General features: G+C 42.5%; 1 protein-coding gene across 6 annotated transcripts; it reads right to left on the reverse strand.

Annotated features, from left to right (window-relative positions):
- Positions 1–12,410: 12,410 nt before the first annotated feature.
- TRABD2A (TraB domain containing 2A) lies at positions 12,411–108,105 on the reverse strand. Of its 6 annotated transcripts, none has more exons than XM_038125692.1 (7): positions 107,551–108,105; positions 99,124–99,684; positions 50,555–50,701; positions 48,215–48,389; positions 34,913–35,003; positions 27,806–28,057; positions 12,411–13,755 (listed from the first exon to the last, which is right to left on the reverse strand). In XM_038125692.1, the coding sequence occupies exons 1-7, from the start codon at positions 107,671–107,673 to the stop codon at positions 13,569–13,571; spliced, it is 1,536 nt and encodes a 511-aa protein (XP_037981620.1). In that variant the 5' UTR covers positions 107,674–108,105; the 3' UTR covers positions 12,411–13,568. The 6 variants fall into 6 exon arrangements, with proteins under 6 accessions (XP_037981620.1, XP_037981622.1, XP_037981625.1 ...); XM_038125696.1 differs by lacking the exon at positions 12,411–13,755 and adding an exon at positions 16,953–17,139; XM_038125693.1 differs by lacking the exon at positions 12,411–13,755 and adding an exon at positions 23,601–24,309.
- Between the last annotated feature and the right edge of the window lie 36,074 nt (positions 108,106–144,179).

Below are 144,179 nucleotides of genomic sequence, written 5' to 3' on the forward strand. Positions count from 1 at the left end.
GTCACTACACTTATTGCTTCTTCCAAAGCTTTTCTTTCTTTGGCTTTCATAGATCTGGTTTCTGTAGTTTCTCTTCCTCTGCCTCTTTGTCCTTCTCAGAAGGTATCAAGAATCTTTGTCACCTTCTTCTGTCACTGTAGCCTTGTCTGTGGGAGTTGCCATCAGTAATTAAAATCAAACGGTACTACTATGTTGTCTTAAAATTATTGTCCTTCCACCAAGACAGTTTCCAGAATCATAGTCTTAAGCTCTGTCATTTTCTCATTATTTCCCCATCATATGTATTAGTTTTTACAATAAATACTTTGTATTTTTCTGAGCATTTTATCTTCAGAAAACAAAGAAATATATTTTAGATTAACAGATTGACCCTTTAGGGTTATTAGGCAGAGATAATTATTTTGAGTACCTTGTTTCACATTACCTCACAAACTGAGAACTGTTCTCTATGAAAAGCAGTCTTTGGGGGGGTTTTCCTCCAACTTTTTTAGACAGCATCTCTGGTCTTGTTTGTTACACAATGAGTGATTACTGTAATTTGCTCCCAAAGGGCCATTAAGAATAGCTCAAAGTCCCTGAACTTTTCATTTGGTTAAACTATTGACAGTAGCCAATATTTTTGAAGAATTTGGACCGTTTTAGGTATGAGGCCTGCTCGGTACTCTTGAAATATTAGGCTCTGAAAAAGAATCATTGGAAAAATAAAACATTGACTAAAGTACAACATTAAGGACAAAGATCATGACATTATTGCTCACTTAAAGGGTAGCTTGTTTTTTCTGCACCTTCTTACAAAGTATTTGCCTACATTTATGTACATAAGCACTCAGAGATATATAAAAATGTATTTGGATTTAAGAACACTCATTTGTCTTTTTTTTCCTTTTTAATTTTTCTCTTTTTGTATTGCCATATGAAAAGATGCATATTTGGACCTCCCTATTCCTTTTTTCTTCTTCAACTAAGAACACTATTTCTACAAGGTAAAGTAAGTTAAATTGGCTGCAACAATAAGCTTCAGCCTTTCCAACTGATTAGTAATCATTCCTCTAATGATGCCATAAAATAATTCAGTTTTGACTATGAACTTAGGTCACCTTTCTGAAATACTTATTTACCTGCTGACTCTCACTAAAAGCAGGCTATCAATATTCTATCCAGACCTGACATATCACTGTATTAATCAGAAATCCTACACAGTGGTCTTTTCAGTGATAGAGAAAATGTAATATACTTTTCTGTTCAAATGAGATAAATAAAAGATTAATAAAAGATACTGACTAAAATTTCTCTTTTCCTTCTTTCAAAATAGGTATCTTGATTTCCATGCAAAATGCTGTCTGCTATAATCCAATCTGGTATTTCTACTTCTCCTACTTTAGGTTTGATAGTTGCCTATCTAATCCTTCCTTTTCAAATATATTAGAGGATTCCACAAAATGAAGAATATGTATGTCTTTCAAGAACATCTGCATTACAATCTTTAGGTAAGACTGTGCATACATTCAATGACCTCTAGTAACACTGAAAACTGACCAAGTGACCACAAAAATTGGTATTAATGGTATAAATACTCACATTATAAAACCTATGGAAGATAGATTAAAAAAAATTGAAAAGCATTGCAAACTATTAAAAAGGACCAAAAAAATCCATGACCACTCCTTCAAATCCACAAATATCCTAAACACATTCTTCGCAGTTTCCATTTTATTTCCCTAAGTCATGGAGTCAGAAAGACCCATAGCATCTTTCATATTATGTGGGTATGGTTCATGGATTACCTTCAGCATGAAAAGGTCCTGACAGAAGACAAAGAGACAAAGACATGAGAGCTTTCAAATGTCCACTGCAAATAAGAAGAGATTCAGAAATACTTGAATAGAAGGATGGTCATTGAAACCCTTCTGATTGTACAGAAGATCTGAGAAGCTGAAAAAATCAGCTGCTTTTGATACAAATGATCACCATAGATAATCACTTCTCATAAAAATAGTAATATGGACAGATAGCCTCCTACCTGTTGATTTTTATTGATTTTTGTTTCAGACAAAGCAGAGGTCCTGAGAAGGATGTGTGCTCTGTATTGTGTATCCAAGCCATGGATACAAAGCTATGCAGCATCCCTGGTTAGACTGCAGTCCCAAGTCAAGCAAACCCCTGACTGTCTGTACAGCTGCTTGAGCTCCTGGACCCAGCACTCAGCATGGGAGAAATTCCAAGTAAATTACAACTGTCTCCTTCAGTTTAGGTTACCACAGATTATCTTCAGTGTCAGGACTAACACAATTTGTTTCTTGCCACGTCAGCCAGATGTTCATGCAGCCTATCAGCTTTTTCTGTTCCAAACTGAGTGTAAATTATCTGAAGAAGATAAAACTGTGGAAAAACTGGAAAACTATATAAAATAATATGTAGAACTGGAATAAAACTGGAATAAAACTGGAAAAGCTATATAAAGTAGCACAGTTCTAAAACATCCTAAAGTCTACTGGTTCACATTTTCAAAATTAGAACTACAACAACACACTTATGAATATATTTATTTTTATGCACTAAAATATGATTCTTAAAATCCATGCTTGATTTTTCCAGTGTGCTCACACCCTTATCTCAATTTTCAGTTTAGCTTTTCAGCTCATTAAAAGCTCCACCCTCTCATCTTTCAATACTGGTTACAATAGGCAATCAACTTATTCTAATTACAATTAAATTATGTTTCATGCCTCATTTTCTGTCAAATCACTCTCACAATGCAGGTGAAATATTTCAGTAATTGTCACCTCTTATCTCATAAACATATCCTTGCTTACTGGCATGCCAAATTAAGTCTTCCTACCTCTACAATGAGATAACTTCTGGGACTAGGTAGAAAGGAATTCCTAAAAAGTCCTAAGTTTCCACTTACAGAAGTCAAACAAAACACAATAAAACATTTTCTCATCAGAGAAGAGTAGAAGTATCTTTGCGAAAGGTGGTTGCCTCTGAAACCTCTTCTGATAAAGATTAAGTGATCTGATATTTTTAATGAAAATGATGTAGCTTAAATTCCTTTTAATTCCTTAAACTCCTTTTAAGCATAATAGTTTTGATGAAATTCATTCTTTTAAAAAAATTTGTTCAGCGGTGGAGTTTAGTGTAAAACAAATGGTGTCAGTGACAGCTTCCTTTCCCCTTTATTCCTTAGAGCTGAATGATCAAAATGTTGTGTGTAATCTACCCGCCCCTGGGACCTGCAAAGAGGCAGGGACAGTAATTAGTGCTCCCTGTTATTGGTATCGTACATGTATCTCTGCTAACTCTTGAACTACCATGGGACCTCACTTATCTATCCAAGAAATCTCACTGAAGGGGGAATAAATTAATTCCAGACATTATAATTAAGATGTAAACTGTGTCTTTTCTTAAAAAAAAAAAAAAAAAAAAAGTATATTTTAATGGGGTTTGTTTTTGGGTTTTTTTTTTATTTCGTTTGATAGAAAGGCCTGAATGACCTTACTGTGCAGCTCCCCAAACAGCTACTAAGGAAGAAATGGCATTTATTAAAATAAGAAAGAGCTGACAGGAAGTTGGAATGTTTTCAGACAACATTACTGCTGGAGAAGTTGCATTGTCAAATCCTTGCCATTGCAGCTACAAACACATTACTATTAACAGCTCCCAAGCATTAGCAGCTTGCTCTGCTGAAAAACAGATCAGCTACTTCTGTGATAAACAGATCAAACTTCCACTTATCATTTTATTTTCAGAATTTTAGGAGGTCCTCTTAACTCTTAAGTATTTAGACCTCATGAGCTGCAGTCATTACAGTGTTATATGTAGTTCAGGCTATTCACAAGGGGAAACTTGCTTTTTGACAGTCTGAGACCACAGCTGGACAGAACACTTTTATTAATACAATCATTTACAGTCATTTCATAGTAAGTGCTGAAAATTAATTTTCCTGCTAAATGTAAAGGCACATGGAGGGCTGCGTTGTGATTTGTGACAGCCAGCGTGGCTTCACCGAGGGCAAGTCCTTCTTGATCAGCCTACAGTGGCCTTTTCTGATGAAGTGACTCCACCAGTGGACCAGCTGCCATTTATCTGAACTTCTGCAAAGCCTTTGACACTGTCCCCTACAACATTCCTCTCTCTAAATTGCAGAGAGATGGATTTGATGAGCGGACTGAGAAAATGGTTGGATAATTGCATCCAGAGGGTAGTTGGTTAATGGCTTGGAGCCTCAATGGACATTAGTAATAAGTGGTGCCCCCCACGGGCCCATATTGGGAGCAGTGTTACTTAATGTCTTTATTAGTGACACAGATGAAGGGATTGAGTACAGTCTCAATGAATTTGCAGATGACACCGAGCTGAGTGGTGCAGTTGACACTCCTGGAGGACAGGATGCTGCAACTAGGTCACCCTGATGCATTCTCTTCTCAAGGCTGAACAATCCCAATTTTCTTAGCCTTTCCTCACAGAAGAGACGCTCCATCCTTCATCAGAGCAGAGGGGCAGAATCCCCTCCCTCCCCTGCTGCCCACGCTGCTTTGGATGCAGCCCAGGACACGTTTGGCTTTCTGGGCTGGGAGTGCCCATGGCTGGGTCATGTCCAGCTCTCACCCACCAGCAGCCCCAAGTCCTTCTCCCCAGAGCTGCTCTCCATCTGTTCATCACCAGCCTGTGCTGATGCCCCACCACTGATGTAGCACCCTGAATTTGGTCTTATTAAACCCTCATTAGATTTTCACTGGCTCACTTCTCTTTACCATGAAAATTCTCACATTTTTTGTCTCAAAACTGTTCACATAAAACAAGAAACACAAGTTTCATTGTTATTTTGTTGTTTAATTTCGTGTAAAGTCTGAGGTTTTCATTTTGCAATAGGATATTGCATAATGTTAGATCAAAGGAACACCATCCTACAGATCAAGTCATGCTGCAAACATCTAGATAATAGTTTTATTTGCATCCTTATGCTGTGAAACTTAAGAGAAAAACCTGTTGAGTCAGTAAAAAACCAACAATCAACCCCCCTCAAAAAAAAACTTCAAACAAACAATCTTCCAAAACAAAACTAAAACCAATAAAACAAAAAGCCCCCAACCAACCAACTGAAAAAAACCCTCCAAAAACCCCACCCCACAAAATCCACTAAGCATGAAAACAGGGGCAGGGTATTAAAGAAAGAGTAAATTAAGGACAGATTGGAAGGAAAAAAAAAAATCATGGCATTTTGTATTGAATCTCAAAGAGCAGGTAAGTACTTAAATCAGGCAAGTAATTTTTAACCATCACTCTAAATCATAGATAGTCTCAAGATGACCAAACTTATTCAGTATTTTTATATTGTCTTATTCAAAGTCTAAATGAATCAAAGCAAGAGATTTTACTATCCCAGACATCTTAAATGTCTTCTATAATCTACCAATGACAAACAAATCACACTCCAAAAAGACATTTGACTTTCAGGAAGGTCCAGAGTGGTAAAATTTCAAAAGGAAAACCAAAAACCATACAAATAAACATGTAGTGTTTCTTCACTGCTACTATTTAATATTTTGCCATCAGGGTTGGCAAAAGAGAAAAACTATGTGGGGCAAGAGGAATTTTTGAGAAATTTTGAGAAGCTTCCCAATGAATAATTTTTATTAGTTCCATAAAGGCAGTTGCATACTGCCATTTCTTTTTAGCTGTGTTCTTTGGCTTCCTCAAAATGTCATCTTATGTTTATTTTATATAAACATGTTTTCATGGGTAGGTAACTGCTGTTTGGATTATGGAATTAATATATTTTGTGAGGAAAGGATGGTTGCATTGCAGACAAAAATATTGATAATAAAAGCCAGTTTACAACTCTGGAGTTGTTCAGTTGAACTGTCAAGGCTAAGCCTAGATGTGAATTAAATGTGGATAGGTTTTCTTTCTATTGCTGCTAGTAAATTGCCTGAGTGGTAATACACTACAAATACAATCTAAAATAAATTGTAGTGCCAGACTATACGGGTGTGATTGAGCATCACATTAGAAAAGATACTGGCAATACTTTTTAAAATTTTGCCGTGTAACAGGCTACAAGGTAAAAAAAAAAAAAAAAGAATTATGAGATAGCTCAATTTTGTGCTCAGCTGTGAAAATTTAAGGACCACATTTGTTAAAAGCAAAGTCACCATGGCCATTAATATATAATTAGAATCACGAACAATAGAATCATGAAATATTTTAGGCCAAAAGACACCTCCAGGATCTTGTATATGAATCTCTGCTCAAAGTGGGACTAATCAAGTTAGGTCTCTTGTCCAGTAGAGCACTTGTCTCTACTTGTCCAGAAGAGTGTTGAGTATCTCCAAGGATGGAGATTTAAAAATCTCTGTGAGCAAACTATTCCAGTATTTTCTTGCCCACATGGTAAAAAAAAAGGGACAAAACAAAAAAACCCAACCCCAAAAAACTTGCAAGACTCCTTAGAGTCTTCTCTAGGCAAATCAACAAACCCTGTTCTCTCAGACATTGCTCATGTTCTCTAAGACATTGTTAGTATGTCAGGTGTTAACAACCCCCTCAATACCTTGGTGGATTTCCAGTGGAACTAACTCTAGAATATCAAGATCTGCAGCAGAAAGTATTTCAAAATGTTGATATTCAAATAGAGATATAATTAGGAAAAGAATTACCTCAAATACAATTTTTTGTCTTTTCCAATTAGGATTCAACAATCTCTTGTGTACTTGATGCTGTCTGAGCAGAGCAGTTTAGATAAATTGGCACATCGCCGGTTTATCTTGTATTACTTGTAGATACAGACACCAGAAAGAAAAAGAAACTTTTAGTAACAACTATAGCACATTTCCAGCTACAGGCACAGTATATCCATGAGTATGGTTGGATGCCTCCATTTTATGCTTAATTATGGAATATTGCACACAGTGACATGATACAATTCAAAGTAACGGAAGATGTGAAACAGATACAAGTCCTTCATTCACTTTTCCAATTCACCTTGCAACAGGCTGCTACACTACTCCCCTCCACTTCCAGGGACACACAGCAGCACAAACAAATGTACCCAGGATATTGCACATCAGACCTGCAATGTCCGCTGCTTCGGAGCAATGAATTACCATATTATCCCAGAAACTTTTTTTCTACCAAAATTAGGTATTGCAGAGGAAATCTGCAATCTCTGAGGTAAACTGAGCTGGCAGTCAAGCTCTGGAGCAGAGGATTGCATCAAGCACCATAGGGAGTTTTCCTAAACTGGCAAAAATTCAATCTCACTGCAGAGAGAAGTCCTTACTTAAGTAAGGACTGCTGGGACTCTTACAAGAGGTGGCTTCAACCCCATGCAGGCACAACTGGGAGTGGCTGCAGCCAGATCCCTTCATGGATCCCTCTGCATGTACCAGAAAGGATGTGGGGAACATAGATGTTCCACAGACCCATGCATCCATCTGTCAGGCTGTGGGGAGGGCCAGAGCCTGTCACTGGTATTAGATGGCACTAGGGACAACACTTGTGTGAGGCGCTCTTAGCACTGCCTGTAGACAAGCTGCTCAGCCTCATGTCAGAGCTAAGAGAGGAGGCAGAATGGCTAAGAGGCATCAGGGACTCAGATGCTCTTCTGAAGAGGAGATTGACTGGTGGAGCCATGCTCAGCTACCCATGAGATAAGTGCCCCAGCTGGCTGCATCACAGGAAAGAAAAGATCCTTCACCCTCTCAACCCTCTGCAGAAGGAGAGGACCTAATAGATGGGGGGAGAATGTAATCAGATTGCTTCTTGGGGTGGCAGGTGAATCCACTCCTGACCTACCTCCTGGCCAGCATGACCAGGGCAGCAATCCTCCCCCTGTACTCAGCACTGTTGAGGCCACCCCTCAAGCTCCATGGGCAGTTTTGGCCCCTGACAAGAAGGACATTGAGGTGCTGGAGTGTGTCCAGAGAAGGGCAGCAGAGCTGGGGAAGAATCTGGACCACAAGTTTCATGAGGAGCAGCTGAAGGAGCTGGGATTGTTTAGCCTGTTTTAGAAAACGAGGCCTTATTGTTCTCTACAACTACTCAAAAGGAGACTGTAACCAGGGAAGGTTTGGCCTCTTTTTCAAGGTACCAAGCAATAGAACAAGAGGACATGGCCTCAAGCTGTGCCAGGTGAGGTTTGGATTTCATTTAAGGAAAAATTTCTTCACTGAAAGGTTTTAAGGTATATGAACAGAAGTGGTGAAATCATTATCCCTGGAGGTATTTTAGACATGGTGCCTAAGGACATGGATAAGTAATGAACAGGGCAATGCTGGGTTAATAGATGGATTTGATGATCTTAGAGGTCTTTTCAAATTGTATTGATTCTATATTTCTATAAATTAAGCTGAGAAAGGTGTATAGAATCACTTGGTCCAGGTATATTTTGTTCTTAAAATTAAATTGAGTTTGGTGACTATTTCTACTTTAACATTTTTTCATTTTTGATGTATCTTAAAAACATCTTTGGGCACATGATGCCAAGCCTTTATCTTAAACTCTCAGACAAATGTAAGTAAGTAATACGTGTAAAAACAGTCATAGTAAAGTAAAATTTGCAAACAGAGATAATCATTGGCTATGAGAGCATTGCTTTGCATATGCCAACACGGAATTTCTTATGCTATGAAGTTATATTTTTCTAAGAGTTGTTAACAGAGTCAAACTCCTGATTACAATGCTGTCACAGTTTTCTTATTCTGTTCTTCCTGTTTTTTACTATCCAGAAACACAGACAATTATCTTCTCTTCAGCTTGTAAAATCGCTAATTAATGTTTTCAGAATCAATGTCTGATAGTTTTGAAAGACTCCACAGTATATATAAATATGTACTCTTTGCTATACCTCTTTGTCCAGCTGCAGGTTTTCACCAAACACAGATATATACATTTATCACTTAACAGATTAACCACTGTAGTTAACGCTAAGAAGAAACCTTCCAATTCTGTGTGCTGGACCACAGGGAGTGAAGAAGGCTCACCACTAGAGAATCACAGAATCATTTGACTGAATCAAGTGATTGTGCAGCAGGTGAATATTCCCAAAAAGAAAAATCCCATGATGAGCACAGCGGTACCGTGATATGCTACTGCTCTACATTTTAATTATTCACGCAATTTGTGAATCACGAAGTTACAAAAGTTGACACTATGCCTTTATAAACTGACAGCTGTATAAATAAAAATGAATATACAACATACAGCAAATAAAGTGTAAGATTGTGAGGCTTAAAAAAATAACAGAAAACATCCAAAGACTATAGGTATCTGAGACATGGTATTTCAGTAAAAAAAGCAGTACTTTCCTTTTTATTTCTGCATTTAAAATTATTACTTTGTCCTCCCAGAATTTCACTTCACAGAGTGAAGTGTTTCTTCATTTTGGCATCAGGGCTTCCTTCTAACAGTTGTCTTATAAATACAACAAAATCATATCAGTAGTAATCAGTTTAATTACCACTCACTTACCATGAATAGCAGAAAGCAAAAGCAGGCAGATAATGGTATGTATTTTTGAGTGAGGAATAAATACTGGTTAAAAAAGTGTTTTGTACAGTATTTTTCTGCAGAATACCATTTGAGAAAGGGCTTGAAGTTATACTAAGTCTGCTGATGCTACTAAATTGGGAGGACCTATTGACTCCCTCAAAAGCACAGAGATCGCAAAGGGAGGCCTGGACAAATTTACAGTGATGTGCAAACACCAACAATATGAAGTCTAACCAGAGAAAGAGCCAAATTCTGTACCGAAAATGAAGCAGCCCTGGATGTGCAGCCAGCCTGGAGAATGAGATACTGGAGAGCAGTACTGCAGAAAGAAATCTGAGGGAGGGTTGAGTGCAAGCGGGACATGAGTCCCTGGCACTCAGGACTGGCAGCCAGGAGGGCCAGCTGTGTCTGGGGGGCATCAGGCACAGCATCACCAGCCAGGCAAGGGAGGGAATTGTCCCGCTCTGCTCTGCGCTGGGGCGGCCTCACCTTGACTGCTGGGGGCAGTTCGGGTACCACAGTTTAAGAAAGACATTGAACCATTCGAGGGTGTCCAAAGAGAGGCTACAGAAATGCTGAAGGGCCTTGAGGGGAAGCTGTACAAGGAGTGGCTGAGGTCTCTTGGTCTGCTCAGCCTGGAGGAGACTCAGACTGGAGGGGAAACCTCATTGCAGTTACAACTTCCTTGTGAGGGGAAGGGGAGGGGCAGGCACTGATTCTTCTCTCTGCTGACCAGTGATGGAATCCGAGGCAATGGCCTGAAATTGTATCAGGGAAGGTTTATCATGCAGATTAAGAAGAGGTTCTTCACCCAGAGGGTGCTTGGGCACTGGAATAGGCTCCCCAAGGAAGTAGTCACAGCACCTACCCTGTCTAGTTCAAGAAGCATTTGGACAATGCTCTGGGTGTGACTCTTGGGGTGTCCTGCATAGGGCTTGAGTTGAACTCAATAATCCTTGTGCTTCCCTTCCACCTCAGGATATTCTATGACAATATGATTCTAAATATGACATAAATTTATCACGTGCATAAGTACAAAATAATCTGTAACTTAATCACCTACTGCAAAACCAGAGAAATAATTTCAATATCAATATGAATAAATTCATCAAAGCAGCACTATGTCCCAGGATGAGCCAAACCATTGAACAAACTTCACTTCATATGAGAAGAGGCACATTCATGGCTTTTTTAGGAACTTTCGTGTTAGGCATTTTAATTGTTTTACAGTAGGAGCTCCTTCAGTTTCAAAAAAAGCAGAAGTAACCAGGATGGCCAAAACAAAAAATTGGTTTTTACAGATTTTCAAGAATCTAGCAGCCATTCACAGCTAGGATGCACATCCTGTGGTAAAAGATAACATATTGCCATGCAATTAAAGGCTGATAGTAAAAAACTTGAGGTCTAGCCATAGAGATTGCTCCTGAGAATAACTCCCATACATGGAGTAGCGGGGAGGAAAGTTTTATTGATGGATACTTTATTGTCACAGGTAATATATCAGATGGATTATATGCAGAACAAAGGTATTGCACTGAGTGAATGCCATTATTTCCATAGTTACAAAGTTTTTTTTAAATAATAGACTAACTTTATGATAGAGTGGCAAACTTGGTAAATCTATGGACCGGTATGTGTATTTGCAGTCTAGACAGTACTGCCATTTTCTAGGAAAATATGAAACAAACAAAAAAATGCTTTACACTTAAGTAGACCCGTATCTGTCAATTAAGTGATGCCTGAAAAGTTGAGTACAATTTGTATTTCTATCCTTTTGTGTGGTTGAAGAGGTTAAGAATTGCATTGATCTGATCATCAATGAGAATTACTTCAGCAGAAAGGGAACTAAAATGTTGAGCATGGCAAGCTGTGGGAACGGGATGCACAGTATTTACAGTCACAGACGAAAGATAGATCCAAGAAGAGTTCTATACCCAAAAACATCCCAAGCCTGAGTGTAAATGCTCATATGTACAACTGTGATGTTTCTTACTAATCTGTGAGACTATTTTTTACAGTTACAGTTTGGCAAGTTCAGTCTGAATGAAGTCATAAGCTGAAAGTATTTCAAACTGTTCATCTAAGTGATGACAATGATGCAGGTATCAAAGTCTGGATAGAGACACACCTCTATGCAAGATTAGAATATTTTAAATTATCTGTTTACAGGTATTTAAAAAAGTTAGCAGTTGCAAGCTCACAATCATTGATTACCCTGCACCAATCCCATTTTGTGCATGCTGCAAGTCAATGTCATACTCCCAGGTACGAACTATCAACCCAAATGGATACAAGTAGTTAAAAACTATAAATACAAGCTTTCCACAGCTGTATCCAATAAAAATCCAATGGTGCATTAATTGAATAACAAAAATTGTAATTAAATCCATAAAATTCTGGGGGTTATAACCAAACTTGGACATGCACCCAGGTAATCATAAACAAATATACACTGGGATAAACTAATTCCCATGTCCCACTAGTAATGTCCTTGTTTCTACCTTTCAAAATTGTTGGCAGAGTTGGTACCTACAGAAATGAAACACACTGTTGTCTTGGGCAGGTTTGTACATGAAGAAACTCTGTACCTCTTTGATCTACACCCCAGTAATAATCTCTATGACATGCCTGTCAATATTTATCAGTGCTGTTCAATTTAGGAATATCTCTGTGTAATTTAGGAAGATTACTGGGAATTAATGCATCCAGTACACCTGTTGAAATTAAGAAATACGTTATAAGGCCATTTTCTGATGGAGTGTATAATACAGCTTTCTTAGGATTATCCAAGTTTCAACAGATGCAGGGAGCAAGAAGCATTTGTTCAGTTCATGACTAAAAAATAAAACTTAAGCATTTCAAATAATATTAGTGAAATTTCCAAAGAATAGTAAAACAAAGCTGCTTTTAATTTTCATTTATTTGATTGCTTCAAAGTATAGAAAAGTAAAACCTACACATTTAAATACAGTGCTAGGAAGTCCATAACCACTATAAGAAATAGGAGAAAACCAAACAGGCTATTACTTCTCAGAAGATAGTTGTGTAATACCTTCCTTATTAGGAATTAACAATTATGCAGAGCTATACAAGAATAAATCACCTTGAACATCTGTGCACTTTTTAATTTTTTTTCACATACATAATTTTACCAGCCCTTCCCTAGAACAGCTTGTATATGATTACATCTCCATATGTGTGGCCTACTTGAAACTTGCAATGATGTTTTTGAGCAATGTTGGGCATTAGTGGCGTTAACCACAATCTCAGGTTTATTATTATCTAGCTTTTCTTGGAAGACCAACTAAGGGAGGAAAAATCTGTGAGTTTGAGTAGAGTAAATGCAACTAGAAAAAAAGTTTCTTTTTAAAGTGTTTATGTCATAGTCTACAATGCAACACAGAACATTAGGTAGTTCTGATTTTCCTGAAAAAGAAGGTCAAATATTTGAAGAGTTGCTGTAGACCTACCTTTCTAAAACCTGTGCCAGCTTGTGGTGGGTTGAGTCTAGCGAGATGCCAGATGCCCACCAAAGCTGCTCTATCACTTCCACTCCTCTATGGGATAAGGGAAAAAAAATATAACCAAAAGCTCATGGGTTGAGATAAGAACAGGGAGAGATCTCTCAGCAATTATCATCATGGAAGGACAGACTTGACTTGGGAAAATAAGCTTAATATATTAACAATTTAGTCAGAGTAGGGTAATGAGAAATAAAACCTAAATCTTGAAACACATTCACTTTACCTTCCCCTTTTTCCCAGGCTCAGCTTTACTCGCAAATTCTCCAGCTCCTCCATACCTCCCCAGTGTTGCAGGGGAAGAGGGAGTGGGAGTTGTGGTCTGTTCATCACATGTTGCTCCTGGTGTTCCTTCCTCCTCAGGGGAAGAACTCCTCACACTCTGCACCTGCTTCAGCATGGAGTGTCTCCCATGGCAGACAGTCTTCCATGAACTTCTCCAGTGAGGGTCCTTCCCAAAGGCTGAAGCTCTTTACAAACTATTCCAACACTGGTCTGTTCCCTGTGGTGTAGTCCTTCAGGAAAAGGCTGCTCCAGGGCGAGTCCCTCATGGGGTCACAAGTCCACCAAAAAAACTCCTCCAGCATGGGTTCTTCTCTCCATAGGGCCACAGGTCCTGCCAGAAGCCTGCTTCAGCATGGGCTTCCCAAGGGGCCACAGACTCCTCAGGGCATCCACTGCCCTGTGGGGGCTCTTCAGAAGGTGTAGGCATATCTCTTCCAACAACTCTTTTCCAAGGTCCCTGGATTCCAACAGACAGATTATGATGTGAAAGCAGTAGTACAACAAAGGAGCTATGATACCAAAACTGTAACATAACTAACAGAAAACGCCAGAGCTTTGAGCCAGTGACATCCAATTACCTTTTCCAGCGGTCTGAGCTGGGAACCTCCAGGTTCCTCCAGGCTGCCATGTAACCTTTTCCAATATGACAAAGACACGTGTCACTGAGTTTGTGTTACATATTTTGAATGTCAAGCAGACCTGGCTACCAGGGCTGCCAGACAATAAATACAATTTACCAAGATAAATCTACATTTTAAAAAATATTATTTTTCTAGAATAGGATGAAGGAGCTTGTATTCAAATGTTTCCAAAGCTAATACAGTATATCCCAGTCAGAGCATATCCTATATTATGTCTTTGCCCAAGGTGCTTGTGGACATTTTCATTTTAAAACAGTTTGGCTGTTTTCAAAGACATAAAATGTTACTGAGAGTCTGGTTAAAAATGAATATGGATGTAATTCCTCATATAGGAACAAGCACATCCATAGAAACATTTGACAAAACATACTGCAAATGTTATTACAAGGGTCTAAAGGGAGATGGAATGAGTTTATGGAAGAGAAATCTATAAGATGTTACTAAATACATGAAAACACATCTAGCTTAGGAAAGTGCCAAAGCCAAGAACTGTTGACAGCTGAGAAAGTTTACAAACTCAGGCCTGTGCTATGCCTCTGTATTCATTGTCCTCACGATAAAAGCAATTTTGGGACTAGTTGCCAAAATTCAGGTTCCTGCACCACACACAGCTGCCAAGAGCAGAACAGTCTGTTCTCTGTTCTTTCTACTTTTTACACAGAGCTTTGATGATGCTTTCACTTCAGTATTGTATACACAGGCAGGTGCTACACATTTCTGAATAGGCTTCTCTACCCACTCCTATACCCACTGAATACAGACCAAAGAGCTAAACTTGTCAGTAGAAAGAGAGAGACCCTGAAGAGGTCTATAATATTACAGATTTGAGATACATTCAATCAGTCATAGAAACTTTCAGAAGAAAAATAACATGCTCAGTTATTGAACAGGCCTGTACTCCAGAGAGTACTGTTTCAGGAACTGAGATTTCCAGTTCTGAGCATTGTAACTATAAACAGAATCACAGAATGGTTCAGGTCAGAAGGGATCACTGTGGATCACCTGGTCTGATCTCCTTGCTCAAGCATGGTCATCCCAGAGCCCTTGGCAAAGGATTGTGATCAAGCAGGTCTTGAATATCTGCAGTGAGGGACACTCTGCACCTTCTCTGGGCAATCTGTTCCAGGCACAGTCACCTGCATGGTAACAAAGTTCTTCTTCAGTTCAGATGGAACTTCCTGTGCATCAGTTTCTGCCTGTTGCCTCTTGTCCTATTGCTGGGCACCACTGAGAAGATGGTCTCATCCATGCTCCTGACACCCTCCCCTAGATATTTATAGATGTTGTTGAGGTCCCCTCTCAGTCATTTCTTCTCGAGGCTGAACAAGCCCAGCTCTCACAGCCTTTCCTCATTAGAGAGATGCTCCAGCCTCTTTAATCATCAAACCTATGTCAGCAAGTAGAGATAAGTTCCCAGTCGGTGTCACCAGGTCATCCTCACTCAGACCATGATAGAAAATATTCCTCAAGTGAGTCAGTATCACAGTTTTGAAAGAACCATTGAGACAACATTTGCCCTAAATTTTTAAGTCTACAAATGAAGCAGATTTAAATGCAGATCTTTAAAACATTATTATATCTTTCAACATTCCAGGTTCCACACTTACAATGTGCTGTACCTTCCTTGCTCTGTCTTGTAGTTCTGTGTTATGCACAAATCTCAAGGCACTTGGGTTTGTGTGTTTGGGAAAGACACAAACCAGACTCTTCTGGACTGCTGGTACTATTGACAGCACTAAATAGACCCTCATTTGAATATCTGTCAAATGTGCTGTTTGCTCCAACAGAAAGATTAGACATTAGTGAGAGAGAGATCTTCTTTGACATTACTACTTACAAATGAAACATATATTATCTGTTAAAGAAAAAGAACAAAGTTTTGGCAACTTCAAATATAAGGCTTCAAATGCATGTATAATATCTTCCTGCATAACTGCACTGGGTTTTGCTCAATAACGTTAATTTTCTACATAGTGGCTTGTACGGTTCAGTGTTTTGAATTGGTGCTGAAAATAGAGTGATGACATCCCTGTGTTTTAGATACTGCTGAACAGTGCTTGAACAATGTAAGTCCTCTTCTGTTTCTTATGGTGCTTGGCCGGTGAGCAGGAGGGATGTGCACAAAAGGTTGTGAAGGGACACAGCTGGACAGCTGACCCCAACTGACCAAAACAATATTCCATATTGTATGGCATCATGCTCAGTATATAAAGCTGAGGGACAAAAATGGAGAAGGGGTATGGGCATTGGGAGTAACGGTATTTGTCTTCCCAAGCAATCATTACATGCGATGAAACCCTGCTTTCCCAGTGACAATTGAACATCTGCCTGCTGAAGCTTTGTTTGCACACACAGTTTTTGTCTTACCTATCAAACTATCTTTGTCTCAACCCACAAGTTTTGTCACTTTTACCCTTCCAACTCTCTCCCCATGTCCCTGTGGGGGACTGAACAAGTGGCTGTCTGGTTCAGCTGCCTGCCAGGACAAACCCACAACCCAATAGTTCAAACAATCCTGCTGTCTAACTTTGCAGCAATTAAATGTGAAATATTCTATTGTCTCTCTTCAAACAGATGAAGTCTGTGCTGTAGATTTTTCTAATTCAGTCTAACTACAGAGAAGCCACTCACAGATCAGTTCAGAGAAAGAAAATGACCCGGTGAGATTTCTCAATAAAGTCAGGGATCCTTGACAAATGGATCATTGAGTTTGTCTTGCTAAGGACCTCCTTCTGTGTGCAAGATGAATCGAAATAGTAAACAGGAGGACATGCACTAGGTAGATATGTTTTGCTTGTTAATTGCCAGACATTCAGGCCTTGAGCATGTCTGACAGAGTGCATGGATTTATCAACCAGACAGTCTGTGTTTGAAATGCTGTATAGCATTAAGAATTAAGATGCAGCACCTTGGTTCCATTGGGAGCATAACTGATATAAAAAGCAAGAGTGATATAAATCCCAAGAAGAAGAACAGTAAAACCAAAGAAACACAGACGATACCTTTTGTCAGCACACCAGGAAGGAGGGGATTTTCTTCAAGAAAGGTAGTAGGACTGGGAGTGGAAGAGGCTTTCTCTCGTAGGTAAAGAGGCAGATATAGCACAGAGTCTCTCCAGCAGCAGGGTGATAGATATACAGCCAGCTTGATGTTTACTTATGGACATTGGATGGAATTCAGGGATCTTGTGGTTTTATTTTCTGTGAAAGAGTCATGAGAAAAGCGCTTTGAAGGATTTGCATATGGCAAAGACTTCAAGGTATGCCTCAAAAGAACAAGAGCAGTGGTCTGTCCAGAGTTCAGAGGAATTGGCTGCCAGGACTTGTATGTACACTGGCCATTAATTCCTCTAATTGCTCCAAATACATGACACTCTAGAGACCTGAATATTGTGGGAGAGACTTCTCATCTTTAATATAGGTGATGGCTCTAATAGTTTTATCTCTAAGTGTACTTTTCTCCCACATAATTTTATCAGTCCTATTTAAGCACTCAGATATATATTTAAGAATGTAACACCCCTGTGAGGGGAGGAAGCACCTCTAGGGCCCTTCTTAAGAAAAGAGACAGCAAGGCCCAAGTAGAGCAAAACTACTAATCTAAAACAGGTAAATGATACCTGGATGAGCAGGAATCTGATCAAAGTACTCCAATTTCCCACTTCAGTGTTTTAACCATTTAAGTTTTTTGTTCAAGAGAGTACAAGATGATGAACAGAACAAGACACAGAGTACAAAGATGGAAAATATGAGGATGTACTGAAGGCTTAATAACAACTTTGCCACATCCACTTCGAGTGTGCATTTTTCCACCCTGGGTAGCACTGCTTCACACAGAGGTAACAAAAAAAAAAAAAAAAAAAAAAAGAAAAACAAAGGAAATTTTAAGAAGGCAGGTAAGAGTTTCCTTTCAAATCACCATTCAGACAGGACTGGCCAGATATGAACAATGGTGAGAGGAAAAGAAGACATAAATACCACTTAAAGTGAGGAAGACATATATTTGTACTGCTGACTGAAATAATTCTGAACTAGGAAGCCCATAGCTATGTACCTAGGGTAGTTTTCCGAGAGCCTCAAGCCTGTTTCCTCTTGCGTGATGAGTTCAGCTTCTGCAGTATATGAGCAACATCTAGTGTTAGCTGAGGCATACTGCACATTTGGGCACCTGCGTGAATGGTTGAACATCTGGATTGTGGACAATCCATGACTGTGCAAGAGCTTCCTTGACAACTCTTGGTCAGGTCAAGAGGATGCATCCCAGAGATCAGATAGGTATTACCACAAAAGGCACACATCATGTATTTGCTTCCCTTATCTCAAGGCCTGACTGCTGTAAGTGGTCTGTTCAGTTGGTGTCCATTTTAAACTTACTAATAAACAGTTTGGACCTTGAGAAAGCAGGTTAAAGGTACAGTATCAATTCAAAAGTGATGTGTTTTAGACAAACAAGTTTCTAATCCACAGGGTATGCCTGTATCTGCTCTGGCAGTCATCCAGCAGCCATGGTTCCTGTGAGCTATAGGTCATTTACAAGCCACAAGTAAGCTAAAAAAAAAAGATGCTGTCATTTGATTCCACTGGGCTCAGTGCAAGGTGCTGGTGGCTACTGCTTCATCATGAGGTCAGACAATCTATTAGATCCAGGTGTCATGCTAGCCCTTTCAACTGCATCACCTACAGTTTTTCTTTCCATGATGGACTTTCAAAGGCAGGAATATAGTTATGTTTCTTGAGTTTAGCAACGTAGAGCTGGTTTCAGCAAAGGAAGTTTTAATGTGAGTTTGATACTTTTTTTGCCCTGGCCTGTGGTATTCCTGACTCAAATCCAAGTTGCCAACAATAAAAATCACTAGTCTTTTTGTCATTCTACTGGGAAAATATCTTGTGCTGTAGGTATGTGAAGGTAAGAGCATCTGTCCAATTAAGCTTAATCAAGGACCTGTTCAGTATAAAAGGGAAAATAAATGAGATGGGAAGTGATAAGGAAGAACACAAAAGACAAACCTGATTGACAACAGATAAGAGAGATGATGCAAAGGATTAAAAGTTTCTAGTTATTAATTGAGGGATGACTGAAAGAAACTCCGAGGCCCAGCTTTGGAGATGGCCACCTTCATAACTGATAAGAAAAGGGGAAAAAAGAGGATTGTGAGGATTTGAGACGTTCAAGGGGAGAGGTGTCGTGGCTAAGAAAAATTTACACAAGAATGTTTAGTGAAAGGGGATTGGGGAGAAACGAGGAAAGGGAGTAGACAGGAAGTGGTACAAAACAGCCTGGTTTGTTGGTCACTACACTTGTCTGGACACACCCCGTGCCTAATCGATAAAGTTGCTCCTATCCTCTTTGTTAAATCTTTCCTTAAATACAGTGGGTGGTGGTGTTGGCCACCAGCCACCATTACAAGAACAGTGGGCATCCTGAATAACAGTAACTGTGAGGGAGAATAAAGCAGGTCAGGGTCTCAGCTCCAGCAGCTGGACTGAGACCTCAAGTCACAGGCACACGTCCATAGCACCATTTGCCATGGGGCAGAAGAGGGTCTGTATCTTCTGCCAACCCATTGTGTGCAGGTGTGGGGTGCACTTCCCTGGCAAACCTCAGGTTGCACCTGTCAGCAAGCAGAAGATGCTGGGTCCGAGCAGAGGTACCAAGTAGGCAGAGGAGCAGTGCTGGTACCTGAGGGGACCTGTGATTGTATGGGACCTGTGAGTTCTGGATCTGTTAACTGTACAAAATGGGGAGTAGGAGACTGATGAAGCATGCAAAAGGATTTGGGATCCAGGTGGGAATGGTGGATAGACAGAGGGCTGGGCCATGCCAGTCCAAGCTGATTGTGCGCAGCAAGGTAGAGGTGCTACAGAGACCTCTAATGTGTTATGTTTTACCACATACAGAACAGACATAAACACCTCCAGTTGTACAGCACACTTACTCTGCATAAAAAAAAAATCAGAACTGATGCATTAAGAAATGCAGTTGCCAAATTGCAAACATGAAGAACTTTTAAAACAAATTTGAGTTTTAATGAAATTAAGGTGCAAGAAATTCCGTGTAAAGCTTGAACACATTAGTAGAGAAAGCAGACTAGACAAAGCAGATAAATTCAGTAAAGCACTGGGCATTTGAAGAATATTCAGCTTTTTTTTTTTAGCAGCTGCCTGAAATTTTGGAAAGGGTTTTTTGGTCATTTTTCAGGCTGTAAACCAATCTCTGTACTGTACTTCGTCACTGACATCATAATTCCTGGGCAATTTATTGTGTATTCATTCACAGTGGCACACCAAAACACTTCATGGATTATCAGTTTCCATTCCTTTTGACTAGGTGATGAACTCTGGAGACGTTATTTGCCAGCTCTTCTGCAAACTGCTCTACTTGCCTTATTTCCTTAACAGCCGATCAGTTCTTGGGCTCAAGAAAAAAAAAAAAAAAGAAAGAAAAGACTTTTTCAGAATTTTGAAGCCTAACTAATTTTCCTCAAATACGAGTCTTATTGTGGGAAACAACTCCAACATTACAGCTTTACCTCCCAAGCAGACATTGGACAAGTATACCCACAATAATAAGTAAATAAACAAAGTATACCCACAATAATAAATAAATAAACAATGCAGTTAATTCTGCTGAGTGTAGTACTTTTAGTGTGTGTAAGCTTCCACACATCCAGACAATGTAGGCATCAAGTTTGGAAAAGCTTGAACAAATTAGGAGGCTCTTCTGGCAGCCGATGATTCTTTGGCAAAATATGAATGCATCCTAGGCAATGTTTAGTGATTCCTATTGCAAAGACTCCGTATTTTCTTGTATCACTTTTAATATGAACAAACTTCGCCAGAGTGACACTGGTCCCAAGTCACCTTCTAGAGAATAAGTTCCTTTGCCAAGTGGTGTTTTGATTACTGTAGTCTAGTTCCATAGGTAACAGTGCAGGCTAACAACACTGCAAAAACCCAAGTGGCACTGTGTGGCATTTAAGAAGCTGGCACTTGTGTTGAGGGAAAAGCAGTCTGTGTACGTGCACAGGGCCCAGGATGGGATGTCTATGTAGCGATGAAGTTCCCCAGCATGGTGGGGGTGTTTGCACAGCAGCAAAGTGCTTGGAAACATTAAGTCCCCAAGACAGAGAGAGGTACCTGTGTTGCACATCTTTTTGCCTTCCATTCCAGGGCAGGAGACTGATATTCAAGATTGTTGTTGCTTAAAGCATTTCTGCTCTGGTACTTTTAATGGTCTTTGTCCATTTTATCCTCTTAGGTGTGAGTTTATATCCTTGAAGCTGTACTGGCAAGTAACTATCCAGTTTGCTGCAAAAGTCCAGCACAAAATTTCATGTTCCTTCCACATGCAACTGAGGTCCAAACCCACCGTTGGAAAGTATCAGAGCCTGCAGCCTTGCCTACTACCAAGCTCTGGGATGGGCCAAGTGAGTGCATACTTGTAACATTCCACTACATTAAAATCAGACATACAAAATGCATTTCCTAGGATAACCCAAATAGCCAGGTGGAAAATCACAATAATATAATGTGTGACTGCATGCAGCTGAATATCTGCTTCAATGCAACTTGAAAAGACTTATTTTATCGTATTTTATTCTACTGCTAATCTGAAAATAATCCAAATATCTGATTACAACCATTTCTTTAGAAAAGGCCACATCCATATAGATAAGGCCTCCCTAACCAACTTTTCAGCGGCAGGTAAGAAGCCACCAGGAGGAGCTCTGGTTCCAAATCCCCTCTAGCAGAGAGCTGAAAACCTGTCTTGGCCAACATTTTAATGTCAGAGCCACCTTAGAGCAAAATGGCTCTGCTCTATTTTTTCTTGGGACTCCAGAAACAGTTCCTCCACTGGGCATCCGCGTGTAGAAAGCTAGACCTCTGACCTCCTGCTGGTACTACCCAGCTGCTCCTGGGTGGGAGTAGCAGAGAGGACAATCAGCAATAACTGGTGTGGAAGGAAAAGTAGGGACTGGAACCACTAGTTTAGTTCACAGATGCCAACCCAAGTCCATGAGACCCTCAAAACCATCTTTATCTGATTACTTTGCAGAAATACTCCCAGGATGCAGCCTCTGTAGGCACACTATCCATCACAGTTTAAGTGTGTTTCTGTTTCTCTGACAGTCAGGCACTTGGAAACAGGCTATAAAATGATTTACACCACCAGAACTGAATTAACCACAGTGTTACTTCAGGTCTCTGTTATTTCAAAGTATTTTATAACCATCTTTCCTCATGCCAACCTAAGAAAAACACTGATGACTGTTTCACTCAACCCAGTTACCCCCACAGAGATGAAGCTCAGGAGCCACCATGGATGAGAAAACAAAGAGAAAAAGCAGCCTGGGGCTGTTTTACACAGCGGCCTTGTAATGGAGAAAAGAAATTAAAACTGTGCTTCAACAACTTTCTCCCAGTGCTTGCAGTGCTCTTTGGACCTGTGCCACAGGATTGAGATGAACTCTTAAGGTCCCTTCCAAACCAAACCAAACCAAACCAAACCAAACCAAACCAAACCAAACCAAACCAAACCAAACCAAACCAAACCAAACCATTCCATGATCCTATGTGCCCTGTTTGTCAGGCCTGCAGTGCATTTTTGTAAGCAACCTACACTTCATACAATCTGCTCCCTTCAGGTCACATTGAGGTCAAGGAAAATAAGCTCCAGCCCTAACAGGTCTATGACCAGTGAAAGACCAACCAGAGAGAGAGAGAGACAGGGGAGCCTGGCTGCTGTGAAAGCCAAGGAAGCCAGAATGCATTCAGGTACTCAAAGTCTTGCAGTATTATGTGTAAGAAGAAATCACAATGAGATGGTGCTGTCTTCTAGTCCAGCCCAGATACATTTAATTTCCCACAATGCTGCTGCTCACTGTGACACTTAGCCTCTCCTTTCTCTGTTTCCCTCAGCAAATGGAGGCTGTGTTCAGGCTCAGCCCGTCTGGAAATGGACTGAAATTTGAGATCAAGAGATGAAAAGCCTGTTAGGAAAGCTGGAACCTTTGTTGTTGTTCCCCTGACGCTCTACAGAAAGCTATCAAAAAGAACTACTTTTTATAGTCAATGGAAAAAGTAATGAAGTATGTGTAATGGCATAGAGAAAGGAAACCTGACGGTTTTTTGTCTCACTGGGGCAGATGAGTACTATCTTTCCAAGTTACTTAGCTCCACACAGTAGCTCTGAGTTCACCCATGGGTGAAACTTCAGAGATCTTCCCAGGCAATGAAACCCTGCTAGGAGATGGGGTTGAAATATTGCTCACAAATTGAGCTAAGTGTGATCACAAGAGAATGTCCTGTACAAATACAGAAAATTCATCACCACTTCCAGCTTCTTTACATTCAACAGTCAACAACACATCTACTTCACACAGACAACAAAGGACTTAAAACACTTTGGAAAGTCTGAACAATGAGCATAGTAGAAAATTTGAAAGGATTTTCTAGAATTAAGTCTTAATTGTGAAAATCACCTCCGAGTACTTTTTTTTTTTTTTTGGAAGACTACAACATTATGATTTGTGAATTTCCCAAAGAATTTTTTTTTTCTTAGATGTACATTAACACTTATGAGACTTGCCCGGCCACTAGAGGTTCAGGGGGACCCGTCTTAAATAGCACCAAACAGACAGCACACACATTCTGTTCACAATGTTCACTGTTTTATTCTATTGTAGGTGTTGCCATGATCCTTTATATGTAACCTGGAGCCCTAACAAGCAAGAATTAAAAGCATTACCAGTAGAGACATAAAACACCAACTCTCTTTCCCAGCTGTGCTCATATGACCAAAATATTCTGTTTTAATAAACAAGTCAGTGGTGTGTAAATCTTTTTACAAGGCACTGAAGGTGAAAAATATGTATTTTAGCTGGGCTCAAACAGCTAAACAACAGCTATGTTATAGCGGCATTATAATCTCCCCAAAGTATTATGGGATAACATGAAATCATTCTTCTGCAAGAGAAGGATAAATAACACTTTCATTAAAATATCTTCTCCTCTATTGGGAAGGTCAAACCAGTTAATAGACTTAATGATCCAGACTCAGGAAAAGGAAGCAGTTTAAGAACACCCCAAAGAACAGGTGTCCCATTCACAGTCTTCTATTTCTTTTTTGCCTAAGTTCCTTTTTTTTTATTTTTAAGGCAAGAGTCTTGCAGCTTGGGTCCTCCTGTGTTTCAATGAAGCATTATCTTATGCAAAGTCAAAGTCAGCAGTGGAAGGAAGAGAGAATGGGAAATCTGGTGAGCACTGCTGGTGTCTGCATGAGTGTGGCTGGACCATCCATGGCCCCGGGGATGGGGCTCCACTGTGATGTAGCCATTAATGATGCGGATCCGCGGAGGAGGATCAGTAGCACTGCAAGGCAAGAGAAGAACATCAGTCCTGACCCAGCCCACAACTGCCCAACAGCCACAGAGCAGGAGGTGGTCAACCTCTGTGACCCACTGTCAGTCTTCTGGGTCCATGTGAATGGTCTCTTGTACAAGTTACACACTCACCAAAAGTCTGTGCCTCCTAAATGGCAGAGCGCTGTTTTGTCCCTTCCTCACACATGTGGACAGCTCCCACATCAGCCCACAAGGATGAGGTGCTACCCAGTCAAACTGTGAAGTAGACTTGAGGGGGAACAGCGGAGAGACTGAGGAGGATGATGACAGCACTAAAATACTGGTCTCAAGTCTACCCCACCTGCTCATTGCTCCCATGTAGTCAGTCAGGTGGGTAAGATGACCATATTCCTACCCTCTGTCAGCTAAGCAGAAAAGAGAAAAGAGCAAAACAAGTGATGTTGCAGTGGCATGTCACTGCAGTGGCACTTGCTGAGCGCAGTGAAGCACCTGTTTTCTGAGTACATCCTCCTCAGGCACGCTTCATGCACCTTAGTGCAGACCCACCTTGTTCCTCTACTGTATTATCTCTTCCACAGGTCAGGAATTAGAGAGATTTACATGACGTATTTCAAGCAGAGGAAGAATGGGTTCCAGAAACACATCCTAGATCACCACATTTCAGAGTATCTCCCAATGGTAGAGAATACTCTGACATCGTGATGAGCAAGAACTGAATTAGAGCATACGTAAGTTGAACTCTCATAACAGCAATCCATGATGGAGGAGAGAAATTTGTATGCTCCAGGCTGCTAATGCCAACTGACCTGAACTGAGTTAGATCACACACCACAGCAGGCCAAGGGTCAGAAGGGTCAGATACTACACAGGTTGTTGCTCTCTTTGGCAATGGACTGAAGGCAATGCTTGACACCACAGCTGTGCGAGTGACATACCCCCCCCAGGACCTCATGGTGCTCTGTAGAGCACTGTAGAACCTGAAGACAAATCTGGACAAAACTAAAAGTAAGTCTACCTGGCAAATACAAAAACTGAATAATTTCTTCTGCACTCAATCCCCTGCTGCTGTGCACCATTCTTGTCTTATTTTATTGTCAGTCCACTAAGCAAAAATGCTTTGGGAAATTAAAGGCAATTACTCTCCTTTTTAAAAACACTTTACTCTTCCTTACCCAAAGGGCTCCCCAGAAGATCTGAACAATGGCAAGAGCGAAGCCAGCTGGCAGCACATCAAGGAAATACAGCCAGCAGATGATGCATACAGGGGCACGAACCAAGGCCATTCTGACGAGTGCAACTACAACACTACTAAATCACTTGAGCTTCACCTTTCACATTTTTAGGCTCACAGGAGGAATCATAGAATTATGTAGCTTGGAAAAGACCTTTAAGGTCATCAAGTCCATCTGTAAACCTGAAAGCTGTGAATGGCCCATTCGTTAGAAACTCGACAGCTTTACTGTATCTGCACACCCTGAGGAATGTTTAGAGCAAGGGCTGAGACTCCCAGTCAGACGTGCCCTGCACAGGCGAGCTAGAGCCCAGAGCTGCTGGGGATTTCCCTGGGAAGGGATGAGCCGCGAGGTGGGGCTGTCAGCCCAGCCCAGCCCAGCCCAGCAGGCTTTACAGAAGCCCAGCGCACGGGTGGGGCTCCTGCCTGAGGGACAGCTGGCTTCCCTCGGCACTATGGGCACAGCAATCTTCCAGACATCCTTTGTCTTTCCCAGCACTGCCATGCAACATCGCCATCTCCAGACATTTAAGCTCCTCTCTGCTGCTAAGGAGTCGCCCCTACAAAGCGATTGTCACCTAGCACCAGGGTAAGCTTCTGGCACAAAGGACAACTGAAATAGTAGGGGAAGACAGGACACATAAAAAGAAGAAAAGAAAAGCAGTGTTTCCTGCTCCCATATTTATGCAGCAGTTTCCTAGGCTGCGATCACTTGCTTTGCTTTTTTGCCTGGCAGTACTTCAGATCTAGTATGCAGCCCTAATGTGCCTTCAATTTGGTCATGGTAGCACATCTTCCCATCTTCCCCCTTCTTCTGAAGGCTTGATACCGCAAGTGCACAGGTGTCTTAGAGTCACTGCCCACTGACTTCCCTGAGCTTTGTGGGAGCAACTGCAATTGAAACACTGAACATGGTGCTGTGGAGGCACAGAGGAGGTCAAGACAGACATTCCTTAGCATTTCAACTAAACAGACTAGCAACAGAAACTCCAAAAATCCATTCACAATCAGCTAGTATCAACTACATCAATAGAAAGTAAATGGTACACTAAGAGACAAAATCAAGTGTGATCAGTATAGGATTTGTTATATTGGTGAATCTTGGACTGTGTGTAGGTCTGTCAGAGGACAGGTTACATGAGCATTTGTCTCCCAAATACTTTATACTAAGGCTGAAGGAAGGACCAAAGAAGAGAATGTGGTCTAAAAGATCTGACAATGACTGAATGCCTCAAAGAGAACAGCTGCTGCAGTCACCTTTGGCCAGCCTGAGCCATGTATCACTCATTGCAGTGGTACAACTAGGATCCAGGGATGTGATAGGAAAGGTATAGGAGAACTCTTCTATATTGAGTAACTTGGGGAACAAGAAGAAGTATCCTTCAGAGGGGAAAAAAACAAAATAATATACAGGCTTCATTTCAAGAAATGTCAGACTTTTTTCCATCACCCCTACCTGTCTGGTTGTCTATGGTATCACAAAAATTTAATGCCTTCAAGATGAGTATGGCAGAGATACAAACACACAAAGTACAAAAGAAAGCAGATTTGGGCGTGTGTGTTATCTGACAGGAGAGAAACATTAAGGTATACATTCAGTCACAGGCCCTAATATAGGTAATGAAAGAAATTGACTTACTGATTTTTTTTTTCTGTGTGTTGCTGTAGTTCTGGTAAATTAGTAAGCTTTTCTGGATGAAAAGTAAGGGATATGTGTGAATATCTGCCCCACAACACACTATTTTTAAAAAATAAACTCTGCCATCCATTAGGCTGTCATGCTTTTTCAGACTGAAATAATACAGAGACTGAAAATACTGCATGAATATTGCCCAAGTGCAAGGAGAACATATGCCAAGAATGATAGTTTCCTCATATGCAGCAGCTTTTGGTTAATGGTCCAAGGCTTTGATCTGTACCATCTACCACTGGACCCAGCCTTCCATGAAAGAGAGGACTGCAATTTGCTCACAATCCCTCAAACCCAAATGCAGAATGATCTAGACAGGACTTCCACTTGTTTTATGCCTAGTTTTCCACAAATCTAACTATGCAAAGAAAAAAAAAATAAAGTTGTTTTTTTTTTTTTTTTGCCACTAAAAGCACATGAAACCTCATGCAAATGCTTCAGAAAGAATCATAGCAGTGGAGCAGGACAAATCCTGTCCACAGGATGTATCTACCCCTGCAGAAGTTTGAAGGTCTGTATTAAACCATCTAAGTTAAAGTCCAGTTTGACAAGTCACCCTCCCCCTCCCCAACCATTAGCTACCTTTCTTCAAGGCGAACCCAGAGATCATTAAACTGTCGCAGTTTTTGCTTCTTCTGCTGCTTTTTCTTCTTCTTTTTGTACTTCCTGTCTACTTTCATGAGCACATCAATGCTGTCAGGGAATAGCAGGTGAGGCAGGAACTCTTCCTCCTCCTCTTCCTCCTCCTTCTGGGGGTGCAGTGAGAGCTCATGGGACATGACATAGGGACTGTGTGATGATGAAAAGGCTAACAAGGTTTTGGGAGATTTTTGGCTGGAAGAAAGAGAGAACACAGATAACATTTAAAAGGGCTTTGAGGCAAAATCCTATATCAAGGCACATACTTATAAAATATATGTTTTTCCCTGAATGCTCATTTCTCTGCTGTGTATTCCTGCTCCCTCTTCCTTAAGTCAATATTGATTTTATCATCAAAATAGTGCTCTTTAGCAAAAAAAAAAAAAAATCTTTGGAAAAGATTTTGTCAGAGGAAAGAATGCAGTCTGGATTTTTGTTAATAAGCTTGCATATCTAGAAAGAGACAAAAACGGAATCACTTTTAAGTCAGAGTCAAACCACACTCCAGTCTGATGTGCTGCAGAACACAGACCAGATAATTCCTTTCAACATTCCTGCCCAGAGCAAACTTACTTGGGGGACAAAGGGAAGGTGCAAACAAAACAACTAAACAACACCAGCTGGTGAAACCAGGTCTGGATCAGCACCTCTGACTGGTGGAGAAGGTAAGAAACAAGCTAGCCCATAGACTATGACCATGGCTATAGAGACACGTCTTGAAAATTACCACCTTTGACAGGAAAGGCTTAGCATACCATTAACAGTAACCTGGTTGTATGCTGAACCCAGAGAAGGCTGAGGCTCTCAATGACCTCTATATCTCAGTGTTCAATGGCAAGTGTTCCAGCCAAACTGCCCAAATCAGGAAAGGCAAATGGGAGTATGAAGGCCGTAAGCACAATGTAGGAGAGAATCAGGTTTGAGTGTGTGGGGCCTGATGAGATTCATCTGTGTGTTCTAAGGAAGCTGGCAGATAAGTTGCTAAGCCACTATTAATCATTTTTGAAAACTTGTGGCAGGTAAAATTCCCAATACCTGGAAAAAGGGATATATAACCTTCATTTTTAAAAAGGAGAAAGTAAAAGTCTCACATCTTGTGTGAGGCAAGATCATGGAGCAGATTCTCCTGAAAACTAAAATAAACACGGAAAACAAAGAGGTGATCAGTAACAGTCAACAGGCTTTTACCAGGGGCAAACAATGCCTACTAAATTTGATTATCTTCTCTGATGGGGCTGCAGCATTGATGGATCTGGCAGAGCAACCTGCCACCATCTGCCTGGAGTTAGGCAAAGCGTTTGACAATGTCCCACATGATATCCTTGTCTCCAAACTAGATAGACATAGATTTGATGGATGGATTGCTTGGTGGATAAAGAACTGGCTGGAAGGCCGCACACACACAGTTGGAGTCAACAGCCCCTTGTCCACATGAAAACCAGTGATGAGTGGTTTCCCTCCAGGGTTAGTACTGGCACCATTGCTGTTCAAGATCTTTGCCAGTGGCACGTACAGTGGGATCAAGGGCACCATCAGCAAGTTTGGCACCAACTCCAAGCTCTGTGGAGCAGTCAACACGCTGGCAGGCAGCAATACCATCCAGAGGGGCCTGGACAGGCTGGAGAGGTGTGTCTGTGAAAACTCCATGGAGGTCAACAAGGGAAGGTGCAGGGTCCTTTCCCTGGGTTGTTCCAATCCCAGACACAGCTACAGGTTGAGTGGAGAAGTGATTGACAGCAGCCCTGAGGAGAAGGACTTGGGGGTGATGGTTGATGAAAACCTTAACATGACCCAGCCATGAGCACCCACAGCTCAGAAAGCCAATGGGATCCTGGGCTGAATCCAGAGCAGCGTGGCGAGGGAGGGGATTCTGCCCCTCTGCTCTGCTCTGGTGAGAGCCCACTCAGAACCCTGCATCCAGCTCTGGGGTCCTCAGCATAAGAAGGACATGGAACTGTTGGATCAAGTCCAGAGGAGGCCACAACACCAATAAGAGGACTGGTGCACCTCCCCTGTGAAGACAGACTGAAGAAGCTGGGGCTGTTCATCCTGGAGAAGAGAAGACCTCATTGCAACTTCCCAGTATCTGAAGCGTCCTACTGGAAGCTGGAGAGAGACTCTTTGTCAGGAATTATAGTGACAGGAGTATCAGACACAAACTGAAGAAGGGATGCATTTAGGCCAGGTATTGGGAAGAAATTCTTTACTGTGAGGGTGGTGAATACAGGAAGAGGTTGCCCGGGAGGTTGTGGCGCTGCAACCCTGGCATTTTTCAAAACCAGGCTGCATAAAACCTTGACCAAGCTGGTCTAGTGGGAGGTGTCCCTGCCCATGGCGGAGGGATTAGGACTAGATGATCTTTGAAGTCCTTTCCAATCCCTTAACATTCTATGATTCTGTGATTAAGGAATCCTTTGGGCCATCTAGTCTGCACCAACTAAAAGCAGATTAGTTTTGGCATCACCAAGTTCACTCTCTTCTCATTTTCTTCTTGATGAAGGCAGATAGTAAAAAGCAGTGGATTCACAGCCTTTACAAAACATCGCATCAGAGGACATGTCTGGCACAGAAGAGACTAGAGCTCAGCATACGATTGTGGCATTGGCTTCTAGGTTGAATGCAAAAGGGTGTAATGCTGTTCTGCCACTCAGATAAAGTACACCAAGGAGCATGAAATGGTGGTCTTATTTTTATGGACAAGTATGGAGGTTCACATGAAGGGGAAGAAACTGAGAAATCACGTCTCTCTCCTAAACAGAGCTGAGCTTTGCACACATTTATAACAAGTAACAAGGCAGTGGGAGTCAGGCCTTAGCCTCCCAGCTGCCCAGATCCTGTATTAGGCTGGCAGCATATTGGGAATTTCAAAGGACCTGCAGTGGGATATGTCACTGGGACTATGGGCATGTACAAATTGTCTTACAAAACAAATCTTGGAAACCCCAAGTTGAGCTCCCAGAAAAAGCTCTCAGGGGTATGACTACTCAGCTTCCTGCAAAGATCATAAATTGAAAAAAAACAACAATCAGCTTCACCCTGATTACTGAAGCTGTTTCTTTATTTTTAGAGCAAGCAACATCTCATCTCTACTTTAAGGCAGGCAGTCTGCAGCGTCCTATTCATTCATGGCTTTACTGGCCCACATTTCTCATTGTTTTGAACAATTTTCCCTCGTTATTTGTTTATGAGCATCTTGGACAAAACTACAAACTCAAACCACTCTGTGTATATATAGAACCTAGCAGGAATATTTGACTGATCTTTATGGCTACTTCATAAAGAGAAGAAATGCAACAGTCTTCTGTAATGAAAGTGCAGACTGGCTTGGGCTGAAATTCAGGAAAGTAACAGAAAACCACAGACCACCAAGCAGAAACCTGCCTTTAATCGATGAAACTTCCCCAGAGCTGTGTTCCTTTTTCAGCTTCCAATGACATGAAAAGGAAGTGGTCTGGAAGGAGGCAGAGTATGGGCACCATATTTCAGTATGGGTGCAGTTTTAAAGCTAGCCCATCAATGTATGCACACTTATTTGATAGCAAATAGAGGGTAGTTCCTAGAGAAGGGGAAATGAAGTTGTGGATTAGAACATCGAGAGAGCAGATGGAAAACGAAGATAATTTGTCTTATTCACTGCAAGGAAAATCAGAGTGATCACATGTTGAAGTTTATATGAGAGAGTCTGCTGCAGAACAGACCCTGGTTATCAATCTCATTCACAATCACTGTGGTGTCACACATTGTCACACTTTATCACCTGTGAACTGTCATCACCCTTCAACTCTCCTCCTCAGCTCCTTCACATCATCCACACTTTAACTCCACCTTGCAGAGTGATGACCCCTCATTAGCTCTCTGCAGCAACCTGATTTAATCTGTTTCAAGGTCTTCTGCCCATTATTTCCTTTTCCACCCTTTCTTTTCACTGTTTTGTTCCTTAACTAAGTCACAGAGTGGGCAGCACCCCGCCCTCTAGATTAGAGTGCCACGCTACGTGCAACCTTTCCTTCTGAACCCATGACCACACCGTGCTGGAGCCCAGCACTACTACAGGTAGAAAAGGACCTGCATCCTGCATGGCCAGACACTTATTCCGATAGATGCAGCCTCAGACACATCCATATACCAAACCTCCTTTGCAATGGTTCCTGCAGGCAATTCTTCGAGAGACCACTGGAAAAGGCACAGATTCAAAAGCCCATCCTTCTTCCCCCCAGGCCAATTTCCCATCACAGCAGCTACAAGACAGTCAGAAAGCACCTTAATTATGGCTGTGGTTGTGTTGAATATTTTACAATATATAACTACAGTATATAACTACATTCTAAAATCAGGAACCACTGTTAAAGACCAAAGTAAGTCAGAAGGAGCTTGACTGAACTTGTGGTACTATGCATAAACTGTCCTTTGCAATACTGCCTGTTTGGGGCACCTCTTTTGCCTTCCCTGCCTGGGAGAAACCAGGGAGAAGGAATCTTTCTGTCTCTAACTAGGGGAATCCACCCCATTTGCTCTGCAGATGGAAAGTACACCTTAAGCAGATGTAGCTCAGGCACCTCAGAGCAGATGTACCTCAGAGCGCCTGCTACAGGAAAATGGACATGACTATCCTGCATCCCTATTGGTTCCTACACACAGATTATCTACAACATATCTCACAAGGAACTTTTTGTTTAGCACAGAGCTCAGAAGCAGCAGACTGTGCTGCTACAGTGAAATGTCATCTTGGAGGGAAAGGAGATGACTGCAGACTTCCTCCTTCTTGTGTTTTAGAACCTCTCAACTAATATCCCTATTGTGTCTGACGCCAGAGCAGTCATTTAAACTCTCTGTCTAGTTCAACCACTTGCTTTTTTAGCCTGTCTCAATCATGAACAGTGAAATAGTCCACGGGTACTGACTGGACTGCATGCAGCACTACATAGGAAATAGCTGGATACAGCTCCACATTTACGTGATCAGCATTGAGTTTACTGTCACAGGCTGTTCTGCTATTTGATCCTAGAACAAGCCCAGGATTGCAATCAAGTGAAATCTTCCTTCCAAGCCCTAGGACTCTGACACACCCTTGCCACAGGTCCTTTCCCTAACCTTAAATGCTCTTTTCCTTTCATTTTTCCTTCACATTTTTCTTAAAATGTATTTAATATTTTTTAATCTGTTTCCAGGTCACCCAGAAATGCTAACAGTGAAGTGCCATCTTGTTACTCAGGTTAAATATCAAGATTCCAGGGAAGATGTTCTGTCCAATAGTCCTAATAAGAGGTTTAAGATGCAACTGATGTCAAACTGAGGGCTTTCAAAGGCACAAGAGGCTGCACAATGAACTCCCATGATGTGGCTATGGATCTGGGTGCCCAGCTACTCCAAGTAACCTTGAGATCAACATTCCTGATAAGTGAAAATCTATCCCTCCTTTATTCAGTTGTCTGCCCTTACAGTTACATCTTTACAGAGCAGTATCAGATCTTGTTTATCCTCAAGTACCTATTAAGCTATCTTTCTTTAAGCCTTAAGAAACTGCTGCAGCTGTTTTTAGGAATACCTAAGCTAAGAATGAAAAAAACAACATGAAAATATCAATGCAGGCTGTTTTGGGTTTGGGGATTTTGTTTGTTCATTTGATTGTTTTGACCATCCTTGTAAACACTGATACACTGGATTTTCTAGCACAACTCCAGTGTCACAGAATCATTAAGTCTTGTGCTTAAGCACAGGTGCTTCTCATTGTCAGACAACATGCCCACTGGTAGAATCAGGGTTAGGGGCTGGCATTCATATAATCATGGGCTAAGCCTTGAGTCAGTTTTTTTCAGTGCATGTAGAGTTAATGATGTATGTCCACGTCAAGAATCACTGCAGAAAGATGACCTGCCAGAATTTCAATATCATGTTTTCAGGCAACAGCAAAGGTGGTATAAAGAGAAAGATGAAGCAACCAGAGTATGAGAAAAGCAGATGTTACTAACTTGCATCACACCTGTAGAGCCTGTAGGGACACTGTGCCCAGCACAGAAGATAAAAGGGAAACAGTACTATAAGAGGGACCAATTTCCAATTTTCTCCTTTGTGGTTTTTAGGAGTGAAGAGGGAGTATATCTGACAGCTACATGTCTGGTAAGAGTCAAGAAGGGGAAAGCAAAGATTGCAGACCCTAAATTGGTGGCAAGAATTCCAGGAAGAGGTGAGTCAAAGCACAAGTAATTCTCGGTAGAGTGGAGGAGGAGATTATCTGGCATTCTCTAGTTACTGAAACCATGGAGGTGGATAAAAGCATCCAGTGAGAGACAAAAAGAAGCAGGAAGGGTATATCCCAAAGGACAGCTGCAGGATGAACCAGAACAACAAGTACCTTAGCTTAAAAATGCAGAGGAAAACAGGGGACTTGAGAGCAATCAGTCATAGAGAGAGCTTGCAAAGACTCTGGGCAATCAGATTCCAGACTGGGAGAGAGTAAACAGAAAGAATAAAAAAATAGCAGTATAAAAGAAGGGGATTATTAAAAGACAGGGCAGTCAAACATATAGAAGAGAGGAAAAAGAAACCTGGGAGCCTGTGTGATACAAGACAGCATCCAGATCTGATGAACCAAGCATGCATACTTTGTGGCTGTTCATTTCAGAATTAAAAACATACAAAGGCAGTAATTTTATTAACAACAACAAGAACAACAAAAACCCAAAAAGAACAATACAAAAAACTCCCACAAACAAAAAACCTACCAAAACCCAACCCCAAACCCACAAAAAAACCACCGCAAAACCAACAACAACAAACCAAACCAAAGAGCCTCAACCCCAACAATAAAACAAAAAAAAACCAAACAAAACAAACTAACAAAAAAAAAAAAAACAAACAAAAAAACCAACAAAACAAAACCAAATGAAATCCCCTTTCCAAACTAGCTCATGGAAGAGAAAAGCAAATTGCTGGGAAGAAGAGAAAAAGTCTAGCTCCCTCTTATTTATAATTCCAGCTACCTTTCCTACTTCATCATTGTTTACAAACTCCCCCCCAATGGCTGCTCAGCTAGGTAAAAGCATGCATTACTTGTTGATGGCTTGTCCAGCTGGAGTGTGCTCTACTTCGTACCCTTGTCTCCTCAAAACATCAATCACTGTGTTGTTGCCCATGAAGTGACCTGCAGTTAAAAGAAAAATGACATCAGAACTCACCAACACATGGAAAGAGGGAGAAGAACAACAAAGTCCTTCCTCATCACAGGAGGTGTGCCACACTCAAGGGAGGCAAGGCTTTATCAGTCCCCAATAACACGCACCAGAAATACAGGATCTCTAATGAGTGACTGCTGAACTTTCCCAAGGTCACTCCAATTACTACCTTCTGCTTCTCTAAAATGCAGATGTGATTGCAATTGCTCTGGTCCCACACAGTTGCATAATGGGCTGCCCAGGGAGGTGGTGGAGTCACCATCCCTAGAAGTGTTTAAGGAAAGACTGGATGTGTCACTTAGAGCCATGGTCTAGTTGACATGGTTGTGATTGGTCAAAAGTTGAACTTTATCATCTCAGATGTCTTTTTCAACCTGACTCTGTGATTATCAGGCCATTGTGGATTACTTGAGGGAATAAGAGATGAAGTTTGGACACCCCTGTTCAAGATCAGCAGTGAGTCTACCACTGGTGGTGATGCAAAGAAGATCAGAATCTGGCCACATTTTGACACTCTCCACTCTGAAAGCCAATGACTTAGATAATCAAACTGATCAATTTCTTCATTATATGCCACTGGGGCCAGAAACTTGACCTCAGCCATGCTGATGAAAGGACTTAGTTTTAGAAGAACTTAGATAGTTCTGCTCTAATTGTGTGATTTACATCTCTACTCCATTCTCAGACAGCTGTCGTGGCTGGTAAGATTGTATTTTGGCAACATAGTGAATAAAAGACTACTCAAAGACTGCAGGAGCTTTCCTGACTGTATGCTCTGCTCACAGAATATCTTCCACCATCACTCTAACCTGTCATCAGACCAGGCTGCTGAGAAGCAGAAGAAGGAGAGAATAAAGAGACAACAAAGGCCTTGCACACTCCCTCATAGATCCAGCTTTCATAAAACATTTCTTCACTTAACAGCCTACATATATTAAAATTGGCCTTCGGCAAAGTACTCATTGGAGTGATTCCTTGCTTCTGTAGATGTACACAGTGCATCTGTGTACATCTACATCTGTGATAAGTAACTCCAGAAGAACTGTTTTCTGATAATACTGTTCATAAATATATTGCAATAAAACTAACAGAATTATTCTAGTAGTCAGGGAAAGCAAGAAGCTATAAAGAAAATTCTAACAGTGCTGTGAATATAAGGAGATTTAACACAAGGGTTTAATGATTTTTCATTCCAAAAGGGGTTGAATGAATTGGAGTACTAAAATTCCAGTTTCTCACACCTCAACAGCAAAGTGCTTATGATGTACCAGGTTAAGGCATGAGTTGGATGGTACCATTTGAGCACAAGATGAGCTCTCCCCCAGAGCTTAAGACCATAAACCAATCTAGCTCAAATGAAACCTTTTAACTGAACACTGCAACGCACACCCATTGGGTACCATATTTTCTCACACAGTAAATAGATTTTGCCTCACCTCCTCAGATTAAATTTTGTCTTCAGAAGGAGCAGAGCTGATGTACCATTATGTCGACCTAACCTAATAGTGATGGTATGTGTTGCTCCCCAATGGCTAAGCTCCAGGTACAGCTAAGCAAGAATTCTGTCATGTCAGCAAAAAAGACCATTTGCAGCAGGGAACAGGAATGACTGTAATGAAATATTGTAATTGAGTAAAATTAGCTACTGTAAAACAAACACTAGGTATATAAGATGTCAGACCTAGTTTCCATCCCTCACCTTTAACACAGAGGAGAGGTAAGTGTAAAGGGAACGGGAGAGGGATTCATTCCTCCTTCCCTACCTCTACACAGCAGAGGAAGGGTGCTTCCAAAGGGTAATCCATTCCTTTAAAATGACAGGGAGTTAGGGCAACTTGGACTCGTAGAGAAGTGCCTCTCAACTGACAAGAATTGGGGTAGTGTATGTTCCAAGTTCAGATGAGGCATTCACCTCATGCAGGCAACAATGCATGAGCCAAATCTCATCTTCAGAAGTGAAAAGCAGCACCAAGTCTCTGAACTCATATTTTCCTAACCCAAATCTTTCAGGAGGAAAGGGACAAGACATAAAGATAAGCAATCTATAGGGCAATGTATGGTCTTAAAATAATTTTCCTCGAGCCAGTTTAAGAGCTTACAGTTACATGGATTTCATGTGTGAGTGAGCTACTGAATACTTGCTCATGCCACACCATTAAACATACTACTCCTCCATCAATTTTCAGTCATCCTTGCTCAGAGAAGTGATTAAGAGTGGAATGTAGGAAATCACTGTAGCACATGGATGAATCCCATTTCAATCACTCAACCTGCTTGAGTGATTTTCTGTAGCTGGGCTCTTTTTTTTTAATTTAATTTAATGCAGATAAGAATATATTTTTTATCACAGTTATCTGCACATACTTTCAAGGAGCGCCTTTGCTCATTGTTGCCAAGGCAATGAGTTATGTCTGCACTGAGAGAAAAATGATGGGCTAATATTGTGCCCATCAAAGAAACAGAAGAGAATGGACCAAATAAATAAATATGTGTAAAAGAGATGCATAAAAGTACAAATACAAACAGGCATGGGATATTAGATTGTTCACAAGACATGATCAATCAGGAGCCACTCAGGCTAGGAACATAAAGGTTGGGTGATGCAGTATTCACTATCCAAAAGGTGGGCCATTCATTCTTCATGAGACAGAGCTTGCTTGTGGCCCAGAGGATCTACAGGATCAACTGAGTAAGATGCAAAATTTAAAAAGTGGCAGAAGGGTGAGGGTTTGAGGTACAGGACCCCATCAGGAGCCTCTCTAGAGTCAGAACTTTTGACTCATTACTGGGAACCACCACAAAAAGCACTCAGTGGTGTATGAGAGATCACATTGCCAAAAACAACTGTATAGAAATACCAGAAAGAGTCACACCCCAAGGTTTAAGATGAAGCAGCTATTGCTGCAAGGGAGGCTTAGATGCTAAGTCACATGGTGCAGGCCTCTTTCACCTGTTTTCTATTTTAGCCTAACACACTTGAATGCTCCCCAAAAGAAAGGCCCTGGGCTCTGTCCTATCAGAAAGCTTGCTATTTTCTTTCTGTACATAGCCCTGCATTATCCTCACACCACTAGGTGAAGAGATGCCTCCAAGAGGTCAATTTACTCTGGAAGGGGGTGGGGAGTCATGAATCTTTATTCTTCTGTGTTCAAGCTCAAAGAGAAACTAAGAAGCTGTTGTGGAGACCAGCTCAGCCATGTACTCTACTGGAGAGTAAATAAGACCCAGGCCTTTAATCTGCACTGAAAGGAGATGAAATGCAGGGACCACAACAGGCAATATGCTCAAAGAACAACACAGTTGGACCAATGTGCACTTGCAGACTTGACGAGGCATTGTGTGCTTCTGACCTCCCTCAACAGCCATACCCAATCCTGCAGAATACTGGCTCCTACTACTGCCCTGGAACCTGTGTCTCCTGCTTGCACCTTTTACTGTCAGCGGTTGCAGAGTTGCTTCTAACAGTGCCAGTTTAGGTAAGTTTTATCTAGATGACTGGGTTTCAGCAGAGATTGTTGAACCCAAATTTGAGCCATTGTGACTCTGAAATATTTCTGCATCTAGCAAAAGAAACTAGGAAATATTGCAAGACAAAGGTTCTGTTTCTGTTAATACATTTTAATTTTTCACTGAAACCAAGTCTGTAAGACTCATGAAAACTATACTCCTCTCTGAATTTCAATAAAATTGACTATTCCAAGCAGATAAACAAAGTTCTTTGACCTCTTAGAGTCATGTAAAAGGAAACCCCCCCAAGAATACATAATTCTGTGTTTTCTTTAGTAGAAAGATGGCATTTCCCATCTGCCCCAAAAGCATGTCAAGACCTCACCATTTACGAACATCGCAAGACAGTGAATTACTGGACATACATGTAAAGACACAAAACTGTTTGTTAGGAAACCCGATCTTGACTGCTGACTAACTAAACAACTAAAGTACAGAATTATAGCACTGCAATCACAAAACTGCACAAATTAATCCAGCCACTGGGGACATCATAAAGCTGGATGTTTATTTGGACTACAAGCACTCAAATGGACCTTTGGTGCCAGAGACTCTGTGTGTCACTGAAAAAAATACTTTCAAGAAAGTTTCAGAAGTATGGATCTTACAATTATTTAGAAACTTCCTGGACATGCCTGTGGCAATTATCATCTGCATTCATTCTTCATAATTTTGCCTTTACATAAACACATTTTTATGTGTTTTTAAGTACATTAAAAGTACATTTCAGTGTACTTTTACACATTTTAAGTACACTCTGGGATGCAGAACTGGGAGTAATTTTAACCCAGCTAGTACAATTATGGAGGAAAAAAGCTAGACAAAGTATTTATTATGATCCAAAGCAAAAGAAGGAAAGCAGGTGATGTGATCAATTAAATGACAAATCAGTTTCCCTCATACATATGCTTTCTGCACACACATTTCAAGAGGAAGACACTGTTTTCAAGCATGAGTACCTTATACCCAGGTGTAGTGAGCTCACACTTCACTTGTCTCAGAATCAGGAGGAGGAAATTTTGCACAGTTACATTAGATAAACCAAACAACATATGGAAAACAGAGATCAGTCATAAGTGGCTGGAATTCCAAATCTGCCATTTAAGTGTATCAAATGCAAAACATGTAATACTAAATCCAGTAGATTCTTGCTTCTCACAGTATTTCCAAGTCCAGAAAAGTCCAGGTACCAGAACAGAAACCAAAGGACAAAGAGCATGGTAGTCTCACAAATACTGCAGGGAGAAGGAAGTGTTAAATCTCCCTTAATACTGCAGGGAGAAGGAAATGACAAAGATTGAAAGGGATGAGGCGGCACCAGTGATGCTGTAAGTCAACTTAAAGAATTCCTGAATTCACATTAGGTGTAGGAGTATAAGGATGTTGCATTAAAACACTTCTGCAGGCTTGCAGGTCAAATCCCACACAAACAGCCCCCCACGCCCTCCTGTATTTTCAGACTGCAGACCACCAAACAAAATCCTTCATTTGATTACCTACAAAATGAAATATTAATGAAATACTACTCCATGAACTTCGAACCAAGGTTTTATCCTACTGAGACCATGATAAGTGTTTGTCCATAAAAACATGATTTCCTGGAAATCTTTTATTAGTACAAAGTCTTAGTGGACCATACTTCACTACTGTTGAACCAAACAGGAAAATCTGGTGGGTACAATTGAGGGAAGAGTGTTGTTCTCTATGCTCTTTCCTAGACAGGAAAAGTCTTAAAGAAAGTGCCTCAAACTTAAATTCACTCAGGAGGAAAAAATATAATCTTCCATCTCTTCAAAAGTGATTTGCTAATCAACTTACCTATGTAACTTCTCAAAGTGGTAGATGTTGTGCAAGTAGCCTTGTACAACATGGCAAAAATGGTCTAATACCATGGAAAAGAAGCATGTGGAGATACAATTTGCATGAGCCAAAATGAAGACATTTTTCTCGTGAAAGATAAGAAGATATTCATCTACTTGTTTCTGTTGAAATTTAGGCCTCTTAAAGGTAAGATGTGAGTATTTTTTATCAGAGGGATTCCCATTTTTACCCTTGGGCAAAGTCAATCATCCTGACAATCCCCAAAAATGGAAGTTAGAAAAAGCTTTTTCACTGATTATAAGACTGAATTTATGGCTACATTAACACAAAAGAAAAGTTTACATGCCCATGTTGCTTGTTTTGTAAAAAAAATTATTTAAAAGAAACAATTTATATGCAGGCAGTCTTTGCTAGAGCGTATCCATTTACTGAGAGTTTTCCTTAGGTTAGACAAGAAGACCCTTACAGAGGTGCTATGCTAGCAGCCAGCACTATGTTACCAGTAAGGGAAGGAGTTACCAGTGGACCACTGCACCTGCTCCCATTACACACCATTCCTTCCTTTCCTGCAAAAAAAGTTATTAAGGACTTGAAATTCCCCTAGCTCAAAACACACATTACATAAGGGAAGTTTTCCCACTTTAGTTGCCCAGTAAAGGCAGTAATGGGCAAACCCAGCACTGATAAGAAGACTGTCAGTACCTGAGCAGAAACACCACAGTATTTTGGTCTGGGTGATTTTGACAGCTGCACTAATATATTAGAACAGAGGTTACTGCCTCTAATGGAGAAATGCAAAACTTTTTTCATTTCAGTGTCAGAGATGTCAGAAGTAGTGCCCTTCATGTGAACCCTGCGGCGCTGGATGTGGGTCCTGCCTCCACACAACATTATCTTTCCCCTTCAGGGGTTGTTGTTTTAATACACCCTGTCATTAGCATTCTGAAGACTCAAAGAGCTTACTAAGGAAAACAGTCTCAAAGCTGCTGGGCTGTATCTGGCATTCTCAGATTACAGAGGTACAGGCACACCTTCAGGCACTCAGCCTTTCCTCCCACCCAAGCAAGTTAAAATGCTGCTGCATTCCAGAGACAGAATCATGCAGGCAATCAGCAAGCCCTTTGAGCCCAGGGAGAAGTGAGGTGGCCCCACAGGACTCATTTAATCTGTTGTTGTCTTCCTGCCCCTCCCACCAGTTTTATTTTTTTACCTCTTCCAGGTTCCACAAATATTCACCCTCTTACAGACTTTTCATGAACTTACTCATTAAACATTTCAGATCTTTTACATAAGGCATTGGTAAATCTACATTCCCTGTGCAGCCCATATCTCCAATTCCAAATGTTCTGATGGCAGCTTCAAATTTTCCATGGTGGATTCTGTATCCCCACCAAATTCCAAAGTGATATCTCATTTCCCTGAGCAACTTTTGTATTCCCAAGGCAGGTTTTTGTTTGGTTTTGTTTTATGGGTAAAAACACCCATACAAGCCGGACAGATACATCCTGGGCTTTACACTGTTGACTGCTTTTTACACCCACTGCTGACAGATCCTTTCTCCCGTCTTTTTTTTACCCAGAGACAATAAATCTTGGTCTTCTTGCATAATTTCACATCTAAAGATTCCAGATGGAGCAGAAAATGTCAAGAAGTAAGACTGAACAGCTCTACACAGAAATAGCACACCTAACACATCACTCAGATTCAGCACACTTGCCCCTGGAATTTTTTTTTTGTTTTGGGTTTTTTTTTTGTTGTTGTTGTTGCTGTTGTGGGGTTGGTTTTTTTTGTTTTTTGGGTTTTTTTGTGGTGGTTTGTTTTGTTTTGGTTTTGGTTTTGTTTGTTTTTTGTTTTTGTTTGTTTGTTTTCTTTTTTATGACACAAGGATTGATGGAAAATGGTTTTGACATGCCTATGTGGCACCTAAGGCTGACACAAAACTGACCTCTCACATCACAAGGATTGCCTTAAAACCTGGAGAAGCTGAAGGAAGCCATTTGGTGGACTACAGCAGACTGGGATAACCATTGGTGGTAACACATTCTGTCTGGGAAAAAAAAGTCAGTCAGTCCCTGGAGGTTTGACTCCATGCAGTCTGACTAACGCCAAATAAACACATTTGTTATTTCCTTTAGTAAATAGAAGAAATGGTAGCTGAAGAAGTTCTCACCAATATCCCTTTTTCCTTTGTGTTAACGGTGGCTTACCAACATCCAATACACTTTAAAGCCTCAGAATGATGTTTTTTTTCAGGAGCAAGGAAAAGTAGCTCTAAGAGAAAAAGGAATTTTCCAGTGTTCTCAAGATTAAGAGGACCAGCTTCTGAGGTTGTCAAATCAGCCAGCCTCTCTCACTGAAGTCAGTAATTTCTTCCACAGGGATATAAGGAATCTTAGATTCCTCTGTACTTCTTATTCATGAACTGACACTTTGGAGTCTCTCAACTGTTCAAAGAGGCAGGAGAGACTAGAGGGAATTTAAACTTGGCTCCTAGAAAACTGGCTTCAGCAGAGGTCTTGTCTGTCAAAATCGAGTCAAGATCTCAAACCACTAAGTATGCTTCCTCCTACACAATAAAAACCCCAACACCTCTGTCTTATTTTTTAGCTCCTCCAAAAGAAACCATAAGTAAGCTAAAGGAATAAAATGGAATTAAATGACCATGCTGTAGAAAAACCCATCATAGAACTGAATCTGGTTAGAAGGGGAACATGGAATGCCTCTACTGGCACATCAGCAGTAAACTGTAGACTAGATAAATATAATCTAAGCACTGAAGGGGCAAAAGACCTGGTGACAAAGAATGTGGAAAAGGCCAAGTACTAAATGTCTTTCTTACTTTATTTAGTGGTCAAACCAACTTTCAGGAATCTCAGGTTTCTACGGCTAGGGGGAAAGTCTAGGGCAAAGAAGGTTCACCACGGGTGGAGAAGGGTGGAGAAGGATGAGGTTAAGGAACATCCAAACAGAACACCCATGTTCAAGTCCCTATAGGATACACCAGAGAAACTGTGTTAGTTTGCCTAATGTCACTAGAGGCCACTCTCATGAGTGGCCACCTTCAAAAGGTCATGGCAAGTGGGGAAGGTCCCTGAGGACTGAAAGAAAGCAGGTATAACTCTTGTCTTCAAGAAGCACAGGAAGAAGGATCTGGGGAATTAAAAACTGCTCAGCCACACCTCTGTTCCTGGGGTAGGTAGTTGGGGAAATCAGCCTGCAAATTATTTCCAAATGTGTCAAGGATAAGCAAATGGTTGGGAGTGGTAAGTATGGATTTATGATGAGGGGAAACTCGGTTCATAAAATTCAGCAAATCAAGTTCTGCACCTGAGCAGGAATAGCTTCAGGCACCAAGACAGGCTGAGCACCAGCTGGCTGAATACTAGTTTGGCAGACAAAGATGTGGTATCTTGGTGGTCATCAAGTATGACTTAAGCCAGCAAGGTGTCCTTGTGGCAAAGGCAGCCAATGGCCTCCTGGGCTGTGTGAGGAGAAGTGCTGCCAGCAGATTGCGGTGGGTGATCCTTTCCTGCTCCTCAGCCCTGGTAACACATACCTGGGTCCATCCAGTGGGTAGCTAGCTCTGAGCTTCCCAGTTCAAAAGAGGTGAGGATATACTGGAGAGAGTGCTGCTGAGGACCACAAAGATGATGAAACAATTAGAACATGTGTAATTCTAGGAGAGGCTGAGACTAATCTGCCTGCACAAGAGAAGGCTTGGGGGCCATAACTTATACATAAATACCTCATAGGAGGTTTCAAAAGAGAGCAGAACTTTTCCCAGTAGTAATGTGCCATCAAAGGACAAGAGGCAATGGACAAAATCTGGTATTCAGGAAGTTCAACTTCAACATAAGGTAAAGCATCTTTAGTGATTAAACACTAGAAGAGATTACCCAGAGAGATTATGGAGTCTTCATCCTTGCCCATACTCCAGTCCTAGGAAACTGCTTGCTCTATATGATCCTGCTCTGAGCAGAGGGATGAATCAGACAATTTCCAGAGCTCTCTACCAGTATCAACTACCCCTTGACTTTAGGAAGGTTTAGCCAGCATGCAGCACCCTTGTAAAACTTGGACAAGTGGTAAAACTCTCCACAGTACTGCAGGACAATGCAGTTCTCCCTATGTCAGTGTTCCCTTCCAAGACAAACCAGAAACCTATGACATTACCTGGCTGGCTGGCTGGCTGTGGAATCACATGTGCCATCACTTACATTGGCTTAACATCCAGATCCTGAATGTGCCACTCCAGAATGCAGTGAAATTAGAAATGCATATGGAAGGAAAATTGCTGGTGAAAGATTATAGTTGGCTTTACTTCACAAGTTCCACCACTGGCAAAGGGAGTAGGCCTGGCTCGTAACCCTGGTGCTGCCATACATAAAGGCCTGTCCACAATTAAGATAAATATTTACTGAACATAGTGGAATGCTGCTGGCATTGCCAGCTCTCTCTTCCCATGCTTTCCTCTAATTCCCTCAAAGAGGCTCACTTTGGCTTGAAACTTTCCTTGTTTGCACTCTGGCCAGAAGCAAAGTGTTTTGGATCTTTTCAGCAAAATCTGCTGGTTTTTAGTTCTCCACTTTGGAGCAAATTACTTCCAAACAAAAATAGTTCCAGAAATGAGCTCTGACTGTGAAGCATTTTTGAGCAAATATAGGGAGAGTTTGCCTGATTGATTTTTAAAAAGGCATAAAATGTACAGAATCTAATGATCAAATTGATTATGACCCAAATTAACACACATAATTCGATGTAAGAAGTTAACATCTATAGCCATGCAGATATATCAAGACCTGAAAAGGGAGGAGACTTCTTTTGCACAATGTATTACACATCTCTAAATCCCATCAATCCAATTAGCATATAAAATAAATCAATATTTTCTGATTTTCCTCCATTTAAAATAAAAATACCAAGAATAGTTTAAATAACAAGAGAAGGTATATGTAATACCACAGTCACCCACAAACCATGATCTTGCTTGCATATAACTGATGATAAATGTTGTTTTTTCAATGGTGTTTTGTTAATTGAAAGATTGAATTTTCCTTACAAAAAGCCTAGCTGTTTTAGAAATAAATATAGGGTGAAAAAAATCTGTAAAGAAAACAACTGAAATTCTTCTCTCCCTTTCTAACTGGGAGATGCTTTAATATCCTACTACCATTTTAATACAACACTGTCCTGCAGTTTATAAGCTACTGGTAGGAGGTACTTTCTTCATTGGTGGTCAGAAGAGGGCAAACCACCATGCCGTCATGATTTATTTCCATTCCTATAGCCTTTTTATTTTGCTTCTCTTTTCCTACTACTTATTCTAGCCTGCCTTGTATGAGCACTTTCCTGGAATCTTTTCACAATAATTAACAGCAGTACAATTCCAAGCAATGCTTAAAACTGATCACAAGATATTTGTTCATCTTCACTGCTTGCTGGCATAAAAATAACTCTTCCACATAATTGTCTATCACATACAGCAATCTGCATAAGCAAACAGCTGAATTAGCTTGCTGAAAAACAATGAAAGACTGCATTCATAATTGCAATATGCACTCAGGAAACCTCAGAAATCTGTAAAAATTGATCTGTTTTCTGCAATATATCCTGTGATGCTACTTCTCATTTAGACGCTTAATAAGAAACAAATGAAACAAACAAAACAAATAAACAATTGAACAAAAACCCATGAAAAAACCTCATGCAGTCAAACAAGGGTGTAAGCAAGAATTGTGCTGCTAAATATGGGAGGCTGGAACTATCCTATGAACAGAACTATTTGGAAAGGCAGATGAGAACAGAGTACAGACTGGTATCAAAGCCAGAGAGTAATTAATTTCAAAATCAGTCCAAAGTCCCCAGAGAAGACAGGGAAGCTGTCTGGGTTCAAAAATATGGTAGAAAAGCATGAGAAGAGCCCACTGGGTGCTTGGAAATCAAGCCATGTACATATAAGCCAAAGATCAAGGGCATTCATTTAGGCACAAGGCTCCCATGAGTGCTGCAGTATAGAAATGTTGGCAATCAGGACACAGAAAAGGGGGAACAGGGAAAATAAAAGCAAAAAAAAGAAAGATTCCAGTAAGGCCAGGAAAGGATTTTAGTACTGTCATGAAAACTGAAAACAAGAAAGCTAGCTGAGAAATTAAGGACAGGGGTCTGTCCTGGTCCTGCAGTGCTTCTGGGCTCTGAGGCAGTGCTGTACATACTCAGGACAATGAAGACAGTCTGGGCAGAAGGGCAGGAACAGAAAGAAATTGATGGGAGGGGAAACAATTAACACAAAACCATCTAAAGACACGTGATTTGCTGCTGCTGGGATTCAGAGTGTGTGCAAGGAGAGGAAGAGGCTCTCTTCTCTCAGAGGATCTTGCTCTTGTGACATGTCAGAGCAACACATATGTCTGCTCACGTGGGCTGCTCATCACTCAAAGTGTGATGCAGTAACCAAAGCCCAAATATCTGCAACTGGCCTCCTGACAGAAGAGTAGCTACCTGCAACAGTTGCAACTTGGACTTGGGGCTGGCGTATGCTTTTGTCAGAAACATCAGTGCAGCAGGTCCAAATGTGGTCAGAACTTCAGCAGCGGAGTGCAGCAATGCCCTTGTCTTAGCCTACAGAATGACCAGAATCTACACAACCCGGGCCTGCTCCACTGATCTTCGTGACAGCAAGTTGCATAGAGCAGTGATACTGCAGAAAGACTGCAAGTTACAATCTTCACACACATCTGAACAAACATGGTCAGCCACCTTTCCTGACATCACAGCTCTCACACATTTGGCCCTTGTAACCACAACTCCTTGTTGCAAATACATAAATTCTCACAGACTCTGAATACAAATGCCTTTAATGTTTAAGTAAGTATTTTCCTTGCCTTGTCTAGATCTTTCATCCTCACAAAAACAATATGCACTGAGACTAGAAAACCACACATGGATGGTGACACCAGTCTCAGTTTTCCCCCTTTCCCAAAGGCCATATGGCTCATGGTGGAGGGGATGTGATACTTCTCTGGGAATTAGCACCTGTCTTTTTTAACACTGATCCTAACTTCTTCCTTTCCCTGGAGCTAGAATAAAGGATGAGAGTCATGGCAAAACAATCGTGTTCATACCCTCCACCCAGCCCTAGTCTGAAGCATAGATGCTAACCTTATTGAGTTGGATGTGCTGCTGGATGTGCCTGTAGAGTCCTGATGACTGCTAAGAGGCATAAAAGAGAGTAGGTTTTCCCCAACTGGGCCTACTGCGCTGCTCCAAAATAGTGGCAGACACAACTTCCTTGTGGAAATGCAGTGAAAGAGGTAAGGAGGTGCAGGAAGAAGAGAAAGGCAAAATTGTGCCTTGCTTATTCCCTTGCATTTATTGAGTCCCTTAGATTCACACAATTTGGCATATTCTTCTTTTGAACACATCCTTGAAAGGTTAATTCAAGCACTGGTGCAGCCTCAGATGTGCTGCCTTTCATCTCAGCTCCCTATTGCTCCTATCCTCTTATACTGGTTGCCCAGACAATAAACATGTGTGTATGTCGATGACCTGTTCCTCCTGGGCATGCACTGTAGTTGACTCAGTATCTTTGCCTCTGCATACAAGAAATATGTCTGTAATTAACAGATATTGCAGTAAACACATGCACTGTGAGCTCTTTGCACACTGAAGAAAAACAGTCTCCTACACTGAAAAGGTTTTCCTACTAGGGTATAACTATCGGGGAAAGGCTGAGTTCTGTATCCACCACAGTAAAAATACTGACCCCTCTTTAAACTGAGGCAATAATTTGCAAAATGCTTCTAAACGACACGGGAAGGATGAGTTCAGGTTGAATGGCACCACAGTCACATACCAGCTCCAAATGCAAAGAAGAAACTCTTGTCTGGGTGCTCTTCCAGCAGGTCCTTCACCCTGCGGCCCATTCGCTCATTTCGTTTGTAGATGAGCTCCTGCCGGAAGTAGCTGTCTATTTCTTGGGCAGTAATGCGTTCATGGGCTGGAAGTGTAGCATTAATGAAATTTGGGACCTAAGGTAGAAAAAAAAAGTCTTCATGAAAGCGGAATTTATTTCACAGGCAGCCATTATGCACAGGCATTTTTGTTCCACACAGAGTGTAGCAACTGCCTGATCCCATAAGGCACAGCCAGTAGGACAAAACCCAAAGTAAGCTAAAAAAATAATTAATAAACTTCTAATCATGCATGGTGCTTCATTTGCCTCAATGAATCACTTCATAAGCTAGCCAGATGGATTTTTTTTTAATTCAAAGTCAACAAGTACTATCATTTTTGCCACGCTGAAGACCCTAAATCCTGATTGCTCAGTTGAAGAAAGTAAGTATTTGCCCCGATCTGCCTTTAGCTACATACCTCTTTCTTAATTGCCACAGGTATGACATAACTATAATGATAATTATGCTCTTCTAACAGAATTTGACTGGTATCAGAGCCCTCAGGCTGCCAAAGAATAACTGTGCGATTTGAAGTAGTTAAAAAAAAATCTTTAAACTTTAAGAGGGCCAGATTTTGTCAAGAAAGAACGTGTTACCACCTCCAGTTGCCCTGTCCTGACAGTATCTTTTAAAATGCTGGCTTCCTCCCCTGGGGCCCCCAAGTACAGCTGTGGCTGCACACTACCCTGACCTCTTGCCAGTGGAGAGAAAACTTGGGTCTGCTATTGTTGCAGCAGTCCTGGCTTCTTGACAAGTAGCTTTAGGCATTCAGTTATGGGGACGGTTAACTAAAGGGCCTGCAAGCGGTGCTATCTGGAGAGCAGACCCACTAATAAGCCAGGTGCTTTCCCTTGCAAGACTGCAGCAGATGCAGAGACTTTGGATTCCCTCAGAGACTATTACAGAATCTTTCCAAAGGGTAGTTAGCCCAAAGGTAGTCATCTACTGGGCAAGCATGGAGTCAAATACAACTTACTGAGAAGTTCTACTTAAAACATAAACTGACAATGTGGCAAACTATCGGTATTCAGCTCTGCTGCCAAGGAGAGTGCCCTGCGGCAGAGCCCCTCACCTTAAGTAAAGGATAGTTTTCCCCTTGACAAAGTGCTGGTCTCATAGAGCTGCTCTCTCCAAGGACCTAGGGGCAACGTCTGCAGTCTGTAACATCTCCACGGGATAGTGATGCAGCATCTGCATCCTCTTAAAATGCTGGTTTCCTCTGAGAAATGCTTTGAAACCTATGCACAGAGTGCATGGTGCAAAAGCCAGGCAGTAGTGATGACCAGGATGCCTGCTCCTGTAGGAGGGTGGGCATTCAAGATGGGAAGGCAGTAGCACATGCAAAGCTTGGCACCAGAGAAGCAGGAGCTATTATGACTCTGCAGCTCTGCAGTTCTGCACCATATGTCATAGCAAAATGACTATTCAGCACAGAAAGCTCAGGTGTCAACACCTATTTAGCACTCTAAGGATAGAGCCTGTGTTTTCACTGATGTGCACTATTTGCCAGGCAATACTTCACAAACAAGAACAGAGAGGCCTGATGTCTCAGCCTGAGGTTAGTTAATCTAACAGCCCAAATAGGCCAAATTGGTCCCTGCTGGGCATTTTCTCATGGTTTAAAGATCAGTGTTACATTCCATTGTGCTGCTTAGGAAACCATCTCCATAAACCCAAGTCTGTGAGGTCTCAGAAGGTTTCTTTTCCTTCACATTCAATATAAATCTATCTTTTCTTTTTTTCACTCTATTTCTCTTCTTTGGGCCTTGTCCACAGCACACAATCATACTGATGGGGGACATTAAAAAGCTTGTAACTCACTCAGCCTTACAAAAGTGTCCAAGTCACGAGTGCATTTCTCTGTTCCTATTCGCACAAGAGAGCCCGCTGTTGCTTTTTGTTGGCGTTAGGTTTGCTCATACCTAGACTAGCATAATTACACAGGATCCTTAAGAAAGTAAATTATTAACTCATAGAGCTTTGATGCCAAAGCGAACACGGCAGTCATCCAAAAGGGAAAGTCAGGTGCACCTTCACTGCTTGGGTGCAAGAGAGGGGTTGAAGTGCTGCAAACTCCTGGAATAGAAGGCTCAAGAAAGCAGATGTGCCAGGGAGCCAGCAACATGCCCCTGGCCCTCACCCAGAAAAGGCCTGCCTGAGGAGAGACGAGCACACGTGTTACAGGGGTTAGCACTACAGGGAGATGTGTGTAGTACAAGGGCTGCAGTGGCAAGACTCACTTGAGAAGTGTCATGGTTGAAGATGATGGAGCTGAGGTCTCCACAGTTGTAATGCTTGATAAGGTCTTCTGTCGTATAGGGGATCTGGAAACTGCCTGCTCGGAGGCTTTCCTGCTGCAAGAGAGTCTGATTCAAAGCAAAGACCACCTGAGGGAAGGGGAGAAGGGAGGAGAAGACAGAGTTCTTGGTAAGTTCTCATTTCATCCCATGAGAAGGTCACAGACACACAGCCACTGGCTGAAGGCTAGCTGAAGCTACTCCTGCTCTGAGCCTGCCAGTCTAGACATCACTAACCCATGCCTCCTACAGCTCCACAGGTACTCACACCTTGGATCCTGGCTGTTCAGAGGGAATGGACTCACCACATTTAAATCAATAGGGTTTTGATTGTGACTTGATTAACACAAATAATAAAAAGGGGCAGGCTGAAGCAGGGGTAATCTTGCCCCCCTAGACGACAGTTTACCTGATCACCACAGAGCCCCAGGGCCTGACAGACTCCTATCCTCATATCTCCTCAGTCACTCACCTAAATTAAGCATGGCTTCTCCTTGTTTGCCCTTCCTTCCTCATCTGCAAGAACAGTCACAGGGTGTTGTTTCCTGCTTTGTGTCTCCTCTCAGATACCACATCTATTTCAGGCAGGAATGGCTCTCTGGAGCAGGTCAGGGAAGAGTGGTGGCTGTTGGGGGACATGGGAAGCTGCTCTCCCTGCAGCTGCTCAGCACTCAGTCTCTCCCAGCTGACTGCCTCCACAGGCAGGATGCTGACAGCATTCCTTCCTCCTCAGCCTTCCCCTGGGAATGCAAACATTCCCATCCCCTTTGCCTCAAGGAAAACTATCTGGCTGCCACAGCTTCTACCTCCAGGGACCTTTCTGTTGCCCATAAAGAGAGAAGATCAGAGAAGATCACCTGGCAGATGTGGCTGCCTCCCCACCTCCAGCACAGCAGGGCTCTGGTGGCCTCAGGGCCTGACCCAGACACTGGCTGCTGATCCAGCTGCTCCCTGCCTGGGGCACTGCATAGCCCATGAGAGTGGCAGCCACTTAAAAGGGAAAAGAGAGCACTTTGGACCAACAGGTGTCTCTGAAGCCAAACAGATGCAGAATCTCTATACCTCTACCCACTGCAGACAGTGGCCACCAAGCTCCAGAAAGGCAGGAAGCCAAGGAAAGACTTGGGGTGGAAACTCCCCAGGCTGATCATGGGATGCCTGTGGGCATCTTTGGTGAGGCATGGAACTGCATACTCCCCTGTGCAGGGACCAGTCCACTGTCAGCACCTGGCAAGTAAAACACCACTATCTCTTCCAAGCACATCTCTTCATGCTTACACTCATGCTACCACTGGTTTTCACACCAAAACTGGACATCTGCAACAACCTTTCTGACTATCTATTGGTTTATTATTTTTATTTTTAAAGGAAGTAAGCTCAGATATACTGCTTTGATTTTTTTCAAGAATTACTCATGACAGTGTTATTTTGTAAGCTCTGGTTACTCTCTGTGTAATTAACTCCCCCTGGACATTTGCCTCAAACACCATCAAAGGCACTCTAGAACTGAAAGTATTTGCCAACACTATGAAACTCACACATGAGTAAGCATACTCAATGTACTGAGACTGTGTGAACTAAATTTTGGGATTACAGAGCTGATGTGGAAACAAACAGGTGCAAGTTCCCTCCCCCACCACAACCATCTGTCTTCTACAGAAAGGTGCAAATTCCATCAGACTTGAAATCATGCTGTTCCCATTACAACTAGACTTACCTCTTTGGATCCAAATCACTGTGTATGTAACCCCATATGAAAGCGCATAACGTAGCATTAATTGTGGCAGGGTGAATAGCAACATTCACTCACATCTCATGTTTGTAAAAAGGAAAAGAATTCACTTTGCTAGTACAAACTGCACTCAACTGAAATAATAACACTATGTGGACACTTGGGCACTCTAACTAAGCAGTGGCTATCTTGCAAAGGATCTCTGTTACATTCTAAAGTAAATTGAACAAAACCAAATTGAAACCACTTTACGTTTGAACAAAGGTTTGCATGCAGGCTGGGGTTTGTCATACTCCAAAGTCATCATTTTCCATTTGTTTGGCTTCAGAGAACTCTTAATGGATACTAATGACCGGACAACATTCACTGAGACACAAGCTAAATTCATCCTGAAAATATGGGACTTCTACAGCAATGACTGCTTGGTTATGCCAGGAAAATGTCATATGTACAATCAGCCCAGCCAAAAACTCTTCCATCAGACTGGCCTATTTTTAAGCTATTGGATACCACCTGCTTGATTATTTACCATTAAAGCAGTATGTCCTTTTCCAGACTTCAAAACAATGACCAGACAGTCCCTGTCCAGACAGCAGTCAGGAAATGTAACAGCCTCCTGAGCTGGTCAGGTAGCACTGCCTCAATGTAGACTAAGCACATCAAAGAGGCTTTGCAATCTTTACTGTTTGATTTTCATCCAAACACAAATCAGTAGAGGGTAACTGGCTTCTGGGGAGAAAACACCAGTCTTCTGGGTGAGATGTGAGAAAAAAGACAATCTTCCTCTCTCTGCTGTACCCCTGCTGCCTGTACTCCTGCTGTCACTTGCTCTGCACGCTATCCTCAGGTCCATACAGAGCTCTTCCCTCCTCATTTGCAATGTACTTCAGGTGGAATAGATTCAGTCTTGTCTCCAAACAGACTGGGCCTGCACTGCAGCAGCCAGGCCAAGCCATACAGGCATCTTCCTTCTTGTGAGCACACGGTAAGCTGCAAAAAGCTACATAAATCTGCCTCAAAAGCACAGCATAAATTTCAATGATGACCTACAGTTTTGGAGGATCACTGCACACATTTCACAGGAACAGAAGCAACTCATACCCTCTTCCTCCATATCTCTAATGTTACTGCTGACATTTCAAAAAACTGCCTTGGTGAGGCAGCTTTGCAGCTCTATGGCCTTTGATAAGAGTACATCTTTCTGGTTGGAAGTGTGAGAGTTTATACTGGACATATGAAGAAATTTCAGGATGGCAGCAGCTGAAGGGATTGCCTGCCCAAATGGGAAAGCACGAAATACCTTTTACAATGAGGTTGTTCATGTTTCATCTCAAAGAACAAAGTGTCCCAGCTCACTGCTCAAGACTCCTCAACTGCCTGGGGACAGAGCATCCAGCAGCCTGCCTTGGATTCCATAGCATATTGGTGGTTTGTGTAGCAATGCATCGGCTGCTTTTCTTTGTCATGGAGGACTACAGCTGTTCCCTGACAGCTCAGACTTCCCCACTTTCCCCACTCAGACCTAGACCTGCATCCTATCACTGTACATAGTACATGAGGAGTGGTCACACAAGAACCACCTGAAGTTTCCCACATAGAGAGTGAGCCTCCACCTTGGTGCTGTGAGAGACAGGGGTGGTCTCCGTCCCTTTGAGGACAGCAACAGCAGCAGCTCAAGTCCTTCTGCACCCGAAGCAAGAAAATCAAGCAACAACAAAGAGGCAGAAATCAAGAGAGCATCAATGTTCTTGACAATCAGCCCTCCCAAATGAGTTACAGTAATTCACACATCAGGCTTTGCACAGCTGGTGTACAGGAAATTCTGTTGTCAAAAATACTCTCCACATCAGCTGGTCTGAGCAGAACAGTGGCATCTGCTGGAGGAGGGATGATGGCACACCCACTGAACAACTACACAGGATTACAATTTGCCATCAGTATGGGTGTACAGCCTCTCAAAGCAATGTGATTAATTTCTCTCAATTCCTCTATCACTCCTACCTTCTTGGGGGAATTGAAAGTCCTCAGCAGAAAGAAAAGGGGATGTTGGGGTAAAGGGGCAGGATCTGTTTGTAGTATCAGAGGTTGTTTAAAGCTCTGCCCTGGTGAGAAGCTTATCTTCAGTAAATAGTAATGGACAACATTTTCAGGGTCTCAAAAAAAGGTAAGATTCCCTGAGTCTACTGTTCTTGAAGGATTTAATTTACTGAGATTGGTCTTGCTCAGAAGTTGTTAACTCATTATCTGTCACTACTTCTCAAAGAAAACATGAGACTAGGTGCAAAGTGATGCTTAAAGAAGATCACAGCCATCCAACTCAGCAAACTGCATCTCAGTCTTGTTTACCAGATGCAAAAAACTGAAGAAAGTCAACAGAGCAGAAGCAGGTATCACATCAGCAGCTGGTCTGAAATTGCTATATTTGCTAGGCACAAATACTGCTTGCCTTCCAAAATCCCCATTCGATCCTGCAGTCCTTTCATTGCTAGTAATTCCAAGCAATTAAGACAACTGCAAATATGGAAAGGTTAAAAAGAAATTTTTGATTTTTCTTAGAAATGAAACCCAAGAATTCAGATATATCTGAGCTCCTCCAGCAGGTAGTATAAAAAGTATTCATCTGTGTTGCAGATATCTCTTGCATTACACTAATTTACTATTTCCAAGATCCCTCCTGTGTTGAAATCCAGAGAAATCACTCTACATTCATCCTCCTTGCAAGACTATTCTTCCTCATTTCACACACCCCCTCCAGCAACTCCATCCTACTCTGCTCCATTAAGTGTATTCATACTAGCATCAAAGCTTCCTCTGAAAAGATGCATTTGGAGAACAAAAGTAACAAGTTTATTAGAAAGGGATATTTTATCTCCCACCTCCCATTTTCACTGTGATCTCTGTTTTCCCCCAGCCTTTTCCCTTTTTGTACTGTGGAAAAAATCGATTAAGCTCTCCAGTATACATATTGCTGCAAACCTCATTCTCTTCTGGAGATTTCTTCAGCTGTCAGGAGACACTTGTCCCCTTTGCTAGCATTGTTGGAGTGGCCTGCTAGGCTAAGGGGGTGGGGAAAGGGGAGTTAGAGCCTGGCAGATGCCTTTTTTGTCAAAGACAAAAGACCCCCTGCCATCCTCTCTACTTTTCAGTACTTTCATCCACATTGGATCAAAGTGCTATTCTGCATATGAAAGGAACCTGGCATTATTCGCCTCAAATTAGCCTATCGCCATCCCGCTAGCCTCCAAGTCTTCCCAACAAAAGCGCTCACATCTGTTCCATCATTTGCCTCATCTTCGGGGTTTTTTCCTTTCTGCTCTCAGTTTTTGAGGGCCATTCAGCCCCTTGAATTATAGTCTGGGGAGCATCTTCCTTGCTCTGGGACCACTCAGCCGGACAATTTGCTTTTAATTGTCTTAAGGAATCATGGGCTGCTTTTGGGTCCTTCCCAGAGACAAACTGCATCTATTACAGCTTCCATTCAGCCTCTTCTGCCAATTCTTTCCCTTTTCCTCCTCCTTCTAAAAAGCAAGTTTCTCTCCTTGCTCTTCACCTGGAAGAGACCATTGCTTCTCTGGGCCAATGAGCACTATTGCCCCAAATCAAACTGTGCCTTAAATCAGAAGCATCATGACTATCAAAGTCAATAATCCTCCTTTGTTATGGTAATGGTCCAGGAGGCCAAGTGTTGAGAAGAAAGCAGGATTTCTTGCTCCAGTGTGAGGCAGCTCCTTAGAAGTCTAGTGAGCCTTCAACAGAAAGTTGGGACTGGCAATGCCAGAGCCTGGAAGACTGAACCTACCTACCATGAGGAGCTCCTGCACACACAGATGGGAGAAGTCTGATTTTGGCATGGGCTGAAAATGGCAAAAGGAAGTTTAACCCACCATCTGCAGCCTTCAGAGCAGTTTAAGTCACTTTCAGAACTGTTGTTTTAGTAATGAAGAGAGAAAAATTAGGCAAATTCTCAAACTTCAACCACTTCTGTGAGAAAGACTGGATTGAAGCCATTAGCAGAGACAGGTTGTATAAGCACCCAGCAGACAAGAGACAAACAGTAGAAGTCAGTGAAATAAAAGGAAATGGAAACTGCTTTAGGTTACTTATGAGTTACACATTTCCCATGGGCTTCATATTATTTATATTTGGGGTTTTTTCTTTTCTCAAAGCCAGCATTGCAAGTAGAGGGAGGACCTTTTCTGTAGAAGGATCATCCAAGTCACTTAGATGACATCCAGTTTGCCTCAAGTCAGACAAAAAAATGCTGACACAGGTGAAGGCAGTGAAGAATTTGATCTGTCTCTGCTGACAATATACTCACACTAACACATCTTATGCCAAATTTTTGCAGTGTGTCTTACCAGAACCAAACAGAAGACACTGAAAGTTTTAAGTTGTTATCTGGAATTTAAATAGGAATACAAAAACCAACATTTTTTCAACTAGGAGCTATAAAAAAACAAGGCTTTAGAAGCAATCAATGAATTTTTCCTTCTCTTCTTATTGCAAAAGGGTGGTTGATAATGTTGAATCAAAGGAGCACTACTTACAGCACTGCTGGAAGAAGTGCAACCCATTTACTTGTAATAGACTGCACCAATACATAGCCTTTTGTCTGAGTAATTTACAATGATTTAAGTGTAAAATATAATTTTTATGTTTCCACTGACTGCAGCAGAAATAAATTTCCCACTATGTGCTGAATGTGGAATCAGACCAGCAGCATTGTAGATTATTCCCATTTCTCAGGATGGCTTGTAATTTACATCTGGACACCTCCAAGACCTTGTGGGAACTCGCTCCCATCTTTCTATGGTGTTAATTATGTGGCTATGAACCTGCAACTGCACTAGTCCTGAGATATTTCCATCTAAGCTTATTGGGATTCCTCCCTGCCCTGCAGGAATCTCCCAAACTTTCACAAAGTGCATTCTTCATATAGTGTAGAAAATTCTTGAACTGGTGATCATATTTGCACATTACTGGAGAAAGATTAAACTTTGTTTTTTAATTCCATCTTTGTTAAAGATTTTGTAAATGCTAGCAAAGTTTGTTTCTAAAACCTTCACATATCAAATCTCCATCAGATACATTTTTACTTCAAGAAATAGACTAGCCCTTTGTCTAATTTGTTATTTCTACAGACCTGAAGCAAAATTGAAGGCAAAAAAATCCCCTCTATTTTCAACCTACTACAGTTAGAATTCCTACCTGTCTCCTACTCAGCATTTCCTCAGTTTACAATGTCCAGCTTCAAAATCATTGGGAATAATGATCCAAATGAAAAGGAAATACTAGCAATCCTGATTGCTAATATATTATAGCATGTTCTCTTAGAATATACTCACTTTCCAATTTACAGAACTGTCCAACCAGTACACTAGTAGCAATAATTTCTTTCTTTTGTGCAATACTTACTTCACAAGACACTTAAAAGAACCACCTCAAGATTGTATTAAAAAAATAAGCAAGTTGCAAGGCAAAAAACCTGAAACTAGGGTTTCTTTGGCTGAGACTAGCTATACTTTTAAAATTCAGCATCTGCAACTTTTAGCTGGCATTTTGTTTGCTTGTTTTAAATAACCTTGATCCACTTCCTCCTCCTTCTTTTTCGCTGGATAGTCTTAAATGCAGTTGAAACAAAACTAAAATCCTCAGGTTAATAAAACAGATTTCTTTTTTTACACTTTTTAACATCTGTACAGGAAAATTATCTTAGGAAACAAAATGGCTTTCCAACTGTAGAAAATATTTTAAAAATGTAGAAATTATGACACTTCACTGTGTTTGTGACTGTAAGGAGTAAGCTAGTAAAACTGATGAAGACTACCTATCTTCCACAGCTTCAAGGACAACATTCAGAAGCACTTTCTATCTTCCTGACCCACAATTACAGACACTAAACAAACTTGGTATTAATGACCTGGGGTTTAGCCACCATGTTTTTTTTTTTCACTCAGTGCTCACAGATGCTCTTTGGAATGCTGCTAGATGAAAGAAGAATTCTTACAAGTTCCTAGTTGCCTTCAGCATTTTTTTTTATTTGTCTTCTCTACCACAGGCTATGTATAACTTAGAACTAAACTCAACAACAGTTTTGAAGATTGCTTCCTTAGTAATTTAGAATACTGAACATATCCTCACCAGTATTTGTACACCTTTTTTTTTTTTTTTTTTTTTTTTTGTGGAATGAAATAATTCAGAACACATACTTTTAATTGGCTCTTTCTGCAAAACTGATGTACATCACTTGCACAACTCCTGTATGTGTGAACAAATCAAGACTATAAGTTTGCTAGAGTAAACAACCCAACCTTGCAATGCCATAAACAGGCCCAGAGAGTTATCATATGTCTTTTGGTAACCATGCAACAAGATCTCTGGATTTTCTTGAAGTTCTGCCAGCTAGGAAAGCATGTTCTGTATAAAACATTCAGCACTGATAAAACATTTTTCCACTCAATATACAATTAGGCCAGGACTTTGGCTGCTGTTCCAAACAGAACAACAGTTTTGAACTACTGTTAGGCAACAAGAAACATCTTTAAGAGAAGGTTCTGGCTTCCCAAAGGAGCACAGCAGGGCACCAGATGACCTTTCCATAGGTACAGGGTGGAAAGGAAGAATTTACATTATATTTCTATGTTGTTATATAATGTTACACTTGCAACAAAGAACTTCAAACAAGAACTGTTGGAATGGTCCCTAGCTGGTTTCAAGAGGATCAAAGGCTCGAAGTTCTCAATGCAAAAGCTTTCCAAGAGGAATAGTTAACAAAATTTTCAAACAGTGTTACACAGGCCCAAATCTGTGTTCTTTGTAGTACCTGTGAGCTCAGCCGCACAGAAGAAATAGCATGTCTCAAGGTAGGATGGGAATTTACAAGCCACCAGCTGCTGTGCAGTAGGAACCCCCTAAGATGACACTCTTGAAATGAGTCACATGGATCCTCTGCCAGATGGCACCTCTACTCACTTCCCTGGCTGTCCGCATTAGGACATTACCAGTTGGCCCAACTCAGCCAATACACCAATCTAAAATATTTAGATTTTCAGACCCAGGAAAATCTGTCTGCTGCCAACACCATGAGGAAGCTGCTGTTTGGCACTTTAGAGCAAAAGGCTAGAAAGTATCTGGGCGGTTTTGTTCTGTTTTTCTCTTTCTCTTGAAAAGGATTGTTGCATGCAAGGATCCCTCAGGAATTTTAAGCAGCTGTCTAAATTCAACTGATTTACAAGACATCTCCTATAAGGTAAACTGTTACTGGCAAAATATGGAAGATTTTAACCTGTGAACTTCTGAGCCAGTTTCAATGCATCTAAAGCCAGAGGAAAAGATTCTTATCTTCCTCTGCTAGCCCTGAGGCTTGTTCATTGTACTACATGCCTTTATTATTCAAATGCCCCTGCTGCCCACATGTGAAAATAAAGGTGTTATATCATCAAAAATGTAACTGCAGTCCAGCAAGATAAGAAGGATGCTAGCTCAAATTGGATAGCAGAAGCTTTATTAAAGGTCTCCTCCACCACTACCACTTGGAACAAACAAACAAAAAAAAAAAGGTACTGCAAGATTTTGTGGGGCAAAAAAAGGCAAAAAAGCCATCAGAATATCTCTGAATTCAAACCATTTAGCCCAACTGAACAGAAATGTCTTAAACATCTCAGTGAACAAGGTAGACAACTGTTCCAACAGCTAACCCTGTCTTCTTTAGCACTTTTGAGCTCTAGATAGTCAAATAATTTTTTTTAAAGGCCAGGGCAGGTCACCTTCCCCACAGCAGTTCCAGCACATGGTCACACACACTTACTGTCAGGGTAAGTTTTCTGGATAAACATTTGCTCAAAGATCCCTGAGAAAAGCAGATCTATCTGCCAAGAGCTCAGAATTTTTGCAAAGTCACCGTGATTACGTAAGTCTGACTGTCAAGATTAAAATGGTCCAAGACAAGGAGGCAGTCTCTGGGGTGTGATGAAATGAACAGAAACAAGAACAAAGGATGTCAGGATTTATCTTATGGGCATGTTACACTTTGGCCTCAAAGTTAATTACTGGGCAGTTTTCCTGGGCTAGGCAGGGCAATGCTTTTCAGAAATTACATTTAAAAACTACAGTGTATCTGGTATCAACTCAACCAGAATATATTGACTTACGGCCTGTAACATTCAGCACCAAAGCAAAAAGCTCTGGTGCAAAAGATTGTAAAGGATGTGAAACACCAAGTAACTCCATTCAATTTTTTGAACAACAAACATTCAAGAAGGTCTGTACAGCATAGGCATGAGACTTGTACTACAAAATGTCTACCCTTAAAGCTTACATTTGAATGAGAAGACAACATGTACAATGTCCTGGGTTAAATTTCACTACTGTTTTCCACCCCAAAGATCTGACAATGTGTGCCTCCCTCCTGCATCATTACATTGTTAGTAGTGTGCATCTTCTCAGTGTCAGGCAACACCTATTGGAGCTCCTTATGCTTCTGCCTCTTCAGTTAAAATCTGGGATGCAGGTCCACAAGCCTTGTGTCTATGCAGTGTTGTGACAGTGGATTAAGGATAAAAGAGTTCAGAGAGTACTCTGATATGAATCAATTGTGACACAGAATGAGTAACATAAAGCACATATTCAGCCCTTGCAATATTCTACATTTCCCACATCATATAGCTTCTATGGGTTTTTAAAAAATATTTATAAACATGAAAGGATTAACACACTCCTCCCAAACTCATATGCAAGGAAAATAAAGCTGGAATTGAAAAACTTTTGTCAAAATCCATCACCCAGAAGAAAGAAACCCTCATAAACATGAACTTCTACAAATTCTTTATTTGATCATCTTAGGAAAAATGCCACCCAGTTGGTATTTTTGAGTCATCTTTAAACTTTATAACAAACAATTTCTGACAAAAAGTTACCACCTAAGAACTGGACATGTGGGTCTGAGAGCCAGTGACGCGTCATTCCCAGGTAGGGAATCTTCCACCAGAGTCATTAACCATGAGGGCCCCTATGGACTAGGTTGTGTCACGGCTCACAGGTAGCACAATGCAGCCCTTCCCTAGCACTATACACACCAGCATGCCACAACACACAGTGCATCCTAACACTGCAGTTCTTACACTTCATTCTGCCAGGAGTCTGTTTCCAAAGTCATGCTTGTTTGCCCTCCAAAGCAACCCTAACTCCAAACCTCCCCTTCCTTTCTAGCAGCTGTTTTTTTTTTCTCAGATGCACTAGAAAACACTAGCTTGCTTTCTACTTGAGTCCACACTTGAGAGTTTTTATGTCTCCTTACATGTGAACAGGAGAGGGACTCACTGACAACAGAGAAACGTCAGTATTACTTCTTGCCTAAGTTTTTCGGACACAGCAGTATTTCATCTAGGAAGAAAAGCCCACAAGAGCCCTTCCTAGGAATCTTCCCAGACATTGCCCTAAGAACACTCATCGAAAACCACCCCTCCACCAAAGCCAGACTTGTGTTTCTCCCAACCATGCCAGTTTTTCAGGCTCTGCCCCATTCAAGATTAAATAAAACTAAACAGAAACCTAACAGGACAACAGAGTTTCCTGTTCAGAACATGCCATATTTGTTGTGTTGTTCAATGCACTTGCTTCTGAAAATTAAATTCACATCAAACATCATGTATAGATATAGCAAACCTTATATAGAATAACATCTCTTTGTGACAGATCAAACATGGAAAGAAATCACCATCCCGCTAAACTGCATTTCAAACTCTCATATAAATCCCAAAAAGCTCCGAAACGCTGTCACACTTCCAGAATCTGCTGAGAGGTTTGGAATTAATGTAAAAAGGAAATGTAAGTTTTTGAAGACATTTCCAAAGCCATGGGATACTTTGCACATCAGCCTCACTGTGATCTCTGTGAGCCCAAAATACAGTGAATGCACATGTGAATTTTAAGCATAGAGGACATTAAAGCCTTTTGTCATGTGCATGCACACCACTTTCCAAAAATTCAGCCGTAACCAGCTACATGCTTCCAGCTGAACAGTGCTGAAGATTAGGTGTAACACTTGCTAGTGTCTCACTTCATTGCTTCTACTTGCCTTCTTGCACTCAAAAATAGGATTTCACACTATATGAGCACATTGAGCTGGTTGTAATACATGGGCTGAAGCCCTTCTTCTTGCTGCACAAACCAGAGCTCTATATAAATTCTCTTCCTTTTCCATTCCAAGCCCCCTCTTCCAGGCTTAGTCTTCCCCTTCTGCTTACTTGTGACTTGCTGACATCCACTTTGACTGTGTGACTATCCAAAAAAGACACTGAGTCAATGAAAGTGCCATTGGTGGGCTGGAGACCTGACAAGTCCAGTCAGAGCTCACTCAATTCAGTGTTCCCAGTTTTCTGCTGCTCCAAAGGAGGGAAGAAGAGTAGGGTCCATTCCTGATGGTCACATGTTAAGTGCTGTCACATTTGCTTTTTATAATGAGGCTCTCCATACCTCCCGGATGAAGCAGCAAAAGGTGTCAATATTTCAGTATGAAATTCGAGTTGCAGGGTGATGTGTCAGATTCTCCTGACATGGCAGTATTGATTCTCTGCCTGATGACAAGAAGCACTGTGGAAGGAAGTGCTTTCACATCCACCCATAAATGGTGAGAATGAGATCACAGGGGAATAACTCACTCCCTTGGTATGTCCTCTGCTCAGCATCAAAGTTTAGTGCCAAACCCAGAACCCCAATCCTCTGCAGCCTCTACTGCAATTCCCCCCGTACAATTCCTTGCAGGAGACCTTTCAGATGAAGTGGACGGAACTGTCAGCTGAGAACAGTCCTGCTTGTCTTGTTCAACCAGAACAGTGCAAGCTCACAAACACAAAAACAGCAGCACTACTGCTCAAAAGGTGCAAACCTGAGTCATACAGCAGGCTCTCAGTTAGCATATCCTATTGCATACACATTCCTGAACAGCTCAAATCAAGTAAAACAAAACTTGAAGGCTGTATACCCTGGCAAGTAACTACTTTATTCTCTATCCTTGGCTAGAGAAACAAGCTATTCCAGCAATGGAACCTGGTATTTCTCTGAAGTCCTCTTTTTGCAAGAAGAATGGTCAGATAAATATCAATCCAAATCATGAATCTGCTCCCAGCCTGTCTGTCTCTGCTGGGAATATATCACCTCTCGGCAGAGGCCCTTAGAAAATATTTTAGCACATTTATTTTTTATCCAGGATGGGATATAGAGACAATTTTACTCACCTTTCAATTAATCCAGGCCCACGTTTTCAGTTTACTCAGCAATCACACAGCTCTTTTCCAGAGGCCCTCAAATTTTTGTCAGCATAACCTTTTATCTTGAATGGCTCCATGAAACTCAAAAGCAACTGGGCCAACCCTCAGTATGTCTGTCAAAGATGTATTTGGTGCAGCGCAGTGACGATTTAGATTTCAGTCAGACAGAGGAGTCATCCAGGGACACCAGGCGATCATACATGAAATGACTGCACATTTTGAAAACCTTCATCAAAAATCAAACCCAAGCAATAATGAAATGAAAATAATTCATATTTTAAGCCTATCATAATTTTCTCATACTGATGGAATTGTTGCAACAGCACTACACAAAATGGTCTGCAATCCTCTACCAGCAGAAAGGCCTAATTCAATTTCAATTCAAAATAGCTGAAAAACTGTTTTTGATATAAGTGCTGACATGTTTGACCTTCGTAAAATTTGAAAATAATTTTAATTAAACTTTCTGCTTAACAATTTCCAGGGACATGGTTTTTATCTTGCTAAAGACTGTTACAACATTTGCTTGGTTTAGTTTCCTTAGATCTCATTTGTTATCCATGGAAGTTCAAACAGGCTGCCTAGCAGTTTGTAGTATCCTGTGCTAGTTCTTTTAGAAGCCCTGGCTGCATGTGCCTGCTTCTGCTGGTTTTTAAATGGTTTGTTTTACCAGGTATCTTCTCACCCTGCCCTCATCAGTAAGTTTCTGACAAAACCAGTATCAGTTCTATTCTTTTCCTGGTGGCCCATAACAGCACCTTTTTTAACAAAAATATTTGCTTACTTCAGCCTTTCTGCCATGTTTAGGTAGTCCAAGGCTGTTATTTCAAGTCTTCCTCTCCTCTCCTCTCCTCTCCTCTCCTCTCCTCTCCTCTCCTCTCCTCTCCTCTCCTCTCCTCTCCTCTCCTCTCCTCTCCTCTCCTCTCCTCTCCTCTCCTCTCCTCTCCTCTCCTCTCCTCTCCTCTCCTCCCTCCACAACTTCTGCTCCCCTGCTGCAAAATGGTGCAATGAGTATTTGGGCATAACAAGGGCAGACCTGCTGGTGGACAGTTCTCAAAAAAACTGGCCACCAGAAAAAATATTTAGTACGCTTCTTGCTTATGTCTATTCCATTTTCTTCTCGCACTCATTAGACTTCATGGCTTTATCTACCCTATAAGAAAATTCCTAATTTAACAAGTCAAAGAAAAGAAGTATTAAATGACCACCAATCTGTAAGTCAATTTGCCTCATTTGGAAGGGAAGGTAAGTAACAAAGCATCAGCTGCATAAGTAGCTGTTTTGGCCAAACCCAGAAAGTCCTCTGAAACTTTTATCCTAGTTTTGAACAGCAGCTAGACATTTACATGTTACTAGAGGGGGTGGGAGCAGCTGTAGAAAGAGAGTCCCATGGTCGCCTTCTGTATGAAGTTTTTTTACAGTCTTTTAAATTCTTAACCGCTGACACAAGAAAATATGTCTGCTTTTGTCATGAGGTTCTTAATCCTCAGCCCTGTCCTCTTCAAAAACTAAGCATGGGGTGTCTTTCAAAGGTGTTGGCAAGAACTACAGCTAACATATAAAAGAAGCCTTGCAGAAAGCACACACTCCGCAGGGGGAAAAAACCCCACAGTTAACGAACGGCCCAAATGCTACCACCAGGTTCCCTCTTCACAGAGTGACCAGATGGATGCACCAAGCCCGTTGAAACAGCTCACCAGGAATTACCAGAACCTTGGAGCATAGGCTCACCACTGGCACTGAAGCTTCTAACTGCAGAAGTACTCCTCTGCAGATGTGAAATATCACAACCTCAGATACACTGCCAGAGCTCCCAAAACATTTGCTGTTTCTTTTTCCAAGCAATGCACGCGAAACATGGACTTTAGCTAGAGCACACACACTGCCCTGTGCTATGGGGCACAGCTGTACCACGGCTTAGGAGTCTGCAGTCACACATGGCTCGGGACTCTCCCAGCACTGTGAAACACACTGCACTCAGGATCACTGCACAAACTGGCACAACTGAATGAACTAAAACACATAATCCTTCCACACTTCATTTTATTCTTCATATCTTCTGACATTATTTAATAAGTATTTCATATCCAATAAATGCTTATGGGATTTACTACACTAATGTAATAAACGCACAATTACAACTAATTTGTAACATTTCTGACAAATTTGGGTTTCGAGACTGTCATATCTCTTGAGCTTCCAAACCTAATGGGCACAGAAATCAAAGGACTTTTTAGATTTAAAAACAGGCAGTGTGTTTAGGCAAGCTAATTTATGAGGTCTTCCCAGGACAGGGGCTCTCACTGCAAACTGAATGTGCCTTTCTGTAATAGGCTAAGGAGCTAAAAATAACAAAATTGATTGTGAACTCCTGGGTCTCTATCTAGTACATGAAGATTTATTACAACAAATTTTGATGGGGTTTTGGTTTGGTTTGGTTTTTTCCTTTTTGGTCAGGTTGTTTTAATCCCAAGGTCAAAAAGGTCATCAGAACTTCCTCTTTGGAGATAGCACAGTATTTCACAACAGTTATGGTAAAATGAAAGAATAATCTCAGGTGGATCAAATCAAAATGTGGGAAGCAAAATCAGAATCAATACAAAAATAAACATGAGGAATTATTGGGAAGGTAGTCATACTATCACAGGATCTGTGGGTGGCAGGACATTAGAAAATTTTGAATCAACAACATTATGTTTTTGCCAAAGCAGTTTCCAGTAGTGTAATACATAACAACAGGGAATTAATTAAGCTGTCCTGTCCAGTCCTGTCAAGGCCTCTGCCAGTCTCTTGCATTCTGTTTTGTACACTACTGAGACAGAAACAAATGCAGAGTCCAGAGGAAAAAAGGAAGACTGTTCAGAGGTTTGCAGACATAAGCTACCAGAAAGGATGAAGATACTGACTTAATCAATTCAGGATAAAAGAAGCCTGAGGAAAGAGACAGGCATCCCCACAGTTCTTCCTGCCTACAGAAGACAGTTAACAAACAAAATGATCAGCAAGTTATGGTCCACAAGAAGAAGACATCAGCTTGCAACAGCAAATGTGTTGGATACGAGGTGAAGCCGACACTGGAAGGAAGGAAGAGGAATGGGTTTCCCTGGGTCACTGCGCAGTCTTCAGCACTGCATTTAAGACACCATTAGCTTCATTTCCATGCATCATTTTGGTTTGTTTCTGCCTTAGGACAAGAAAATGAATTTAATTTCCACAGATTCAGGAAGTCTTTTTAGCGGTCATAACCAAATGCTCTCATGCTATAAAGTATATGCTTCTTCAGGCATGAAGACAGCAACTCTAGACTGACAAACTGTTAGGAAAGGCTGAGTTGCCTTTCACATCTGTGTTCTTCAGCCTTTGATGCCTAACTCATCACGTGCTTATCACTCTCGTCAAGTTATATTCTTAAGGAAAGGACGCTCAAAAAAAAGGCTCATTTCAGAAAGTAAAGTAAGTAGAATACTATATATGACCTGTATTCAGGCAAAAAAAAAAAAAAAGGCAAAAAAGAAACAAGTTCTGTTTTTACGAGCCATACTAGAATTCACGGACAAAACCAAGCAAGGTGTCTCAAACTGTCATTTCCTACAATAGTACTATCAATTTAATTGTCCAGGTCCGTCTCCATTTTGAACTGATGTAATACTTGGGGATTTTTGCTCCCTAAAAGGTTTATTGCCTTATTTTCCCAGTTATCTCTGAAACACTCCTCATCTTCTAGGTCAGGCTACTTTGCCCAGAACTTTCCTGTTTCAAGTGATACCAGAATACCGGATCTTACCAGCCCTGAAAAAGTGATTGCTGAAAAGAAACCAAGAGCTCTATTGACTGATAGGTTGCTCCAGCCTCTAGTCTTTTTTGCACATTTGTTCTTCTCTATTAAAAAGGTTTCAGCTGCTGCTGTAACACTGTTCTGGTTTTGGATGGGGTAGAGTTAACTTTCTTCACAGTGTCAAGTATGGGCCTGTGTTTTGGGTTAGCGCTGCACAGATGGTTAATAACATAAAGATGTTTTTGTTATTACTGAGCAGGGGTTGCACAGAGCCAAGGCCTTTCCTGCTTTTTGTACTGCCAAGCTGGTGAGGAAGCTGGGGGATGGCTGGAAGGGTGGGAGGGGACGCAGCCAGTAAAGGTGACCCAAACTGACCAAAAGGATATCCCAGACCATGAGACATCTTGCTCAGTATTTCAAGATGGGAAGAAGAAGGAGGAATGGGGAACATTTGGAGTGATGGCGTTTGTACTCCCAAGTCTCTGTGAGGCACGAGGGGGAACTGCTGAGCTGGAGATGCAAAACATCTGTCTGCCCATTGGAAGCAGGGAACGTGTGTGGCTTTTGCTTTTCCTTTTAAACTGTCTTTATCTCAACCCATGAGTTTTCTACCTCTTACCCTTCCACCTCTTTCCCCGATCCCATTCATATGGGAACAACCAAGCTGATGCCTGGGTCTTGGTTGCTGGGTTGCTGGCTGGGATTAAACCACAACAACTACAAATCTGAGATTGGGTAAAAACCAACTATTGTATGCACAATAATTAAGAGCCATCTAGAGCAGTGAAAATAAATGTATGCAGAGAGAAAGTCGGTGATCAAAATAATATGATAATCTTCCCAAAAATTAATTTCTGAGAAGACAGACTATAGAAAAGGAGATGCTTCCTGGCAGTTTTGTTAAACTCCACAAACCCACAAGAGATGAAATGTTTCTGTTTGTTACATGACAAAACAATTCATCTTGGAGATTATTTACATAGTGGTGGTTATAATTTTCTTGGAATCATGAGACCTGGTGATAATAAAATCATCCACATCATATGAGCTCAGTAGCTGTCTGCAAAACAGCTCAGTCAGGAACTTTAATATCTGCCAGCTGCAGGTCCTTCAATTTCAATTTTATTAAATTCAACCAGTCAGTTTATCTTATAAACCTACTTAATATACCAAGTGTCATTGTTGAATTAGCTGTTAATTTAGTTACTGAGCAGAAATTATTCATGGATACCCACAGAGCTCAGAGGCCACTCAAGTTGTTCCTACAGCACAGACATACTCTCAAGATATTTCTAGTAACCAGAAAAGGTTGCTTTAAGTGAGACTGCAGCCAAGGGACTGCACTAATCGCTGCCTCAGATGAGTCCCTTCTACAAGTCTTTATGCCAGAAGGCAAAAAATCCGCAAAAATCCCACTGAAATAAGAAGTCTCACAAAGAGAATTCTGATTTCCCAGTACTCTAATCCTTCTTGAAAAATCATGTCTCTGCCAATCCCTGTCTCTCAACTCTATGTCTTTCTCAAATCCCCTTCACATGTGTCACCTCCCATCACACAGCTTAACACGCTTATAGGCACACACACACACACACACTTGAACAGGAATGTGTGTCACAGAATCACAGAAATCACAGAGTCATCTAGGTTGAAAAACACCTTTGAGATCATAAATCCAACCTATGACCAAACACTACCTTGTCAAACAAACCACAGCACTAAGTGCCACATCTAGTCTTTTCTTAAACACCTCCAGGGATAGTGACTCCACCACCTCCCTGGGCAGCCTGCTCCAATGTTTGTTCAGCCTTTCTGAGAAGAAAATTTCTCCTAATTCCAAAATAACAGAATTCACAGGTAGAGAGTTCTAGTCTTTCCCTACTGCCTTACACTGACAAAAACTTGAAAGCCCATGAGAAAACTGTATAGAACAGCTGAATCTTTTAATGACTGCCAAGATAGACAGCAAACAGGCACTCTTGGAAATGCTGGGCAAAAATCAAAGGAAGGAGGAAATCAAAGCTACTAGAATTTAGAACAAGCCCAAGGAAGACAAGGAAGTCAGCACAATGCACATCCATCCAGCTTTCTGAAAATCAGAGTGATGTTTTTCAAAATGGGCTGTCGAAAGAGAATCAACCTATGATTGAGTTCCTGTATGTAAGATATTGCATTTCAAAAGTCCCGTGACTCTTTCAGCCCAATTCAAAATCACTGGCAGTCAGTACCACTAAAAAAAATATTTAATTTTTACATACAGATATAATGAGATTTAAAATTTAAAAATTTGGAGACACAAAAAGATCAGAGTCCTTCTAGGTTTCCTGTTGTCACAAAATTTAAGTCACACTGCAATTCAAAACAGGGAGATCTTACTGAAACCTAGAAAATTCTAGTGGAAAAATAAACCCTTTCCCACACACTTTTAGTTGTGCCTTTGAAAGCCAGACCTCAGGAAATGTGATTCCTTGCCTTCTGGCTATGAACAATCCAGTGAGGAAAGAAAATAAGCATCAGCTACCAGGGTTGTGCTGAAAGACCTTTTAAGCTACAGTACTCAAGGACATGTCTTCCCCAAATCAGTCTTCCTCCTGATTTATTTCCTGTGATAACAGAGCCTTATCATGACAAAAACTGTGAGTTGTATGTGCAAAAGGTTCAAATCTCCTTTGACCTGAGTTACACCGTACGCATTTTCAAAAAGCCAAAAATGTCACCACATGATATCACTGAAAGATGATTGCTTGCACCTGTCTTTGTCCATCTTTGCCATCTTTGCTGTAAGTATAATCCATGGAAAAGACACTCAGCAAAGAAAAGTAAGCCACAACCTCCACTCTGCTCTAGGCCAGAAAGTGTGCTGATGGTTTCCCTTGGCATCTCTGTTACATAGCAACACAGCTGAGAGCACAGCCAAACCAGCAAGAAGCCATCTTCTCACTTCCAGCAATCTGAGCTGTTACATTGCACTAACAGCTGGAAAATCACTTGTTCTCACTCCTTCTGCACTGACATACATGATGGGGCTGTCACAACACAGGCAAAGTAATAGGGAGGAGATTCAGACCTAACATCCTCTAACAAACAGTCTCACTGAAAAGAAATAGGACCCTTTACGTAGTTTAGCTCTTTCAAAAACCAAAAATTATGCAGACTTTGGGTTATCTCAGCAAAGGTTTTCAGATGCAGACTGGAATATAAGAGTCCAAATAATATTGAGACTAAAAAGACTTGTTCTTGTAACCCACCTGACTCTTTTCAAAATCTGCTTCAGCCAATACATATTTACTTATCTTACAATTTACTGGCAAATATCACATCCAGGAGCAAAGAGATGCTCTTCACACTGCAAGAAGCCTACAGGAAATTGTGCATCACCCCCTGCACTAAACACAAACCCCCCAACATGACACATAGGCTTGAACTAAAACTTGCCATGACCCAACCTAACTCCTTTAACCATGACACAAAGCACTCATGAGACAAAACTCTCAAGAACATTTTCTTCAGGCCACAAAGCAGCATCTGCCAACACACCCTCTTCCCTAGTCAAAAGGCACTTACCCTCCTGCTGTTTTCTTAATAGGCCAATTGGTGACAGAAATGTGAAATACTGTTCTGGTCTCCAAAATAATTCAATTTACACTCACTAGAGCCCTGGAAAAAAGGAAATTGGGAGACAACACCTATCCTCCCCTCTACAAAAGTATGTAAAGCTACTGGTGCAACACTATCCTCTGAAGCGCTTGTGTTTTAGAATATAATCTTCCCAAAGATGACAATCTAATTCCTGCTGGAGAAACTGAGGTCTATTAAGAGGCAAAACACAAAACAGCCAGCTATTGCTGGGTCTCTGCAATACTGGGCCACTGTCAATCTTAATAAAATTTGTGCTATAATTAAACAAACATAAGTTAACAAAATCCACATTCACGAAATCCTTTAATAGGAAACATCATAAACAAAAGCAGCATCCCTGAGGTTAAAAGATGTATTAGCAGATCAGTGGAGAAAGTAGCAAAATAATCCTATTCTGGTATTTGCTTTTCTCCTATATAATTATTTGTCTGTTGCTTACAGGACAGATTTTGTACCCATCCAGGAAAGTGCATATACTGTAATCTTGATGCATGCTTTCTGCTTTTTTTTTACCAAAAAATACATTCTTAGCTCTTGAAAGAAAATACTTGAAATGTAATTTATTTACATAGCTTCACTGAATGTGAAAAACCTAGACTTCCTGGGGAACTAAATCCACCTCCATTCAAAGCAGACAGACTACCTCACATGTTGCCTCAGCTTGCTTTGCAGTAACAACCCTGTTCTACCTCCCTAAAAGGCTACTGAAATGGCTTGTTACTAATAAGGGAACTAGTTTCTCAGGCTAGGAAAGGATAAAAAAAAAAAAGAACCTAGAGTGTGAAAGCATGTGGCCAGGCTGTATTTGTTTAGGAAAGTTAACAGCAGAAGCAGCGTACTACCATCCTCTGCTCCTGTGGACTCTTTTGCTACTGCTATGTCCAAGTACTGGCACAGCAGTATTCACAGCAACAGCTCCATGACAGCTCTGCGCAGCATTGTTAATCCTGATATTATACAAGGAACAGAAGGCACAGTACAGGCAGAAATGCAATGGCAGGTCTAGAAATTAAAGCCAGGTCTTCCTATTATAATTTCTCAGCCTGGAAACACCAGGTTCTTTTTCACCCCATTTTATCCCAAGCATCCTTCAATAGAAAAGAATTCTTTTGCCAAAAACAAACCCAAACAAAACCCAAACCCACATAACAGTCACAGTATAGTCTTTTTCAAACCATTATCAAGATTACATTAACATGTTCAGGTTTTCTTTCAAACTTAGGCCTCTCTGGCCTTTTCACAAAACTTTTGGTAGAAATTTCCCTCAGATCCTCAGAACAACTGTAGTCAAAGCCCGCTACAGAACTGGCAATCAGGAATTGCAGTGCTGCCACAGAGCTGGCCGAGGACACAGGGCATAGGTAAGACATGGAGGACACTACATCGCCTGATCACCCTGTACAAGATATATGGGATTCTGCAGGAACACAACAGCAACAGAACCCGCTTCCCCTGCAGCACACAGGACCTGTTCGCAGAAACCTGCCTCCAGCCACCACTTGCAAGTAAGACTCTCCATCTCCTTCTCCTGAGCACCAAAGCCTGCTCCTACTCTTCCCCTTGTCTTGCAAGCTTTGCCTGGCATCCTTGGGCTCACCCTTTGGGCTCCTTCTTTCATTTTCACTGTATGCCAGTCTCTGGTACGTGTCAGAACTAATCACTGCAGAACACGATGGAACAGAGGTAAAAGAGAAGAGACTATGCAGCCAGGTGTTCTGATACCAAGAGCATGTGTTTGGAGCTTCTGATCTCCGATCTCCCACTTCACATACCCCAGTCCTACAACATCATCAGTGCTCGATGCTCATCTCTTCAAAGGGAGATTCATTGTACATAAGTAGGGCCCTTACAAAACATGCTACACTGCAATACAGGGTCCAGGTCAGCCTAGCATATGACATGTGAACAATTAACATGGAAATGTCAGCTCTGAATCTATCACAGTGAGCTAATTATGCAATAGCATTTGTTGCATTCTGATTCACTCCTTTATGGAACCACATCTTGTTCAATTCTCCTTCCTGGCTACAGCTGGATAAGCTAGCCAGGCCTTGGAGGAATGCACCCTGCAGCTGTAGTACCAGCTCATCTGCTACTGCACTGCATCCCAGCTACCTAGTGAAATACTACACTGCTTGCCTCTAGCAGACTAAGTCAAAGCTAGGAAACCATGACCTCAGAGGATAAAAAACCTGGAAAACATTTAAGGCAAGTGCTTAATAATTCAGCTGTCCTGATTAACATTCTTTGACCTGTTGGAACTGTGGGAAATAGTAAAGGTAAAAAGATTTCCAGAAAGCTGTAAAAGCAGGCCTTAGAAATAGAAATAACAGAAAACTTAGAACTAGCTGCAGCTGCAAAATCCGAAAGTAGAAAAAGTTACAATAGTACAGCAAGCAAGGACATGAAACAATAGCTTGAGTTTTAGGCTTGGCTAAGATAGACCTTAAGACTGCAGAAAAATATGCTTAGCAAGATAGTAGAAGGTTTTAAGCTTAATAATGAAGTATTGTGTATTGTTAAAAGGCAGCAGGCAAGAAAGCACTGTGTGAAGCAAGTGTGTGAGTGCTTTTAGTGATTGGCTAGAACAATTGTCTGTAAGCATTAGCAATATGCTATTGGCTAGAAAGTTTATTTAATGCTCTTTAACACAGAAATCTTCGACTGCTGCTGGCAAGACGTGAGCTATTGCCACCTTTCTATTGTCTCAACCATGTAATGAGGCTGATGCTGCAAAAAAAGCTCAAGGAACATATCCCAGCAGTCCCATCCTGTTCATGAAAAAACCACCAACATAGGAACAGGTAACACTGTTTATCAGAAGGTCCAGATCAGCAGACACAAAAATCACATTATGAGGTAGATGGTTGAATGGAAACTTCTCTTGCAGATCCAGTCCCAAACTAGTTCCTTTTCCTGTGCTCCCTTCCCATTTCTAGGGAAGCTATATACTTCCACTTTGAAAGATCAGTGAAGATAACAGATAAATAAGTCTGTTGATGTGTCTCATTCTCCTGTAGAAGATACTATGATTTTTTTCTACAGTATACCACTGCTAAGAGTATATCTGGATCTTCCTCTCATCCTTTTTAATTTCCTTGCTTCTAAATGCAATTTTCTGCATATTTTCCACCATGCTGTGTCCGGCCATCACCAGACCCTTCTCTGATTTGCAAGCCATTAAGTATATGTCTTCTACATTTTCTGAGTAATCCAATCTCTAGATTTTGGAATGACAAGCTAGAATCATAATTCCTAGTTTTTACAGATAAGCAGTGAATGCAAAATTGACATTAATGATTCAGGCTGCACTGTGATGGTGGGAACTGCTATGTTCAATCTCTGTCCAGGAATTTCATGTTTCACTGCTCAGTGGAAAGAATGTAAGTGAATAAAAGATGTCTTGTTGTGCAATTTTCAGTTGTAAACTGCTAGCTCATGAGAGGGTAACTGATGTACAAAGCATAGCTGGAGTCCTTGTAACGTCTGATTAGATGGAGCACAGAACTGCAAATTAAATTCAGTAGAGTCTACAATGTAGCAGGCTGCACATCAAGGACAGATTTACTAGTCATGCCAGTACAAATCAAAAGATGAAAAGGGAAGAAATACTTTTGTCAACCAGGCAGGAATAGGGCTCTCTGCTATCACAGGTGACACCACTAAGAACTACTGATGTAGTACTAGGCCATCTTTGTTACATTTCTGCAGACAACTTGCAGTACAGCATTATAAGATTGCAGTCAAATAGAAACCATAATGGGCTATGATCCAATGGGCCCCATACCTGTCTTTTCACACCACAACCTGTCTGCTTCTTCCCAACACAAGCCTTTCTTGTGAGTCTACAAAGCCCTGCCGAGGCACAAATCAGCAAATGGATTCCCGGCTGACAAAGCTGTGTGGAGTCCTCCCTGTTTCAACAGGACAAGTTGTGAGACTCTCCACAGGGGACCTCAAATGACCTGGACATATAACACGTGAAGTGATATATGAAAAGTGATAGAGAACATCAAGCATCTCTCTCATGAGCTGTATACCCTGTGTCTTTAATTCTGCAGTTAAGCATTGCTTTATGTAGCTGCCACTCCATTTGCCACATGAAATGATACACAAGTGACTCACCCCTACATCCCAGGGGCAGAGCCTGGTGTAAGAACAACCACCTTGAAAAATCTTAGAGCCAAATTCTGCAAGGCTACACATTGCTTGAACATCAGATAAAAAGAGTAGGAGTAGATATGCATGCAATGTAAACGCTTAAGAGCAACCAGACATCTACAGGACATGCTAAGTGCCTGCCACTGGTGTGGTTGGAGAAGCAGACGGGAAAGCAGTGGTGCCAACACTAGGAGCTGTTCCCTTGTGCCACTTATCATGCGCTGTCACTTACTCAATGACTGCAGTATCTCTCAGACTTACAGTCTCTCTGTCCTTGAGAAATTTGACTTCAGCCCTCTCCACTCCTGCAACAATGGTTTCACAACCCATTTTCCCATGGCTGCGCATGCTGGGCAGTTTTAAAACCTAATCTAGCAATCCCTTTGCTGTTTGACTCTTGCTGGGACAGAGCTGTTTCCTACCAGGGTTCTGCCACTAATGAATAAGATGGCATGTGACTGAGGATAAGATCATTTTCCTGGTAGGAGCTGAAGCTAAGAAATGGATTGGCTTCAGTCACTACTCTCTGAGACCTAGACACTTCACCAGACTTTCATTCCTGTGAGTCTTAGCAATGAGATAGTACCTTAATTTTCTCCTGCCACTCATATTAGAGGTCATAGCAGAGATAAGGGATGACGGCTCCTACTCAAATCACTCTGAGGCAAGTACAGTTTCTGCCTTCATTAAAACTAAATGCAGTGCAGCTTTCAGAAAAGTGCTTTCCCAGCTGTATTAACTCTTAGCTATGAAAGCCCATCAATAAAATCCTCTGCTGGAACCGTCTGTGGCCAGGATAAAATTCCTGCTATCAGATAACTAATCTGCAATCACTTGCTTCCAGGGACTGAAGGGGATGGAAGAAAGCATCTTGGCCAGGGCAAATGTTACTAGAACCCAAGTAAGTTATCTACAGGATGCTTCAAAACCTCATGTAATACTTACAATACCTAATGTGAATACTCATACATTGGTGAATCTCCAGGTTTCCATTCCATGACATACAGCTAGACTTTGCATGATAAATAGTTTCTAGGAATGCCAGGCTGGATTAAAACACAGTGTGAACAGAGAGCAAACAGGAGTTCAAGCAAACCAGTGGTGCCAGTGCAAACATTTGAGCTCTGACACTGTAGAGGCAGGCATTTGCAAGCAGAGATCCTGGGTCTGAAGAAGATCATGATCAATTTGGTATGAGATCCCAGCTTTAAAGCAAATGTTCCTCCTAATTCAGCAGTACTTCACCTCTGCATGGCATGAGTGACTGGGGAAAAAAAAAAGAGGGGAGATGGGGGGGAAGAAAAAGGCTCTGAACAGAAGCACTGCATTGTGCCCTGGGACAGTGTGGCAACATGGAGAACATCTGGCTCATTGAAAGTCTTTGAGAAAGGAAGGTGAGCTTATAAAACCAGGAACCTGAGCTAGGGAGAAAATAACTGAGAAAACGCAGCATCACTAGAGCAAATGCCTTGTTGCCAGCCTTGAAACAAGTCACGTTTTTGTTCCCTCTGCCAGGCAGAAAATGACAAATGTCTGCACAGCTCTCACCACCAGACCCTGGGAAGCTCTTTAACCTTCAGTGGAATGGTATTATCTACATACAGCACATGCTCTGGTGAACCCACATCATCAGCCCATGCTCTGGCCTCCCTTTCCCAGCTGGAGGGAAGAGCATTCTTTTTACCTTCACAAGGGGCTGTCAGTGAGTGGAAACCTAAGCCATATCCCACCCCTCCCTGCACCTCTGGCTGTGCAACCTGCAGAGCATGAAGATGTAAAAATCCAGCCAGGAATGCAGTCCTGCCTGGAGGGTATTTTCAAGCAGTGTGTAGCAAAGTCTTGGCAGGCAGGCTGGCAGGAATCTGGGCTTCCTTCTTGGTCATCTCCTGGCACCACATGGTGCATACACGCTGAGGCCAGGAGCACAGTGGGGACACCTGCTGCCCTGAGCCGTGCACCCATCTGCCAGGACATCACACATACTGGGTGCAATGATGAAGAAACCTTCAGCAGACACCAGCTTCCAGGAGGGTTGCAGCCACTACATCAGGGAGTTCAAACAGCAAGGCTTTTGCAGGGCTGATGCCTGTCACCCAAGAGTCAGGAAAGTTTGCTTAATGGTAGACTTTTTCTTTAAACATGAAGCAAAAGTACTTGCTTGACTGCAATCAGAGTTCAGACTCCACTGGTTTTCATCAGACCTATCCAACTGTGAATAAAAGTGTGTATTCCAGGAAAAATACATGAAAGGAAAAAAACAAACCAAACCAACACACTTATGGCCAAGTGTTGATTTTAAACTGTGAAAAGGAGCCAGGCAGGAATGCAGTTAAAACTCAGTTCTAGATCTGCCCTTTTGTGCTTTTTCCAGAAAAGAGCATGGGCACAGAATTTGGCAGGGGGAAAGAAAAAAGAATTCTGCTCATCCTAAAGAGGAACAGAACTGAATTTCTGATGCCTCTGGAGTTCAGAGGCAGCGGAGAAAATGACAGCAACAGGATTATATGGAGCATTGTAGCACCAGGCAAACCAGACCTGAATTGAGAGTTTCTATAAAAGTAGGTCCTGGATGTGGGACAAAAGAAAGAATGATTATCTGAAGCAGAAAATGGGAGTAACTCAAATCCCTATGCTTTTACCTTTCCCCTTCTTCAGCTAGACACACACACCTTGGGGGTTTTTGTTGCTGTGAATGTGAGCACCAAGTAACATTTCATTTACCTTCTGCAATCAACAGTGACATCTGCCCTAAAACACATTGCTGTCAAGACAGGGAGAGAAGAAGAAAACCCAGCTGAAGGGAAAGTAGAACTGAACATGAGTGTTTCTATCAACACTGTGTCCAAAGCTCTTGACCACTCTGTCTCCACATTGCATGGCAAATGCCCTGACTTGGTGAGGTCTAGCACCATGCAGCAATTCTACAGACCTGCTTGAACCAACAGGCTCTCAAGAGATCCCCAGCATCTATATTAAAAGCAAGAACAGAAAAGCATGCAGCCCATGGGACCACAACTGTGTAAACTAGGCAGATACTACTGAGTTACTCCATCACTCCACTGCATTGCCTGAGAACTTGCTTTATGCCAGCATCCAGTCCTGCACTCTCTGACAAACCACAGCCACCAGTTCTGAGTTCAGCAAAGAGCCCACAGGGTGGCTCCTTTCAGAGAGGTATTGCTGGTAGGAGGATACATAGAAGCAACAATTATGGATGAATATACATCTCCTAAATACAATGGTATGTGGAAACACCCATTTCTCCTATCTCATAGTCACACAGAATCATAGATTTAACTAGGTTGGAAAAGACCTTTGAGATCACCAAGTCCAACCTATGACCTAACATCACCTTATCAACTCAACAAGACTCTAATTCATTTAGGTTCCTGAGGTAAGGACATAATTCCTCTAAATTTTAGATCTCTGCTTAGCTGCATGTGCACAATCATACATGGTAAATGGAACATGAAAGCAGTGCCACAGACTTCCTCCTGCAAGCCCGTGATCTCTGAAGGTTACAAAAACAAAATGCTCCAACAACAGAGGCAACCCATCTTCCCTAATCCACAAAAACAGGGAGCAGATACAGTCAAGACAGGTCTTCAAAACACTACAGTAGCCTTGAAACACTACTTGTTAGAAAACTACCTGAGCAAGGCAATTGCTTTGGCCAGGTTTCCAACCCTCACTGAGCATGAGGAGGACTGAAGAGATACCCCTGCCTAAATACAATGCTATCTCTAACAGTGACAACACAATGACATTTTGGAAGCAGATTTGCAATGGTGGCAATGAGCTCCAACATTTCCTTTGGTAAACTGGAAATTTTAACTTTTATTGTCAAACTGGACAAGCCTAAAATAACAATCAAATTTTCGCCAAAAGAAAGTAGATTCCTCCCTGAGAATTCATTACAGTGTCGCTGCGTATGCGTGCTGCAGCTTCCTCAAACAGTATGAATCTCAGCTGGGGAGGAAATACTGAGAGTATGAACAAGAAGAATGAATGAATTCAGGTACCTACCATCACCACTGCTACCACAATTTCCCACCTCGATGTACCACAGGGTGCCTGACACAGCTGCTGTCCCAGTAACCTTCAGAAAGCACTGCTTTGGGACCAACTCAAGCATCTTAACAGCAGCATATAGGAAAGTGTCTAGTATTCCAAGAAAGCCTTATTAATTAAGGGGACCTGGAAACAGAGATGTTTTTTAAATCATTCTTCATCTGTCTGGTGCTCCCTGTGCTCAGTGCCACACATCAATGACAAGCTGGGGCTGTTATCACTTACCAAAATCCCAGCCTCCCACCTAATAGCACCAGGTATGGCAAGGGCTTTTGTGGGTATGAGGAGACTAGTGTCTCACCACATGCTCACAGGACACTCTGTCCAGCTGCCATGCATCCCTGCACCTGTCACACTCTGGGGGCCACCCCCTACCCTGTGCCAGACAGAAACAGGACTTTCACAGGGTCCTGAAACAGAGGCAAACTATTAAGGTTAAGGCAGGGCCTTAGTGAGATGAGGGTGCTGTTGAACTCCAGTGGCTCATTCCTGACTAACCTGAGCAGGAATGTGGCTTCCAGGCAGCATTATAGCTTTAAGGTCCCACTTCATTCCTTGCTAAGCAGGTAAACAGAGTCCAGAAGAGGTGGTACCTGCTCCTTAGGGATTTTTCTCTGCAGGCACTGCAGCAGTGCATGCAGACCTACATGTCTTTTGGTTCCTGTCATACACACACACACACACACACACACGCACGCACACGCGTGCACACACACACACACATACATACACACACACACACACACACACACACACACACACACACACACTCATACAGAGCTGATGCCTGAGGGCATTTCAAACAAGGTAGCAAGGGCCTCCAGTACCTCAAGACCCCCTCTTATCAACTTTCATTTACATATTTCTAAAAGCACACCCCATTTGTAGAGGATGTGCAGTGAAGAGCACACAGCTTTGACCTGCAGCTGCCACCCCATTCTTGCCTGCTGAAGTCACAGTACTTCTGTTTTCTTCTAGAAAAGCTTATTATCCTATGCCTCATTGTAAGAAAAAAGTCTGGTTTCACCTTAGCATAAAGACAGTCACTGGCCAGATAGATCAAAATGTGCATTGATACCCTGCACAAATCAGCAGCTACCTAGAAACAGCTTCTGTTTCAAACAGCTATCTAGTGGCAACTTGAAGTCTAAATAATGGCAGGTCCACTAGGTCCTTAGAAAATTTGTTAAACTGGCTAATCACCTTCACTAGAGACCAATTATATTGAATCTGATGGCATGTTTCCTCAACATCTAGGCCACTAGACATACATTTGCTATGTTATCCTGCTGCCTCAAATACCCAAGCAAACTTAAGGAATGATTTGTCTGTTTCTCTGGACAAAACTTTTCAGATCAAGTTCTGTTATTTGGGTTTTTTTAACATTCCTGTTATAAAAGCATGGTCTTCAGATCCCAGAATAATTGTGTAGCTCTTTCCTGGCCACTATCCAGCTCTTCAATGCTCTCTGAAATGCTGACACCAGGACCAGGCAGATTCCTGCACTAGGATCCTCAGAACATCTCTCCCCTACTTCTATCACTCAAATGATGACTACAAGTTCTCTCTCAGCTGAACTACTGAGCTTGGCAGTCATGCGAACTGATATCTTTGAAGCCTGTTGCACCACCAGGATATCCCAGACAAGGCCTCCAGTCTTGCTAGCTTGTACATCTGTGCCTTGCTCTAGATGTACAATCTCACACAGAGCAGCTGACCTGTTGTTTACATCCCCTCCAATCGTAGCATCTCCATGCTTGTGCCAGGGCTTATGCAGTACTTGTATCACTGGCAAAACCACTGGGTAACACAGGGCCAGGAGCAGACACCCTCAGCACTTTTTTATGAGATTTTTTTTAGCTTCCCTACTCCCTGGTGGAGGATGACTCCCCATCTGCAGCTGTTTCATAAGATTGCACAAATATTCTGGACTATTTACAATAAACCACTTTGATTTTGTCTGGTGTGTACTCCTACATCAAAGTATCACCAGGAACAAGGTCAAAAGCTTCCAAAGCTATGTGTAACTACGTCACCAGTTATTACCAAAAATCATATGAAGAAGTTGTCTGACAAAGCCAGTTTCCCATTCAGAGAAAATTGGCTAGTACCATACCATCTTCCCTCAAGTCTTCACCAGCTGCAGAGCTTATCAGACTTTCTGTGCTCTGACCAAACTGAACTTTGGATAGTCTGGCAGGCTACTCCCTCATTGTCCCAGAATAATGCTCTTACAGTAGTTTTTTTTCCACACCCCTGAGCTTTTCAAGCGCAATTAATGATTCAAAGAGCTCCTTGGCTTGTTCTCTAAAAACTATGGGCTGTAAGTAAACCACTGTTTTGAACATTTAAAAACTATGACATTTAACATTTTTGCCAATTACTGGAAGCAATTTGTCAGCAGAGCAGAAAACATTCTCTTATGGCCAGGCTACGAATACAGTCTTCTCTTTTCCAAACATCACAAAATAAATAGTGATTATTTCTGCCACTGCCTTTTTAGTATGCTTTTTCATTCCTGGTTAGTATGGAGCCTAGAGCACTGCTAGGATTTCAGGAATCCCTGATACATTTAAAGAATTTATTGTTCAAATCTGCTGACCAAAATCTCTTCACTGGTACCCTTCAGTTTCCCGATCAATTGTCTGCCCTTGCTTGCAGATTACTTGTTTATGTTGCTTGCTCTATTTTTCTATTCATTGTATTTTGAGATTTTTGAAAGCTTTAATCTCCTTTGTTAACCAAACCAGCTTTCTTTAAAACCAAAAATTTTGTCCTTGCAAATGCAGAGCTGTGGTTTATTGAGGATCTAATTAGGATTCTTGAACAACTCCCAATTATCATTCCTATTTTTATGCTTAAGATCTTCCTTCTACTTTATTTGGCCCATAATTCTTTCCTGTTTCAAAAAACTGATCCCCCTTAGAGCACCAATCATACATATTATTGGTTGGGACTATATATTCTCTTTTCACATAAAAACAAAGTTCAGTCATTGTTATTTGTACCTAAGGAAGCATCCTTTTCAGTTCAGTGATTAATTCATTTTTATTAACCTGGACAAGGTCTGAAATTGCATTACTCCAAGACAGCACTTCCTAGCCAGTGTTACTCACACGTGTGTTTTAGGTAAATAGCTTTCTCTGAGTGCTGAAGTACCTAAATGGGAGTATAATTTTTCTCTTGTTCTTCTCTGGTAGAGTTTCAAGGAGATGCTCACCCAGGCACTGTGAAATACTGGTAACAAGTACTTCCATCCCCTGCATTACTGCTGATCAACTAAAACCTTGAGCTTTCCATGTCTTCTTCTTTTGACTTACCAACAGCTTCAAAGCAAATAAAAATATATGTGGTGTTACCTTCTCTTCCTTCTCCATTTCATCCTTCCTTCCAGAAAATATGTCTGTAGCTACTTTGTTTCTGAACATTACAAAAATGCAGCTTATCCCATGGGACTACAGCTGTGACAATAGCCCATTTATCTTTATAAACAGGCTTTATGAATTCACACAGGGGTGAAACTTGTGATCAAATTACCCTAGCATAACAAGTTACTGTACACTGGCTGAGCAGCAGAGACTGTACAGGAGCTCAGATTTAGGCTGCATGGAGTGATTTATTTCATCAGAAATGCCTCTGTTAGAAGCTTCCAACCACCCCTGACATACCTTCATTTTACAGACTCAAGCCATATATACAGGCTGCTGTGAAACTGGAAACATAGTGGCCAACACAAGACTGAAAGGTACATTACCTGTCTATATTAGTCACTCTGGTCTCAAGGAGAGTATGGATACACCTCATCTCAGGATATCTGCAAGTACTTGAATACAGATATTTCAGCCTTAAAAACTTCCAGAGACTGTTTTGCCAAATATATCAACAGTGACAGGAGTTTAGTTCATCTCTCAAAGAGCTACTGAGGAGTTTGTTATGTTTGCAATTTGGGGGATGCCCTGAAACTCCAGGGGCAGGAATTTCCTCAGGCATACATGGAAGTCAGGAGAGTTCTTACAAGACTATAGGCATTGGCTATCACAGGTGGCCCTACAGTTTGCTCATTTGGTTAGAGCATGGTGCTAATAACACCAAGGTTGTGGTTCAACCCTGTATGGGCCATTCATTTAAAAGCTGGACTTGATAATGCTGCCAACTCTGAATATTCTGCCATCTGGAAATTGTGGTTCTGTGATCAGGTGATCAAACTGCCGCACATTCCCAGAAGAATGGGCTGTTTTGGCCAGGATAAGGCAGGAGCTTGAAAACTGAGCTCACAACAGCAGCAAATCTGTCTGCCTAGCAGGGGCCAAGGGCATGCCTTTCCTGCTGAGACAGCTCTGGTCTTGGCTAGCAATCACAGAGTTGCCATAGCCTTGAGTGAGATGTCTAGTGAAAGACCTGGGAGAGCTGGCTTTGGGCTGATTCTGTGTAACCATGGAAAACTAACCTGCTTTAGTTTTTTTTTACAAATGCATTCTGACATAACTTACCCACCTTTAAGAAGGCAGAGAGGTAAAAATCTGGGAAGAAACCAGTGGATTTTGAGCATCTGAGTGATTTAGTCAGTTCCCCTCTGCAAAACAAGTCCAAATCAATACATGCTTTTTACCCTGGTTCTTTAGGTGTATGCAGGAGCCAGGACTCAAAGATTTGCAGTTGGAGAGTGTCGTGGTTTGAGAGGAAGTAAGTTTTTGGGAGGTGGTGGTCAAACCAATAGGTGCTCAGATGTGGATATTGGCACCTGGTTTGGCCACTGAGGATATGGATACGCCTCTGAGAACACAGGGGTAAAAGCAAAGAACTCCCAGGGTAATTCTCTCTTGGTTCCAGTGGATGAAGAGGTCAGACCTGCCCTGCCCAGCTGCGGGCTGGGCGGGGAAGAGGAAGCCATGAGGCCGGAGGGAGGTAGGCCGGAGCCTTGGGCAGAGAAGGGAGGTGAAGGCCCCTGGCCCCGGCAGGACAACGAGTTCCCCACAGATTACGGAAGGGTGGAAGAACTCTGTGAGACATCGGGCAGCCCCCCTTTCTCAGGAGGGAGAGATAGAGAGAGAGAGCGTGCCAATTTGATAGCACTGGCCTGGCCAAGAAGGAGAAGAGGGGGCAGCGAGAAGAGTGCCGGGCGGAGCCAGCATGGGAGTTCGGGACGAGTAGAGACTGTGATTTTAACCCTTCTATGGGATGATGGAAACCTTGCAAATGCTGATCCTCCGGGAGCTGAAGGAAAAGAGAGATAGGGATAAAATAAGAGGAAATGTGCAAGTGTGATGCAAGCTGTGCAAGTGAAGGATGACCGAGAGAAGTTGAGAAGAATTCTAGGTGGGAGGAGATGATGGAGTGGCTTTTGGCTGGACTTTTCTTGTATGGCCATGGACAGAACCTTTCCTGTAATACAGAGACTGCATTTTAGGGGGAGGCGATGGCTTGGTGCCAAAGGAGCGATGTGAGCGGAGACGACAGGTGATGAGGTGATGGTGCTCTCGAGACCCCTCGGCCCCAGGGGGTGAAATATTGGGGGGGACTAGTGTCCCGAAAAGGTGAGAGACTGTCGTTTTCTCCTGGAACTGGGTGAAGCATCCTTGAAAAGGGAAACCCTAAAAGCAGCTCTGGTCCATGTGCAGTGGTGAGAGCACTGAACATGGAAGGAAGAAGTCACGAAGGTGGTTGCTGAGTGACGTGGAAACACAACTGGACTCGGCTGTGTTTCCAGGGGAAGCCTGTGGTGTAAGGGAGACTCCTCTCTCCTTGATGAAATGAGAGGTGATTGTCGGAAGAGTGGAGATGGACTAAGAGTTGATTATTTGAAGGGTGATGGACTGGGTAAAGATCTAAGGTTTTGTTTTATACTGTGGGAAATTGAGTGGGGGAGAGGAGAAATGTTTGAAAGGTTTCCATTTTTTTGCTCTGTGTGTGTTCATTTTATTATAGTTCTAAGATAATAAAGTTTTTTTTCTCTTTGTTCACAAGTAGAGGCCTGCTTTGCTCTGTTTCTGATCGCATCTCACAGCAGATACCAGGGAGAATATGTTTTCATGGGGGCACTGGCATTGTGCCAGCGCCAAACCATGACAGAGAGGCAGAAAGATGTTTAGGACAATGCCTAGATGACATTTTCTCAGTGGTTAGAATCTTTAAGAAGTTAATCCAGTATCCAAAACAAAGGTAAAGCTTTTACCTAACACAGCTGAAAATTTGGCCTACACACCTGAATCAGGCGAACTGTAGTGTCTGTACGAGACCCCTCAACAACACTTTGTGCTGGGATACTTCCAGCAGCACACCAGAGCAGGGCTGCAGCTCTCCTGCTAGTGTAGAGCATCTGGAATTATTTATACAATATGTTCCCATGAGAAACATAAATACTCCCCCTGAGCTTGGAGGAAGCTCCTCAAAATGCCAAAAGATGATGGAAGAAAAGATGATGGAAGAGCAAAGCCAAGGTGCTGTATGATCCCATCTTGTGCTGACTTCTGTCAAGCAGAAGTGGAAAAAGGCTTGTGCGAGGTCCCCACTCAGCCAAGTGAAGCACACCATGAAACTCATGTCCTTGATGGCAGTAGGATGGCTCATCCTGTGTGATATCCCAATGAGCCAGCTGAAAGGCAGAGGGGCTAACTCTACATGGGGCACTTTCAAGACAGCAACAAGGCACAATATTCTCTCCACAAACCATGTCTCAGTGGGGTTTCTCCCTTCAGCTATTAGAAGTGGCCAGTGTGACCAGACCTGTCCACCAGACACACTCAGCAAAGGCAGCCAGAATCTCAGCTTTTATCTTGGAGACAATAGGATAATACTTGCTCTCTGCATCAAGTAGCATCCGGAAGAACTGATTTCTTTGAAGGGAATTCAGCCAGATTTGATGCATAGTTGCAAACCCAATTAATTTGAGGTTTGACAGCCTGATGGTCCTAAAATATGTATAAATATTTTTCACACATTGTGCTGTTTCAGGAATATGGAGGGAGTGGGATACACTGATGATCCATAAAGAAATGAAGGGTTTGAGTGCACAAGATGCAAATCAGTCTCTAACTATGTGCTGCTAATGAACACACTCAAAAAGCAAAACAGGTCTCACAAAAGCATGTAAAATCTGCATTTAAAAAACTAAAATTTTATTTGCTAGAAAAGTCTTGTAATGCATTTACCAGACCTGACTTTGTGGAAGTCAAGTGAGTGTATCTATTTTTGTCAAAGATTAATCTGAGTTCCAGTTGAAGCTAGCAATCCTGCTAATCTTGTTAAGAACAAAGGGATTGAGAAATGCACAAGGCCACTTACATAAATCTTCCCTCAAACAGTAACAGAACAGGATTGATATCACAGTTAATTGCAGACTAAACACTGTTACACATTTGGTCTTAATTGACAGGACTGTTCTCAAGATCCATGGATAAACCTTCCTAAACCTCTCCCTGGTTTCAGAATTCAGAGTCAACTGCTCCCCACATACTCAACTCTTCACATGTGACCTCTGCATGCTCAAGAAAGATAAGTTTTGTGAAAAGGAAGAACATGTGGGCATCTGAATGCTCCAGCACAGACACTGCCAAACTTACTTCAGCTGACCCATTCCATATCAGCTTCCAAGCCCATCTCAGTTACATTTTGGGAACAAACTGTCCACATCTGCCCAGTGAAGCAGAAGCCCACAGCCTCCAGAACAGTTCCACCACTCACACCTGCCCTCAATTCAAGCTTTCAGGAAGTGAGAGATGTCTTGAGCTGGAGGTGGCACTTGGGACATGTATAGGTTTCCCTGGTGTGGCTATCCTTCACCCGTCTGTCTAATCCCTTTGAAACTGTTCACACACCTTGGTGTCTGAGCGTCTTTCATCCAGGCATGCTGGAAATGGATGATGTCTGGTGTAGATGTGCACATAACTGCTAAGCTTGCTGGATTATAAAATTTTTTTGAGGAACCCAATCTTTTCTCTATTATCAACAAAAAATGAAGAATTGTTCCTACTCTTTCCTTTTTGCCTTAGGTCAGAAAAAGAAACAGTTATCTTAAAACTTATCTTATTTTCAACCTCATCCTGCTTGCAATCAAGCTTTCAAATTATCTAATAAAAGCCTTCATGAAGATTATTGCAAATAATTATAGTATATAAACACTTTAAGTCAATAAGTATAATGGAAGCCATACTCTTTCCAAAAAACTGGATAGTGTTTTGCAAGTTTTCTGCAGTAAGACAACAGCACCAATGAATAGTTTTCTCAGGAGACTGTATGGCAGTAGGAATTTAGAGAAACAGAAAACACTTCACATACTGAAGACATGGGGAACAGAAATAGCACTTAGAAGACCCAAAAATGCAGATGAGAAAGAATATGTAAGTTGGCTTGCAAGTTCACCTTGACCAGGGAGCAGACAGGGACTGGACCAACAATGACTAACACTTTTTCTTTCCTGGGAAGCAATGTGAGTAAAAAGGACTTTGACAGCCCGAAGCATGAGTGTTGAGAAAACCGCTGGGCCTCAAAGAATCACAGCCAAACACAGGTGCATAAACAAGGAAAAATAAGGACAGTGACAATGCTACTTCACCAAGCACACGTGACTGCCATGTCATAAGACAGATGCTGCTAGGCCTGGAAAGAGCTAAGTTAACAGTTAACACATAGAAAATGTGCACTTCTGGGACAGGCTCAACAAATAGAGCATTAAAGGACAAACTGGTTACAGCTGAAATGCTCACACAAGTACAGCAGAGGCTCTTCAGTGGAATACAAATGCTGACAAAATCAAACAGATTAAAACTAAAGCTGGGCTTTATTTTTCATCTGAATTTGCTGATGAAAACTAAAATTCAGTCTTCAGAACCACTACCATGAGTCATGTCAGTTGGGATGCAGGAGCCGACATGGATCCCCATGGATCTTGCAATCCAGTCCTGGGCCAGGTCGCCCCTGGGCCTCGTCATGGCTAAATAAACCCACCTACCTCAGCAACTCCTCATAAGGCAAGTTTTCCAGATCCTTCACAAGCCTTGTTGCCCTGCACTGGACACACTCCAGCATCTCAATATCCTTAATACCAAATACCAACCTTTGTATTTGGTATTAAGGATATTGAGGTGCTGGAGTGTGGCCAGTGGTACCAGAAGTACCATCTCACCAGAACTGGACAGGAGGGTGATAGGAGTGCAGTCCAGCTCTTAGTGTGAAAGGAAGCTGTCTTCCACAACTTCCACAGGCATGTGCCTCCAAGGTATCCAGACCAGTTGCAGCCCTTTTGTCCAAGGGAAAAGCTGGCAGCCACAGTCCCATACTTTGGGTTCTCTAATGGCAGTTAGTGAGGTCTTGGGATCAGGGGTCTGACCAAGCCACAGCATTAAACCACTGTGATCCATCACTGTAATTCTATCAGAACTTGAGAACATGCAGAACAAAGCTTCACACAGGGGCAACCCACTCCTGAACAGCTGACTAAGCAATAGCCATATCTTCACCATGTTCCACATTCCTTACTTTTGGCTGAGCTGTTCCAGAAAGCATTCTGCTCAGAGGTTCTGTGTGCTACCTTGAGTGTCCACTGACACCTGTCACCCCTCCGCCTGCTGACAGGGCTATGCTCCTCTGCAGCAACAGTGCCCTCACCCAAAGCTGGAGGATCTCAAGTGACACACAATGCACTTGCCAACCAGCCCACCAGTTTAGTTCTACTTGTCAGAGGACAGCAGGATAACCCAGTCTAGTGCACTTGCCAGAAGTTAGCAGGATAACCCAGTCACAAGAGCTCTCAGAGCAGTGCACACATTTCATTGCCCCGCCCTTGCTTACTGAGTGAAAAGGAAAGTGCACTGGCATGCTCTGACTGTGAAACTGGCAGCCAGACACTCACAAGGAACCTCCTTGGGAGCAGCAAGGACAGAAGAAGCCACAGAGAAGAAGTCACATTTGCCACCTGACATGTTCTGTTTCTGCTGCATAATATGCTGAGCTAAGGGCATTTTTAATGGGAAAATCCAGCCAGCTGATAGGCATATGGAGTGCAAGTGCAAGGAGCAAAGTTCACAGTTTGGGATTTCAAAGCTCTACCACAGAGTCCTGGCTGTTTGAAACAAACCCTCCACCCTTCTGAAAGCAAAGGCAGCATATCACCACTAAATGCCACTTTCACTGGGGGAAGAGCCCTGAAATCCCCAGACAGTTAAAAAGATCTTAATTAAACTGTAATTATTTCAATAAATAGGCAAAGCCTTAGTTATTTTCATTCCCACCAGCCAGCCCATTCCCCATGCCTGATGTTTATATATGGAGTCTGCAGGTTTGTTTACACACAAACTGAAAACAAAAACAAATCTAGGTCACAGACTTCAGCAGCTAAAGGTGCATATAGGGTCAATTCAGTTGTTCCAGCTCCAGTTCATGTGCACAAAACCCTGATGTTCCCATCCCCTGAGGAAAGAAGGCCGATCCTAACAAATAAGTCTTGAAGTTACACCCAGGGGGCAGCAGATGCAACCAGGTTACTGCAAGCAGTGTCCGATCCAACTTGTTTAGCAATAAAATGCTCTGGTCCTCTGTCTGCTACTTCATCAAGCAACTGCTCTTTGCCTTGCTCTGCTCCAAATCTGAACCTAAACCACAGAATCTAATCTATTCTTTGCAGATTTTTGTACTGTGTGTCCTTCCTTGCTTTTTCTTTCTTTGAGATTTTCCATTACTGTTCTTGTCAAAGATGAGCCCGAACCAAGGTTTTGTGAATGGAAGCACTCATCATTCCAGAAATTAAAGACAACTATTATAACTGGCTAATCAAGGGGGCAAGAACCCCCTTTACTTGAAATGAGAAGACTAGCACAAATCTCTCCAATTTCATATTGTATCTTTTGTGCCTAATTTCAAGGCATTACTTCTAACTCCATGAGAATGGGAAAAAATCCAAACCAACCAACAAGTTATGTAATGCTCGTTAACAAAGCAATGGTGTCTTTGCTTTCTACTTTCCCCATAAATACAAGCTTTTCCGACATAATAACTTTATACAAGGGATTGTCAAGTGTGGCCCTTTCACCCAAGTGGGTACACAGACTAAGCAGCAAAAATGATGTTCTTGTTATGCTAGAAGGGCTGTATTTGCTAAGCAGCAGTCTTCAGTTCTCACGATCGTGTTAGTAATCCAGAACCTGAAAGTGCTGGGAAAAGCAAGAATCTCTCTGCACTTTGTTGCTTGCAAAGGCTGTTTTTTGAGTAGGAGCATAAACCAATAACGTCCTAATTGTACAAAATGGTCACTGTAGAAAATTTTGCTTCCTTTTCTATCTGCAATGAGCTATATGAGAGACTGGCTGGAAGATGGAAATGGCAGGACTTTCAAGCACTCAGCGCCAGAGTTGGAGCTGGTGGAAGTCCCATGGCCTAGCCTGGCCATAGCCAACCATAGCCGGGATCAACCCGAGGCCATGGAAAGCAACACCCTCAGTTCAGGGACATTGTTTCAACTTAGGGAGAGTTAAAGTTTGTTCGAAGGGAATCATGAGAGTTACTATGTTAATATGGGGTACATTGCCTGTTGTGATTGGTTAGAATGTTGCTAGAATGTTCCATGTTAGTGTACATAAGTTGGGCTTGCACCTTGCTCCAGGTCTCAGCATTTGGCAGCGCTCTGGAGTGCTCCTGTTACTGCGGCAGAAGAATAAAGGACTCTCAGATTTTTCCACCTAACACCTGTCACCTACTTTTCTTCTGCTCCAACCCGTCACAATTGTTTCCTCGTGTCCTCGTGGGCGTGGATGGAGGAACAAGACAAGCAGAGCCTAAACAGGCACTTTTAGTTTTATAGAAGATCCAGCTGTTTGGGAAATCAGCTATCAGGCAGCAGAGGTTAGCTGATTCGGTCAGCAAGGCCCCCAGGAATTTTGGAGTGCTGCAAGAAGCAGGCACTTGGAGTGGCTGGAAGAAAAAGCAGCCGGATACAACTACTCATCTGCAGCGAGAGTGCAGGTGAGCCTGTGGGGAATTATCATGGGACAAGGAATGTCCGTGGAACAGAGGGGCATATATGGATGTTTTAAGGCACTTTTAACTGAGCATGGAAAACAATTGCCTAAGAGGATAATGTAGTGAATCTTGTTTTCCTGTTGCTACGGCCTTGATTACCTTTACTGTTGATTTTTGGGACTCCGTGGGTGTTAAGCATTATAATCTAGCTACTAGGAGTGACCCTGAAGCATCCCGTGTGCTGGTTGCTTTTCGCTTTTGGAAACCTTAAAATTAGAATTTAAGTTTAATAGTTCTGGTACTTCTGTTATCCCTATTCAACCCGAAGCAGCACAGTCCTCTGCTTCTTGCCCTTTGGCCCTTGTGAGTAGGATGCAAGATGGAATCTGCCAAGAGGTGCAGATGAGATGGCGTCCTTCTGCCATCTTGTCTCCTCCTCCTGCAGCCCAAGATGGTAGTGGCCAAACCATCTTGGACCCTCCCCTTCCTGCTGCTCTGCCTCTTCCCCCCTCCTCCTCTTCTGTCAGCCACCATTTTCCTGCATCCTCCCAAGCTGACATCTTGCCCCAGGGCCCCTCCCATTACTCCACCCTCTCCATGGGCCACACCCTCTCTGTGGAATCAGAAAACAGTACTGGAATCTTGGCTACGGAAGCCACCATCTTTTCTCATGGCCTACCACCCTCCTCCGCTATGGCTAAACATCACTGCCATAGCCTTTCTAAGAATAAAGCTACTTTTATTTCAAGTTATTCTTCCTCAGAAGAACACCTTGATCCTCCTGGATCTGAGGAACTTCCTCCATGTCCCTCAGGTTCTTTTCCCACCACTGGGAAAAGATCCAAAAAGCTGCAATTAAAGACAGGGATCTAGAAGTGGAAGCAGAGTTTATTGTGGCACGGTACGGAACGGAGGGAGCAAATCCACAATGGGAGCCACTGACTTATGGGGAAATAAAGGAACTACATAAAGCAGCTAAGGATTATGGGAGGAAATCACCATTTTTTAATAATTTATTTCATGCAGCCCTCACAGCTTATGTTTAACCCCTTACGATTTGAAGTATTTAATGACAATGCTGCTATCACCAACACAGTATACCTTATGGGAGTGAAAAAAGCTATTAAATCAATTGTTGGTGGACTACACGTGTAATCAAGATTTGGTAGCATTGACTATAGATCACACAAACAACCTGAGGACCAGGCAATAAACCTCCTGAGGCAAGCCTTAGATAACATAAAAAATGCTGCAAGAAAGGCACTTATGCAAGTGCCCGATGGCAATATGCTTACACTAGACTTTGTACAAATAAAGCAAGGGCCTAATGAGCCTTACATTGAGCACCAAAGACAAGCTCTAGAGAGACAAGTTACACACGAAAGCGCAAGAGATGAATTGGTAAAGAAATTGGCTGTATCTAATGCAAATTCAGAGTGTAATACCTTTTTCCACCAGAGCCTGGACAATGCAAATGGTCGAATCGCCTCAGGACATCAGAGCACTCTGTAACCCTACATGCACAAGCTGTAGGCCAAGGGTTTGCTGAAGCTTTAACAGCAATGCAAGCCATTCCAAAAGGGCTGCAACAGCAAGGTCCTGGCCCATGTTATGGATGTGGCAAGCAAGGATACATTAAAAGAGACTGGCTTAAATCTAAAACTCTAAATATATCCTCCAGTTGTAAGAGAACTCATCATCACCCAAGCCAATGCCACTCAAAATATGTTGTTGACAGCAAGCCACTGCTGGGAAACCTCAAGCGGAGCATGGGGTGGCCCCGTGTGATGACATAAATACCCCAGCAGCTCATGCCCACAACCACCATAGACCCAGCAGCCCAGAGTTTCAATAGCTTATCTCAGAGCTACCAGCAACCGTGGAACTTCAGGAGCTAGAGCTCCTTGTTTCAGTTAGAATGGACTATTGTGACTATTTAATTATTCAAGCTGGAGAAGATCAGTCAGCTCTGTGAGATGTTTCTCCTTACCACCCTGTCTATGAAAATGAAAACCTTTGGTGCAATAACACATCACCCATACTTTCATGGTCCAGTATCAGGCCCCTACAGCTGCCACCAGGAATGTTTTTCATTTGTGGGGATAGGGCCTGGCCTGCCCTTCCATCACACATTAAAGGTGGACCATGCAGCCTGGGTAGACTTACTCTACTAACACCCAACATCACGCTAATTCCAATAGAGAAACTCAAGAAAAAAGATTCATCCATCAATTTGAATCAGAATGTAAAAATGAGGTCATTTATTGGAACAAACTAAAAAGAATTGCAGTATCCATATTGGCATCTTGGGTTAATGTAGCAAAAGCACTAAAACAATTGGATAGCTTGGGGTGTTGGCTGAGTAAGCAAATCAATGTTATGTGGTCTAAGTGGTCTATTAACAGATGTCAGTAGCATTAGGCATGCCACTCATAGACAGGGTTGCTTTCTGCTATACAAGGAGACTTTCTGCTTCTGGCTTAAGGGCATGGATGCCAAGACTTTGAAGGATTATGCTGCATGAACCTGTCTGACCATAGTGAGTCGATACACTGGCGCATCCAACTATTAAAGGAAGAAGTAAAGAAACTACAAGTGAAAATGTTAAGAACTGGTTAAAAAGACTGTTTAAAGGTTGTGGCTTATCAGGTTGGTTGTTATCTCTAGTTAAGACATGATTGTTAGTTCTTGTAATAGTTGTTAGTTCTTGTAATAGTTGTTGTGTTATGGTATTACCACAATGTTTAGTGAGTTGTTTACAGAAGATTTTGCAAAAATCTTTGTAAGGAATTTTTATTGCCCAACAGAAAGGGGGAGATGTGGGAGTTGGACTGGCAGGGACTAAGAGTGAATTTGCTTAGGCTGACTATCTAGAAGGTATCAACCTAAAATCATGGGATGCAAAGCGCTGAAGAGAGAGAATGTCTACACACAGTATGGAGAGTTGTGTGGGTACCACCAAGATGGATGCTGTTGTTGAGCTAAAGAGTCTGCCAGTTTAGGCATGACATAATATTATAGGTTGATTAAACAGACAGTTGAATAAGCTAAGGTAAAGTGCGTTACTTAAGTTGCTTGTTATGGGGTTTCACATAGAAGATTGTGGGATTGTTATGTTAATAAAGACTATGTCATAGTTTCATATAAGGTAACCCTGTTAGTGATTGGTAAGCTATGTTTCCATATAAGGTAGTAAAATTGTTGATTAGCTGGATAGGACACAGAAGAGCTATAGTCAAGGGTATATATTAGCATGTCTTCTGCATTATCTTGTCTTCTGAGATTGACCTTCCTAAATGCGATTACATCTGATGCTCTCATAAACGAGCCTCTAATCAATCCTCAGTCATTCCCACCTCTTTCATCGCTGACGATAGTTGGCATCCCCGCAGACAGGCGACATCAAGGGTTGATTGTCGCCCTGCAGCCAGAACAGGGATGACAGGAGCCAGGATTTCATGAGCAGTGGCTCCCGGCTTCCTACTGCATCCCAAGCAGCTCTGAAGACTGCATCTGAATATGCAGCAATGTAATCAAATGCTCAGGTGGGAAGAATGCTGTGACAAGGTATAACCACAGCAAAGTCATGTGGAGAAACAATTCTCAAACCAAGAACAGGTAAAAGAATCTTCTACAAAGTGTCCCAGTATTGAAAAAGCCAAGCTGGACAGGGTCATGGCTAGGAAGTAGTGATGACTGAACAGTGCTTACACACCTAACCATGGGTCCACATAAAGAGTAGGCATAAGTCTAACCTTCTTGTGTTCAAGCAGAGATCAGTTTGTGAGGAATACAGCCTGGACACCAACTTAGTGTACCAAAGCAAGTGCCTGGCACAGTACAAGGGCCAACACTTGCTCGTCTTCTGAGCCAGTACTAAGCTGATGTTCATGACACTACTGAAGCCAACAGCAAAGCTGTTGTGGGGTGGGGCACTAATGCCCACAATACAGCAAACATGTAAGCACATGCATAATTGTAAAGAAAGAGTTGGGAGGGACTGACTCCATGCTGGAAGTCAAGTGGCAGATCATACATAGCTACAAAGCCCAGACACAGCTAGGAATGAGACCTCTGCAGGGTATCGTGGCAAGAGAGGCCCTACCCAGCAAAGAAGGTGGAGTGGGAGAACAAGTCTGTAAGACAAACTAGGATGGAAAACAGCATGAAAGAGGAAAAATAAACACCGTGGACCTGGCATGAAGACAAACTAATCTATCCATACTCCTGAAGTTGCACAGAACTTGGAACAAGAGAGAGGGATTGAGAAGGCAGTAAAGTATTTCACAGATTGTGTACACATCATTGTGTTCTGAACAAAAATGATACTTTTATGATTTGGCAATGTGGGTAGACAGCCTGAGCTGAGCATGAACAGAGAGATTTGGCAGGTAAAATCAGAGAGTGATAAACCAAAAGTCTTTGGTACAAAAGCCCAAAAAAAAAAAAAAGAGCCCCTTGACAGGCACTGTTGGCTGTTTTATGTGGTTTTTGGTTTTGGTTTTGGAGGTTTTTTTGCTTGTTTGGTTGGTTGATTGGGTTTTTTTCATTTTTGCTGTTTTCTCTTCACAAGGAGAAGGAAGTTGCTAAGTTGGGTTTGTCTGTAGTTTGCAGTTACTGAGCATTTTGCCCAGGGAGACAACAATAAACTGTTCCAGACCTTCACCTGCAATAATATACAGCATCAAGGCCTTGCTCAATAGAATGGATCAAAACAGGGACCTAGCCAGTAACAATGTATGGTTTGGAAGTGGCTTGGGAGTCTGCCTTACCAGCCAGAAGAATAATTTTGGATGTGAAAGAAAAAGCAAACCCTATGCAGAAACAAACTGAAAACATCGAACTTGCTTCTCTGCTAAGTAAATAATTTCTCTGTGATTCTGCGGTAAGAAAAAAAGCATGTGCCTAGATGACATCCAAAGGGACCTGGACAAACTTGACAAGTAGGTCCACGGGAATCTCATGCAGTTTAACATGACTAAGTGCCAGGTGCTGCACCTGGGCCAGGACAACCCCCAGAATCAGGGGACAGGCTGGGGATGATCAGATGGAGAGCAGCCCTGTGAGAAGGACTTGGGGGTGCTGGTGGGTGAGAGCTGGACATGACCCAGCCCAGAAAGCCAAACGTGTCCTGGGCTGCATCCAAAGCAGTGTGGGCAGCAGGGGAGGGAGGGGATTCTGCTCCTCTGCTCTGCTCTGGTGAGAGCCCACCTGGAACCCTGCATCCAGCTCTGGGGTCCCAGCACCATGGATATGTTGGAGTAGGTCCAGAGCAGGCCACCAAGATGGATTAGAAGAAAGGAGCACCTGTCCTGTAGGAAAAGGCTGGGACAATTGGAATTGTTCAGCCTGGAGAAGAGAAGGCTTTGGGGTGACTTATAATGCACCTTCCAGTATGAAGGAAGCCTACAAGAAAGACTTTTTACAAGGGACAAGGTGGAATGGCTTTAGAGTGAAACAGAGTGGGTTTAGATTAGATATTAGGAAGAAATTCTTTACTATGAGAGTGGTAAGGCATCGGCACAGATTGCCCAGATAAGTTGTGGATGCCCCATCCCTGGAAGTGTTTGAGAGCAAGTTGGATGGGCTCTGAGCAACCTGGTCTTAATGAAAGGTGTCCCTGCCCATGGTGGAGGGGATGGAACTAAGTGATCTTTGAGGTCACATCCAAGTCAGACCATTCTGTGATTCTATGATATTTCTTGTACAGTGTTAAGAGTATTGCTTATGGGTTTTGTTTAACTTTCCCCAACAAAAGTTTCTAAGTCACGCCTGTGTGTTTGTGCAGAAGTGGCCCAATACTGAGGGTTTCCAAACAGCAGCACACTAAAGAAAATATTTTCCAAAGAGCCTACTTCAAACTCTTTGTTTGGTTTCTATTAAACACATAATTAACTCTACTGCCTGAACAAACTGACAAGAAAGCTCTGAAATCAAAGACTTACACAATTGCCAACCATGAGAGTTCACAAGTCAGTTTGTGAAACAGCCATGAAATTGGCTTAGAAGCACAAAAATCATCTGCCTCTGGTTTTCCTTTTTCTTGAGCTGCCCATATTGGAATTCTAGTAGTGCACAGCAATGGAGGAATGAATTTGCAGTGCAGTAGCTGCTCCAGACCTGCTCCCACAAGGGACAGTGTGCTCCTTCCCTGGGAAGTGAGCAGGGCGGGAAGGAGCTGCAGCCCTTGTGATGCAAATGCACAATTCCACTCACTATGGGGCAACCCCAGGGTATGATTTTCGCAACTAGAGGCTAGATTCTCCTGCAGATTTTGTCTCTCTGGCCTTCTCAGAAAGCTGGATAATTCTGAATGTTGCAGCTCTGTGTCCCTTGCCCATGCAGCTTCTTGGATCACTTGGTATTTATCCCATCTGCTAAACAGCACAAAACCAGCTGCTCTTTGAAGAAAGCTGTGAAGGCCTAAGAGTCAATATTTACATGAGCTTAGCAGGGATATTATTTGCAGTCAATACATCTCAGTCTCCCTACCACTTTCTTACAAGGCAATGGATAAAAATGCCCCCACCTCCACTTCTATAATGATAAACTATAGGGGCAATGCCAGCAAAAGAAAAACATGGGCAGTAATGTTTATAAATCCTCAGCCAGGTAAGAGCTGGAAAAGGAGGGACTTCCCAACCTATTCCAGGTTAGCTGCAAGCAAACAGCAACAGCATAAGAATTCAAAGCACTGTGTTAAGCAAAAGACTGGAGATGCTAATGAGGTTGCCCAGCTCCAGACAGTGGAAAAGAGAAGTGCAGAAGGTCTGCCTGCAGTTAAGGACTGCTCAAGTGATGCAGCCTGGACTGTTGTACTATTCCCTGTACCATGGTCCCCATACCAATGCTGTCTGCGGTAGCAGCACATCAGACATTTGCCCTGGGCTGCTGTCCCTGTTCTTGCTGCGCAGCACTCGCCTTCCGCTCTTTCCCTTCCAAACCATGCATCAGTGACAGGACAGGCTTCAGGATGCAGGGGAGAAGGTCAGACATCACACAAAACTCCCCAGCCCTATGACTAAAGGCCCTCCCATCCTGGGCTACTAGGGTATACTGCAAAATGCAAGTCTTGATTATTCCTAAGCAAGTGCCGCTCACCTCCTCAAACTAGCACCACCCTGCTAGGTATCCCATGCCAGAGAGCAACGCTATGCCTGTGATCCCTCTGGGCACAGACAACAACAGACACCACTGCCTGGCATATTTTGTTCAGAGAGGAGCACCTCATGCAACACATGGACAACATAGGGGTCATTCTGCAGCATGAACAACAGTGCTGAACTCAAACAGGTTTGCAAACACAAAGGCTTTTGCACCAGGGCCTATACTAGCCTGTGAAGCTCACGGAAGAAAGCTGTGCTGTCCTGACCTGGTAACAAAGGAAGAGAAAAAAAAAAACCCAACAAACAAAAAATACTTTTCCGATTGTGGGTGATGAGCCCCTGTTTCTGAGGGCATCACAATATTCACTGTGATGCTTTCCAGCTAGCAATTACATCTCAGCACTACTCACAACATCCCTGCTTTCCCCAAGTAATCCCTTCTTTCTTTGTAACTTGCTATTACAAAAACAAGTTTGGAGACTGAGCCCCAACCTGTTCTGAGCTCCTGCAGGGCAGCCCAGTCAGAGTTAGAGAGCACACATCCAAAGGTCCTGTGTCTCTGAGGGTAGAACATGCCCATGGCTGCCCAAGGTAGAGAACAGGGGTCTTCCCAGGCCAGGCCTGGATGAATTCAGCTCTGGCCTGATCCTGTGCTAGCAATTTCTCCCGAGGATGCAGACAAAGGCGTGGGCTGCAGGTAGCAGACACAAGTCTCTGGGTAGAAAGCACTTACCCCGCACCCCAGCCCATGCTGTTTCTGCTGTGATATCCAGCCCAGCAGCTAGCCTAGCACCCTGCACACCACTCCACCTCACCTGGGAGAAGTTCAGCCCATTGAGCGGGTGGCACTGCTCTTCTACTTTCTCCACAGCACCCGTTTGCTTCCTCAGCCGCTCCGCTTCCTGGGCCAGGAACAGATCCAGGACAGGCACGCCTCGTGACTTGATGTCTACCTCTGTCAAGGAGTTCACCATCAGCATCACCCAGACTGGCCTCTTCTGCTCCCAGTTGCCAGCAATGGCATTGAAGAGGTAGTCTGCATACAGCCCTTTGCCCCGTTGGTCTGGGGTCATCCAAGATGGCATCATGAGCTTGACGTACTCCAGGTGCTGCTTCAGCCGGCGGTAGATGTCTCGGGGCAGCACATCTTGGAGGTTCTTCCCCTGTGGCAGGAGTTGGCAGCTGGTGAGAGCTGAGATGGTGTAGGGATCAGTGAGATCCAGCTCAAAGTACACGATGTGGCTCTGCTGGAAGGCTTTCTTGGAGTTCTCTGGGATAAAATCCCAGACACGTGTGTATGGGACATGGATGGTGCCAAAGAAATAAGATGGGGGATCTCTCTTGATTGTCCACAGGAAGGAGTTCAGCTCATTTTGCTGGGAGAGAGGGAGACACAGCTGAGTAAGTACACAGGTTTACGCCAGGCCACTGCAGCACAGGGCTTAAGGAAAACATGTTGCCAAGCCAGCAGGTCACCTGGCTCAGCAGCTGGCCAGCATGGACTTTTCCTAAAGTGACTTTGCTCACATAAAGTCCTCTTTGACCATTGTTTTTCTCAGGTCCTGAGGTAAAAATTCCATTTTCATGAAATAAAAACATAAGAATATTGTCTTGGGCTTTCTCCTCCTGAAAGGTAACACTGTGTCTTCTCAACAATAGCATCACCTGATACATCATCCGGGTATCTACCAAAAGCAGCAGCAGAGCACAGCCCTAGCACGCCATGATTCAGGCACAACACTTACCCAACTTCTGCCTTTCATCAAGTCAAAAATTGGCACCATTTGCTGAAGCAAAGCAGGACAGCAAGATTTCTATCACTTTCACCTCGCACTTCAGCACAGCAAGGCACCTTTCATCAAAGAAACTGCTGTGACTCTTAGTCAGAAGGTGGTGCATCATCATGGGTGAACTTCCCATTTGACTATGCTGATTTTAGTTGGGGTGGATTTCATTTTCTTCACAGTGGCTGGTGTGGGGCTGAGTTTTGGATTTGTGCTGAAAATAGTGCTGACATTATAGAGATGTTTTTGTTAGTGCTGAGCAGTGCTTGCACAGAGCCAAGGCCTTTTCTCTCTGTCATATGACTGCAAGCATGCATGCTGAGGGTGCACAAGATACTGGGAGGAGATATAGCCAGGACAGCTGACCCTAACTGACCAAAGCAAATTCCATACCATATGTCACCATGCTCAGCACAAAAAGCCAGGGAGGGTGGGGGAAGAGGAGAGAGGACATTCAGAATGATGGGGTTTGTCTTCTCAAGTCACTGCTACGCGTGATGGAGCCTGCTTTCCTGGGGATGGCTGAACACCTGCCTGCCCTGGGAAGTGGTGCATGAATTCCTTGTTTTGCTTTGCTTGTGTTTATTATTTTTGCTTTAACTATTAAGTTGTCATTATCTGAACCCAGCAATTCACCCTTCCAGTGCTCTCCTGCAACCTCTCTTGCAGGGAATGGGAATTTAATGAGTGTGGTGCTTGGTTGACAGCTGGGATTATAACACAACAGCAAGACACCAAGAAAATTAGTAACACAAAACACAGCTGGCAGGCAGACCTGCTGGAACAGGCAGAAATAAAGTTTTGCATATGGTAGACAGACACCCACTAAAGACCCCTCATGGCCCAGCACTCTTTCTTAAGTAGCAGAGAAGACCATGCAATTGGAAAATAAGTGAAAAATTTTTTCTGCAGGCCAAACTTGGCCTGTGGTTTCAGGGTAACCACTTATAAACACAGAGGGATAAAAAAAATCTTTTTTTAAATTGGCTTTTAAAACCTTTCAAAACCCACAGCCATCAGGAAGTCAGAATCCGATTTAAATTTGTTCTGCTGGAAAATACACCTCATAGCATCACCTAAAATACCTCAGTACAGGGTTGTGGTGTTCCCATGGGACAAAAAGCAGATGAGACAACATGGATCCTGCTTGAATCCTTTCAAGTCACTTTACATCAGCAGCAGGCACAGCCTTCATCATCCACAGCACCCCACTGGTGCCACAGTATTTACTGGAACAATGGATACAAGCAGTGTCTGTCTGCACAGACAGGAAGAGGTAGCCTCTGCATGTCTAAGTGAGAGAACAGGCTTCCAGATGCACTCAAACATCTGGTCAGTCTTGAGCCAGCAGATAACTCTAACCTCAGCACTGGGGCTAACTGTGCATGTGTGCTGATCTAAGAAGCCTGCCTGACTGCCAAAGGCAGAACAGGCTGCTTGGAGGAATTTACTGGAAGCACATTGCCTATAAACTTCTGACACTAAAGACTCAGGGTCAGAAAGGTTAATCTTAAAGACAGTTCTGCAATGGCTCATCCCAGACAAACTTCTCCACTAGCTCTGTACATCAGGCAGCACTTCAGCAAAGTGCTACCACCAGCCACTTCACCTGCATGGACTACAGAATATAGAATATCCTGAGCTGAAAGGGACACACAGGAATCATTGAAATCCAACTCCTGGAGCTGTATGGGAGAGCCCCAAAAACTGCACCATGTGCCCAAGAGCATTGTACAAACCAAATATACTCCAAAGGGCTCTTCAGACTGTTCTGCAGCATATCAAGACTCTGAAGGATACTTCAGATCCTGGCAACACCATCCTACAACTCCAAATCCTACAGGACAGTCCCAGAATGCACACCTGAATTACAGAGCACAAAAACTCTCCTGAAGACCATGTTCAGGTCTTCAGGGAAGAAGGAAGAAGTGTTGAGAAACATTGAGAGCCCCAAGGGGTACAAAAGATACAGCGCAACAGGTGAATAAAAATCTAACATAGACCTGGAATAAATACAGAAGAATGAATATGCAAAGTAAAACAAGAGGGAAAAGAGAGAGGATTCTCCCCCAATATTACTCAGAAGGGGAAAATGAAAGGGCATACCACTGTGGTGAGAAATGAACTGCAAGTAGTGGTCAGGCAGCATGGAGGAAGGACCAGAAGTGCTGCTTTCCATCTACTGCAAGTATAAAGACAGAGGAGGCACCTGGGACAGGCATGAGGTTAGGAGGTCAATACTACTTCTCTTCACACAAGTCTGATCATGTTCGTGGGAGTGCACAAAACCAGCTACAACTGCAAGGAATCATACAGAACAAGTGGTCACCAGCCAGCTTTTCAGCTCCTCAATAAATCCAGCAAGAAGGCTCAAGCCCAGATGACTGGTAGCAGACTTTAACACAATCATTAGCACTGCTCTGGACTACTGCACACAGCCCAGCTAGAAAGGCTTTTGGCATTATACTCTTTTTTTTTTCCCTTGGCTTTTCCCCACAACTCTCATGATCAGACACTGAAAGCAGGGTAATACTGCCTGGTACCAGTGGTACCTCTGAAGAAATAAAACAGGCCATCAGGCACAGAGTACATGAAGTCTTCCTTTAAAGAGCCTGTAGTACAGGCAGAAGGAAAGCAGGCTGAGACTTAACAAAAATTTTCACACAGTTCTTGAGAACCTAACATTACAAAGCAAAGCAGCTGAGCCCTCCTGATGGCACTTGCACGTCAAAAGGAGTAGTCACGAACTCGAGAAATCACCCTAAGCACCACTCAGACCTCCACAGAAAGCTTGGAGCCAGCATGAGAGGACAGAAAACCTCAGTGTCCCACCTCTGATGAGAAACTCCCCTGACCCCGCAGAATCAGTTTCCAGGCACCAGCAGTTGTTACCATCACCAAGTGATGGTACATGGGGAGCTCTCAAAGCTCGCTCTCTCTCTAAAAGCTGGCACTACAGCTGCTCCGGATGTGCTAGTGCCTCACACTCCTTTGGCATCTCCTTTTCTTTCCAAAGTGGAAACTGGAATCCCAGCCTCTGTGCCAGATCCCTGCAAACAGCCTCCTGTTACTGCTCTGTGCGAGTGGGGAAGAGGCAAAGCCCTTGGTGTGCCTGAGCAGGCCTGTCTTCCCCTGCTCTACCTTCAGGCACTCCCATCTCTCTGCAGACCTCCTGGAGCTCTTGTATGTCTCAATGCAGCTTGTGAGAGGGAAAAGCAAGGATATAATCTCAGCCAATACCATAAAAGGGAAGTTGTTATACAGCGCTCTAGGTAGCCATAAAACAGCACAGGAGCAGTGCCGAGGCTTGTTCAGCATCACACCATACACCACCACTGCAGCACCTCGCTTCCCTGAGAGCATGCAGTAGACAAAAGTGCTACAGCCCAATTTTCATTTGCAGTAAGATCTTTTAACACAGCTGTTGCAACAAAAAATGGTGCTATAAAACAAACAAATTACAGTCAAAGTGTTGTTCTGGAGGCTTACAGTGGCTGGGCTGTGCAGCTTGAGGAATTTCAGTTCCAGCAGCATAACAACAAAAAGGTTCATTAATAGATCAAGATGCATAGATACATATTTCTGCCTCCACTCTACAATTTACAGGTGGTAGTCAATGCATTACTCATCATGGGAAAAGAACTCATCAAGGGGAAAGAAGGGCAGTCTCACAAGAGAACACAGGTCTCCCAACTTGCTGCCACACAAACGTCCAAGAAATCATCAGATCCAAGTATTTCTGAGTGCTCAGCACCACTGCATGATGACTTCTCCTCTTCCTTGCCTCCCCAGGTGAAAAAGCTGACACTGTCACAGAGAATGCACTGGGACTTGTAGGAACCACTCCCTACCACAAGGCTTGGAAAACCTCCTTCTCAACCAAGGCTGCGCAGGGAACAAACTGTCCACTGAGTTGCAATGAGGACACACAGGGACAAACAACACTTCCCCAACGTGACAGGACATCAGTGTCAGCCACTGCAAAAATTCTGCAAAAGCATGGTGCACATCAAGGGTACTTCCTTGGGAGCTGAGGTTCCTTCTTTTTGATTAAAAAACCCCAAGCCTCAGATTTTGTTCATTTTAACCAACAGCTTGCTTTTCCAGCACTATTTAGAGATCCATTATAGGATCTCTAAATCCTGTAGTCTTCAAATACACAAATACTATTGCATTTGTCAGCTATCATACATCACTTCAAGTGAAGCAGCAATGATTCTTCTGGAAGAGAAATGCCAAAGAAAATCAGATAAAGTGTCTTCCTTCCCCCCCCCCCAACAAAAACTATCTCAAATTGGGCTGAATGACATACTAACAAGAGTAAAATTGGCAAACATCCAGAAAACAATTCAGAAAAACACCAGGAGGAACAAAGAATTTATCTAGTGACAGCACTCCAAACATCTAGAAGAGCATGAGAGCATAAAAAACTAAACAGAAAATCATAGATAGAAGGCTGTGGTGATGCAGGGAATGAAGCCTCAGAGGGAAAGAAAAACAGTCTAGAGACTGAAGAACTGGATGAGAACTCCAGACATGGACAACCTACACTTGGTCTGCTTCCTTCTACATGAGTTCTGCTTCCTTCCATCTTCTATCTCATCTATGTAGACATACATTGTATGCATACATTTCAAAGCCCAAAGTGTACTATGCAGGGAGATGCCCTCTGTGGCTTCACTGTCTTTCAGGACCCCTTATATTCACCACTTGACCTCACAACCACACCTTCCAAACCTCAGCCCAGAAATGCACTGTTTCTCAATCCACAATATTGCCTTACATTTCTTGCTAGCTACAGAAGCCAAAGCACATGGCATGCAATATTTCACCCAGGCAGGCAGCCCTATTATGGCTTTCTCCTTCTCTCTTATCTATCCTGGCATCCTATCTTGTCATGTTCCTTTATACCTAATTGGGGCAAAGATTTTACTCACCCCATTACATGCCCACGCAACTATGGTAATGCACACAAAAATGTTAGCCACATTTTTAATAGTACTTAAATTGAGCTTTTGCCCACTTGCATTACTGACACTCTCAAACTCAGCTTAAGACTGAAAGTAGAACTCTCTTGGGGAATAAACACTGCACTGGCTACAGCTACTAAAAGAACACATCCAAAGTGCCAGGAATGAAAAATAAATTTTTTAACTAAAAAGCCACAGGTTAAGAACAGACATATAGAGACTTGTTCTGCTGAAGGGCATATATTGGTAAAAGCAGCCATAAATATTAATTGGCCTTCTATCAGGAACAACACATCATAAAATACTATCCAACTACAACTACAAGCATTCCACAATTAATCCCTGATTTCTGGCTTTGATTTTTCCAATACACTCCAATGTTAAGCAGAAAGAAAGCAGTACCAGACCACATTACTTAGTATCTGGAATACAACCCAAAAAGATTCCAGCATACTTTATTTTAAATTAATTGTTTTCAATGTCTTTTTTTTTGTTTTTGAGAATGATTAGGCACAGCTAATGTTGTAGCTTTAACTATAATTTTGAGTCATGATGAGAAAGCCTTCTGAAATATTGTAGGTTCATTCCTTAAAATAGCAGCTTTTCAGGCAACAATGCAGATACTTTTTTCATGGCAGAGACTGAGGCAACCTAACAAAAAAGAAGAAATTTAGACCTGTCTAAGAGAGGTAAGGAAAGGAATCCTATAAAGAACTAAAGTAAATTAAAAACCCATCCGTGGTGAGGCAGGAACAAGACAATATATTTTCCCTAAGGAGTTCATGCAAATATTCATAAGGATAAACTCCACAGTTTTGTAAATAAGGCAGACACTGCCATTCCTAGACAGTGTGGTTATTACCACTATCCTAATGACCCTCGGAAACGGCCTGCCTATTCCAGAACTACAGGTGGTCTCACATTTTAATGACAGCTTAATCAGCAGATAATTACCTGCCATTAACACATTACACCTCCAGTCTTGCTAGCAACTGGCAGAAGTCCAGTCAATTGCTTCTGAAAAAAACTTCCTGCATGTCCCACCCAACCTGTGAAGTTATCCATTTCGACAAGTACGACTTCTGCTCAGGAGCTGTCCTCTTTGTACTTGCTCTCACTAGCTCCTTGCAGTAGTTTCATACCGGCCCACATCTTTTACACCTCATGCCCTCAAGGAGGAGATACCCACTCCAACGGGTTGACCTGGCTTCACAGCAGTGTCACAGCTGGCCACCTATAAATCCAGTTGACAAATTGATTTCAAGCAAATTGTAAAGACATCATCTCACAAGGTAGGGGTAGGCTCTGTTTAACTCAAGCTCAGGCAGACACCTCCAGTGAAGTGCATGTAGCTTGGCATATGGCTGACTCCATAAAGCCCTAAATTCTAGGAGAAGATATTCTGGGGAACCAGCATGCTCACAGGGGCAGGAAGGCCCCCAAGTACAAGGGCTACCTGTAGGTGTGTGAGCAGGTGAGAGAGAGGAGTAAAGACACAGAGCAGACCTTCTTCAGTCACAAAACTTTCTCACACCTACCCTGCAGTCAGCCTGCTGTGGCTTTGGCACCTCCCCAGTGCAGCAGGTCTGCACTTACTTCTAAGGGCTTCCAGTTTCCTTAAGAGCTGTGCTGGTGGAGTTAACCCTGCCTGGGAGGGAAGGTGAAGTGGCAGTACACATATCCAGAAGCACATCAGGTCCCAGTAGATGCCAACAGACAGCACAGATGGCCTGTTAACACAAAGTTCAAGAAGGCTTTTCCTACATATTTGGTACTTTTGTCTCAGAAGCTTCAAGCTTCAACAAGAACGACTTTTTCTGTTCTTTCACGGAAATGACAGACACCGTCTACACCAGCTACACAGTGGCCGTAACATCACCCCTAACTTGCAGCAGGGATCCTCTGCTGCGCTAACCACCCACTGGAGCTAAGTCAGATCACGCTGCTCCCAGCTACTGCGGTCAGGCTGCTAAGTTTAGGAGATGAACAAAACCTAACATAACGGGAAAGCGCGTTCTCACGCCAACGGCCATTTGCTGTTCCGAACCTGTTCCAGCACGCTCGGCGTTCTGAAGTGGGACCAGGCGGTAACCCTGCGCGGGATGGTGTTGGCGAGTCACTCCCGGCCAGTCTGCCTTCTGGCGAACAGCGCAGCTCTTCCCACTCACCGCAGGCAAAGATCTTGCTGGGGTTCACCCCAGGATCCTCCCCCCCGGCCATGCATGGTCCCACCACCCTGCCTCGCAGTCCCAGGAAGCGGCGGAGCCGCTGCCGAGCGCTCGCCGCCCGAGCCCTGCGCACCGCGCCCGCCTGACAGAGGGGACTCAGCCGCGGCCGGGGCGGCCCCGCACGCTGCCCTCTCCCGTCACCGCACCCCGAGGGGCCCAGACCCGCGTCCCCCGCGCTGCCGGGGCGGGGCGGGACGGACGGCAGCGCACCCCGGGCAGGATGGCACCACGGGCAGGAGGGCACCACGGGCGGCGCTTACCTTTCTGCGGAGCGGGCAGGCGGCGGCGCGGCCGTGCCGGGCTGTGGCCAGCAGGAGGAGGGAGCCCTGCAGCAGCAGCAGCAGCAGCAGCAGCAGGCGGCACAGCCCGCCGGGGCTCATCATCCCCGCGCTGCGCGCTGCCTGCGCACCGCGTCCCCCTGCTGTTTCTGTTTAGTCCCCCCACCTTTCTGTGCTTCCGCACCTCCCGTTTCACTTCTTTTCTTTTCTTTTCTTTTTTCTTTTCCTTTGACTTCCTTTGTCGCTTTTTTTTTTCCTTCCTCCTCTTCCCTGTTAGGTTTTGGCCGTCCGATTCAATCCCAGAGCTCTCGCAGGAGCAGCCCCGTCCCCCGCCAAGCCCTCCAGCCACTGCCCCCTCCTCTTAAAAGGTCCCCTGCGGGGCGGGGGGAGGAAGGGGAGGGCGCGGGGCTCGTCGCAGCGGAGGCGGGCGGTGGGGCGGCATCGGGGGAGTCCCGGAGCCTCCGGCCGGGCAATGCCACCCTGGGACGTCTCCTGGCCCCGAGGGGCTGCGGCGGCCGCGCCCCCCGTCCCGCAGCCCTCGGCGAGCCCGCCGCGTCCGGGCCCGCAGGGAGCGCAGCTCCCCTCTGTCCTCCCCGGGCCAGCCCGCCTGTGTCTCTGCTCTTCCTACTGCTCTCCTTAAGAGAATATTAAATGGAATATTGTGATTCTTCACAAGCTTTCATATTGCCCGTTGTCTTGAATTATTTTGACTCATTCTTGTTTCATGGGCGGCCATTCCAAAGTTGTGCGTCCAGTGTGCTTCGCATAAGCAGTAGTCACAGCATCACCAGAATATTCTGAGTTGCAAGGACCCGCAGGGACTGTTGAGCCCAACTTTCCAGCGAATGGCCTATACAGGTATCGAACTGTGACCTTGGTGTCATTAGTAACGCGCTCTAAGTTTGGTCCTTACATGATCAAAAACACACCAAAGAATGTATTGGTCTCTAATAGTGAAATTCAACTGTCCCTGCCGAGGAGGCTAGTGTTTAAATCTTCACAAAAGTACACCTTGCTGCTAATACAGTCTTAAAATTTTTGAGAAAAGCCAGCTCTCAAAATATTCAATAGTCTCCTCCTAATAATTTCATTACAGCATGCGTAAATAATATATAGCAAAACTGTTACCACTTTTAAGGCTTAAACTGGGTAAACCTTTAAAGTTAAAATGCTAACAATCTGTGGCTCACTAAGTTGTGTGGCGTTATTGTATGGAACAATCCTTCCTGCTCAGTCCTACTTGTTTTAATTAAATACTTCCCAACAATAATGCCAAAATCTATTAAAGCCTTAAATAGAAAGACAATAGAGGTCAAATGAAAAGTAAAAGGCATGTTACTCTATGAAGCAGTATATTTTTGTTTAAGTAGAGGAATAAGGTGTTGTTTTTATGCAGCTCATTCTCTATGATGATTTTTTCCATCTTTTGTTAGTATGATTATATATAATTATATTATTAATATATAATTATATTATTAATATAGTATAATTATATTACTAATATAATACTAATTATATTAGTAATATATACTATTATGTTAGCAATATATATTATAATAATACATTAGTCACATATACTATCCAGTAATTTTTACAATTTCTACCTTAGTAGTGACCATTATGCTCACTGTCCTGAGGGGCTTTCTTCTGATTTGGGTATGTTTTTTGTTTTTTTTTTTAATTGCTGGTGGTCCTGACCTACCCTTGGGCTTAGTACACAGAGTGGACAAAGATGGTCTTAAAAGACCTCTGTAATTTCTTTATTAATGTGGACCATTCCTTCCAATGTGAAGGAATGTATGTGAAAATACAATACACAAATCAACAAAAGAAAGCATTTCTGGCTGTTTGCAGACTTACATAGTCACTGCCTCTTTAGCTTTCCTATATTCTTACTTCTAAACACATCTTTTCCTACCCCCAAGATCCAGATATCTGTCCCAAGGTTAAATTCTGGTTTAGAGTCAATGGCAAATTTCTTATCAGCTCAAAGAAAAAAAAAGATGCCCTTCTTTACTTTGTCTGGTTTTTTTGTTTGGTGCAAATTAACTGCCTCCAGAAGAAAGTAGGCAGAGCCAAAACCCTTAATTGTTTTGCCTACTTTTATGTGCATTACCATATATCTGAATCTTGTGGATTTTGAGGAGGCGAATTATTCTAGAGTAATACATGAAGTGCATCCTCTTTTGTTAGGCCATGCCAACCATTTGGAGCAAAGAACATTATATGACCAAGGGTATTTTAATTTTTTTTTTCCAGTGGGGATAAACACTACTAGCATTTCTCCAGACACTTAGAGCAAGAAGTGCAGATGGTACCTCTTTCTTTATCTGCCCCCAAAAAAGAACCCTGATTCAACATTGGAGCATCAAATAGTGAGTTTTCCCATCAGTCACAGATAGTCAAGCAACTTTGCTGAACATCACTCTTAGCAGCCACACATTTGGTTGTATGTATGTCTGGGCATGAAAGCCAAATAGCATCCATACAATACCTTGATCAGTCTAGAGAGAATAAATTTTTCATGGCAGAGAGATGTGCTGGCAGACCCATTAGGTATCTTCTGTGTGACCATTTGGTTTGCTTTCTGTTTTAAAGTACCAAAATACATAACAGTGTTTTCTGAAATACAGCACATGGCAATTACAGGCAATGCAGATTAACATGCTGCTTGGTTAATGCAAATTAGCATGCTTTTTGAATAGGTGAGAAATGCCTTCTTTTTGGTGAATAGCTAATGAAAAATAGGGAACGAGAAAAGACAAAGGCAGTGTCTTAAATGGACTTCTAAAGTAATTGTTATATGCACTGCAACCTTTCAGTAGAAAGCCACACTTTATTAGCAGAAATCTAAGAGATAAACACAACAGTTGTATTTAACAAATTTCTCTCTGTAGCTTGGCCAGGATTTGTTTATCCCAGTCTCTTGCAAAATTATTTCAATAGGACTTCAAAATGTCCTTACATCTAAGCACACGCTTATGAACATTGTACAGAAAGGGTAAGCAAGCACGCACTTAAATGCTTTTCTGGAATTGGGCCTTAGATCGAGGATAGTCTGTGCTCTGAGTTGTCACTAGTTGGTACTTAATTCAAGGTAATTGAAGGAGCTGTGTCTGCTACAGCAGCACAGTTTGAGCAGCTAGTTAAAGCAGCTGTCATCTACAAGCAGTTGCTCACGTTCGCATCCCAAGCTTTAGGTATGCCTACAGGTGGGGCCAGGAGGTCACCTGGGCTGTGTTCAAAAAGAGCATTTATGGCTGTCAGAGGCACAAGTCTTCTCAAGTGGGTGTTACTGGTGACATATCAGCAGGGCATCACAGTTGAAAATTCCTGCATGGGCTAATTGGGATGGCGTGCATCCATGCGTACATTGACACACGTGCCTGAGAGACCTCCAGATTATGCATGTGCCTTTGTTACCTAACATTAACCTGCAGTGGGAAAGAAAGCCACCCCATACAGCCATACACAGTAAACCTTGAGTGAAAGGAGCTGCCACAAAAGAAGTGGTTTGCACAGAGTTCAGGACAGAATTGTATTCTCAGTCCTTTAAAAGGCAGGTCAGCTCTGATTCATCCACTGTTGAACATGAATTCAAAACTGATTTTAAAGACCATGAAATTTTAAGCATGAGTGTTTCTCACCATTTAAAATTATGAAACATATCATAAAGCACATAAAAAAGGAGCAAAGGAGCTTTTTCATCAAGTTGAGAAAAAGTAGTCTATCTGCATTTGAAAGGAAGTTTGGTTAGAAGGATTGATGTGGACTTCAGAGATTCATGAACACAGAATCCCAATTATGCCTCCAGATAAAAAAGGGTGAGTGAACTTTGTAGTATGTTACTGTATGAAAGTGTTAGGTCAGCTGGAAGGGAAATATGGGGAATATATTACAAAGTGAAGTGGTTACATGTAATTATCAAGCATAGTTAGAAAAAAGCCAAAAAATAAACAGGAAAGAGCAGAATTCTGCTCTCCAAATGCATCTTAATAATAGTACTCTCAATTTGAATGGAGATAGAGAACCAAACAAAAATAAATCTCTTCAACATTGAAAGGAGGTGAAGAGGAAGTACATGACCATAACAGGGAGCTCTGAATTGTGCTAGGCCCCAGCACTTTTGAAATAAAGGAGAGGATCATTTGAAGCCAGGCTGGAAGGCATTAAATGACAGTTTACAAACTACTTTCCCCAGTCGGAAAGTATTTTTATAAGAGTGCAATCAAAAAACCCAAACTATTTAAAATGCGAGAATAAAGTGCTAACAAAATAGTAAAAAGTAGGGTGAGTAAATCAGTTAGTAGTTCATAATGTTGGAAGGAAAAATGCAAAGGATTGGAAAAAATTAATGTGATTAATGCATAATTTTATTAAATTCAGTAAATAGGGATTTAGTCCCTCTCTCTTTGTGGGAACTATAGCCCCACTGCTAGCCCATATATGGCCCTCAGCCCTACTGGCAGAAAAACAGCAGATTAGGCCTTGGAAAGGAGGCATGAAGCAGTCCCTCTTCTCTTTGCACTCCCTTCTCAAGCCCTTCACTGGGGTGGAGGAAAAATGCAGGAGAAATCAGTCCTGAAAACTCCAGTGAACCCTAATCCTGTGCACATAAGCATACATCTGGGAAGCAGCTGGAAAGACTGGGACCCTCAGGAAGGCTCCAAATTTTGTAAAATCTCTAGTTTACCTAGGTATATTTCTGATGTCTTCTAGGAAATATCAGGACAGCTTTGCTTTGGAACAACTGAAGGAAATTTAAACCACTTAGATATGCATTGAATTCAGTTTATCCATTAAATTAGCTTTTTTTTTTTTTTCAGGATGTCTTTGGGGGTGAAAATATCCTTATTTTTTAGCAATTGTAATTAAGGATTTTCCACAAAACAGAAAGGAGTTTCCAAGAGATAAGACTTATTTTCTCCTGGTTTTCTAACTTGCTCTAAAAAACATGAGCAAGCATGTCAGAGTTGAAGACAATATGTAAGCAACAGTAACTTGTTACAAAATGTTGTCTTAACAGTATGTAAGGTGCCTTTTTTTTTTTTTTTAACCGTATAAATACACTGAGAAGGCTGCTTGCATTTACTAAGGCAGGAACAGATCCACAGAGTGCATCATGGAAGTGAAGCTCCAGCACAAGGGAAAATACTTTTGGTGTTTTTCAGGATACTGACTTCAGTGGGGTGGAATCTTTCTTTGGGGTGGTGAAGGTCAGATCAGTCATTCGTAGCACCAAAGAATTGCCCTGTATTTTCCAACCGTTTCAGACCTGCCTTCTGAGAAGTACTTGAAGGTGTCCTTGCTCAGCAGCGAGCCACTGCTTCTCCTGCTGGGTAATTTGCTATGCAGACTTAAACAGCTAATGGCCATCCCTGCCTCAAAGCATTTAAAGCTCAGGTCTTGTGAAGAGTTACATAGACAGTTAGCTTCACTTACTGCAAAATGTCCCAGGAAAATTAAAGAAACAGCATACTGAGAAAGTTTTATGGAATTCTGGATTAGCCTTGAGCTCTTTCACAAGACCTCAAAGCTGGATATGAGCCTGTCAGTGATTATCCTTTACTTGACTGTAAAGATTCTTGTTTCTTGTCAGCCCATCAAGTGTAGCAGAGCTGAAATTAAGTTTTTATTCTACTTTCATGGGTAATTTTTAGGTCTACTTTTAGGTCTACTTTCATGGGTAATTTTCTTTTAGTCAGCACTTGCTTTGCTTTCTGTCAATTGGGAATTTTCTTTCTCCTCACTAAGTACTGAAGAAAATGCCTACACTTCTTCATCAGGATTAAAGAAGATAAATTTAAAAGAGCCAATAAATGTGCTTTCTACTCATTCCAAGAAATAGCACAAGTCTAGCTTGACAATTATAAATGCTGAATTTATTTGCTGAAACAGCGTTTTTGGATGGGGAGGGAACTAATTGATGCCTTTTTAATTACTTGCCTTACTGCAACAACTGAAGCTGTTGCACTTCACTTTGCCAAGCAGGTGATCTTGAAGAGCTGAAACACTGTCCAAACCTTTATCAGGCACAATGAACATTTCTGCTGGAAATGCTGTGTAACTTTCTTAGCCAGTCTGGATCTGATTTTCACTCTCTCCACTGACAGCTCTGTCCAGGATTTCAGTGACCACATGATTACTCCCTAAATCCTTTGTTAAAGATGTGCTACACAAACAGGCCAAATTACCTCCTCTGCATCCACTATGATGACATAAAACAAATTTTTTTCAACATTGTGGTGTCTTTCAAGTGAGTGAGTTGCCAGGGACATGAAAGCAGCAGGACCATATTCATCCAAAACAGGAGGGCTCTTGGAAGCATGCTTAACTTGAAGCAGATGGACAGTACCACAGCTGAACCAGATCTCCACCTGAGGCTGAAATCTGGTCAAATGCTCTGTTGTGCAGAAAACAAGCCCAAAGAACAATCAAAGGAAATGGAACCCTCCACTGGTCTATGTGTTTAATACTGAATACATGTAAAAACATTTAGGAGGGAAGAACTCTCCTCTGGAGACAGTTCTTTCCTAAGGATATCCCCTCACCATGTGAAGATTAAAGAGCTGGTACTGAGCCATATGTGCCAAACCATTAGCAAGACAACCCACTCTTCCCTGATTCAGGCACATGCAAGAAGCTACTTCAACCTGCTTATTTGCCTTCTGGTGGTGGACAGCACACCTACTTAATTACTGTGACTATCTGCAACTATTTTAAACCAAAGACTCATTTTTTTAAGCTTCAGAGGCACTTGCTAGAATTAGCTTTGACATTTCACGAGGCCTGTAGCCTTTCTTCAGACAGACAGGGACACCTAAGCCTGAATTTTCACTAGAAGTCCTGCTTTGGTTTGTGCATTTTCACTAGAAAATTCAAGATCCAAAGCAGGACTTCTATGAATCTCTCAGGTCACTTCATCTCCACAGCTGAGAAGCAGTCAAGCCACCTGTGACACCTTTGTTCTCCCCAGGCCATGGGGTCAGCTTTCATCAGTATCAGAAGCTCATAGGCTTATCTCAGCTGCTTTCTTGAATCTGCACACAAAGGACCAGGGCTACTTTCCCAGCCCAGATTGCACAGGATTCAGCCCAAGTGCACACCCATTCACAGATGGGATCTGCACAAGATATTGTGCAGACAGGGTTTTGAGCAGCACTCAACATTGACTCCAATCTTTTTTCTCTGCAGATAAAAGGATATGGGATGTATTGTTGTTTACCTCTCCTCTTCTTCTGGTCCATGAAGCTATTCTGGCCAGAAGATGGCATTATGATTTCTATGGATTCATCCTAAAGCATAGCACTGTACATTTCCTAGGATGGTCTCTTTCCCCTTACTCATCTTCTAGAGATTCTCCCCACTGTGGAAGGCTTCAGGCCTCAATACCTGTTAGACATTATGAACCATCTGCCTTTGGGTCCTTCTGCTCAATAGCTGCCAACATCACAGCCCAATGGCAGAGCAACCTCTAGACTCCACACTGAGAGTGCAGACTGGTACTAAGCATCCAGTGCCATTACAAACCAGCTCTCACAGCTCTGCACAGAAGTCAAGAGGACCATATGCTCAAATAAAATCATCTAGGTTCAGCACAGGAAAAAACTTTGACTAGTTCTACTACAAGAAATAAGGGGGGCCCTATTTTTTTTTCTGGAATCTAACTTCCTGGTCCTATTTAACATTTTTTAATTCAGTTAAAGAAGGTTTCTTCCCTCTCCTGTCTTCTTGATTGTCTCTTTCTCTTATCAAGCAACAGGACAATAAACCAAGAATAATCAGTATCTAGATGTGTCAGTCTGTCTCTGCACAGATGCAGCAATGAGGTGGAGTGGCAGTCAAACTGACGTGGACAGAAAATGTTTTGACATCAACAATCCAGAGACTGAGTCCTAAAGATATGAAAATGTGGGGAAGAAGTGGTATCAAAGACAATAACATTTCCTGTCTAAAATCTTATGAAAGCTTTGTCAGATGAATACCAAGTCTTATAGGATATATCCTGGTCACTGTCAAGTCAGAAGAATGGATAGATGTGGAAGTTAAGGCAGGAAGAGGTAGTGTTGTTTCTCCAAATGTTTGACAGTGAATTAATTGTTAAAATTAGCAAAAAGCTATATACAGGCTGGAGTAGGAAACCAGCTCAGAAGGTTCCCTGCTCCAGCCTTTTGCCTGGATGAGAACTCAGAGAAGTGCATTCTGGCAGAATCTTTGTTTCCTCTGGTGAGGAAAGAGCCCAACATAATCATTCTGTATTTTGGGACTAGGGCACAAGAATTTTTCTGCATGTCACAAAACCTGTGGTGCCAGAGCTTGACTTTGTTCACTACCTCTTTACCCCCTGAACACTGCACACCAGCTCAGCAGCCTTGCTGTATCTGCTGCTCTTCCAGTCTTTGCATTGCCTTTTTATCTTCTGCATCACTCACAAGATTGCTTTCCTGGCCCTGTCTAGGAAAGGAGAAGTTTTCTGCCTGTTTGCACTTAGCACATCCTCAAGGTGCTCTGCCAGTAGGGATTTCTTTTTCCCAACTTCTTGCTCCTCCATTCTGCTTGGCACTGCTGTCAGAATGACACTTTAGACTTGGCTTGTGATTTTGGGCTCAGCGTCTTGCACACAGGCAAAATCACTAGTCCCAGTCCTGGGGCCCCCTGAAGTGATTATGGGCTGATAGGGCTTAGTTGCAGGCTGAATGGAAGTGGACACCAGAGCATCAGTTATATATAAAGGGATTTTCCTTACAGTAAGCTTACATCAAATCAGCCTTTCCACCTCAGATAATCACTTTAAAAAATCATCATCACTTAAAAAATAGACCTTTGTGGTAACAATTCTGTGGCTGTGCAAAACATCATCCTGGAAGACCATTCCCTCCAGTTGCTCATCATGACCAGCTAATATGCCTATAGTGGAGACCATGATGAGATGCAGTGTGCCAGTTCTTCCTGTGCTGGCACAGGATGCATCCCTGTCAGTTCTAAAAATGGCCTTCAGGCTGTAACCCTAAACGAAAGGAGGAGATTGCACTTCCTCAAAAAACATGCCTCCAGACATCCATAAATTACAGGGAGACGCTCAGTAAAGACTGGAGGATGGACTATTTTTTTTCCTGGAGAGCCTGGGCCAGTGTTGATTCATGACACTTGCTCAGAAGTGCTCTTTCAGCACATTTGCATGAGACAGCAGCAGTGTGGGGGCCCTTACAGATACTAAAAGCACTGCAGGACCTCTGCTAAGCAAACAGAGGTGTTAAATTCTTGGCTAGACCCCAGTGGAGGACACCAGATCATTTACACCTGACTTCCTGGGATTCTCTCCATCACTCCTGGAGACACAATGAAAACTTGTCACTCCTGGCCTGGGATTCAAATCCTTCTGGCTTTAATGCACCCTTTTTGCTCACCAGCACCTACCAAGAGGTCAGTTTATTGACAGACTCCAGCAGATTTCTACGGGATTGTTCTCTCTGATTCCCTTCAAGAAAATTTGCAGTGGAGGGATGGACACCTAGTGTAGGTTTTCCCTTTGTCGTCAAATTTTAAGGCAGCGTTTGTCACCCCAGAACAGGGTCTGGTCTCCAGAAACATTTTCACAATAATTTTTCCTGCCTGTCTGTTCTCACACACCTCCGCAAACAGATCTTGTTGCATATGTGGAAATGCTGGGAGAATTCATATTTGCAAACTGCCTGCTGTGTCAGAAGAGTCCAACCAGAAGAGTCTCTCTGCTGTGCCAGAAAAGTCTAACTTTTGGGATTGGTCACCTCACTGTAACCAACAGAAGACACCCTGTGAAAGAAAAGCTCATATTTTTACAGTTTGTGTTTTCAGAAAATGTGAGGAATACAGTTCGACAGCGAGGTGTTCAAGTTTGCTTGGAAGTATACAGGGGTCAAACGTCCTTGACAGACAAGTGAGATGAATGTCAAATAAACATGTAGTGTTGTGCTGAGATAACCATGCTAGTTCAATGACTGGTAGGGTTGCACAACTCCATAGGGCAGCAATATGCAGAGGCCAGGTTGTCTGGAGTGTCCACCAGCTGCTGTGGTGGACAGGGTCCTGGAGCCATCCTGAGTGAGGATGAAAAGTGTCCCAAAGTGAAGCACTGTGTCTAGGATTTTGATACATCTGTGGCAGCCAGCACTGTCCCAATCATTATCTACTGCTGGTGTAAGCAAAACCAAGAGTTTAGAAATTACATTTTTATTAGGAAAAAAAAGGCTGATTAGATAACTATAACTCTATAACTCTAACATACAGTTATATGTGATAACTATAATAAGAAAAAGTTTTCAATCTCACAAAAAACTGTGGCTGCACATTTGCTAGTGTGAACAGCACAGATGAGTTCAGCAAATGTCAATTTCCACAGCAGCCACTGGAGAAATGGGACATCCATGCTGCAGTAGTCTGCTGAGCAGTAAGAGGGCTTTTCTTCAAAGTCACCAAATCGATCCATGGGCACATTTGCTTGTCTTCTAGCCATAAAACCTCTTCAAACTCTGAACACAGTTATATAAAAGGTACTCCCCTGCAAAATGGCATTGATATCTCACATAGCTGATGCTCTGAGACAAAATTCCCTTTTGTATCAGAAACAGAAACTTCATGTTTTAAATGCTTAGCAATGTTTTTCCTAGTGCCTGTGTTCTTCCTCAAGAGAAGATTATTGCTGTGGCAAAGATCCCAAAAGCTCTCAGAGTCAAGGCTGATTTCCACAGACAGCAAACCATCTCAGCAGTAATGTTGCTCTTCTGCATTTCCAGTGCTGCATGCTCAGAACCATGATTTAGATCATAGACCAGGCAGTCACTGGAAAATTTTCCCTATATCTACCAGTATCTTGAGACAATAGATCACTCAACATTAGGGCTGGTTTTGGGTCTTGTCTCTAAAAATTGCCCCAAATGAAGCACAGTAAGAGGCATCTCTGAGGTCTGGGTTACAGCATTCCATTTATTATTTCCACCTAGCCAGTCAATGAACATTTTATCATTATTTTTTCTTAAGATCAGTTAGAGGCATAATTTCAAAGTCCATCCAGTCCATCACACTGTTGCTTATTACCAACAGACTGCAAGCATCTGGAGCATATTTCCCCCACACAGTGGAAGAAAAATGTTCTTGCTGGCTTTTATTTAATTTATACCACAGAATTACTTAGTTCTGAAACAAAACTGACCAAATCTTTGCCTGTGTTTCAAGTTTAGTAGATTGTAAAAGGTTTTGTATCTGCTGATTGTTCAGAGACATTTCCAGTTCTGTTCCTCTTCTACTTTTATGTGATTTATTAGATCTGAGTAGGGCACACTTGCAGCAATCTCACTTTTGTCAGTTACCAGTTAAATTTCCCCCAGGCATAAAGGACAGAAGCAAAAGGAAATGTCACAGAGTTTTTGTAGGAGAAAAAGCTGGAATGCATTGCTGCTTTTATTCCCTAGGACAACATTGCATAACCACCTCACACACTAACTAGTGTTGCCTAGTGCGTTGGTCTCTGGATCTGTCTTACACCTAAATGACCCCATATCATCTTCCCAGAGCATCATTTTCCCATGGTTGTGAAATGTGGGTTCTTGTTAATGTGCTTCTGTGTCTGCAACAGAGAGAAGCTGCACAAGAGGAAGCACTGCTACTAACAGATGATCATGACTAAGGCATTTCACTGCCATGAGTCCACTGGTGGACTCCCATGACCTGGGTGAAGACCATACTCACATTAGACTGGTCTGAAGAGATGCCCTGACTCACTGTCACAGAATCACTCCCTAAGTCCAGCAAAGCCACCTAGAGCCAGTTGCTCAAGACTGAGTCCAGCTGACTTTTGAATAACTCCAAGGACAGAGATCTACCACCTCTCTGGCCAATCTGCACCATTGCTTGGTCACCTTCACAGTAAAAAAAAAGTTTCCTTGTGTTCAGAGAAAACCTCTTGTGTTTCAATTTGTGCCCATTGTCTCTGGTCCCATTACCCAGCATCACTGAAAAGAGAGTAGCTGAAACATATTTGCACAGTTTTTCAGGTGTTTGTACATGAGACCCATGCTTTTATCCCCATTTGTGATTTTCTGATGGTTTCTTTTGATGCAGAAAGACCTTTCCTCCAGATGGCATAGTACAAATAAAACAGCTCATGCATAATACCTGAGCCACAGCCTTCAAGGAGAAGATCTCCTTTCTTGTGTAGACATCTGTAATTACAGGGGATGCCAACAGAAGAGGAGATTCATCTGCTAGGCCAGCCAGCTGCTCAATGACTGCTTTACCCCTACCAGGAATAAAACACAGTCTGCAAAGCACTTACCCAGGCATCACAGTCATACTGGGAAGTTTGAACTACTGTGCTAACAAACTACCCTTGAATGGCAGAGGGAAGATCATTTAACAGGCTGGCTGATGGCTGTGATTTTAAACTGTGTGGCAGATCCCCTCTGTCAGCTATAATAATCACAGAGTCCCACAAGGCTGCTAAAGCGAGCCTTCATCTCTCCCTGTCTCAGAAATAGGGTTTTACCAGTACTGCCTGCACAGAGACACTCTACACTCATTGCTCTCAGAGCAGCATAAAAAACTAGAGCATGACATGATCTCAGCAGAGGATTTGGTTGCTGGCTATCCTGATGTGACACATCAACAGCAGTTAGATTGGAAAGATGTCTGTAAAAAGGTGCCACTTTCTAACTTTGTACCTGCTGCCTATATCATGTCTGGGTGGTCACATCTCCCTGAAAACCGCACAGCTACGTGTTGCTATCACTTCCCATGATGATGCAATGTAGGGCTAAGTGAGACAGATTTTCATTTTTTCCTCTCAGGCACTGTTTGGAGACCTGCTACTCAAGTGATAATTGCTGAATCCTTCAGTAATTGCTGGAAGGGGATACAAGCCCCAGGTCTAGGCTGATTTTGCGGCACTGAGGGATACTGTATTTGCTGAAACATATGCACAGTCATAAATCAGGCCGCATCCCCTTGCACACATTAAAAAACTAAAAATGAGAATCTTCTTAATCATCATCATGCATGTCTGCACTTCCAGAAGTCAATAAAGAAGCAGACAGAAGAGCAATAACTGCATGAGCATGTCCTATAGCAAGTGGTCAGTATGAAGCAATGAGGAATGGTGGTGACCAGTGTAAATGCAATCAGGGATTAGGAAGACAAGAAATAAGACTTCAGCCTTAAATAACAATCTCCAGTGTCACAACTGCATTTGAATAAACCTGATTTAAAAACTAAAAGAGAAGACACCCAAAAATGTTAAAATCTCTGTAACAGAATCTGAATGCTACTCTCCATATTCCCACTGAGATCCCAAAGCAGTTTCTGGAAGATTTCATAATATTAATTTATGGTTTTCGTGATGTCTGTCACAGATAAAGTTATTTTTGCCAAGAACAGATGTGCTCCCACATTTTTGAGATGTGGGCTTTCACTCCCTTATACATATTCAACCCAATAACTGCACCTCATAAGAAAAACAACCGCAAAAACATAAACAGTGGAACAATATAGAGTTGAAAAGAAGGAGGGGCAGAGAGAACATTCTCACTGTGCCATGTAGGGGCAGAGAGAACATTCTCACATGCCATGTAGTTTCTCTTTTCCTACTGCTTAGTTATCTAGCCCTATCAAGCTCAAATCAATCAACTGACATCTGATGTGTTTTGCAGATGGATCAGCAATGATGCATATCTCATGCACAGATGTTTCAACTTGGATTTGCTAGCTATCCAGCAATCAGACAGAATCCTGATCATTCACAGATGTCACAAAAAAGACAGAAACTCCTCCATCCGCTGTAAATAAATGTTCAAATTTATGCATTTTTCTTTTGGCCAGCCAGTGCAGCAGTCTCTTGTGAAAACCAAAGTGGGACTCCCAGCTAGGAAGGTGGGATTTTGCTGTTGGCTGCATTGTAGGTGTTGCTCCTATGAAAGGAAGATACCTAAAGCCATTGCTTAAGCATATGAAACTGTTCTAGCTGTTCAAAATGCACTTTCAACTATCAGCCAATGGTGAGAGCTGTGTTTGAAATCAAAAAGTCACAGCTGCTTAACTGGCTTGTTCTTTCAAGAAGGGAGGTTCAGCCAGCCTGTTGAAGAGCATATCTGTGGGGCTGTGTGGGCCAGTCACAGCTACAGTCAGGGCTGCAGCTGGGCTGTGACAGACCATCAGCCTAGCAGCACTGAAGTCTTTAGCTTAGCACCAAAAATATCTGTGCCATCATTCTGGTTCCTGAGAAATCATGAAGTAGACTTGAAAATATCAAATAAAAAAATAAATACAGGTGGAATTTGTTTCTATGTTTTTGAGCACTTGATGAATCAAGTTTTCCCATTTTTCTTCATGATCACAACTCTTATCAGAGCCTGCTCTATGAAAACTGGTTGTCACCAAGAATTCTGGACTTTTTACCTGTTACCTATTTACTTCCATGGGAGCTAACAAATTCTGCACAAAAAAACCCCAAACTTCTAAAGACAGAAAAAAAACCTCATCAAAACTGTTTGTCTGTGGCAGGCAACTGTGATGCTAGCTACAGCTGACTGCCTCAGGAGCCCCAAGGAGCAAGTGTCCTACACCACTTGCTTCCAAGTGCCAGGCTAATGGCCTTCCCCTCACCCACAGCACTCCCACAGCAGAACCAGACAATGTAAATTCAACTCTTCCCTGCCTGCTTCGTAACAGTTGAAAGCAGACAGCATTGGTTCTCCCTGTGATGGCCAGTGTGTTACTCAGAGAAGTGATCTGTCTCGCACTCTCTCCTTGAAACATGCAGTATATCGATTTTAGACAGATATCTAAGACAAACCTCCCTTCCTGACACAACCAGGCATAGCCAAAGCTCACCACTGACAGAAGTTATGCTAGTCTCTGGCCCTGTACAACCATTCATGCTACCATGAAATTAAACATTGCAGAGAACTTTCATCAAGTCATCTGATGTCTTTTTCCTAAACTTCTTCATAGTATTTGAATACTTTCTGATCATCAGAAATCACCTGTTCATCACCTGTTCCAGACAATCAGCTAAAGTACTCAAACTCTTTCCTTAGAAAACAAAATCAATGCACGGTGATGTGCAGCCAGGCCTCCAACACTTGGTCCCTTACATGCAATTCCTGCTTAGTGATTACTGTTTAGAGGTGCCCCAGCTGCCAGGCTGATGATATGTCTCAGACCTGAGCATAGCTGCACCTTCACTACAAAGCCCCTTGAACATGCTTTCCAAGTCCTGGCTGTGACAATGTACCCACAGAGATAAAGATCACAGAAAGTACATGAGGAAGTGAAGGCACCTGGGATCAGAGTGGATAAGAGATCTCTTAGTTCCAGTGATTTCCATACACAGCTAGGATGTCAGAGCACGAGATGAAAACACCAAAGCCATGTGTGTACTGTGTGGTGCTCTCAGCTTGACAAACCTCATGACAGTGCATGCCTGCAGTATTATCCCCTCCAGGTCCTTCCATCTTATGCCACTTTGGCAGACCTTTACAGAAGTCATGTGGTAGGTTTTACTGTCTGATGAGCGTTACCTCCACAGTAAGTGTCAAAATCGACCTTTCTCCAAGTTGTTGTAGCAAAAAGTTGATGGCATGAATGTGCCTGCAAGCATGGCACTGTCATCCCAGAAAGGGAGATGGACACTCTTTATCCATCATACTGAAAAGTACAGATAACCCTTTTGGATTGACCTGGCCCTGGCCCTCATTCCTTGCAGTCCTTAAATATACAGAGTAGCCAACAAGATTTTTCACATGCTGAAGATTTAGAAATCTAGACATCTAGAAAATCTAGACATGGGTGCCAGCACTTTGTTGAGGCAGAGCTGAGAACCTGACCCTCTGATTCTGCAGTCTCACATTACTGGGATGCTCAGGACTCCTATAAGCAACCTAGGCTTCTAAACCCCATAGGGACAGCAAGGGAACAAGGGCAAGCACCTCCTTTGTCACGTTTAAGACACACTGCACACAGGGAAACTCTTTTTCAGAAAACAGAGTTGTTGGTGGGTGGTAATAGCTGCAGGAAGGAGGCATGGGACATGTCAGGGCCTGGGCCCTTCACACTGCAATCAACACATTGGCAACACACAGCTGGGTGTGCAGAGACAGGCAGGCTACTCTCACTTTCAAAGAAAGAGGATGGGAAATATCCTTGGAAGCCATTTTGCAGTTGCAAAAGGGAGTTACTTCATCCTTACAGCTGTGTTTACTTCCCCCTAGCCCCCAGTAACACTGGTGGGCATGGAGGACCACCAGCTGGCCAGAAGATGGGGGAAGTGGCAGAGGCATTGGTGCATGGGGAGAGGTACCAGGACCAAGCACCCAGTGGAAGATGAGAGGCTTCAGGTGAATGGGGAGTTTCACAGCTGGGCATCTTCACAGCTGAAGGAAACTATAAGCCAGTGCAGTTGAAACACGGCTTGTTTGTCTCTTAAACACAATATTCACAAATGTGTCCTACAATGTTGCTAACCTGAATTCCAGTTTCCAAGGTGGTTAACTCACTGACTTCTACCAGAAATCACATTCCATGGTCTCTAGAGTACTCTGAGCATGGCCACCTGGGAAATGGGCAGGACTATGTGTGGCTACACCAAAAAGTATCATTGCAGAAGAAAGGGTGGGGAAGGTTTTAGGCTGGGATCTTCCCCCTTTCCTTCATATTATGCAAATACTTTACTGTGCAAAGGAACTAGAAGTCAAAACATAATTTTCAGGTACAGCATGGAAATGTTGCTAGTCTGACACAGCTTCACATAGGCTTGCTGAATGGTGTTTGGTGGTTACAGAAAAGCCTACTTGGAGAAGGAAAGCAGATATATGTCAGCAGCTTCCCTTCCCCTCTGCTGTGTCATATCCGGTAGAGTTACTCACCCACGGAAAGCGGAACACTTCCGAGGTGTGTATTAGGTTACCACTCCTGTGATTCCTCAAGTCCTGCATGTCCTTTTCTGTGTGACTCAAATATAGCAGTCATGTTGTTGTTGTTGTTGTTGTTGTACTCTCTCTTCATCACATGTTCCCCAAAGTTTTGCCAGCAGTAAGCCTGTTCCAGAGAAGCCTTGTCTGTCAAAGGGGGTACAGGTGCCACTCAGAGTCATAAGCAGGAGGGATTGTGAGCAACCTGTGACTTCATTTGCCATGACAAAACACATTGTTGAAATGGAGGGTCATGCACTAACAGCTCTCCACTTGATAACACTTATGTCACCATATGTGAAGGCTTCAGTGGCTCTTGGAGGCTCCCATGCATGTTGGAGCAAACTTCACTCTTCCACGATGTCACCTTTAGCAAAATCCTTCTCGAAAGCACATAGGTCACATCTCAGGCACAGTCAGGAGAGTTAAGGAAATGAATACTGTGCTCCCAGAGCCGGCAGCACTAGCCTGCAAAGGCATATGGTCCACATGGCCACAAGAGACACAGAGTTAATAATTCACTGAAGTCAGGGCACAAGGTCTTTGTAGCACATACTGATTACCAGGCTGCTGCTGAAAAGAGGTGCTGCCAGCCGCGCTGGTAGGGCTTCAGCACACATGCACAATTCAGCCTGAACTAGGCTGGATTATGTGCTTGTCCCAAAAGCACTTGAAAGCAGTAGAAGTCTCTTCTTTGCTCCTAATATTCCCTACCATGTTTTTTAGAACAGATCCACTCCCACTAGCAATTTTTAGTAAAAAGTTGTTCCTCACAGGGGCCAAAGAGACAACATTCCCCCTTGCCCCCAGCAAATACTCCAGGGATGCATAGGAACAAATCAATATCAATATTACCACTGCCTCTGTGAGGCAGCTCAGACAAGACCAGTTCTACTCTTCTTGGATTACAAAAAGAAGAGAAAAAAAAAATCTAAGCTGCTTATTTCATCTGGTACTAGAGGAAAGTTTGACTTCCCCCCTCCCAAACCACTATTTCAAGGACTATTTGTAAAGAAAACTCCAAGGTTATAAATCTCCTTTGGGCCTCTCACACACATAGCCTTCATGTTAATGTACCATGACAATCTTTTCCCTCTCCTTTTACCAAATGAAGGGTGAAGGTGTATAAACTGGAGTTTCTGAGGTCACTGGCTTACAGGGCAAAGGATGTGACATATGCTTTACACTGCTTTAAGCTCCAGCTCTGAAGCTGGTGGGGAAATTCTTGTTCATCACTGGGTTTACTCCTGCTCCTCCCCTTTAAACCTTTTTACTGTTCTTTGGCTGAAATGCTGGACATGGGTGCAAATCAGGAGCAAAGCTATTAGAGCCAGTGAAACCATTTTCAGCTGCATAAACAAGAATGGCATCAAGCCTCACAGTTTGAAAATAAACCACTTCTAGCCGACAAAAAAAAACCCAACAACTTTTTTTTTTTTTCTGAGACTGCTTCTCTTGAAAGAAAGCACACATATTATTCAGACATGTTTTCACTTAAAATTCTATCTGAAGAGGATTTGTGACACACAGATTAACATCATGGTTAAGCAGGAAATAATTTAAAGTGTCCCATCCCCACTTGTCCTTCCCAGCCTTCTCAGCCTGTAAACTTTCACTCATCCCTGTTCCCTCTCCCTCTTACACAGGATTTTAAGAAGAGCACTATATTTCCACTTCCTAAGGTTGGTAGCATTACATTTCTCTCCCAAACAAAGATTTTTCCCGGGTCTTCCTTTTAAGGATGCACTGAAACCTCTCAAAGTCAAAGATTAAGAAATGGAGAACATTAAGGGTGTTTCTCCACATGGAACTGTGCATTTTGGTGCTTCCAAGAGGTAGGCTACAAGTCTCCCCTTCAGGATTTGAGGAAAACCAGTCTCAGGTATAAAACCCCTTGAAGCTCTCAGAACAGCCTTGCAGCACAGTAATTGGGAGAATATTGCCATTCACATCAAACAGTAGCACAAGAGATCTAAAGGCAATTTCCCTACAAATTCTTTTGGCTTGTTAGTGTTCCCAGGAACACTAACTAATACTTCAGGATGGAATTTTGAGGTTAGGGCTTTTGAAAGGGCTTTTTTTCTCCCTTACACATTAAAAACAAGACTGAAAGATTTACAGACCAGGGGGCTGCTCAGTTTTTATCGTGGTTTCTCTCAGATAGAATTAAAATCTCTTGCAGTCAGTCTTGAGTTTGTTTTTTTGTTTTTTTTTTTTTTCCTATCCAAATACAAGACAGCCCTTATTCTGGGCACATATTAGAGCATCAAGGATAGAGCAGTTGGGTTTTAAAAAAACCCAAAACCTAGCAAATCCTGCAAAACAGAGAGGAGAAGGGTGAATGATCCATCTCTAAACAGGAGCTCATCAGTGAGGAAAGCCAACTTCAAAGTCCTGTTCTGCCATCCTAGCTCACAGCAGAGCACATTGGAAAGGGCTGCTCTCAAGTACCTCCACTAAGTGTGTTTCACTTAAAGAGAAATTTGCTAGATTAGGATTTGGAGTGAACCTTCATGCATCCATGCTGTATCTGCCTTGCAGTCCAAGTCAGGATCCAAACCATGTGTTAACCTGTTTCTCTGAAAATATCTCAGGTCTGTTTCTCAGGGCATTAAAGCATTGATGAATTTCTGCTACTAGGCCAACATAATGAATTTGTGATGATTTTTAGAGAGCAAAACAGGGCCCTGCAGCTCTAGTACAGCAAATAGCTCATCTAAAATAACTGCCAGAGACAGCATTTAATATATTAGTACTTAATTGGCTTTTGCTTGTTAAACAATATATGTTAGCAATAAATGGAGACAAGGAGGGAGGCTTCAAACATTACAAGGAGAGAAATTTGCACTTCAGAAGGGATTTTTCTGAGACAGTCATGATCATTTCCCCACAGAAATCAGAGATGAAACACCCACTGAATCAAATGTGGACAGTCTTAGCCAGCAGCAAATGGCTTATTGATGGTTTGTCTCTACTTTGGGACATGACAAAATGACAGCAAACCACAGCAAAACCTGACTTGGTGTTTGGCTAGGACTACTATGAACAAGAAGAAGTTTTATTGAACAGCAAAGAGAAACTGCTGCTCCAAATGACACAGGAGTTGCTGAGCAATCTGATCCCCATTCTAATCAAAACTCTAGCCAAATCCAGTAATACAGGTGTCTAGAAAAAGGGTCTGCAAAACATTTCTTCCCAGGCCCAAGAGTCCTCTGGTTCTTGTATACTTTAGGTACTGAGGTAAAGGTTACTGACAAATTTATATCCTGTTTTGTGAGGGTGTTCTATATAAATTTTTGGGAAACATCTTTGGCAAAAGCCAAAGAAAGAATCTCTCCAAAACTCTTTTGAAAGCTCAACACTTTCCTCTCCTATGAGACCCCCCAAGACAACCTATAACTGTCTGTCACAGCTGCAGAGCATTTAATCTCCATTTTACCACAACAACATGAACATATTCTCCTCCTAGGTGCGAAAGCCAGGAGCAGTTTTCTTGGTGCTTCCATGTGCTCTTACATTAGTATTGCGTGGGAGGGAAGGGCCCCATAGAAATTTCTAAACAGACAGATTTGGATTCTGAGTTTCAGCGGTGCCAGTGGGCTGTCCATAAGCACCATGCTGCAAAAGTATCACATAAGCCTGGAGAGAGCCTAACTGACCGCATGAGATCAGTCCGTGGTCTTGTGTGTAAAAATCTCAGTTCCCAGTAGATGGCACCATCCGTTTCACTGATGTTTGTCTTCTGGTTTGTGCAGCGCACTGTGAGCCTGCAGAGCGAGGGTTCAGTGGTCCCAGAAACCAGCGTGAGAGCACAAGCCACCCGTGGTCAACACAGGGGCACCACACCGTTGAAAGAATGAAGATGCAGCAGCTTTGAAATCAGCACAGCCACGAAGAAGATAACAGCGAGTAATGTTCGCTGCATGGGCAGGGCTTTGTCCTGTGCTCTTCAAACCTACTGCTTTTCAGATCTATTCCTTGCCTGGGGGCGCCGTGGGCCGTATCACCCCTGCCTATGAGGGGATGACATTACAGCCCCAGGCAGCACAAGACCTCCTGCAAGGTAGTAGAGAAATGAGTGATGCCAGCAAGAAACTTGCAGCCCTGTTTCTCACTTCTGGAACTCCAATTGTGTTGAGTTAATAGTTTGTAAAACACATAAAAACTGTAATGGTTATTTTTCATAAGGATTTAGAAGTTCAGCATCGTTATTGTATCAATTTATTCAAGCAATTTATAGTTGTCTAAACACACAGCAGGCTGAGAAAGATGTTTTTTCTCTCAGAGAATAAATTATTCCTTGATAATTAACTATAGGGGAATGGGAACATGCATTACTGTTTAAGCAGAGAAAACCCAGGCTAAGGATAGCAGGAAGGCTGGTACTGTAGGGATGCAGTGTCCCAGGGGACTAGGACACCATTTTCTGCTCAGAAACACTTGTGACCTCGGGCGATGCACACAGCCTCTCTGAGGCTTCTCTCAGTGCCATTTTACAGCACAGGGGTCAGAGGTGGGGGTACATGGCATGTCACAGCCTATCTCTGCATGAGCTGATTCTCATATGCTGTGTATAGTGCCTCCCAAGCAGTTCCAACAGCCTGGCCTCAGCTTCCCTTTCTTTAAGCAGGCCTAAAATTGTGAATGGCAGGAGACCATCTCCTTACCAGTACTGGGCAAAGTAAGTATACATTGGCTCTTCTCTTGACACAAAATCCAGGTCAGAATCTCTGTCCCCCTACTTAAAAATGCTCCTCAGGATTAACTTTTAAGAGACTAAAAATCTCCCTTCATCAGCCAGTTTGATCTATGAAGGGGAAACCCTAATTGTAACTGCTTAGTAGTGGAAATTTGTGACCAAAGTAGATGTGCCAGGGAGGAAAGAAGGCCCATCTGGAAGGAGGTGTTAATCTGACTGGAAGCGGGAATGACAGAAACAGAAGGATTTTGTGAAGGCTGTGAAGTTTCTCTTCACAAAGTGATGAGATAATCAATAGCCTCAGCACTTTCTTGTAGCCATCCTAGAATGGGATCCAAGAGGAGCCCAAACTCAGAGAACACCCTTGGACAGCAGAACTGGGCTGGGGAATAGACTCACAGCTGGGCTGAGATGTCCCATGCTCTTGGGATCAGTGCTCCTATGAGTGGATATCTCATGCTGCTTGAGATGGAACTTTGCAGAGTCTATGTAGAACTTTTTGTTGCTATGGGACTTTGCTTGGGATACGCTGCATTAAGCTTTTCTTTTATATTTAAACAAAAACGCCTGTTTAATTTACCTCAAAATGTACCTTAAAAATTCCCTATCATCTACGATGCTAATAAATAAATTAATTAATTAATTCCCTTTTTCACCTGTGGTGATCACAAGACCTCCAAGCACATGGTTAAGACTGGTGAATACCACACTGGGCAGCAGATGTACACACATGTTTGTCCCATTTTATTGCTGTAAAAAACCCAGAGGAGTTTCATCCAGAAATAGCATTTTTCTGAGAGGCTAGAATATAGCTGATTTATTTAAAGAAATGTGTAATCTCATTTTAATGCCCATGAGAGCTGATGAGTCCTAAACCTGCTTTGCTGTACTATTCAATTACCTTCACAGCCAGATGCCGCTGAGACAAGTGCCTACTTCCTGTCTGCTGAAGAAAGGATCCTGTCTGGAGGAAGACTTCTGGCGGAAATGTAATTTTCAGGAAACAAGTCAAAACAATACTTTTTTAAAAATAACATGGCTTTATTTGCATCATTCTTGCTGAAGCCTTTGGAGCAGTGGCTGAGCTCCCCCCACTTTTTTTCTAATGGTGGAAGCTATATTGGTATCAACAGTCCACATTTGGGTTTATTGAATATTTGTTTCTGTTGTACTCAGAATCCCTCTGAGGTACCCAGCAGTTAATTCTCTATTTTCACAGCTTGTGTGGAGACAGACGAACGTTTGCTGGAGCTGAGACTACAATTTATGCAGTGCTGGCTTCACAGAAAGTAAGACTGCTGTGCTTTTCCACCTGCCTTCCCCTGGTCCAGAACAGTGAACTCAGTCCTTGTACTTTTAGTTTTGTATCTATGTCCACTCAGGGACTTGTGCCTTTTCCATTTACAGCAGCTGGTGCCAATTCCCATGGTAACTCATATGCTTTTTTAAATGTCCTTCCTTCAACTGGCAAGGCAGACTCCTTTTTATAGGAGACACCATTGCTCTCTAGTGGAAACCTACCCATCTCATCTAGCTACCAACTGAGCATCAAAATTTTGACTTGGATGAGCAATGATAGGCCTGAGCCCAGATCTCTGGTAGAGGAACATAGTCAGTCCCCAGATCCCATTTGATCTTAGGGTACATTATGTAAACAGGATAGTTCTTACTGACTCAGCTCTGATGAGAAAAAATGAGAGGCAAGAGGATGGTAAGAACATTTTGGTAGAAGATGGGAATGAAATGACATTGTTCCTAGCATCTTCTCTCTTCTAAGCTTGTATATCCTCTCTGCAGCAGCTAGCAGAACCAGAGTTTTCCCAGACCTGTGTGTCTCAAGAGGCAGATTTAACCCCTTCCCCTTTATGGGAGGCCTGTAGTGGCCTATAATTTCCATCCTAATGCAACTCTGCCCCTTTGTATCACAGCTGTTCTGGACCAATCTTCACTAGCCATGCTCCATTTTGGGCTGATCTGTCCTTTTGTGCCCAGAAGGCCTGTATGGCAACACCTGACCAAGGGCTGTCTAAAGAGAGAACCGTGAACACGACTGTGGTAGCTTCTGAAGTTCACTTGTTACATGCTAATTTTAACAGGCATTGCCACTTTTTGCTCCTCATCTTATCTCTTGCTTTGCTAAGATTATGTCACTACTCATGGCCTTCATGCTAAGGACTGGTTCTTTCCTTCCTCATTTACATCTTCCTACAAGATCTTTCTCCTTCTGCATCCATGTCATCTTCTACTTGATGACAGTGAGGATCTTTTATGTCCATTTAGTCTATGCACTTGTTATACCTTTCCTTCTGACTGCACAGTACCCACACGCTATCACTTCTACCCTTCCTAATTTTTAAACCCTTGTGGAGTTCTGGGCTTGAGCTCCACATAGCCCCATCACCACCAGGCAAAGCCTTACCTTCTCTGTAACTCCAACAGGTATAAGTGGCCAAACCTGCTCTCACTAAACAAGGAGAAAGGAAAATTCAGGGTAGCAAACAGCCTTGTAATCCCTGAAGTACAACCACAGTGGTACAGAGGGACTGGGCTTCCTAGAACAAGGAAAAATGGTCTGGTGCTTCTTTTTATACAAACTTTGTGAGAATACAATTCCACTGGGCTGAGCTGTGAATTGTCTCAAGTGAGAGAAATGACTTCATCTTTCCAAAGATCAATTATACTGTGCCACAAGCCTCCTGTCTCCTGATTTTGCTTAATGGGTATGCACCAGATGACAAGACAAAGTCATCCCTTTGATTCCTTTTGATTATGTTTGATTACCTTCTCAGAAGATGAGGAAGTTACATGTACTCTGGAGGACAGGTCAGAGCTGAGATTGCATGGAACATTGCTTCACAAAGAAGAGGTCACTCCTTATGTTTTCATTATTGGTTTCAGCATTTAATGGGCTTTCTGTCATGTGATGAGGATGCAGAAGGGAGGAAAAACTTAATTCTTTCCAAAAATTGCTGCAGTAAAATATATAAGGGAAAGGGAAAATGAAATAATAAAAACTATCAAAAGAGCTCAGTTTTGGGATGGGACTGGCAGCAGTAAAATTGCAACAAAGGAAAGCAAACCTTTAGCATAAATTAAAACAAAAAAACCAACCAAACAAAATCAGTCAAAATTGAGGCTCCCTTACTCATCAGTAGATAGCAAAGGAATACAGCCCTCTTAGCATTGTTTCTTGCAGGGGATAAGGCTCCAGCAAAGTCCAGAACCAACAAAAAAGAAAAAGAAGGAACATATGGAAATATGGGAAAATACTCTGTCAAGGAGTCTGCTGTCTAAAAGCACAGGATCAATATGGGATTTTTATCTGTGTTTTGCAGACAAGAAACTGAAGCATTGAGGAACTATGTTGTTGGACCAAGATGACGCAGGGGAAACATCTATAATCATAAAATAAATCATTTAAATGTTTAAATGTTCAAAATACCATTTTGAGATAAAGAGAAGGTTCGAGAATAGTGGAGCTATGCCAATGGAAACCATGAGAATAACTGCAAAAATATACTAGAATAACTAGCCCACAATATGTGTCCTCACACTATTTTCAGCTTATGCAGATGTTAAGATCCCATTATTTCTTTATGTTAAGGTGGTAAAGGCTTATAGTGACACTTTCTTTCTCTGGAGAGACTTTGAAATTACTAAGCCATCTGTCTGCTGCCATCTGTTGCTGCTTTGGAAATGAATTTGTCAGGTCAGTTGGAAACAGGTTTCAAATAAACCACTGCTCTTAAAGATAATGTACAATTTCTGTTGCTGGTGTCACCCTTCCATCACAGTGCATCTGCCTCCCAGGAACTCCCAGCTGATGCCTGTTTCGTCAGTGGGGAAAGCACTCTCCTTCTCCAGCAGAATCACTACTGCTAATACACATCTTCCCCTTGCCGTGGGGTTGTCTGGCACACGTGGGTGTGCTTTGAACCCCACCCACACACACTTCCACGTGGCCTTCTCCCCGCCATGGCACAGAGGTGACACACTTGAGCACACCCGCACTCCAACCTGTGTGCAAAAAGCCAGGCCACTCCCTCCAGCTGCCCATCAGAGGACAGGCAGATACACTTCCATTGTCAGAGTGGACTCTCTCTAGCTGAGGGAGATCAGAAAGGCAAACGGGAAAGCCAGAGTTGGCACAGGACCGGCCTTTTCTCCACAGTATATACAGCTGTGTACTTAGAGCTGAGTTACAGTGTCTGCTCGGCTCTGCACCTGAGGGTGCCCTCAGGACAGTGATTTAGCCTGTGTGAGATAGTTTTGGGTGCATTATACCTCTGTTTATCAATGTAAATAAGGAACAGTATATTTAGATAACCTGGTGCCCGCAGAGGACATGAACATATGCTTTGGAAAATGTGTAGGCTGGAATGGGTTCCCTCAAGGCTTCACGCTCTGTCTCAGACCTCTGACAGCAGCAGTCATGCTACCTCACATATTACACAAATATAAGCCTGCAGTCAAGCTCTGCACACCCTTGCTGTGTAAAACTGCCTGTACTATTCAAATTTCCTTGCTCTTGAGGGGCAGGACCAATTTGTTCTCACAGCAACATAAGAAACATAGAATCATGTGTGAGCTAAGCCTTGAGATACATGTCCTTTATTGTATTTGTAGGACCATACCGAATGTTTCTTCTGTATATACAGACTTTTCAAGGGTGATCTGTCCCATAGCTATTGCAGCTTTTTTTATATGGTGGTTAGATTCACAAAAATGGGTGGCAGAAAATGAAACTTTCTATATTTCTTCTGGGCACAGAACAGACTATACACAGTCTGAATTTGAAGGTAGCTTTAGGGAAATTCATAAACATACAGCAGCTGGTAAGCAGCCACTTCTTGGAAAATGGGTAGTTGCTGGTCCTTTCTTGTGTGTTGTATTGCTTCACTGTTCTGCAGAAAAATCCAATGCACTCAGCCTCTGCTACTGTGACAATTCAGGAAGAGAAAGAGGAGCTGAATCACTCTTTGTGCCACTGTCTGTGCCGTCTCTTCCTCCCTGCTTGCAGCAAGGAGACAGGAATCTTCCCTATATAGCTTTTGCCTGGATGTGGGATCTGAGCATAAAAGGTGGTGGGGCTGATCAGGATGGGGTGATTTCTCTGCAAAACATATTACTGTTTTGCACAGAAATCAAGTCCTGTGCACAATTCCACCATGCCACAAAAGCAGAGCAGCTCTCAGAGGTGATACTTTTAAAATTATTAACTGAGTATTTCCTGCAGAGGGTAACAGAATTAAACAGATGACTCCTAATGAATAATGTGAGCAAAGCATTTTCTGGAAGGACACACTACCAGAGCTGCAGCCTGCTTCCCCAATACTGGCAGGCAAGATTCCCAGGGGAGAGTCACTTTTTTACAGGAAAGTCTGGAAAGAAGAAAGAAGACACTGTCTTCAATAAAGAACTAGAACAACTTAAAACAGCAATTCTATGTCTTTATTTACCCTTATAGATCAAAATTCTTCACTTCTATCCCCCAAGTGCACATCAAATACATGAGCTCCTTATGGGAAGAGCAGGAATAGGACTGAACAGTAAGTAATGGACAAAGGCAGTGCTTGGCCAGGATCCCACTCACAGTGGAAATCCAGAGCAGCAAAAAGTGCCCAGGTATCTTTCAGGTCAGATTGTAATTCTCCCAGTGCTCTTTGCTTGCTGTTTGCACTCTCTGCTTGCTGGTTTATACCCTCTGCTCTGCAGGGCAGCCCCCAAAGCTTCCATACCTGCATACTGTGCTCTTTTCAAGAATTACACACATGTTTGCATCAGTACTGAAGAGCCAGAGATCATTATGCCCCCTCATTGTGTGACCTTGAAGCTTTTGGTAAAGAAAACTTATATCTGAAAGATACAGGTAGGCTAATTTTAAAAAGTTCCACTAGGTAGAAGTCATGCCTATGCTGCTGTTACCCAGAGGGCAGTGATTATTTATAAAGCAAAAATGGGAACGCTACCCAGCTGAAGCTATTTCATGATACAGACAAAGAGATCACTGATGAAGCTTTGTGAGAGTGAGTGCAACAGCATCAGTTTCACACTCACTGCCAACACAGTTAAGCACCTCTTTACCTCAAACTTTATCACTCATCTCATCCTCCAAAGCAAAATAGAGCAAAATAGTCTCCTCCCCCTGCAGAACACCCCTGCTCTGTTACTGAGTTACCCTGTATCCTCTCTGGCTCGCCATGGCTCCTCCTTTGAACACACTACTCAGTTGCTTCCCTTTCTTACTGGCTTAATTCGCTGTCGACACAACATGCCAATATTCCTTGATGCTTTGCCGCTTCCAAACCACTGCCCTGCCTTGCTAAGTATCGCTGAATGCCTTTTTTTTCCCTGGGTCTTTTGTTTGTATTCTTCCCCTGAGATGCCTCTTTAAAGCTCCTTCTTTACAAGCCGTTCTGAGTGTGGAAAATCGGTCTTCCAGAGAAAGGCTTAAGAAGCTCTTGTGGTTTAGCTAACTCAAGAGAAGACAGAGTGACTCAGTTGCAGTCACACGCAACATACTAAGGGACCAGGCTCCTGGATCTGAGGTCTTGTTAACCCAACCTGCCCCCTACAAAGCCCCTCCCATCCCCAAACTTCAAACCACAAGTTCTCAGCCTCCCTTCCCCCAGTCCTCCTTGGTAATTTTGAATATGGATTCACGGAAAATTCATAACTGCTGTAGCAAGCCATTAAAATGATGTCTCTCATATAGAAGAGACTTTTTCAAGGGTTTTAAGAAAAAGCTGAGTTCAGAATTTCAATTTGCACCCAATCAGGCAGAAAATGAGGGCTTCCTATGTGATTTCCAAGATGCACTTTTGTGGCCTGAGCTGCACAAGTCCAAGACACAAAAAGATCAGTCCATTACAGGCTTGATTATTGTCATATCTACATTTTTGCCTTCAATGACATTTGTTACTCTGGCTATGGGTACCCAACATCACAAAGTCCATTGTCCTTGCACTTTCAGCTTTCTACTTTGAACCTTTTCCCTTGGTGCAGGCAGCTCCTGTTATCAGCACAGGCTGGGGATGATCAGATGGAGAGCAGCCCTGTGAGAAGGACTTGGGGGTGCTGGTGGGTGAGAGGCTGGATATGACCCAGCCATGGGCACTCCCAGCCCAGAAAGCCAAACATGTCCTGGGCTGCATCCAAAGCAGCGTGGGCAGCAGGGGAGGGAGGGGATTCTGCCCCTCTGCTCTGCTCTGGTGAGAGCCCACCTGGAACCCTGCATCCAGCTCTGGGGTCCCAGCACAGGAGGGATATCGGGAGGCCACCAGGTTGACTAGGAGGATGGAGCACCTCTTCTCTGAGGAAAGGCTGAGAGAAAGGCCAGCCTGAAAAAAAGAAGGCTTTGGGGTGACCTAATTGCAGCCTTCCAGTACATGAAGGGAGCCTACAAGAAAGATGGAGAGGTACAAAGGGGAATGTCTTCAAACTGAGAGGTAGTAAGTTTATATTAGATATTCAGAAGAAATTCTTTCCTGTGAGACTAGTGAGGCACAGGAACAGGTTGTCCAGATAAGTTGTGGATGCCCCATCCCTGGAAGTGTGTAAGACCAGGTAAGATGAGGCTCTGAGCAATGTGATATATTGAAAGGTGTTGCTGTCCATGGCAGGGGGGTTGGAAGCAGGCAATCTTTAAGGTCCCTTCCAACCTAGACCATTCTGTGATTCAGACAGTAAAGCAAAAAGGCTTTTTTGTTGACTAGGCGGTAACTAAAGAGTCCCTCACCCAAATGTGATTGATTGAAGCTGGCTGACAGGATCAGTAAGGCCAGCACAAGTATTCCAGTTCTCAAATAGTTACCCATCTGAAGCAACACATTTCAGGGGGAATTTCAACTAAGACATGTTTTATTGTAGTTTTTTTATTCCTCAATTTGCAATGTCAATTGAAAGCCAGAGATGACAGAAATGTTGGTCTGGACAGCTCAGAGGTATAATTGGATGTGAAATGAGAAATTGTTTTGATGTAAAAGAATATCTCAGTCGCATGCCCTCATATACTTACTGTGCTTTCACCTTCTCCCCAGATCACTTCGTCATTGCCTTTTATGGAAGAGCTGAATCAGAGCTTCATCTTCTTTACTGTGCTTGGGCACTGATTGCTTTGATCATGTTGAAGTGCAGTACTGCACTAATAATCACTAAACCCACCTTTGATGTTGGTTGTGAATGTGCTGGTTTGCCAGTGGAGAGAATGTAAATGTTTTTGTTTTCTGATGATTGTCTGTCATGTTAGAGACAACAACAGCAAGACAGGAAGAAAGTGTGAATTCTTAATGGAATGAAAAATTCAATTGCTGCTTTGCTCCCTGCATCTCTGCATTCTGCAGAGACAGAGCTGAATGCTTGGCTCCGTGCTGAATTGTGTGGAAAAAGCTGAACAAAGCTACATGCAACATTGCCCCTAGGGAGCCGGGCCAGTATACTGGTGTGGAAGACCACTGCAAATGCAAAGCACAGAATTGCACTGGGCAGGGGTGCACCCTGGCTGCACCCTGCCCTGGGGCACTGATGGGTGTGAAAAGAGTCAGAAGCTATGGGTTTTCCCCACTGCTTCCTATCACATCTATGCAGTGCCTGGCCAAGGTCTAGCCCTTTCTAAATGTTCTGTTTTGCTGTAATCTCTCTTGGCATTTACACCATGCTTAGCCGCATTGTATCCAACTGCTTTACAGTACAAGAAAGTCTATTCTGTGACAAGATCTGTCAACAGTGAAAAATGCCTTTGTTACAGAAATACACTTTGCTTCCATATACTTAATCCTGATAGATGAATCTCCAGAAGGGATAGCAGCACTGTCATCAGGTCCTCCATAATTAGTAAAGTCTATGCATTGTGAATGGCTGCCCACTGTAGCTTTCATTCGGTTACTAGCTCAACAGTTTCCTGACTGCATTTACAACAGCTGCTGTCTGGCCTGAATCTCTGTTTCTCCTGTGCCCTATGGTCCTGGAGTCTTTGTACGTTAATCCCAAAATGCTAAAAGGAGAAATGGTGATTTGGATAGAATCTGGTGACTGACAACTCATGTTCTGTGCATCATGGTCGAGCTATTCCAACAGCCCTAGATAGCTAAAAAAGTTTAATATCTCACCTGAGGGTGCAGGTTTATGAAATAGGAGCCCAACCTTCTATTTGCACCAGGAGTCTGCTCCATCATCTTGCTGCAGTAGATGAGACAACTTACATTGACAGGATCATTTAAACAGTTACATCCATTTCTGACAGGTCTCTCAAGTTAACCAAGATGCAGACTATTCCTGCCACTACCCAGCTGTTTCTTGCATTGGGGGAAGCATGTATGTTACAGAATCCCACACAAACTCAGCAGTCAGTCTCCTTAGAAAAAGCAGAGCCTTGTTATATGAAAGTGCAGTGAAGCAATAGTAACAACCAGTGAGAGATCTAGTCTGCCTGACAGCTCCATTACATGCTGAAGTAAATTCTTTCTACACTTTTAAATGTGCTTCAGCTGATTTAGTTATTTCATTTTCCTGAGTCCTGTCATATAGATTTGCCATCTCAAATAACCTATTTCAAAGCCATCTTGATGATGAGCAGTACTGGTATTTCCATATGCCTATAAATATTTAATGTTAGAAAATTGTAACTTTTTGCTAAAGATAACTTTTGAGAGACATTGGCAATGTCTGAGTTCTTTTCTATCTATTTTCAGGACAGTAGCATTGCTTCATTAATATATTTATAGCATGAACTACCAAGAGTGGTTTCTGTGCTGTCCCCTACTTGGTATGACCTTCAGCATGTACTTCAAAGCAATACATCTATGTTACATGTGTGGTGTGCTCATAGCACAGCAGTCTGAACCTTTCAGGTAGAACCTTTCCTTTACATAATGGTAACATAGTTATCAAAAGGTAAATATTTCCAGAGGAGAAACACTGATTTCAGTGATGCTGAGTCATCCAGAATCACAGTCTGGCTGAAATTAGAAGGGACCTCTGGAGATCATCTGGTCTACTATTCTACCACTACTCTATCAAGACCATCAAAAGCCACTTGCTCAGGGCAATGTCTAGACAGCTTTTGAATACCTGCAAGGAGGGAAACTCTACCATCTAGCTGAGCAACTTATGCAGTGCTTGGTCACCCTCACAGTGGAAAAGGGTTTTGTGATGTTCAGAAGGAACCTCCCACATTTCAGTGCTGTCTCTTGTCCTGCCACTGGGCACCAAAGCTAAATACAACAGCTGTGTGTAGGTTTCTGTTGGTGTCAACAGTGCAGTGAGAGGGCCTGACAAGAAGAGGAAATGTACAAGATATGCAAGGACTCTGAAGTTGCAAAACAGCCATTCTGTGCATTAAACAAGTGATGGGAAAAAGGTTTGTCTGTGAAGGCAGCTTGTCAAAAGGGCCAGGTATGGGAAGCATGGCCTTGAGGTAGGAAAGAACAGTGTTCCAAATAACTGGAACAACTCTCCACCTTTGTGGTGCAGAGAGTGAATTTTCACAGAAACATAGAATGGCTTGGCTTGGAAGGGACCTTAAAGATCATCTTGTTTGAACCTTCCCCACCATGGGCAGGGACACTCTCCACTAGACCAAGTTGCTCAAAGCCCCATCCAATCTGGCCTCTGACAGGGAATTCTGATAGGTATGGGACATCCACAACTTCTCTGTGACTCTCTATAATATCATGTCAACAAAATTGAAAGTTCATGGATGCTCTAGAAAAGTTACCTGCTGTTTGGAAAAGACTGTCACAAGAAAACCATATTACCCTCAAAGCTGAGTAGTGTGCTTAGAAGTTTGAGGCACGTATACTCAGCCCACGTTATTCCATGAGCAGGAGTTGTAGACTACTGGAATTTATTCCAACTTCTGTCCCGAGAGAAAGCACTGCCATTGAAGTGACAGCTACAGGCATGATTTTTCCTCAGGAGACAAGTCAGATGTTTTCAACCATCCTCAAAGACTGATGCATTGTAGTGAATGCAGCATAGAGAATCTTACTTTGTCTGCATTTGTAGGGAGGATTAAGTGCAAAAGAAATACTTGTTTATGGAGTATAATCTCTGCTGTGAGGGGAAGATTATTTCCTATCTGGCAAAGAAAGAGATAAAATAAGACTTGCCAAAGGTGTCCCTGCCCACACTCCACCCCCTCCCCCTCTCTTAAGAAGTGTAAAAGGGTACAAGTGAAAAGAGTACAGGAACAAATTCAGGAAGCACTGTTTCCAGAAGAACGGCATTTAGCTGCAAAGACTTCTAGCAAGAAATCTCAGAACAATTAGAAATTCAGAAGCATTAACATAAGAGACTCCTGGGGCATAAAGGGAGGGAGAGATTGATCTACGCACTCAAAATGCATCCATGGGAAATTTGATCATAGCAAGGTCTCTGAGCTGGCAGCAGCAGAGACATAGAGGTCCCTTGGGCAGTGCAAGCTGAATTGAGATAAGTTTGAATGAGAAATGTGGTGCAGTTTCAATAGAGAACAGATATCACAGTCATTAGGAAGGCCCAGAAAAGCATGTGCTATTGTTTAAGCAAAGGTACTGAAGGCAGGAATGAAATCAGAAAATACTAAGGCCTGGTATGACAAAAAAAATCAAGTGACCTTTTTTCATTGCTCAACACATACAAAATATATTTACAGCTCTTTTTCTTCCATAAGACTAGAGATGTAAAGCTGGTATTCTGACCATTGTTTTTCAGTTCAAGTGCTCCCTGATGACACTGGAGTTCCTACTAAGGCTAACTTTTCCCTGTGTTACTTTGAACTGGGTTCAAACAGCTTGTTTAATTGCAGGTGAAAGTAACAATGTAACAGTGGTTATGTTTTTCAGTTAAACTCTGGGAAATTAGTTTCTTTAATGCCACTTTCTGGAAGAGACAATCTTATACTGACATACCTAATGAACCTTGATGCATAAAAAGTCATTTTAGAGGATATGGATTTCCTATTGAAACCTTTCCCTAGGTCATATTTTCAACACTTTAAAAAAAATATCTCTTTTACCTTCTCTTTCTCCCCAGTGAACTTCATTAGACTTGCTTAGTTCTGATGAAGTGGAATTTTCAGCTAGAGGAGGCAGGTGTGTTGAAGACCATTTACATATAATGTAAGGTAAAATCTAAGACGAAAGGACAAGAAGGTATCCCCAGTCAGTGTTACCACCAGGAATTCAGAATGTGTGGAAGCAGATGTCCAAGGAGATCTTCAGAAGTCCAAGAACTCTCTGCAGCTTTATGAACTTGCAGGCCAGCCCTGTTCAACTTGGGACAAATTGCCTGGAATGGATGGATACTCAGAAAAAGACTTTTATGAACTGATTGCACCAGTGCTGTGGTGACCTACCAAAATACCTTATCCTGTGGTGTATTAGAGATAGGTTTGTAATGCACCTACTACCAAGACTAGGAAAAAAAGAAAGACAGATGGCTCTGGGCTTCTTGGGTGTATTTCTCATTTCCAGAGTATTGTCACTATGGGCTGTGTGACACACAGCCATCCCCAGTAGAAAGACAAGAAATCACACCAACAAACATGAAGAATGTTTACATTTTCATGTAAGCAGTCCGTATACTTCCTCAGGCATATCTTGCATCTCAGTAGGCCATGATAAACTGACTTAATAAATTGAGAAGAAATGGACCAAAACATCCTCAGGCAGAGTGGAAACTCCAGAATTGCACAGGACAGGACTTCAGTCATTATGGGTTGGTTGGACGTACATCCTTAAAGCTGAGTGTGAAACTGATGTATTTGGCCTAAAAGACCTGAATTATGATGTGGCTGAATCGTCTGATGTATCCGATATATACATGTACTTCCAGAGGTGTGACTTGTGGTATTTGATAGACTGCATTAGGTCGTAGGCCTACCCCTCACCTAATCGGCTGCTCTAAGTCACATGAGCAGAGGTGGAGGGAAGGAATGGTGTGCATGTCTGCAGGACACAGCTGGAGTAGCAGTTTGATGAGCACCCATCCCCGCTCCCCAGTATGATTCTGTGATCCTTATCAGGCTTTGCCAGCTAGGCTGAGTGACACCACAGATTTGACAGTTCATTAGTGCCATCCAATTTTCACTGTAACAAAATGATTTTCCCAAAAAACACCCCACATTTCACATTGCGCTGCTAAGCCATTGAGCACAGTCTGATTTTTTTTTTCTTTTTTTTTTTTTTTTTTGAGGTGTGAAATAGAACTTGCATCAGGAAGTTTGCCACAACTGTATGGACTGCAGAAGTGTCTTTAAGCTACTCATACTGGACAAACCTTAGGTTGGCATTGCTTTCAGTGCTCCAGGCACTGTTCTTGTGCACAGCAAGGACATTCCATATGCTAAATCACTTGGTCAACACAGGAAAGGAGATTAGCAGGACATTTAGGATAGAACTCCAGCACCTTGTTTTGCAGACTAACATGTGGCATGCTTGGTTTTTGAAGGATCAATTCCCATCTCACCAGTGCAGAAATGTCTCATCCTCCCACCTGCCACTGTTCTTTCATCTGAGACCAGAAGCCTTTCCACTGTCACCTTTTTTCTATCCTAGGATAGCGTACACCTTTTTTACTGGTGGTATGTTTTTTGGGTTGAACAGCACCTTCTCCTCTGCATATTTCCCATGCTTTCTCTGAGACTTCATCTCTTTGTGTAGGGCAAGCCAAGCATTCCTTGATATATACTTCCAAAAAAATGCAGCAGGAAAAGACAGCTTTTCCAAATGTTGAGTATTATTAACTTTATAGATGGTACTTCACCTCTCACTTATATAATAGTATATGTGTTCCTCCAAGATGCCTGGAAGTTACTTTTTTGGTGGACAATACGCTGAGCAGAATTATTGAGGGTAGTGACATGCATGATATAAAAGCATGAGAATTGAGAAGCTTTTCTATTTCTATGGCATTGTCTACTGAGTCATGTCTCCTAGGAGGACTTAACCTCCAGATTTTACATCCTCAGGGCTGATACTGGGCAAGTTTTTCTGTGCTGCAGCATGACCAGAGCCCTGAAGGCCACTCAGGCTGCTTCCTCCCCCCACTCTACCCTGGAGCCCCTACCCCTTACACATATGTACATCTGACTTCAGTGGGATTGAATCTGTCACATCTTCCCAAACCCCTGGAAGACAGAGAGTGCAGGACAAGGCTCCCAAAAGATGAGGAAAACTCTCAGTAAGGACACAGTCAGAGTGCTATGAGATTGGGAACTGGTGGAGATTGCTACTCATTTCAGCCCATGGAGTAGCTTTGTGCTGGTAAAAATAAATTCCAATGTCTGAAAATCAATGTCATCAGTAAAAGTCTGATGAACTTGTACAAAAAGTTTTTGTGCTTCAAAGGAGGAATGATATCATTACACAGAGTGGACTGCATGAAGTGATGAACATTTAGGGGAAAGTTTATTAATTGAGCCAGGCACCAGCCAAAGGAGCTTCCATTCCCTGCTCCTTCAAAAGTGTCAACAAGTCCAAATTGTGTGCAATTGCAGCAGCTGTGGACAAATAAAAAACCCTTTGATCATTAGGACAACAAAATCATCCCCTGCCCCTACATTTTAGAGTCATGAGGAGTGAGTTTCCTGGCTGTAAATACACAAGGTCTGAACCAAAATCTTCTGAGAAATTCAAAACAGTAGAGCCCTGAATTCTTTCGAAGATCAAAATACTTATGTTTCCTTCTGAATAGCTGTGAAAAAACTCTAGATTTTCGATTCATGTTTAGTTTTACTGGTGCTACTAGGGTAACACACTTCCATACCTCATGAACAATAGATGGTATTGTCCATATCTGTTTTTAGAAATGGTCAAGAGTGAGGATTTGACAAAAAAAAACAAAAAAAAAAACCAAAAAACAAACAAACAAACAAACAAAAAAACAAACAAACAAAAAAAAAACCCAAGAAGTTTAGTCTTTGCCTGAAAAATATGAGAGCTTCTACTTAAAGTAAATAGTATCTAACTGTTTCCCCGCTGGTGAAAAGTCCCAAG

The sequence above is a fragment of the Motacilla alba genome, chromosome Z (assembly GCF_015832195.1).
Source record: "Motacilla alba alba isolate MOTALB_02 chromosome Z, Motacilla_alba_V1.0_pri, whole genome shotgun sequence".
NCBI classification, from domain to species: domain Eukaryota; kingdom Metazoa; phylum Chordata; class Aves; order Passeriformes; family Motacillidae; genus Motacilla; species Motacilla alba.

Bases quoted from the DNA above. Each gene is read 5' to 3' on its own strand.
- TRABD2A (XM_038125692.1), bottom strand. From the start codon at position 107,673: ATGATGAGCCCCGGCGGGCTGTGCCGCCTGCTGCTGCTGCTGCTGCTG. The intron at 48,390-50,554 runs GTGAGTCTTGCC...TTTCTACCTTAG, and splicing joins TCAACCATGACACTTCTCAA to GTCCCAAATTTCATTAATGC. The intron at 13,756-27,805 runs GTAGCTAATGGT...GTTGGAATCCAG, and splicing joins TGGGTTCGCCTTGAAGAAAG to GGACCTTGGAAAAGAGTTGT.